Below are 144,179 nucleotides of genomic sequence, written 5' to 3'. Positions count from 1 at the left end.
TCAAGGAATAAATCCGAATCGAAATATTTATTATTATTATTATTATTATTATATAGTATTGAGGTTGATAATATTTTACAAAATCCTAAATTAAAAGATAAAATTGCTATTTTAAAAAATCAGTTCTCTATTGATATTTGTGGAGATTATCCTAATGCTTTTTGGAGCAGGGAAAAACATGTTGTCATCCTCCCTTATGAGGAGAAATTTGTTGAGGATAATATTCCTACTAAAGCTAGACCTAGCCAGATGAACGCAAATTATCTGGAGTTATGTAAAAAGGAGATTGATTCCTTGTTATAAAAAGGCATTATAAGGCACTTTAAGTCCCCTTGGTCTTGTGCGGTGCTTTATGTTAATAAACATGATGAACAAGAGAGAGGCGCGCCAAGACTGGTAATTAATTATAAGCCGCTTAATAAAGCGTTGAAATGGATCAGGTACCCTATTCCTAATAAAAAAATATATTATTAGATAGAGTTTATGATGCCATTATATTTTCTATTTGATTTGAAATCAGGTTATTGGCATATTCAGATAGATGAGTCAGACAGGTTTAAAACAGCTTTTAATGTCCTCATGGGGAAGTATGAATGGAACGTTATGCCATTTGGCTTAAAAAAACGCTCCATCCAAATTTCAAAAGATTATGAATGATAATTTCATGCCTTTTAGTAATTTTATAATTGTCAATATAGATGATATTCTAGTATTTTCCAAAAATGTGGAAACTCATTTTAAGCATCTTGAATTGTTTTAAAAAATTATTATTCAAAATGGCTTGGTAATATCTCAACCAAAAATGGCCTTATTTCAGACGAATGTTATATTCTTGGGTCATAATATTGAACGCGGTAATATTAGTCCGATTAATAGGAGTATTGAATTTGCATCTAAATTTCCTGTTATCATAACTAATAAGACCTAATTGCAGAGATTTCTTGGATTTCTTAATTATGTTACTCCATTTATAAATGATTTAGCCATGGATACGACGATTTTATACGACAGGCTTAAGAACAATCCAAAAACTTGGTCAAACGATCATACTGAAGCTGTAAAGAGAATTAAGGCGAAGGTTAAAAACCTCCCTTGTCTCACTTTGGCTAATCCAAATTGGGAAAAGATGGTTGAAATTGATGCTTCAAATGTACGATACGATGGTGTTCTAACGCAATATTTCCCTGATAGTAAACGTCATTATATCGTCCAATTCTATTTTGGAAAATGGAACGCAGCTTAAAAGAATCATGACACTATAGCTAAAGAAATTCTGGCTATAGTGAAAAGTGTCCTGAAATTCCAAGGCGCTCTTTATAATCAAAAGTTTTTTTTATAAAAGCTGATTGCCAATCGGCTAGTTTATGTTTAATAAAAATTGTAAACATGATGTTTCTAAACAGGTGTTTGCAAGATGGCAAACGTTATTAGCTCCATTTGATTTTGAGATCAATTATAAAAGGGGTGCAGACAATAGTCTGCCTGATTTTCTGACTAGAGAATATTTGGACTGATTATCGTTTTTCTTTTCAAGATGAGACCTTCATGGCCTCCACCTTCAAGGAGGGGACGAGGAGGAAGAATAGGAACATGAAGAGGAGGTCATATCCTCAAATGGGTAACAAACAACTAATAGCATCAAATAATATTGCCTCATCAAGCGGTCTTAATACATATAATCATATGTATAAGGAATTCATGGATTTTATGAAATTGGAAAAATGATACTCCTCCAACTTATTCCACAATTCCATGGATGAAGAGAATACAGAAGTATTTGATCTAAATGATAAAAGAGAAGTTATACTCCTCTTAGAAAATAGTGACTTAAATTGGAAAAATGATCCATGGCAGGTAATGTCTAGATATCTGGATACAATTTGTTATACTACGAGTGTTTATAAATACAAGATGCACTATGAGATGATACTCTCAGCTACAAGGTCGGGGGAATTTCAATATTTCTATCTCGCGAATACAAGAAAAGTTTACAACTATTCCAAAATTATAATAAAAAAGATTTTAACTCCGGAAAAATGGGGAATGAGTCACTTAATGGAAATGGATTATATCCATCCTGAGCAAAAAGTTGTAGTGAAATACAACTACTGGGATTATGTTGACAACTTTAATAAAGCCTTATTATACTAATAGAAAGCATTCATGGTTAATAAAAATTTGCTCTAAAGTATTTGACAGGCAAATTCCAAATTGGTTTTTGCAAATGGTGGACTTTATATGGTCCTTCGATAAAAATTCTACCAGAACAATACAAGAGATTATATTCTGAATGGATAGATATGTCACCTAAACTTATAAATTTACAAAGAGATAATATTTTCTTTAAAGGAATGCCAGTAATGTATTTCTTTATAGAATTCTCAATCCCATGGATCATGAAATGGTTTGTAGAAGTTGACAATACTTCTAAAGGGTTCCCGTGTCTACAAAGAACTTTTTACACAAAGTTCTGGAACAAATTGCTACACAAAGACCTTGAAGGAAAAATTCATGGTCAAGAAATTTTAGATTTAATAAACCAAACAATCGACAAATACCATAATACAGGTCGATTAGAAACTCAAGGAGATAATATAAGTCCTTTCAAACAAATTACAAGGAAACTTCATATGAAGAAATGAGTGATATCCAAATCAGAGGCTGTATCCATGTAAATGGAGGAAGTCAAAAGAGACTTAATAAAAAATCTTGACATAGATATTGGAGATGATATTTACATTGCTTCAGTAAGTCACACCAATAACGATGAAGAAGAATACGTAGCTGGCAAAGCGCAAAGTGATCATAGCAATGAAGAAATAGAAATTAATGCTCTTTTAACTATGTTTCAAAAGCAAGAATCTTCCAACAAAGCCACATGCAAAGGCAAAAACAAGATGTGAAAGAAGACCCCACGTGATAAAATAATTGGGATAATAGGTCGAGCAACTTTAATAAAGTAGAAGACTCCAAATATCTTTAACAAAGGAAAGAGGAGTGGGCAGCGAGAGTAATGTCAGCCATGTGTGATAATAGAGAAGGTCATGTCTGTTTGTCGGTCTTATCTCTTTTATTGGCCAATGTAAAGTGTGTGGGCCATTGTAATTTTACATTTCTACCCTTTTGGACCTCTATATAAAGAGGCATAAGTTTTAGTTAAGAGGCAGGTTTTAGAAAACCTCTTCTCTCTCTATCTCTCTCTAAGTATTGTAATATTTTCCTTTGTAAGTTTAAATAAAAAGCTTTCAGTTTGGTTTGGACTTTGGCTAGTTTGGAGCTCGACTCCAAGCACTATGTTTTTTTTTAAGTATTTTCTTTATGTGCTTAGCCTAAATGATAGACTAAACTATTTATGTTGAGCTATAATATACTAGGTTAGGTTCTCCAAGCAGTTATACATGAAGGAGAACAAACTTTTACCCAACATGTTTTTCATACCCTAGTTCTAAATATTATAGAACACTTCTCAAGAAGATGGTCGGATAATAGTGAGACCATAAGAACTTTGCTTCAAAACTTGAGGTGTAAGACTCTCACGTCTTTCAGATTCTACAAGGATGTTTTCTTAAGCAGAGTCATGGAGTTGCAGAGTCATGGAGTCATGGAGTTGCCAGAGTGTAATAGCATTCATTGGAAGTCCAAATTTATAAATGGCTTGCCAACCCTCTTTGCAGAAAGAGTTAGGAAAACTCTTAGGGGAGAAAAATTATACTATCAACTATGAAGATTATACCTATGGAAAGCTCATAAGCGCTTGCGTACAAGAAGGAATTTCTTTATGCAATGAAATCAAGTTGAATCAACAGATTTAGAGACATCGTTTATCGCTGCGCCTTCCCTGGCCAACGGGTAATCCAACGGATTCCTTCGGCAGTCTTCCATAATCCTGCCTGAATAACCTATGTCTGACCTCAGTCTTAACTGCTCAAACTTTTTTCATAATAGACACAAACGCCATTTCTTATAGTAACCTAGTATGTTATAGCTCAACACAAATAGTTTAGCCTATAATTTAGGCTAAGCACATAAAGAAAATACTTAAAAGAAAATCGTACCTGAAGTCGAGCTCCAAACCAACCAAAGTCCAAACCAAACTGAAAGCTTTTTATTTAAACTTAAGGAAAACTTACAAAGGAAAATATTACAGTACTTAGAGAGATAGAGAGAGATAGAGAGGGGGTTTTCTAAAACCTACCTCTTAACTAAAACTTATGCCTCTTTATATAGAGGTCCAAAGGGGTAGAAATGTAAAATTGCAATGGCCCACACACTTTACATTGGCCAACAAAAGAGATAAGGCCGACAAACAGGCATAGCCTTCTCTATTATCACACATGGCCGACATTACTTTCGGCGCCCACTCCCCTTTTCTTTATTAAAGATATTTGGAGTCTTCTACTTTATTAAAGTTGCTTGGCCTATTATCCCAATTTTTTGTCAAGTGAAGTCTTCTTTCACATCTTGTTTTTGCCTTTGCAGGTGGCTTTGTTGGAAGATTCTTCCACTTGCTCTTGGAACTTAGCTAAAAGAGCATCAATATCTATTTCTTAATTGCTATGATCACTTTGCGCTTCGCCAGCTATGCATTTTTCGTCATCTTTGTTGGTGTGACTTGCTGAAGCCATGGAAATATCATCTCCAATATCTATGTCAAGATTTTTTATTTAAGTCTCTTTTGCCTTCCTCCATATACATGGCTATAGCCTCTGATTTGGATATAACTCCTTTCTTCATATGAGGTTTCCTTGTAAGTTGTTTAAAAGGACTCATATCATATCCTTGAGTTTCTAACCGACCTATATTATGATATTTATCGATTGTTTAGTTTATCAAATCTAAAATCTCTTGACCATGAATTTTTCCTTCAAGGTCTTTATGTAGCAATTTGTTCCAAAACTTTGCATAAAAAATTCTTTGTAGACATGGGAACCCTTCAGAAGTATTATAACCTTCTACAGACCATTTCATGATCCATGGGATTGAGAATTCTATAAAGAAACACAATACTGACATTTCTTCAAAGAAAATATTATCTATTTGTAAATTTATAAGTTTAGGGCATATATCTATCCATTCAGAATATAATCTCTTGTATTGTTCCGGTAGAATTTTTATCGAAGGACCATATAAAGTCCACCATTTGCAAAATCAATTTGGAATTTGCTTGTCAAATACTTCAGAGCAAATTTTTATTAACCATGAATGCTTTCTATTAGCATTCTCGTATAATAAGGCTTTATTAAAGTTGTCAACATAATCCCAGAAGTTGTATTTCGCTGCAACCTTTTGCTTAGGATGGATATAATCCATTTCCTTTAAGGGGCTCATTCCCTATTCTTCAGGAGTTTAGATCTTTTTTTATTATAATTTTGGAAAAGTTATAAACTTTTCTTGTATTCGCGGGATAGAAATGTTGAAATTACCCCGACCCTGTAGCTTAGAGTATCATTTCATAGTGAATCCTGTATTTATAAACAATCGTAGTATAACAAATTGTATCCATATATCTGGACATACGATTGGATTCAAAAAAGCATAGTCCTCGGGCAATTTGCCAAAGAAAAAACTATTCGAAGAAAGGGTCGAATTAAGACAGGTACCGATCAAACTAAAGGTATTAAGCATAAATGACTTTTTGTTCTTGGAGATAATTGTATTGGATCATTCCTCCATTTCAAGTCACTATTTTCTAAGAGGAGTATAACTTATCTTTTGTCATTTAGATCAAATACTTCCGTATTCTCTTCATCCATGAGAATTGTGGAATAGGATGGAGGAGTATCATCTGCTTTTTTGGATTTCATAAAATCCATGAATTCCTTATACATAGGATGATCTGTATTAAGACCGCTTGACGAGGCAATATTATTTGCTACTATTAGCTGTTTGTTACCCAGTTGAGCGAGTATATGACCTCCTATTCCTGTTCATGTTCTTCCTCCTCGTCCCCTCCTTGAAGGTGGAGGCCATGAAGGTCTCATCCTGAAAAGAAGAACAATAATCAGTCCAAATATTCTCTAGTCAGAAAATCAGGCAGACTATTATCTGCACCCCTTTTATAATGGATCTCAAAAACAAATGGAGCTAATAACGCTTGCAATCTTTCAAACATCTGTTTAGAAACATCATGTTTACAATTTTTATTAAACATAAACTTAGCCGCTTGACAATTAGTTTTTATAAAAAAACTTTTGATTATAAAGACCGCCTTGGAATTTCAGGACACAATTCACTATAGCCAGAATTTCTTTAGCTATAGTGACATAATTCTTTTGAGTTGCGTTCCATTTTCCAGAATAAAATTGGACGATATAATGACGTTTACTATCAGAACAATATTGCATTAGAACACCACCGTATCTTACATCTGAAGCATCAGTTTAAATAATCTTTTCCTAATTTGGATTAGCCAAAGTTAGACAAGGGAGGTTTTTAACCTTTGCCTTAATTCTCTTGACAACTTCAGTATGATCGTCGACCAAACTTTTGGATTGTTCTTAATCCTGTCGTATAAAATCGCCGTATCCATGGATAAGTCTTTTGTAAATAGAGCAACATAATTATGACTTCCAAGATATCTCTGCAATTTGATCTTATTAGTTATGATATCAGGTAATTTAGATGCAAATTCAATACTCCTATTAATCGGACTAATAACATTATTGAAAACAAAACTGTTCTTCGTTATTAAAATTTTTGAAAAACCATTTTCGGAAAGGCTTCCATTTAGATCGTCTAAAATCTTTAGCAATTTTTGCTCTTGCCGGGGAACCCGGGCTAAAATCAATCTATTTTTTAGGCATCATAGAAATAGGTTATGCAGATAATCCATCTGGAAAATTCATTTCAGATTCAGTTATATTTAAATTTGAGCTGGGCCTAGGGACAGGTCTAGCAATATTATCCCTATCAATTTGTATATTATCACATCTAATTTTCTCTAATTTGAGAAGTAGAAGCTCTAGAAGAAACCTGGACGATATAATCAACATGAGATATATAAGACGAGTTAGATCAATCTTATCCCTTTGTTCAGAATTGAGATAATTATCCCACCAATCCTTTAATTGGCCAGTAAATCCTGTTGTTATCATATCAACAATAATCTTATCACTATTCTTGTTAGATTTACAGATAGTACTATACATTAGCATTCGATGCACAGTTGTATAAATTTGTCTATCAGTATAACCATCTATGTTCCATTCATAGATTTCCTAAATAGTTATAATGTGTTCATGTTCCTCTAACAATACATCTTGTGGAGTAGGTCTAGGATAGTAGTACATCCTTTAGACCGGCTTTCTAACATATTTTTCTGAGATCTTATTAATATCATCAGAAAATTCTCTCTTATAACTGCTTTCTCCTTCTGAAAAGTTATCAACTTTTATAAGCTTTAAACTACCACCCTTGAATTTCTTTTCCAAGAAACTCTCAAGATCCAAAAAGTCTTTCAACTTAAAATCACCGATCTACCAGGGAGGCTGAATATTGCTATGAGCAACTTTCTCTTTTCCTTTAGAATTGAAATTGGTCAAAGAGATAAGTTTATCAACTTTATCATTTAAAGAAACAATATTCTCACCTAATAGGCTCATATACATATTTGCATAATTACTTTGCTTAATAATGACATTAATATGTTGTGTAGTAACAAGAGAAGTATCATTTTCAAATAATTTTGAAAAATCATTGACGTTAACAATCTTATCATTTTTATTAATTTGAAAGGATTGTAATGGAGGAAAACTTAATTTGGTAATCTCTCCATTACTCAGAGTAAAACATCTTTCTATCATGGAGATATAATTATGAAAATGTTTGCACATAAACCAAGGAACAAAAGATATTAAAGAATTTTGTCTTGATTCAATAAGATCCTTAAAAAATTCTTCTTGGAAACCAACTGGCCAATTAAAGGATTGGTGGGATAATTATCTCAATCAAGAGCAAAGGGATAAAATTGGTAGTACATTTACCCCGGAGAATCATACCAAGGAAGAGATTCCTACAAAAGAAGGTTCATATACCATGACAGAAGTCAAAAACCTCTTACTAGAAAGGAAGAAACTTATAAGTTCTCTGACTACTATCAGTGATTTGAAACAAGAGATTAATAATCTCAAGGAAGACATTCTTCATCTTAAAGAATAGAATGTAATTATAGAAGTCCAGCTCGATAATATCGAAGTCTTAAGGATTTGGGTAATAACTCAGAATCATCTTCATCTATTGAAGGATAGAGTAATAATCTTGATTTTATAAAAAAACTTTATTTTAAAAATGATAAAAGAGATTTTTTACAGAGTCTTAAAGCTTTTACGTCTCAAAAGTTTTATGTTAAAATCACTCTTCTTATCGATTATAATTATAAAAAAGAATTTATTTCTCTCATAGATAGTGCAGCTGATTTAAATTGTATTCAGGAAAGATTGATTCCTTCAAGGTATTTTCATAAAATTACCCATAGTCTTCGTTCTGCCAATGGTAGTAAAATGGGTATTGAATTTAAATTACCAAAAGCTTTTTTTGTAAAGGAAAGAACTGTATTTCTCAAAGCTTTGTTTTAGTAAAATATATTACTAATCAGATTATATTAGGTGTACCTTTTATAAATGATATTTCCCCCCTTACTTATTGGGAATATGAGAAGATTATTGGTACTTGGAATAAAAAAACTTTTATATTAGAGTTTATTACAAAACCTTTTACGAGAATGATTAATGAATTAACCTCGAAATTAATGTTAAAAACTAACCAAGTCAGTTTTATAAAACAAGAAATTAATAGTATTGAGGTTGATAATATTTTACAAAATCCTAAATTAAAAGATAAAATTTCTATTTTAAAAAATCAGTTCTCTATTGATATTTGTGGAGATCATCCTAATGCTTTATGGAGCAGGAAAAAACATGTTGTCAACCTCGCTTATGAGGAGAAATTTGTTGAGGATAATATTCCTACTAAAGGTAGACCTTGCTAGATGAACTCAAATTATCTGGAGTTATGTAAAAAAGAGATTGATTCCCTGTTACAAAAAGGCCTTATAAGGCACTCTAAGTCCCCTTGGTCTTGTACGGCGTTTTATGTTAATAAACATGTTGAACAAGAGAGAGGCGCGCCAAGACTGGTAATTAATTATAAGCCACTTAATAAAGCGTTGAAATGGATTAGGTACCCTATTCCTAATAAAAAAGATTTATTAGATAGAGTTTATAATGCCATTATATTTTCTAAATTTGATTTGAAATCAGGTTATTGGCAGATTCAGATAGCTGAGTCAGACATGTTTAAAACGGCTTTTAATGTCCCCATGGGGCAATATGAATGGACCGCTATGTCATTTGTCTTAAAAAATGCTCCATCCAAATTTCAAAAGGTTATGAATGTTCTAACGTAATATTGCCCTGATAGTAAACATCAACGCAACTCAAAAGAATTATGCCACTATAGCTAAAGAAATTCTGGCTATAGTGAAAAGTGTCTTGAAATTCCAAGACAATCTTTATAATCAAAAGTTTTTTATAAAAATTGATTGCCAAGCGGCTAAGTTTATATTTAATAAAGATTGTAAACATGATATTTCTAAACAGGTGTTTACAAGATGGCAAGCGTTATTAGCTCCATTTGATTTTGAGATCCATTATAAAAAGGGTGCAAATAATAGTCTGCCTGATTTTCTGACTAGAGAATATTTGGACTGATTATCGTTCTTCTTTTCAGGATGAGACCTTCATGACCTCCACCTTCAAGGAGGGGACGAGGAAGAAGAACAACAACATGAAGAGGAGGTCATATCCTCGCTCAACCAGGTAGCAAACAACTAATAACAACAAAAGATTATTGAGACATATGCGTCTAATATTAATTATGGAGGGATTCTTAAACAAATCAATCCATATGACAAGAATGAAAATCTCATCAGGTTTCATTCTGGGAAATGGAATGAAGCTCAGAAGAAATACGCAACGTTGGCTTATGAAATGTTGACTATTGTTAAATGTGTTTTGAAATTTTAGGACGATTTATACAACCAAAAGTTTTTGATAAAAACTGATGCGCAATAGGTCAAATTTATGTTTGACAAAGATTTCAAGCATGACGCTTCAAAAATAATCTTGGCAAGGTGGCAAGCACAATTGGCCCCTTTTGAATTTGAAATCCATTATAAAAAGGGAGTTGATAACTCTTTACCAGATTTCTTATCCAGGGACTACATTCAATAATCATGTTTTTTCAGACCTTTCTTGATAATGAAACTCTCGTTACTATATTGAGGGTTCTTACATCTTTATCCAGAGATCAGAAAGATCATATTACTAAAAAGATTATTGATAATATATTAAATGAAGATTTCTCTCATATCCTTGTAGAATATTTCTGAGATGATTATCTAACGGATTATTTCTCCGAATAATGGCGAAAGTGTGTTACGTCATATGGAGCCATGGCCAGTTCATCACAAGGATCGTCATACCGATCCTCATTAAATTCCCCAGTTATACAATTGGGAAAGAGAACTTTGATTAACAAAAAGAGTTCTTCTTTCAAGAAGAATCTTCATCCAGTTCGAAACAATTGGTTAATTTGGAAGATATTCCAAAAGACAGTCTGTTATATGCTCATATGCAGGCCTATCTGGAGGCTCAAAGCAAAAGGAGACTATTGCTTCCATTGCAAAAGAGGATACTGATGATATGAGATCCTACAAGAAGTTACAGAAAAAAGAAATGATATTTCTTTTAGAAAATTCTGACCTTCAGAGAAAAGATGAACCTTGGAAGATATTTCAAAGGTACTTAATCAATAGATTATACTATCTCGGTGAGTCATATAAAACTATGTCCTATTACGAAGAAATCTTGATAAGTTCAGAAAGTGCAGAATTTAGCACTTTTCCAGCGTTGGTCATAACCCACATAAGAAAAGTTATAACTTTTTCAAAATCATTATTAAACAGATAATATCTGTTGAAGACTGGCGTATGTCTACAATGAAAAAAAGGCAGATAAACCTCAACAACACCAGAATGAACTTTACTTATTGTGATTATATCCAACCATTTGATAAAGTTCTTTATTACAACAATGATAAGCATAAACACACTTGGTTCATAAAAGTGTGTGCAAAGATTTTTTCGAGACCAATTCCAAATTGATTCTTAAATTAGTGGTCATACCACGATCCCACTGTTAAAATCTTACCTGAACCCTTCTTAAGTTTACATAAAGAATTGACTAAAGTATCACCAGATTTAAATAGATTATATTATGCAGATCATTTCTACTGGTTGGAGAAAATAGACCAATTTTTGGGACAAACTTAAGAAAAAAGATCCCAAGCAATTAATCGGTCAAGTACTTTTGAACTCCGTTAGCGAGAAAATTGATGAATATAATACGATCCCTTAAAAGGGAATTGTTAACGATACCTCCGTACAACATATTGCCGGGAGAATCTCCTTTCAAGAAGGAGATAAAGAAAATATGATTCAGGACTATCTAGAAGAAGTAAGAAAAAATTTGCTTTAGACAATCACTCAGATACATAAATCTGACACTTCCATGCAAAGCAAAACAAGTGTTGATACCACCGGAGAATCACAGCAGGTGGAAACTAATAAAATGTTGACCGCCACCAAATTACAAGATGCAGAAGATTTTTGCAGAAAATAAAAACTATGGCTCAAAGACATGGAAAAGAAATGTAAAGAAACAACATAACCATGTGAAGATGAGCCCACTCAACAGGAGATACACTGTTGTCAGAGCCCACTCAACAGTAGAAACATTGTTCAGCAACAATAGATAAACTGTTTAGGGACCCAGATAGTGGGACCCTCGTACCGTACATAGATTCCTTATGTTTTTTTAATTTTGCCTATATAAGTCTTAGCTTTCTTTCAGAGCAGTGCATCAGAAAAAATCAAAATCGCTCTCTCTTTTCAATAGTTGTAAATCATTGTAAAGCCATCCTTTTGTAACAACTATTCCGATCTCCGATCATAAATAAACCGGTCAGTTCTACAGACTTAAGCCGTGTTAATGACCGTTCTTACAAGGTATTTTAATGATTGCAATTGAGAAGATGATGAAATTTATAAACTTCAATCGCAATTTCAAGATTTTAATATGAACACGATCACTTCTGATAATGTAAGCTTTTGAAATAAATTACTGATAGTAAGCTTCGTGAAAAGATCATTAATTTAGCTACTTCTAACGAAGCTAGTTCCAGTTCTTCTAAACCTTTTGAAAGCAAGAAGAACTATTTGAATGATTTTGAATATCCAGCTCCCTACTCTTTAAAAGAAGTTGATCGTCTTTTGAAAAGAAAAACTTTTTCTGAAAAGGACTTTTCCTTCGATGATTTAAAAATTGAAGTTGAAAATTTGAAAAGGGAGAATAAATCTCTAAAACAAAATCAATTGATTTGTGATCATAGAATTACTCAAATTGAGATTAATAATTCTGAAGACAGGTTTTCGAAAAATAAAGGCATTTATGGAAAAAATGTTGAAAAAGAACCTGTTGATCCCGACCCCAAACAAGAGATGTTTTTGGGAATGATGCAAATTGTTACTGCTCATAAATGGTATGTTAAATGTACTATTTTAATTGATAACAGTTTTTCGATTACTAACATTACCATGATTGATAACGGTGCAGATGTTAGTTGTATTCAGGAAGGCTTAGTGCCTACCAAGTATTTTCAAAAAACAACTCGTTTGGTTAAGTCTGCATTAGGACATGCTTCAGATATAAAGTATAAATTACCCAATACAAAATTTGTCAAAACAAAATTTGTATGATACCAGAAGCACAAGATCGGAGACCTGGCGTTAATCCGCCCAATTAAAGATCTAGCAAGTCAGACATCCTTAATCTAGCGGTAATCCGCCTGATTAAGAATTGAAATACACAAGAATTTTCATATAGCTTCCCGGACTGCATGATGTTAATTTTACCCGAGCAAAAGGTCTGTCAGGAATCTAATACATATGTTTGGCAATTCTAACCAGGTATAAGGCGCCCTACTTTAAACTTTTTTTTGAGCTGAGAACCACGGCTGGCCAGACGGAGCCACTAAGGCAAAGCCAATAAGAGTAGTACTAGATTCGACTGTACCTCGATCTCAGAACCAAGTCAAAAACCATACCAAAATTCTTTTATATTTAAATAAAGCTTAGATCCGTTCATGGTCTATATAGGAGAGAAGTTAGTTATTTAACATAGATATGAAATCTTTAGTCGGACATAGTCCGGGCTATGAGAGGCCGAGCTAAAAAGAAGACGAAAGAAAATAAAATACCTTCTAAGGACGATCGTCACCAAGGCTTAAGTCTATAGAACTGATCGGTTGATTTATGATTGGAGATCGGAACAGTTGTTACAAAATGATGGCTTTACAATGATTTACAACTATTAAAAAGAGCGAGTGATTCTGATTTTTTCTAATGCTCTGCTATGATAGAAATCTAAGACTTATATAGGCAAAATTAAAAACATAAGGAATCTATGTACAGTACGAGGGTCCCATTATCTGGGTCCCTAAACTACTTAACAGTGTTTCTACTGTTGAGTGGGCTCTGACAACAGTGTATCTCCTGTTGAGTGGGCTCGTCTTCACATGGTTATGTTATTTCTTTACATTTCCTTTCCATGTCTTTAATCCATGGTTTTTATTTGCTGCAAAAAATCTTCTGCATCTTGTAATTAGGTGACAGACAACATTTTATCAGTTTCCACCTGTTGTGATTCTCCGGTGGTATCAACACTTGTTTCGCTTCGCATGGAAGTGTCAGATTTATCTATTTGAGTGATTGTCTGAAGCAATTTTTTTCTTACTTCTTCTAGATAATCCTGAATCATATTTTCTTTATCTCCTTCTTGACAGGAGATTCTCCTGGCAATATGGCGTACGGAGGTATCGTTAACAATTCCCTTTTGAGGGATCGTATTATATTCATCAATTTTCTCGCTAATGGAGTCCAAAAGTTCTTGACCGATTAATTGCTTGGTCTTGGGATCTTGTTTCATATTTTGTCCCAAAAATAGTTACAATAGGTCCGATAAAGGCAAGGAATATCTTCTTCGGTGAACCTTATTTCAGGAGTCCATTTATGAATCCACGGAATTGTAAATTTGATTAAAAAAATAGATTCGATCTATTTTCTCCAACTAGCAGATATGATCTGTATGATATAATCTGTTTAAATCTGGTGATACTTTGGTCCATTCTTTATATAAACTTAAGAAGGGTTCAGGTAGGATTTTAACAATGGGACCGTGATATGACCACCAATTTATGAACTAATTTGGAATTGGATCCGCAAAAATCTTTGCACACACTGTTATGAATCAAGTGTGTTTATGCTTATCATTGTTGTAATAAATAACTTTATCAAATGCTTGGATATAATGATATCCAAGAGATAGCTACTTGCTATTCTTGACGAACCTTTTTCTGAATCTTCAGGCTCATCTGATGAATACAATGATGACGAAGACATTGATATTGATTATAAAAAAAGCTCTTTTTGACGCAATTCAGTATAACAATGATGAAGAGGCTAGAAATCGATTTCCTCTAGAACTCAAAAATCTCATTCTCAACATGGACAAACCTAAAACCCATCCAGTTGTTGAACCCATCAGTATGAAGCAATCATGAACCGCTCAGATAGCCATTCTGAACCTTCCATTTCTAATCTTTGTCGTGAAGTTTCTAATCTCAAAGATGAGATTCGTTAGATCAAATGTCGGCTTGGAAAAGTTGAAACTGATATTTTTACCGACCAAGTCTTTAAGAAAGCTACTCTTCAGGACCTCTATTCTGAACATAATTCTTCTCAAGAAAATTATATTGATTCCCCCGATATCAACAATGGTTATTTGGTTGAACCCTTCGTCACCAACACTGGTAATATTTCTTCTACTTCTGCAGCTCCAGGAATAACAGTCATTTCTTCGATCAGACCTCAGAGTCATCATATTCTTGATAGAATTGTTATAAACAACTATTTTGTGATTAACAAAATTGCTCTGCTTGAAAGCGGTGCAGATCGTAACAGCATAGTAAAAGTTATTGTTCCTACAAAGTATTTGCAAAAAAGTACTACAAAATTATACTCCGCTACAAGAGAAGTTTTGAAAATAAATTATAAGCTTTCTAAAGCTCATATTTGCAATAATGATATTTGTTTAACAAATGATTTTGTAATCACTGCAGATATCATTCTTTGTATTACATTTATCACTCACATAAAACTATATTTTACTGATTTAAACGGTATTCATACTACTATTTTGGGAAAAGATTTACATTTTCCGTTTGTCAAAACTCATTCACAGGATGAAAGCAATTTTATCAAGGAAAATACTGTTTTCCGTATTAATAACCTTTCTCAACATAACATCTTTTTAAAGGATGAAATTTGTGTAAAGAAAATCGAGCAGATTTAAAAAACCCCAAAGATAGTTACTAAGATAGCCAATCTTCAAAAAACAATTTGAACGAGAAATATGCTTCGATTTTCCATACGCTTTGAAAATAATGTCTAATAGACTTACAGTACAAAAATAATTCAATAAGTAAAGCAATAAGCATGTAAGTATAGACGGAGTATTAAAACACATATCAAAGATCCAAATAGAGTTTCAAAGGGAGGGTCTATTAGTTTTACATCAATTTTTTTCCTAGAGTTATCTTGGCTACGGGATCACCATTAACAGATCTAAACGCCCACCTAGATTCAACGCCCTTACAATCGGGCTAGCCAACGTATGCACCGGGTATTATTCGATTACCTCACACACTTAGAAAAGAACGGATACCTCACAACTGATATAAAAACAATATATAGGAACATATTAGATGAAATAATAATCGTATATATACTAACATCTTAAAGTATATTATCAAAATACTAATTAAAATAATTTTGTCATGCCTTAGACAATATATGTGCTTAGCCGTTCTTGCTAAGTACGTATACGGCCAACATGGCTATGATACCATAAAAAGGATCATAGATTTATAAAGAAATTTATAAAAACATGCAGAAAATAAAGAATTAAAATACTTACAAAACATAGTTTATTACATAGCTTGCAAAGAGGAGTAAGATTACAAGAGGTTTCAGAAATATGTGGGAAATTTTCTGATACATTTCAACATTAATGAAAGTCACCGTATATAGGAAAGGGTGCCTTTACATCTTAGGCATACAAGTGTAAGGTTCAGATATTGCCGACACTTAATGGAGGGTCCTATTACTTTTGTAAAGTATAGGTTAACAAAATAGCTTAGTGGGAATCTCTTTCAGATAGTGAAGACGTCTGCTTCACTTTTTTCTGAGATAATGAGAACATCTTTTGATAAAGATGTTTTGTCTTATAGCTTCTCATTGGGTGCCAATTTAGAATAGTGAAATGTCACTTTTTGAAAAGTAATTTCGGCTTTGCCTCTACTTTTCAAAAGGAGTCTTTTTCTTATTCATAGTTGGGGTCCATGTAAGCCAATGCCAATCCTTTGGGGTTACACATGTCTTCGTTGCTGCTTTCAGTGGAAGCAACATCTTCAATCAATCTCATGACTTGCTTTTCATTATATTTATCTAGATTATTCAAAGCATGCTTCAGTTTCTTTTTGAGTTCTGCTTTGGAAGGAGTATTTGACGAAGAACTAGTCTTGTGGGACTTATCTTTAGAATTAAGTTATTTTGGAGTCCATACTTTAACTTATATTTGTTTGCACAAATATTGGATACGATCAATCTCGATTTTGAAGAAATTCCAAGTAATAATGTAAGATATCCTTTTTTGGATATAATACTTGCATATTTTAATATGCTTTGGTAATGCTGTAATTTCTTCTTTGACTTGAAAATCTTCAAATCGATTAAGAAATTGTTGGGGAAGAACTTCCTTGTTTCCTCCGAATAGATTCCACCACTCATAGAACCATCTTGGAATAATAGTCTTGGTGATGTTTGGACTGTATTTGACAAACCAAGTATGTCTTGGCCTTAGGTATAGGAAATTCATCCATGCGGACTTGTAGTCATACTAATTGTAAGTTTGCGGCTTATGTGTCACCGATAATGTTATAGGAGTGTGCAAATGGTTTGCAAACCATTCAAATGGATTCAAGATCTTATCTAATATTTGTGCAAACAAATACAAGTTAAATGATGGACTCCAAAACAACCTAATTCTAAAGATCAGTCCCATAAGTCTAGTTCTTCGTCAAATACTCCTTCCAAAGCAGAACTCAAAAAGAAACTAAAGCATGCTTTGAATAATCTGGATAAATATGACGAAAAGCAAGTCATGAGATTGATTAAAGATGTTGCTTCCACTGAAAGCAGCAACGAAGACATGTGTAACCCCAAAGGATTGGTTTTGGCTTACATGTACCCCAATTATGAATAAGAAAAAGACTCCTTTTGAAAAGTGCAGGCAAAGCCGAAATTACTTTTCAAAAAGTGGCATTTCACTATTCTAAATTGGCACCCAATGAGAAGCTATAAGACAAAACACATTTATCAAAAGATGTTCTCATTATCTCAGAAAAAAGTGAAGCAGACGTCTCCACTATCTAAAAGAGATTCCCACTAAGCTACTTTGTCAACCTATACTTTACAAAAGTAATAGGACCCTCCATTAAGTGTCGGCAATATCTAAACCTTACACTTGTATGCCTAAGATGTAAAGGCACCCTCTCCCTCTCCTATATAAGGAGATTTTCATTAAAGTTGAAAGGTATCAAAAAATTTCCCACATATTTCTAAAAACCTCTTGTAATCTTACTCATTTTTGCAAGCTATGGAATAAACTAAGTTTTGTAAGTATTTTATTTCTTTATTTTTCGCATGTTGTTTTTATAAATTTCTTTATAAATCTATGATCCTTCTTATGGTATCAGAGTCATGTTGGCAGTATACGTACTTAGCATGAGCAGTTAAACACATATATTGTCTAAGGCATGACAAAATTATTTTAATTAGTATTTTGATAATATCCTTTAAGATGTTAGTATATATACGATTATTATTTCATTTATTATGTTCCTATATATTGTTTTTATATCAGTTGTGAGGTATTCGTTCTTTCCTAAGTGTGTGAGGTAACCAAATAATACCCGGTGCATACGTTGGCTAGCCCGATTGTAAGGTCGTTGAAGTTGGGTGGGCGTTAAGACCTGTTAATGGTGATCTCGTAGCCAAGATAACTCTAGGAAAATAACTGATGTAAAACCAATAGACCCTCCCTCAGAAACTCTATTTGAATTTTTGATATGTGTTTTAATACTCCGTATATACTTACATGTTTATTGTTTTATTATTGCTTTACTTATTGATTTGATTTTGTACTGTAAGTCCATTAGACAGTATTTTCAAATCGTTTGAAAAACAATCAACATATTTTAAATAATATTAATTTATCCTCTCAAGCAACTAAGATTGGCTATCGTAGTAACTATCTTCGAGGTTTTTAAAAAGAAGGTGGTTTGGGAACTGGCCTCAAAGGACACGAAGTTGAGGGACTAGACCAAGACGACCTTCGATACAAAGAAGATCTCCTAATGGAATTGTCAAGAAATTTGAGTTCTATGGACCCATCGGGGCATTGAACGACTCTTTCAATCTGAGATATTTCAGAATGAGACGCAAAAGGTTGGATGAAGTAGAAGTCGGAGTAGGTCTTCTACTAATGGTAGGTTTGGTATCTTCAATTTGTCTAGAGATAACATGAAGAATTTGGTTTGAATAGTTATTTTGTTCTACTACTCGGTCAATATCAGCTGAGGTGACAAAAGCTGCAGACTTATCACTTTTCTCTTTGAAGGGAGAAACTTTGATTACTGTACCTGCAACAGGGATGTTAATTCCTTCAAGGGGAGGAGTAATAGATTTAACAACCTTATTGGAAGTAGTATATCATTTGTTGATGATGACTTGGAGCGACTCAATCTGATTATCAATCTTACCTGTCATCTTGAACCATTTAAAGAATTCGATTTCACAGCCTATTCTTCTCATGTCAGCCATCCAAAAATCCCTGAATGCTTCTCTTTGGGGAAGAGTGTAAGTAGCAACATACCACTTTCTCTTTGTTTGGTTGTCCGAATGAGTCCAAAGTTCATGAAGGATGTCCTGGTCAGGATTGAAAGCATCACCTGTTATATTATTGCTTTACTTATTGAATTAATTTTGTACTGTAAGTCCATTAGACAGTATTTTCAAATCGTATGGAAAGCAATCAACATATTTTAAATAATATTAATTTATCCTCTCAAGCTACTAAGATTGTTAAGCTTGAAAATGATTTACAAATCTAGAATATACCAGAAGAACCTTTCAAAAAGATTTACCACTTAGGCAATTTCAGTTTTATTACTCATCATAATAATAAGACTTGTGAGTCTATCATTGCTATCAATAATTCCTTAGAAATTATTCATTTGCTTAATTATGATGATATAAATCGTTATAAGACTTAATATAACTATTTGCATATTGGTTTGGTGCAAATGATTGTTAAGCCTCTTTTCTGTAAAGGCCTTGATATTCATGTTTGTGTCCTCCTTACAGATGACCGTTTTTTGAATTTTGATGATTCGTTGTTAGGAGTCTTGCAGAGTAACCTTGCTAATGAGCCAGTTTACTTCAATTGTTATCCTAACTTTTCAGTTGACATTAATGATCCTAATGTCATGGACTCTTTGACTCTAAACGTCAAAACCAAAAATCTGAATAGAAAAGCCAAACACTAAATGATTGTAAGGGAGGAAAAACAGATTTAGTAATTTCCCCAGTATATAATGTAAAATCTCTTTCTATCATAGAGATATAATTATGAACATGTTTGGTCATAAACCATGGAACAAAAGCAATTAATACATTTTGCTTTGATTCAATAAGATTTGTATATAATTCTTCTTGAAAACAGATTTGTTCTTCTTTATTAAAATTCATAAAGAACCATATTCTGAAAGGTTTCCATCTTGATTTCAAGAATTCTTTAAAAAAAATTCTCTTGCTGATGAACCTGGACTAAAATCAATTTGTTTGTCAGTCATCATAAAATAATTTTTATGTGGAGAGTCCATTGGAAAATTCATTTTAGACTCAGTTATATCTTAAGTCAGAATTGGGTCTGGGCATAGGCCTAACAATATTATCCCTATCAATTTTAACATTATCACATCTATAATTTTCTCTGGTTTGAGAAGTAGATGCTCTTGAGGGAGTCTGTATAATATAATCAACAGGAGAGATATATGAAGAGTTAGATCAAGAAAGCTTAGAGGTTATGCTATGATTATCAATTCTATTAAGCATAGCCATAGGATCAAAAAATTTAATTTTAACAGTTCCATCACTAAACTGTTCAACTTCTGAAACCTCGTTATTAATATTATTTTTTGGTTGGGCTGCCCCTTCAATAACCCACTCTTATGGGAAATCAATTTCATCCCACTGGATAGGTCTTCTGATAACAGCCTTTGATTTACCAAAACGAGTTTCTATAAAAATAGTTTCATTTTTAAAATCAATCATTCTACACATTGGATTCAAAATATGAAGGAGTTTATAATAAATTCTGTAGCAAATGCAAACAACTTCAGTTCTAGGCATATAATCATAACCATGAAGCTTAACATTAAACATTAGAGAACTTAATGAATTCTCATCCTATAAAAAAATCTGTAAGTTAGCATAAGCATTAAAATAAACTCGCCCATAAGCCAAACTAGTATGTATTGTCCCTATAAGAGATTTCTTCCAATTTTGATTTCTACCATCTCTCAAAGCTGCTATAAAGCTTTCGGGTAGACCTCTTAAGGTAAGGGACTTGAAAGTCACCTAAACCAAATTAATATGCATGAATCTGTAAATTTCCCTATAAGGGGCCAGATTATTATTATTATTATTATTATTATATGTTTTTTACTTAACGTGCACGTGGTTTTCATCTTTGGATTTTATATTACCGTTTTAGTTGATATATATATAAAGATAATTTTTAAAAAATCAGAACAATATAAATCTATCAAAAAGCATCACTAAGGTCTAAGGAGAAATGACATTCAAGTGTTTATCTAAGCTTAACTTACACCAGCTAGCTGATGTACAAATTTTATAGGCTTTGCAAGTCCATTAATGGGTTAGATATGAAATTTCAGATATAATGCTACTGAGTTGACATACCTGGTTATGCAGCAGCCTAAGGAGGGGATCGAAGATGAAGTCGACAAAATCATTCACAAGTTCTTCACTGCATCATTCACCAAAATCAGCGAAATTTACCCGAATTATTAAGCCCTTGGTTTAAAATGAGAAGACACAAGATGATTTAAAATGAGAGAGATCTACTAGAAAAGGTCAAATCTAAGCACAAAGACAAAACATCAATTGAGCAATATCAGAAGCATACCTATTCCTTGACGCTGAATTAAAATGGCAACTGAGAGTTATAGAAGATACGATGTTTGGCAGCAAGAGGAGTTGAAGACAATCTCCATTTTCCCATTTTCCCATTTTCCCTTTGCTATTTTTTCCACTTTCCTATTTATTATCTGTAAAGGCAATGAAGTGGGCTCATTTGGTTGCCCACATGTACCCTTCTTTTTTAATAAAAATTTAAGAGTTTTATTTTTTTAATTTAATTATTGTAAAAAATTCAAACTGACGGATTATCATTGTTTTTTTTTAATAAAAAAAGTAACAATTTCTTTTTAAGAGTTTTCCTATATTTTTGCGTGAAAAATAATCGACGAAAGTGCGTCGATTTTCTTTCTTAAAAAAATCAATGACAACCCAACGAAGTCTATCGAGTTTCAATATTTTTTGTAGTGTTATTAATTAGCAATGAACATGAGTTTTTTTTACTCGTATTTAGTTGAATGAAAAATTAGAAAGCTGATATTTGAGTTAGTCCAAGTAGACTAGATATGAGATGTTATTTAAGTTAACTAATTGTTTTTATAAAAAAAAACCAACACACTTTCGCCGATTATTTTTTCACACAATAATGTACAGAAACTCTAAAAAAAAAATATTTTTTTTAAAAAAAGATGTTCATCCATTATTTTTTAACACAATAATGGCATGTGAAATACACACATCCCACTTTGTTGATTCTTTGGAAATAAGTGCCAAAATGGAACATAAAAATTGAAACTGAAGGGTTAAAATGGAACAAGGTTGAGTTGGAGTGTCAAAATAAAATTTAAGGACAAGTTTAAGGGTCATGCGTTTGACTACTTATTAAACTACTGCTATCCCACTGCACATCATGTCAAGGTCCCATAGCCAATACTTATTCATTATCACTAGTCCACTACTATAAATAAAACCCCTTAAAGTTGTCTGCATAATTCACTTAAACATGTTAACTAAAGCTAGTATCTATTCGACACTTTAATATTAACAAATATATATCTATTAGACACAAAATAACAATCAATACATAAAACCTTGTGCGTGTAATTCACACTCTGTAGCTTAAAATAGTTACGAATAAAGTTATGACACCTGGCCCATTGCCTATTGCCCAATCTAACTATAAATAAGTATTGTTTTCAACCCTAAATAATTCAACCCCACCTACTAAAGCTTTTGCCCATTCTTCTTCTTCTTTAGGCACTCGTCGTTCTCGACTCCTTTGGCAGATTACTTTTGTTTTCTTCTTATTATTCCTATAAATTATGGGGATTAAATCTATTCGTGAATAATCCGTAGCTTAGCAAAATGATTTTTGAGATGCCTGTGAAAAATAAATCAATGTGAATCATTTTAAAATTAACGGCGATAAGAAATCGAGAATACTCAAATTAATTCTATGAAATTTTAAGATATCATTGTCAATAAGCTTAATTAACTTATATTTTAATTTGTGTGGTGATGTCGGTTCAAAGTGGCTAGAAATATAGATGAACAGAGTCCGGCAAACTTTCTTAACTTCAATGCCTGAAAATCTTCTTTCTTATTGCAAAATCAAATTTAATTAGTAGATTCAGATTATATAAAGAATGAAAATAAATGAAATAACAAAGTTAAAAAAAAAACAAAAAAAAAATAGAGAGTATGGACGAAGAAGACGATGGCTGAAAAAGGGGGTGGGGTTGATTTCTTGGGTTTACCGAGAAATTAATTTTAAATAAAAAAAATAATTTCAATTATTTTAATGCCAAATGTCAATAAAACAAAAAAAAGGTACAAGTTCTTAGAAAATAAATAAAAATAAAATGATATTTGGAACATGTTGTCACGACCCGAGCCTACACCCTGGACGTGGCCGACACTCGAAGACCATTGTTGGTCCCCAAGCGAACCCTCATCCTGGCTGACTACAAGCGGAAAACTGATTCAAGCATACAAAGCTTAAAAACTGAAATAAAAGTTCATAAAACTTAAATATAAACTTTAAGTCCAAAGAAAACTCTGTATAATAAAATATATACAACTCGCCATAAAAAGGCAACTTTAGTCTTTAAAACATTTAATAAAATAAATAATACAGACTTCTCAACTGTATTGATTATCTATGAAGCTTCTAACTGATAAAGATGGAAGTCGGGACAAGACCCACGACATCCTAACAATTGATATAACTGAAAGGTAAATGAAATCCTCCGAAACCAAGGAGGCTCACCATAGCTAACTCGAACTCTCGGATGTATCAACGAAGCTCCTGTTGATGATCCTGAATACCTGTGTCTGCATCATGAAAAGATGCAGGCCAAATGGCTCAGTACGTGGAATGTACGAGCATGTAAGGGAATTCTAAAATATAAACATAAGCTTGAAACTTGATAAAAAGGAAACATACTTGCCTGTTTTCAATCTTACTCAACTCAAGGAATACTCCAAACTACTCAAACTTACTCAACTCAGAAGTACTCAAGGATAAGATACTCAACTCAGAGATTAGATACTCAACTCAAGGATATGATATTCGACTCAAAGATATGATATTCGACTCTGGATACTCAACTCTGGATACTCAACTAAATATGACTGAACTCATTTCAATATAAAGCAATTTAAAACAAGTGCAATATAAAGAAACAAACTATTTAAAAACATGCTGTCAAATCTGTGTGTATGCAAGGATACAACATAACTCTGAAATGTATATAAAAATACAATAAACTGATGTATATAAAAATACAATAACTTCTGTGGGAGTTTCTCTAACCGACAACCATCAATAAGAGCTATAGTGATGATACAGCGATCTACCTCACGCTGCCAGCGCATCCTATACCCGGCCAAAGGTATAGAACCTGAACTACTAATGGATCCACTAGTCTATGTGAAAAAGGTTCATCTAAAAAGTATGACCCTTTTCTACCCATGATGGCTACATGGTTTATGGGGGCTGTGAGTTGTCTGAACTCTCCCCCATATCGGTGCTCAATACTACTCCCAAAATATACTAGCTCTTATGTTTTAAAAACATACTTTTTTTCTGCTGATTTGAGATAATTGCTCAAAAACTTAGCTCAAAGGCTATCTTGGAAATCTCAGTTTCCCTGCTTGCTTCATTTAGAAAGCTATTACTCTTTTCTGAAAACTAGCCCGAAAGCCCTTTGGAAATCTCAGTTTCCGTTCTTATTTAAATATGAAAACATTTATAAACTCTTTGGGAATACTTAGTCCCCATATACTTTTGAAGAAAAGGACTTCAAACTTTACTCTTTACTCTTTACTGAACTCAAAACTTAAGTCTTTAAACAAAGTTAAAACGTTTGTAAAGACTTCTTAAAATATGGTTCATACCGAATTATGGACATGAACTACTAAATGCAAGGTTTTCAATAACCATAGATAGAACTCAAATACTTGGAACTCAAGAACTTCAATGATACTACTAATTTCAAGAATGCTCAACTCAGAGGGTTCATGCGGAATTATGAGCATGAACGACTCAACTCAAGGACTCAAAGATACTTCTCTTCTCAAGACTGCTCGACTTATAGGATTCATGCGGAATTATAGGCATGAACAATTCAACTCAAAGACTTTATGGGTAACATGTAATAGTCCCATGCTTAGAAATATAATCTCAAAGGGGATTAAGAACTCAATACTCAAGACTTAGAACTTGAAGATACTACTCCTCTCAAAGATACTCAACTTCTGGAGTTCATGCGGAATTTATGGGCATGAACGACTTGACTCGTAGGTCTACATAACATTATGAAACTCATGTATGTGAATCTTCTCATTCTCTTACTTACTTCCTCAAAACTTAGTTCAAATCGATAGTTGATCTCAAAGGATTCACAATTGAACTCAAAGGCTTTCTTGAACTCTAATCTTAACTCTCTCTTGAATTTGAATTATGAATTCAAGAGTTATGATTCATGATATGAAGGATCTCAATAACAATATAGCTATTCGATAATTAGGAATATAACTTTTAAAAGAAACGTGAATTCAAGAACTCAAAATCAACTTATCTCAAGAATACTCAAATCTAGGGAAAGTATCTTAGATTACTCTTTTACTGATCTGAAAGTAGAGGTAGGGCGTGAGGACGAACTAGTCCAACACTATGATAGCCTTACATACCTAGAAGAACAAGATTCTTGAAGAATCTTGAAGAATCTTTAAGAATCTTGAAGAAGAACTTGATTAGAAGCCTTGAAACCCTAGCTTGAAGGTAAACAATCAAGAAGACCTTTCTTGAGATTCTCGAGTTAGTTTCTTAAAATCTCTATAGCCAAAAATTATGATTTTCATGAGTGAAGATGAAAATCTGATTGTTTTGAGCTTTTTATTAGTCAATAATTTCATTTATGGTTTCTTGGAGGTAAAAAGACAAAAATGACTCTTTTTAATATTTTCCCGTCGGCTAATTCGTAACAGCACTGTATAGGTTACTAAAATAGTCATAACTTTTTACTCATATATTGGATTGACGTGAAACTGGTGGGGTTGGAAAGTAGATTCAATTACCTTTAATTGGATAGGTTATGGCTCACGTAACTCTTAATATTCTAAGAGATATGGTCGTTTAAAGTTGACCTAAGCAGAATCTTACTTCAAAACTTAATGAAACTTCAAGAACACTTGTCAAGAACTCATCAAGAACTCTAATCTTTAAATTTCAAGAACGAAATTACGCTGAATAAATCATGATTGGCGTGTGGGTGAAAGAACCCAACACTATGGAAGCTTACATACCTCTTAGGGATCAAACCCATGGCGAAAATCCGCTACAACACGCAAGAATCTCGACGAACGCTTAATCCTCTCCTCTTTTCTCCTCTTCTCTCTTCTTTTCTCTTCTTGAACTCTCAACTAAAACCCTAGGCCAATTTTAGGATTATAAAACTGAACCTAATAGTATTAGACCCTTAAAATATTACTAAAAACGAATTAAATCTGGTTGGGTAAGGAAAAGACCAAAATACCCCTCTTTATTTTCGGCTAACTTTCCTTAACTGGACAGCCGATCTTCAAAAGGCCATATCTCCCTCATCTGACCTCGAAACTTAGCAAACTCGGCGGCGTTGGAAAGATAATTCAAATATCTTTCCTACGGTATATGGTAGTACACCTAAATCATCCTGAGCTATGAGTTATGGTCGTTTTAAGTCGACCCAAAACTCATACTTAGCTTAACTTACAAAATTTCAGATTTTGTTATTTCCAATTTAATTCTTTTTGGAACTCAAGGTGCTACATCTAATGACCTTAACACTTAAGAAATTTTTAATTCCTTGCAAAAATCTCACCCACTACGAAGAAAGGTTCGGGTTTTAGTTCGAAATTTTTTTGGGGTGTTACACATGTTCACGCGTCTAATATCAAGTAAGGTACACTTAAGTTGCCACATCAGCGTTTTGTGTTTAATAGGTATATGTTTTGAACAATTTAAGTATTTAATAGGTACAGGTCCTAGTTGAGGTGTCTAAGTGAATTATGCGGACAACTTTAACGGGTCGTCGATGACTTTAGCCAATAATATAGCTTGAGGACCAAAATCATATATAGGTGCAATGTTGAGTGTGATGTGAAGCTTTTTCGTATAGCCCGCTCGATGTCTGGTATTTATATTAAAGTTTGATTAATTTATTTTTTCGATAACTCACAAATTATATATAACTCGTTCGATTTCTAGTATCCACATTGAAGTGTGATTAATTTACTTTTTCTATAGCTCACAAATCATATATAACTCGTTCAATGTCTGGTATCCACGTTGAAGTTCGATTAATTTGTTTTTTCCGATAGCTCACAAATCATATATAGCTCGTTATCTACTATCCGTATTGAAGTTCGATTAATTTGCTTTTTCGATAGCTCACAAATTATATATAGCTCGTTGTCTGGTATCCACTATCAAACTAGATTTGCACCGCGTAGGGTTTATTCCGTCCGGAAACGCTCCATCTCAATGATATTTTCATTTTTAGAGCTTAAAATTGAAACGTCTGATTAAGGAAGGAACAACTTTATCCGTAGGCTTTATTTCTTGTTGTTTCTTCATCTTTCTGCCCTACCAATATATTGAAAATGAGAAGGTTAGGCTGTGGAGGACACTGAAATTTGCATTATTGTACATTGTACATTATATATATAACATTAAGACAAGTTAATTTGCTGTCCATGATAAGTAATTAATACACTGACTCAGAAAATAATTTGATTAATTAGGTATATGTTCTTTTCAAATTATTATAAGGTTCTTCTTGCTTTCATTATTCCCTATCGTATACTCAAACAACAAGGTCTTAGATACCATGTGAAGCAAATCATCAACATAATTCATTAGTACTACATTTTATGTCTATTAATATCAATTAATGTTCTTAGTAAATGTTGATATTCAGAACTCAATAAACAAAAAAAATTGACACCACTTCTATTTTTAGAGCATGTTTAAGACGTATATAATTCAAGATATCCCTAGATGGATCCAAGGACATAAACCATGAAGAAATTATATACTCATTGGGTGTTTCGACTCTTTTTCTCGATGAAAATAACGTTTACTGGTAACTTTTCAATCTCGTCTTTGAAAAATAACTATTGTTACAGAGTTTCAAATTCTTAACAATATGGTGGAATTTTACCATTTTGAGATAATGGCTACATTTTAAATTACTAAGTATTGAAAAGTGGTTATTTGTGTATCTTATCCAATTTTCTTTGCAAGTTCTTAAAGGTTAAATGTTGGATTCATGAAATTTTGGCAAAGAATTTCATCTCATCTTTTTTTTTTTGTTCCCCCCCTAGAAAAATCTCTAAAAATCATCAAGATTTGTGGGTTGGCCAACAAACTAATTGTTTCATTTTTATATAGACTGATGGTACCTTGTCATTTTTATATGCAGGGTAAGATTCCGTATAATTTACTTTTGTGGTTGGTTTGATTCTTCCTCAAACTCAGTGTATAATGGAACTTTAGTATATCGGACTGTCTAGAGTGATGAAACCTTGTCATTTTTTTATTTTTTTTTACAAATAATTAATGAATGATATTTTTATTTTTAAGTTTCTGTTTTGCTTTATTCTTAGTGTGTACCTTATATTTAAACACCACTTTTGTTGGTGGAGGTACATCATTATATGCCCATTTTCCCTGTCAAATTCTTTCAATTTCAATGGTCCTCTATATATGAGTACTTCTCAAAGTCACCTTTCTTCACTAAAGCAATATCTACAAGGTCAATATTGGAAGTACAAGTGAAATGGAAATAGTGAAAACTTAATTACATGAATTATCAAACCCTATCTCTAATAATAAAAAACACGTCTAAACTATTATTGTTTTTGCGAATTTTACAGTACTCAAATTATCATTTTTTTCTATTTCTACATGAACTATCACGATTTAAATATTAAAACACAATCAAAACTTATTTAGACTATCAATTGTTCTCTTTTCCAACCTGAACTATCGCCACTTACTCAACTAGGTATGAAAAGAAAACAACTGATAGTAGAAATGTGAAATTCGTGAAAAAGTAATAGTTCAAATATATCGTTGACCTTATTTAATGAAAAAGAAAATAATTGTATTGCAAGTCTAATGTTGTTATATTGACGATCACATAGATCTATAAAAAAAAAAAAGTGATGTGACCAATAATTTAATACCAAAACGTGTGTAGAATTGGAGAAGGAAGGTTCATATATATATATATATATATTCTTCCCTTTTAGAAAAGTTTGGGCATGTAAAGAATCATGTCTGCATTTAATTATGGACTTTGCACTATTTAAGATGAGTGAATTGATACATCTTCAGAAAGCTAAATGCTTCATGGCCTGCACTTGCACTTATGCGCTCACATCAACTATAGTCTATACCTTTCGTTATCGTCAGAATTGCGGTGAGATGAATTATACAAATAATATATATTTTATATATTTAGTGACTGTTTTTACTTTAAACAGTCTTATATAAATAATATATATTTTATATATTTAGTGACTGTTTTTACTTTAAACAGTTGACATAAGTATCGAAAATATCATTAAACTTGACATGAATTATTAGTTTTGTCCTCGAACTAATAACAGCTTTAAAAGCACCCTTCTACTTATATTAACTGAACTTAAAAACACCCCTAATATTGCCACATGCCTAAATTCTCGCTAAGTTTAGGAGTATTTTCGACACTTTCCTCGACTTTTTATTAAGAACTTCATTCTCCTATAAGAGTTTGAAACCACTTACTTTGCCATATAACAAATCAGATGTGTATTTAAGTTCAATATTTATTGTTTTTAAAATTATCAATAGTTCATGGGCGAAACTAATAATTAATATCAAGTTCATTCTCCTATAAGAGTTTGAAACCACTTACTTTGCCATATAACAAATCAGATGTGTATTTAAGTTCAATATTTATTGTTTTTAAAATTATCAATAGTTCATGAGCAAAACTAATAATTAATATCAAGTTCAATAGTGTTCTCAATACTTCTTTTTGAATGAGTTTGATGGTGACTATTTAGATTGATTCTTTTACTTAAAACTCCAAAACAAGGACTAATAGATTTAAACTTTTATAAATGTGTTTCTTTAGTCAAAGAAGAAGCACTAGCTTTTTGGTAGAGTTGGCATAGGCAAAACCGTACAATATTCCCATCTAAATCATAGACTTAGAAGTCCATTAATGTTACCATTAAAAGATGAAACATTTGTCATTTGTTTGGAGTACAATTATTCTCATCACCAAATTATTTCTCACCGAAAGTACTTTTATAAAAAAAAATATTTTAAAATAAATTGATTTTAGAAGTTTAACACTTGTAAAAAGCTTGATCAAATAAATAAATAGTTAGTATTTTTTTAAATTTATTCATCAAACACAAATTACTTCTGATCGAATATACTTTTTTGAAAAAACTAAAACATAAGTAGATTTTTCGAAGATTGGCCAAACAAAACAAAATAAATTCCTAATCTTGGACTTCCATCATTTTAGGTATATGAAAATGACCATTATAGAGAAAAAAAAAAAAAGAACACATTGCAAGGGGTTAGTTGATTAGGCCAACCCTATTTAAGGATGGAGATGGATATAATAATAACGATAAAAATCAAATAAAAAAGGCATTCTATAAAGATAAGTTCAAACTTAAAAGGTCTTTCGGAAACAAGTAAACAACCTCTTTATCTTCACGATATAATGGCAAGATCTGTATATATTTTAACCTCCCCATATCTCACTGGTCGAATTTCATTAGATATGTTATTATCATTATACTGTTTATTAATTTAGGATAAGTACGTTCTTGAACATTCAACTGCAGCAATAGTTCATGGTTTCCATACTAAATTACAAATTACGTAATTACCGAAAACACTAATACTGATTAATTATATCTCAAAGTAAATGGATTAATACTTGATTAACACGTTGTTCTAATCGATTTGCTTGATTAGGCCAAATGAAGCCAGTACGTTGTTGCTCATAATGGGTCGCATTATACGAGGCGGATCCAAGATAATTAAGCTTTACGAGTTTATTCTTTAGAACTATGCTCTTAGCATTGAACTCATGCAATACATATTATTCTAAATATAACAAATCAATATCACTCTGATTAATGATTTCAACATAACTAATCCGAATTAATTCGAACATATACCTTATCTTCACATCAAACTACTCCTAACACATATGACTTTGTTAGCCCATTCTTAATATAATGTTAGTTGAGGTGCAAGCTATATATGTGTTGGTTTTCCTTTGTTTGTTTGAATTGACCAAACTCTAACCATATCTTTCTCATTTCATGTCATAGATTTGTTGTCTTCATTCCTACCCCCACCCCCAACCCAAGAAAGAAAAAACAATTAAATAAATAAATACTATACTATCATTTCTTTTATCATGCCTTAAAGTGATATTCGCACTTTGGCTTTAATATATATATATATATATCAAGAATGAATCTATAGTTTTCACTTGAAGTAATTAATTTCCTCACTTTAATTTATAGGGTGAAGAAAGTTAAATGAGCATGATGAGTGTCGATACTTTTTCCACCTTTGTAAAATGTGCTTTATTAATTTGAGATTTCCCCTTAATTAATTCATTTTGATGATATTATTCTATGATCAATTAAAGATAAGTAAAATCGATCAAACATCATTTTTCTTTGATTGAAGTTTCTCTATAGTATTCTATATGTTTAAGTGCAATGTATGAGAGAATTAAACAAGGAGAATTTTCTTTGATTTTATCTCACCCAAGCCCTTAATTCATTCTTAATTAGAGTTTCAAATTTTGAAAATAAAGTCATTTCTTATAAAGATTTTTTATTTTTTTTTGAAATTTCATCCCATGCTCAACTGTTCAGATTTGCATCAGAAAGTTCCATATTATGTTGGAGGTAAAACACTTTCTAACAAAGGCGACTCTGTATCGAGAAAACTCGAACCTGAAATCTCTAATTAAGGATAAAAAAATATTTATCACTCCAACAGAACACATATTAGGTATTGAGAGCATCTTACTTGCAAATACCAATTGAATATCAGACGAGAAACCAAAAAAGCTCATTACAATTTACAAGACATGCTGACATACATACAAAAGTGACTAGATTTGTTTTGATCTTCAATGTGCTCTTTCATTGATTCCAATTTTTACAGCTTACACTAAAAACAACACCTACTCTCTGGACATGTATAGGGGGGTGGGGTGTCATATAGTGGTCAGGTACAATGACTCAAATATTTTGTTTTTTACTATACCAACATGCATATTTGATGTGATTTACAAGTGAAATTTGAAAAGAATGGAATATAAGCAGATATTATTTCTATTCTGCATGGTGTGATATATAAATGGAATTTGAAAAGAGTAAAATGATATGTAAACGCTATCTCAATTTTATATGGTATATGGTGCGATTGACAAGTGGAATTTGAATAAAATAAAGTATAGGTGACGGTATTTCTGTTTTGTGATAGATAGAAATATTTCTGATAGACCTCAAGTAAACAAAAAGTTTGAGAAATTAATATTTTGCTAATTTGCTTGAACTTAGCTAGATGGATCAATTTGTCATTCGTTACTAAGCGGGATTAAATATTGGAAAAATTATATAAATATATAACTTGAGATATCATAATTTCTAAAATTCCCTACTATTTTAAAAAAAGAATACAAAAATTTCTTCTCGAATACATTCCTATCTCTTTCGGATACATCGATCTATCCCTTCCTGGATACATTTCTATCAGTGGTGGAGTTAAAATTTTTAATAAGGGAGTTTAAAATTTGAAGAAGTAAACACACGAACTAATAGAAGGGGGTTCAACATCTACTATATATACATAAAAAAATAATTTTAACCATGTATAATTCCACCGAAGAGGGTTCGGATGAACCCCTGATAGTATGTTGGCTTCGCCCCTGATCCCTATCCTCTCTAGAATACATCCCTCCCATTAAGTAATGTATCATTTGCAATGTATCAAATAACTAAAAAATGTATCCGAGAGTAATGAGAAATTTGAGATTTTTGTAATTGAGAAAACTTCTGACTAGGATGTAATTAGCCCAGGTGTATCAAATCTCTGTACTTTATACAATAATAAATATGATCCTCTAATTTTATAAAGGAAAAAAAGATCAAAATAAGATTATTTTACATAGGTCAAAGACAAATTTAAACCATTTCCCTTATATAATAAAGAAGAAGAAAATAAAGAAAAAGAAACTCCTTTTTTCCGGTAGACAGTAATGGTATAATTTTAGAGAAGATGAAATTTAAAAAATGTAAAGATAGAGTATATTTGCAAATTAAATAGAAATCCAATAAACTAAAGTAAAATTATGGGTGAAAAAATTAAACCCAATTAATTCAAATCGCCCAACCTGTTTAAAATTGGGCGAGTTAATAACCCACCCATTTATTAGCTCAGTCCATTTCAATCTATTAAAAATTGGGTTGATATATAATTCAAATTGGCTCATGAAAATTTTTGTCAAATTATTTTTTTAAAAAAATTAATATGTTGTGTATAACTCTAATAAAGAAAAAATAATTTTATAAGGCACTAAAATAATTTAAAAGAACAAATAAAACAATTAAGCTTAATAAAAGTTGGGTTAAGTCTTAACCCGCAGTGTAACCCATTTTGACCCAAACATCGCAGTTATCACCCCTAAATTTACTTGTTAAAAAAAGGGAAGAAGATAATTAATCTATCTATCTATAATAGGAGAGGAAAAAGTGTCACATGTGAGCACTATAAAATTCAACACTTTTAAAATTCAAAAAATAAATTTAAAAATCTTTTAAATATGTATAAACAAAAAGAAATAAAAAAAAAGTGTAACCAACTATTTTAAAATACAATTTAAAAATGAAAGGTAAATTTTTAAATAATAATAATAATAATAATAATAATAATAAAAGTAATAATAATATAATATATAATATAATAATAATAATGTGGATAAGAATGAATTTAAATTGCTAATCAATTTTCACGAAAACCGTTTTTTATTTTTTTTATTTTTTTTATTTTGAGATAAGATTTAAATATATAAGGCAATTGTTTAATAATAATAATAATAATATATAACAATATAGTAATAATTTGGATAATTATTATTATTATTTTTAAGAAAATAATATTATTTCTCTATAACTTAAAATAGTAGAAAAGAAAAAATGAAATAAAAAACGTTGTGCACAATCATTTTTTAAAATAAATAAATAGGAAAACTACCCACATATTAAAACAAATCTGTTAAATGAAGATTTACTTTAGTTTTTAAAAAATAAAAATGATTTTAAATGTTTTTTTTTTCAAATTAAGTAACCAACCACGTAATAGTACTATTTTAGAAAAAATGGTAAAGTAGTTATTTTTTGAATTTGAATTTAAAGTGGTTACCTAAAACTACTCTATCCATTATCTCTATTATCTATATATACATAACTAAAGTCAATTAAAAATTAATTGATCTACTTTTCTTCAAATGTGTAATATTGTTTGTTGAATTATTTACATTCTTCTTATCTTCATTTTTTATGGAGTGAATATATAGATTATTTGATGGCTAGCAGAAGAAAATTGAATATATTTACAAATAAAAAAGTTAAAATCCAAGAAGAAGAAGAATATTTATCAAAGTGAAAATCCTCTTCAACGGTTGATATTGTTAGATCTATAATGTTTTATTGTGATTTTTTTAGTTCATATCATTCAATTTGATTTGTTTCTGTCATGTTTTGTACTTAAATTCTTTACGTTGAATGAGTTTTCAATGTTTTTTAATTTACATTCGTAATTTTTGATGATTTTTAGTGTGATTAATATTTTTTTACGATTGTGTTATTTTTTTTTTTTATAATTTTAGTGAAGTTATTCTAATACCTTTTTATGTTATCATTTTCTATCTAAATAATAACTTCTTAACACTACCATTATCTATAATTCTCAAATAAAGATAGATGCGGAAAAATTTAATTCGATTGTATACCTCTCCTTTAACCATCAATTAAACACAATTCTTTAAGTAGTTAAATATTTGTTTTACCAGTTGATCTTTTAAACTAAATCAAAAATATAAATCACTTTTATATTTGTAAACAAATGTTTTTCGACTTGCAATTAAATAATCTACATATTCGCCCCATAAAAAGATGATGATACGAAGAATGAAAATAATTTAACAAACAACATTACACATTTGAAGAACAATAGATCCATAATTCAATAATAAAACATGTAAAATAAATAAAAAACAATAAATTTCTTTTAACTTGAATTAAAATTTTAAATTTTTGTAAACTTTTAAATTAATATTATTCATTTAAGAAAATACACTAACAAAACAATTTGTTTAATTTACTTGAAAATACAGTTTAGCACTTCCCTTTTAAGTTTATCCTCGTGTCTTCACTATCCTAGAAACACGGATGCACAGTTTATATATATAATTGTTGTGCTTAATTTTTTTGAATTCAAGTGCTAATCTTTATATTTTTTCGTGTTTATGTTGTCGAATTCGAAAGGTGAAATTTTAACAATTTTGTTCACTATATTAATTCATATCTCTTATTATTATTATTATTATTATTATTATTATTTTATAAATTTTCAACCTTAGCACAAGATAAATGAAAAATTATCATAACAAAAATTATAAAATAATAAACCTATCACTATCATAAACATAGAAGGCAATACATTATGTTTATCATAATATTACTTTAAACAATATCACAATTATAAGTCATTTTGCAAATTTAAGACTATTCACAATATTATATAACAACATTAAATTAAGTTGAAATTTGCGATATATCTATAATTATACATAATATAGTTTAGCAAATAAAGTTCAAATCAACAACCACTCATTTTCATTTGTATGTTTTCTGATACAATTAAATTAAAAGTTAATATATCCAATACATACATTGAGTAAATCTAATATGGCGGTTGTATTAATTATGATTATTTTTACATTTATGTCAATTTTATATATATATACACACACACACATTAAAAGCTATGTAATATTTTAATACAATAAATATATTATTAAGTACATAATATATTTTATTATTATTGTAATAATAAATTAAATATATTATTAAGTGCATAATATATTTTATTAGTTATTTTTAATTATAAAATTATTACATTTAAAATCATCTCCGCAACGCGCGGGCACGTATTCTCTTATTATATAAGAGGGAGTTTATGATGGGACATTGTGATGTCCAATCATAAACTCCCTATATAATATATAATATATAATATAATAAATCATTTTTTCTACTATATAATATATATTTATTTCTCTACTATAAGGGAGTTTATAAATATATAATAATATAATATAATAAATCATTTACAAATGACTTAAAATATTTCATATTTAAAGGATATATAATAAAATAGGTTCACTCTCAAAATTCTATCCGGGTCACATATATTGGGACAGAAAAAATAACATATATCATTTTAAAATTACCAAAAAAGTATTATATTCTCTTATTATATAAGAGGGAGTTTATGATGGGACATTGTGATGTCCAATTATAAACTCCCTATATAATATATAATATATAATATAATAAATCATTTTTTCTACTATATAATATATATTTATTTCTCTACTATAAGGGAGTTTATATAATATATAATAATATAATATAATAAATCATTTACAAATGACTTAAAATATTTCATATTTAAAAGATATATAATAAAATAGGTTCACTCTCAAATTCCATCCGGGTCACATATATTGAGACAGAAAAAATAACATATATCATTTTAAAATTACCAAAAAAGTATTATAAATAATAATAATTAACAACTTAAAATATCTTAAAGACATTTTAAAAGGGTTAATTTTGTAATTGTAATTTCTACTGTATAATAAAAGGGAGTTTATATAATATATATTCTACTATTATATAATATCATAATAAAACCCCTTTTATTATATAGTAGAAATAAATATAATATATATATATATATAATATAATAAATCATTTACAAATGACTTAAAATATTTAATATTTAAAAGATATATAATAAAATAGGTTGACTCTCAAAATTCTGTCCGGGTCACATATATTAGGACAAAAAAAATAACATATATCATTTCAAAATTACCAAAAAAGTATTATAAATAATAATAATTAACAACTTAAAATATCTGAAAGACATTTTAAAAGGGTTAATTTTGTAAGTTTATCCATATCACATATATTAGGACAAAGTGACCAGCAATGTAAGTTATTTGAAAGTTACATAAAAATATTATAAATCACAATAATTAATAACTTAGAACATTTTTTTAATAAATGCAAATTTGGATGACTCTTCAAATTTCATTTGTGTCACATAAATTGAGACAACAAAAATAACATATATTGCGCCCATTTTAATTTATTTGTCTTAATTTTTTTTATATTTAAAAATTGCGTAAAAATACTATAAATCGTGATAATTGACAACATAAAATATTTCAAAAATAAATACATATAAAAAAATTCGATTAATTCTTGAAATTAATCTATCGTTAAAAATTATGTATAAAATACAATAAATCGTGATTTTGACCACTTAAAATATTTATTAAAAAAACAGAAAAAATAAATTGACTGCTTCTTAAAATTAATCTATCAATGTCACATAAAATGAGACAAAAGTAGTAATATGTATTGTTTAATGTGAAATTATTGAAAACTACGTAAAAAGTATTATAAATGTTAACAATTAACAACATTTGATTGAATCTTGAAATTTTATCAATGCTACATATATTGAGACAAGTGGAGTAATATATATTAAGTATTTAAAAATTACGTACAACCATATTGCTTTCTGTAGGCTTCGAATTATCGTGGTCATTTTTTAGGCTGATACAAGTTTTGTACTTTTTTTTTTAATATTATAAATCGCAATAATTAATAATTTAAAATATTTTAAAAAATATATTAAAAATTTAGTTGGTTTCGGGAATTTTATTTATACTATATAAAATGGGACAAAGGAAGCAACATATATCATTTACAAATGACTTAAAAAAACATTAAAAATTAGAATAATTACCAATTTAAAATATTTAAAAGCTATATAATAAAATTGGTTCACTCTCAGAATTCTTTCAGGCTCACATATATTAGGACAGAAAAAATAACACATATCATTTTAAAATTACCAAAAAAGTATTATAAATAATAATAATTAACAACTTAAAATATCTGAAAGACATTTTAAAAGGGTTAATTTTGTATTTTTATCCATATCACATAAATTAAGACAAAATGACCAGTAATGTTGGTTATTTGAAAGTTACATCAAAATATTATAAATCACAATAATTAATAACTTAAAACATTTTTAAAAAAAATTAAAATTTGGATGACTCTCCAAATTTTATTTGTGTGACATAAATTGAGACAACAAAAATAACATATATTGGGTCCATTTTAATTTATTTGTCTTATTTTTTTTTGGGTTTTTATATTTAAAAAATGCGTAAAAATATTATAAATCATGATAATTGACAACATAAAATATGTTTTGAAAAAAAATAGAAAAAATTCCACTCATTCTTTAAGTGAATCTATCGTAAAAATACTATAAATCATGATAATTGACAACATAAAATATTTCAAAAATGTTGTATGTGGATAGTCTTATTGTGCCTTGAATAGCATCAAATAAAGTACAAGTTTGTGATAAAAAAACTTATTCCTTTATCCACACAAACAATCGCTTCAAAATCTCCGTTATTAGCCCCAAAACATACCATTTATATTATTAGTCCCGTGCCCGTGCATAGCACGGGCAACATTACCTAGTAGTAGTTTTAAATGGAAAAAAAGAAAAGCACAAAAGTTAAGTTTTAGATTCCCCAAATCAACCCCGCAATCCCTAACCCCTTCATCACTGATCCCGTTTCTCTACGGTCGCCGCGATTCATATTTTCCGGCCAGCGAACTTCACAATTCTTCTACGGCCGCCGCCGTAGACGCCGCCGTCTCCGTCTCCGTCTCCATTGGTATGTATATTTTTGGTACTATTGCGTATTTTGATTGGAAAATGATCGGGAAATTGAATGTTTTAAATATGCGGTTTTTGTTTAATTTATTGTTAATCCAATTTATGGTTGTTTTTCATTTATATATACAGTAATGAATTCTCCTAAAGTTTCAGTTAAGTAATTGGATATTCAAACTTCAGAAACAGGAATGCAAAAACCTAATAGTATCTCTTTTTCTATTTACTTTTTTTGATTTGATATGTAAGGATTCAAAAAGTAGTATAAGCTTTATTCCAATAAACTTTAATTTTTAAGTTCATTTTGTGAACAGCTGTTTAGTCTATGAAGTTAAGAAACATAGGTAACTACTGTTCAGAAATCTCTGTTGCTCCGACTATCTAAAAATGATGCTGCACTCGTGCTGGATTCTTCAAAAAATGCACTACTTTTGAATAGTCTGTTAGGCATGTCGATATTTTCAAAGAGTACAAGCAACATAGCTTGAAATTGAATCACGACTTGCTGTTTTGGAGTTGCTGAAAATCAAATGTTTGAACTAGGCACAATGATATTTTACTTATTACTTGAATTTTGTTTGTTTTTTTCCCTAAGACCCAATGATTGTTACTTGTTAGATGTAACTTAAAGAAGAAAAATGCTGATAAAAGCTATGTTACTCGGACTCTTTAAAAATGTCAACAGGTGCGTGTCAGATTCGCTAAAAGTAGTGTATTTTTGGAGAATCCAACACGGGTGCGGCATCAAAAGTGAAGAGTCCGTGCAACTAAGGATAAAAGTGATCATAGAAAATAGTGAAGACTAGAAGTTCTTTATTGCATCATTTACCAATAGAAATGTATGTGGTAAAGGTAGAAATGCAATTGAAACTTTCCAAATATATTGAGCACATAGAGTTTTTAGTATAATTGTAGTTACAGCCCACTGATTTAGAATTTTGAATATATATTACAGCCTGCGGATTTTGAAGCATAAGAGAAGAAGGGCCCTGGATTGACCATTCCAACAAGTTGTCCACCTAGCTTTCTGGGTTGCGAACTATAATTGAGACATAAGGAAGCGTCTGCACTAGGCAGACTCCATGTGGGGATGATCTGTTACTTGTTAAGTCGAGGAATGAATGCTTGTTAAGGACTTGATTAGCTGATCTGCCATCGTAAAGTTCCATGCTCAAGCTATTATCGGCTTGGCAAAGGACGAATTCGCTTCACTTTAAAGTAGGCGTGCAATGGAATTGAATGCTAGCGTGTCCACAAAAAGAACAATAAACCCTAGGAAGACGGATATCGGAGGTAAACCCTTTATACTCATCATTTGTGGCTGCCTCGTTTACTACCACTGTGCCTATCAGAATTCTAGTCTCGTCTCTCTCATCTCAGACGTCTTTATTGTACTCCTTTGTTCCCTCGCCATTCTCGGACTCCTCTTTCGCCAGATGAACATCTCGGTACCTGTGGATCCTCTTGAGTGGCAGATCTCTCAGGACGCTGCCAACATGTTTTTTGCCTGCCTCGCCAATACTATCGGTGCTGCTGAGTCTGTTCTACGGGTTGCTGCTACTGGCCATGATAAGCGCTTGTTCCTTAAGGTTGTGGCTGCTCTGTATGTTCTATCATCTCTTGGAAGGATAGCATCGGGTGTTACCATTGCCTATGCTGGACTCTGCTTTCTTTGCCTTTACATGCTCGCTGAGAACTTGCAATTGATTAGCTCGAGGTATCCAAGGAGAAGAGACGACACGAACACAGTTCAGGACGACTAAATTGATTTGATCCGGTTCAATAAGGATGAAGGAAGGAGTCAATGCATTATTTACACTTGTGATGTGAATTGAAAGATAAGTATTTTGTCCCTGTAATATATTCCCAGTCCTATGATCATTGTCTCCCCAGTTATCAAGGATACATGATATAAGTTGTTAGCTCACTGTTAACAAAAGAAAAGAAAAGAATACACTTGTGATGTGAATTGAAAGATAAGTATTTTTTTCAAAATTGTACTTTATTATGATACATACAAGCTTGGGATTTACAATCTCTCTGGATATTTTGGATTTCAATGGCCAAAAAGGCATGCCACAAGAATGAAACTTAAGAATATAAGGACGACTTTGCATATTAGATGCTTTACAAGGAGGAAAGAAGAATCTTGATTTCCAATAAGATTGGTCCATACTTTTGGGTTTGTAGGAGAATCCTAGCCAACTGTTCAAAGGTGTCAAATTTTGCTAAAGTATGATACAGAGTCATTAGAGAATCATATTTGAAGATTGGTACTTGTACTAGGGTTGTCAAAATGAGCCCAAATATAGGTAACCTGTTCAATTGTACCAGAATTTTATGGGTCGGGCACAAGATAATTTGAATTAGGTTCAATCTCAACCAATTTTTAAAGAATCTTCAATTGAGTCTAATCTAATCTCCAATTTTTTAAATGTTACCTTCTCAAAAAAAAAAAAAAAAACTCCAATTTTAACCAGTTATAAAACTTTTTATTTGCATTAATGTAATGTATGTTCTCATATTTAAGGTATGAATTACTATCTATTTTATATATTCTACGATTTTTCTATCCCTTTGTAATTGGTTTTTGTTATTTTTTGAGTTGCAATTCAAATTTTGGATATAAAAGTTAAATAACAATATGTTAAAATTATGGAGATTAAGCGGGTAAAATTGGGTGAGTCATGACCCAACTCGATTTTAGCTCATTTTAGCCCAACCCGTTTAAGCTAATAGTAAACTTGGGTGGGTCATGACCCAGCTCAATTTCTATTTCAACCCATGAAAAAATTACCAAATACACAACTTAAATTTTCTCACTCTCATAATCTTGGATACATTATCCTTTTTCTTCCCACTTCACGCTTTAACTCTTCAAATTCACGCCTAAAATCACACCATGTATTAGCGGTTACTTTCAACTCATCATTTTTGAATAATAATCGTATTATTCTAGATTTCTTCATCAATTTCAAGTTTTTAAAATGGTAGAAGAATTTCTTCATAATTTTTTTGCTTTCCGTATTAGATTTTCTATCAAAATTGTTTTAATTTTTTGATGTTCATCTTAAAAATCTGATACATACGAATTTTCGTCCATCGTTTAGTATTGGTCACACCCAATTAGTTTTACAAAAGAAAGATCTCGTCCCTTGTGTTTTTAATTAGGATAATGATGATTTTCATGAAAATAGATCTAAACACTGCAACGATCCATTAATGATGAAGAAATTGCAAGAGGAGAAATTGAGGAAAGATGCATGTTCAAGTTCGAAATCCCTATTCTCTAACCTCTTCATTAATGGTCTCAATGCTATGAACAGATACATGAACTCATTCTTGGCTGACTTGTGCATCCTTACACATGAGTTTTGGATACACAGTATTTATCATATGGATGTATTTAGGCATCTGTCTCATATCCATCTGTTGATTTACCCCTTAACATCTCTATTGCACGGTCTTTAGCACGTCATGCTTTTTTGATTCATAATATCAACTCCATATGCAGCTTTAAAATTGTCAATTATGTCCTTTGGAGTGTAAATTCTCTTATGATAAACCAATTTCAAAGCAGTGACACCACTAACAAAGGGTACCGTAGCTTAAACTTTGTTGAATATCCTTTCTTTCAATGGACATGTATGTACACCATTGAAATATCTCACTCTGAATACATCAGAGTTTTCCCTAAAAGTTTCATAGTTCAAACACAATCCTCCGAGTAATATTTTAAGACATAGTTATACTTTTTGTTTAACATAATGTATATCAAATTTAACAAATTTCAAATTTTATTATGTATCATATATATATTAACTATCACAGTGTAATGTGTTAATCACAAAAAAGAAAATACTATAGAAAACAATTACATGTATAATGTATCGATCACAAGCCAAACATCTTATTGGCAACAACTACATGTTTAATGTATCTTAATACAGTACTTATCAATTAAAACAAGATACATATAAATAGTAATGTATCATGATAGATCTATCAATTACAGCGATGAGCGTGATTCTTCAATTTTATTATACCTATTGTTTTCTTTGTTTCAATTATCGTAGTATTCATTGTTGCTACTATTCTTTTCTTCATTTTTTTCTGCTTGACACCTTCACTGTTGTATTTTCTTTTCATATTTGTTTTTATATGCTTTACTCGAGCTGAGAGTCCCTCAGAAAACGCTGCCCCTCCCTAAACTTCTTTCACATTTCTTTTTCATATTAGGGAGTGCAACTTGGTGGGCATATAGATAAACCAAGAATATAAGATTGGAGAAAAAACCCCAAAGAAGAGATGATTTTCAAAGGCTGGCAGTTAGGCTAATAGAGTTGATAAACTGACCCCTTTGTTTGATCATGAAAAGTATGACAAGATACAAATAGGGACCATATATGATAATGTCATTGCATTAAAGTATATGTGATGCATTATTTGTCAAAAAAGAAGAGGTGCCTTCCAAAGTAAATTCAAATGATGATATATTCTCTTGGCACCATTGAAAAAGATGAAGAGCCTTCTTTATCTAGCCAAGTCAACATAGTGCCAATACACATACACACACAAATATTCACTCATTAATTTCCATGAAATTAATGGCCAACCTCTTCTGCATGATTCTCCCCTCTCCTCTTACCTTTGCCTAGCATCATGGTCCCCATGATAAATTAATGAATTCAACAACAACAAAAAAAAACCATAAATGTATGTACACATATAATATATGAGTAGTCATAATTTTATACACTGTTAACCTAATTGAAACTACCTACAACAACAATATATCCGGTATAATTCCACCACCCGGATTTGAACTTGGGAAAAAAGGATTTGCAGTCCTTTGACTTACCGCTCGGCTATGTCACCGTGTATTTAAGAGCGAATATTACTTATTTAATAGGACTTAATAGTTTTCAATACATAACATTAGAATTCTAACAATACATAACAAGTATAAAATGAATTAAAAAAGAAAACAGAAAAAGAAAATAAAAAAGGACGCACATAATTAATTGACAATTATCTTGTCCATAAATAAAGACTTTTGAAACTGGTAGAATATATCAAGAAAAGAATCATTCCACTTGTGTATTTAATTATAGGACAAATTACAGAAATACACACCTTTTGTTTCACTTATTTCCATTATCCCCTATTACTTTTAAAAATCTTCAAAATCCCTTATTTTTTTAATGTATCCGAGTTGCATATTAATGTATCCGAGCCAGTATTTAATGTATCCAAGCTAGTTTTTAATGTATCCGAGCCAGTATTTAATATATCCGAGCTAATTTTTAATGTATCCGAGCTACATATTAATGTATTCAAGCCAGTATTTAATGTATTTGAGCTACATATTATGTATCAGAGCTAGTTTTTAATGTATCCGAGCTTCAATTATTGTATCCAGTTTTTTTTATTTTTAAGGGATTAATGTAATTAGAAACTTATTAGGGATAGATTATAATTTCATATTAAAACTATGAGATTTATGTAATTTACACATTATTATATTATATTTCATAAATCTACCATCAGTAATGACTAATGTAATAATTTAATTACTAGTCATAACAAAGTCATAATAATTTATACCTTAATTGCAAATAAAAAATTAAATTACTACGAATTTGTTATGACTAATAATTAAACTAATTATATTAGTAATTTTCAAATTTTAGATGTATTGAATGTAATATATAGTCTTAAATATAGGTGATATTCCCTTGATATATCATTTATAGACAGAATATTTGGTCAATTCATTCTGTGCATTCTTTTTTAAATTTAGTTTATATTTGTTATGTGTTAGAATTCTAATGTTAGGTATTGAAAACTATAAAGTTCCGTTAGGGCTAGTAATATTCACTCTTAAATAATTTAATATAAATTATTACGAATCTTTTGTTGGTTTGGTGACTGTGGTATTCGGGTCAATTTTGTATATACTCTGACTAATTTAATATTTGTCACTTTTTAGTTTTTATCACCAGTAGCCAATATGTATAAACAAATGAAAAGAAATCACCTAATGGTTTTTTATCATATCTGAAATTACCACAAGGTTTTGAGAGAGGGTCTATTTGGATAGACTTATAACTTATGATTTATAAGACAAAAGTCAAGTCATAAGTTAAAACTTTTAATTTATGATTTTTTGCTTAAAAACCAAGTGTTTGAAAGTACCTTTTTTATTTTTATTTTTATTTTACTCTTACTTAAAAAAACAAACTGCTTAAAAGTATCTGAACAAGCCAATTCAAACAATACTTTTTATTTGCAATTCTTTTTTGTATGTAACAACTAACTCGTCTTAATGGAAAATTGGACCGACAATCCAATAAAAAGTTTTAGCTATAACTCATGTTATTACGTAGATAATATAATTAATAGCGTCAACTATATTGGAAGATTAGTATACTTTGATTAGTGGGGATTCATAAAGTAATATTAAAATTATTTTTGTATGAGTTTCATGAAATCTGTTATTAATACTTACGTTGGGTAACTTGCTAAATTACATCCCCTTAATTGGGGATACAATACTTTTATGAATCCTATATATGAACGCAAGTTGTTTCGCACATTTTCTTTAAAATAGTTTTAAAAAGCAATACTTTGATTGGTATGAATATCAAAGTTCATAAATTATTGATCTATTCTTTTCTATTTTGACGATATGATATCAAGAAAAAGGTTATTAACTTTAATTCACTTGAAAATTTCCTACATAATCATGGACGACAAGCTTCTAGTCGAAATAAATAGATGAATTATTTTCGTATAGTAGTAATTATTAATATTAGGTTTTATCATTATTATGTTTTTAGATCAAAATAATTTAGCACATATTTTATCATCTTTTTTAAAAAAAAAAAATTAAAGATTTTAAAAAGCAGATAATATATTTTGGTAAATGTCATTGCATTTCCTTTTTTCCAATATGTTGGTCCCCTGAAGTATCCTTAATTAAAGACTGACCCCACTTATCTGAAGAAAAAGCACATATTCCCCCTTCTGGTATTCGTAATTTTAACTTTTACCATTTGGAATAACATTTTGTTATATAAAAAAACAAAGCATTTAAAAGTTATGTTGATGTGATGTGTAGTGCCTAAAACTCATCTCTATAATTATCTATTTTTTCCCCCTCTTTTATAAAGGGAGGACACGTTTTTTTTTATCATAGTGTTTGTGCCTACTTGTGTACATATTTATCAATTCGGTGAGGTATTTGTTTTCTCTCACCAATACAAATACAAGTTATTTCGTCAAACAAGAAGAAATTACAAATTATTTTTGTGAAATTTGAATTTGAAATCATATAATTTACGACTCACTTCATTAATCAATAAATCTTGAGTGATATTTTTGTCTCTGTTAGAACATGAAGATGATACCTCAGGATTTTCAACCTACTTTAGTGATCACGGTCATATTCTTTTTCTAATATATTGATATTGGCTTTATACCAAAGAACCTTCTTCATGTCTAGCATTATTAATAAGTTCTCTTCTTTTTGCACATAGTTTTTTTTAAAAAAAATTCTAGATAAATCATGTCATAAAATCTGATGGCGATATGATATTTGATTCAATTCTAACTGTTGTGTTGATGATTTTGTCTTTTCAGTGTAGTAGTCCCCATTTAATTTCCTTTTATTGAATTTCTGTTTTAAATATATCCCCTGGTAATAATATTAAATATAGAGAACTGATGTGTACCAAACAAAAAAGATTGGGAAAGTTATTGCAAAGTTTCTATTTCCTAATAAGGACATGGATTCTACTAGTTTTCCAACAGGTCCTTTAAATATGATTTTTTTAAAAATAAATAAATTATTTTCTAATGTAAAGGTTCTTCTCTGCTTGAAGTAACTATATAAACATTGACATAATGGTAAATTCGAATCTATATTTATTTTAGTGTCCCACATCAATGTGGAATCTAGCAAAAATATGATTCGTTAAATGATTTTGAACAATCCTCATCTTCTGAGTTGATTCAAAATATTCATTTTATTTACATAAAACTATACGATATAAATTCTGTAGAAATTAAAATCATGACCAGGCATAATTTCAAAGATATTATGGTACAAAAATATAAGCTTATGCCAAGTAAAGAAATTACTTTTTATGAGATATAAATTAAAGACCAATAAAAAATAGAAACAAAAGTGCACATGACTCTTTTATTTATTATAATGTATCAAAGTTAGACACACATTTCAATTCATTGTTTATCTGATGTCGATCGCCCCCATCTTCTTTGTTTGTCACAAAAATATCGAGAACCACAAAATCAAACCAAGTGAGGGAGTAGTGCGATGATTGAAATTTATTTATTTTTGATCGGATACTTCACATTCAAGTTATAAAAATAGAAAACTTTAATAGCATTTGCACACCGCAAATTTAGATTAATCAAACCAATTAAAAATTTGAATGGCAATGCACCACACCCCACATGTATACACACAAGTGATGTCTAATTTATGCATAGTGTAGCTCCTTTCTTGTGACAGCCATTATTCCTTATATATATGTATATAAATCATCACACAAAAAAGTACTTCACATATTGTTTGGTTCGTATATTATTAAACACCTCCACCTTCTTCTCCTGACATTTTCATTTATTAAATTTCTACCCCCACCCCCACCCCCACACACAAACAATATACATCCCTTTTTCATATAATAAATATACATCCTTATATATAACAAAGTCTGACAAGTTCATTTAACATGATGCATGAGTACACATTATCCCAATTATTTTCTTAATTTTTTTTTCTCTTTTTGCTAATTTCTAAGTAAATCAGAAGAAAAAAATTAATTCATAAAAGAAAATGAAGTTTTATCTTTTTTTACATGTAAGGAATGTAATTATTTTGGATGAAATTGATAATAATCACTTCTTGTTAATTAAGTATTAACCAATGTTTTAAAATTATTCAAATTTAGTTGCTTGTAATGATGGAGTTTGAAACGTTTACATGTATGATTTCAGAATAGTAAATATTAGCAAATGATCCGAAAATATATGATCGGTATATTTTTTCCTGTTTCCTTATAACCGTGGAATTTTGATCATCTTGCACATATCTCGATTAATTTCTTGAATCATGATATATCTTTCACCTCTCAGTATCAAAATGTATAAGGTAATATCAAACTAAAACAGATGGGAAGTAATCACCAAAATTTTTTTAGTTTCTGCTGAAATTTTAAATTTTGAGACTTCATTGTTAACCTAATAATGCTTTTCTTTTTCATGACAAAAAGATCTAGTCTTAGCCAAAATTACTAGGAAATTAAGGGGAAGAAGATGAATATAAAAGAAAATAAATTGGAAGATGTGATCACATATCACACCTACAAGTAAAGCAAAAGCAAAGTCATGCCTATAAGTTGTCATATTTAATTTAGGTAATGGTTTTCATTTAATTAAGTTGTCCATTAACCAATGGACATCTCTCATCAATACCAATTAATTAATTAATTAATTATGTCATACTTGTTTCACCACTTCCTTCCTTCCAAAATAATATATTATGATGGATATTACACCAAAGATTTATTTAGTAGGTCTCTCATCTTTGTCAAAGGTAACAAGTTATAGCCATCAAAATATGGTATATATGAACTATTTTTAAATTTATACTATCGTCAAATATGAAACAACAATACAAACTTAAATAAATGGGTAATTAAGTAGAGGCTGATCGGAATAGTTAATAACTATGATAAATTATGAACATTCACTAATAAAGAGATCAATAACCGAAGAACCAAAAATCCTATTAATACCCCTAGCCCAAAATTTAGGAGAACAAGATTGGAAAGGAGTAGACATTGAAAAGATAAAATTATGAAAATTAGGAAGGAAAAATTTATCCTAGAAGGTGGAGGATTGATTGAGATGTGTTTTTAGGTTTTGAGGGGATAAATAACACAAATAGTGGGTAGGTTGTGGGGAGTGGTGGAATTGGTAAGAAAATAAAGCAAATGTAATTATTTTTTTTGAAAAAAAGAAGAAGAGAAAAACCCTAGAGAATATGAAAAAGGAATTTGGAAGTGTGTGTTTAGGTCAAGAAAATAATGGATGGGTAATGGTTGGATTAGGATTAAAGTATTATAAATCGCTCTTTCATTGATCCGTTCATTTTTACTTGTCCAATATCGATGTGGTACATTTTTTAAGTAACTTCCCTCTATTTCGAAAAGAATGATCTATTTTCATTTTTAGTCTGTTTAATAAAAAATGACCCTTTTCCTTTTTTTGTGATACTTTAATTTCATTTTTCCAAATAATATGTTTAAATCCACAAGATTAGGTATTTTCATATATTTGATATAACCTTAAGTTCGAATTACAAGATTAAATTTTTTTCTTTATTTTCTTAAAATTCGTGTCTAGTCAAACTAGGTATGTTTTTTCTTTTTCTTTAAATAGAGAAAGTCTTAAATAGTAAATATTTATTTTTAATATTGTGAACGAGTAAAACTGGACGGAGAAAGTAATAAATAAAATATTGTTGTGTCTACAACTCATGAAAGGAGCCTGGTTTCATGACAGTACTCTTGGAGATGATGATTTTTCAATTCTCAAAGATATATATGGAGAATAGAAAAAAAAATTGTCTGGAAAATGATAATTAGAAAAATCAGTCAAATCTTTTTTTTTTGTCAAATGTACACTTCGAAAATGCATGATTCAGTCCCCAGTAAAATTAATTATGGTTTGTACTATGTAGTTGTTTTTTAAACAAAAAAATTACGTGTTGTATTCTATATTAGTTATTATTTTTACTTTTCGAGAGAGGTAAATTATATGAATTTTGATTAAAATTTTAATATATTTTTTATTAAATTCTTAAGAGAAGAAATATAATTATAGTATATTTTTAAATATTAAAATTATAATTTTAAAATATTAAATTAATCAAATTTAATTTAACTTTTAAGGTTAGCTAGTGAAATTGACTTTCGACAGAGAAGCAAAACATGACGACTAATATGAAACAAAGGTAGTAATTGTTTAAAGAACCTGATGATTTTTTCTTGGCATAATATATAAACATGTTAGTTGTCCTCATACTTTTTAACTTTTATACAGTTGAACAAGTAGACACACATTCTATGTAGCATAATATAAAGTTTGAGTGTATCACACATGAATTGTCATGTAAGACGTGTGTTTACTTGTTCAACTTCATACAAATTTAAATATCATTTTTTGTTCATAAAAAAATAAAATATATAAATATCAATCAATTTAGGCAAAATAAGTATCATAATGAACAGAAAACGAAAGAGAAATTTGGGGTTCAGTCCAGTGGATGAAAAAAATATTTTATGTCATCTCAATTCTACTTATCCGTAATAAGAGCTTTCGAGATTGAGTCTTGAAATAATATTAAAAAATTCGTATCACAAATCTGAATTAGTCATGATTCTAAGTCAGTTAACGGACTTGGGTCAAAAAGAAAAAAAAAATCCCATCACAAATCTACTTAATGCAAAATAAATAGGAACTCAGTATGTGGTGTATATGTATGATATTAAAAAGCAGTTGAAATAGTAATATTTAGCTATAATTTGTGATGGCTTCAACATATTTGCAGCCAATTTCATAATCACAAGGGTTTGCTTTATTAATTACAAAAAAACACAAAATCAATTAGAAAACAACAGAGGTCTCTAAGGGCCTCTAGAAGAAGAAAAAAAAAACAAAAAAAACTCGTCTAATATTTTGAAATTTGTAAGTTTCTTGACTCTTCACGAGATTCATTATTTATTAGATTTCTCATTTAGCTTTTTTGTATTTGATTTATCAACTTCTTAGATGTAGCTATCAAAAATGATGTAGAGCAGTAGATGATACTGCTCCTTCCTTAATCAGAAATTTGGATCATGGATATGAAAAAATTCTTGATAGGAAGCGTTTGATCTCAAATGGGATCTATGAAATGCAAATTCAAAATAATTGAGCTCCATATGATTACGGATTTAATATCTAATAATTATGATTCAAATTCAATATTTGTCTCACAACTCAAAAGGCTCCGAATCTAAAATGTATAAACTTCAAATTATGAATCATCCTGCGCTTTAGAATGAACAGTTTAATCCTACATTCTCTGTTTAAAATTGAGATAATTATCTAATAGCAATAGTTTCTAAATTTCACTATGTACCATTAGTACAACAATTAATAAAATTGTTCAATATCAGTGATACGAAACATGTTTAAAAAAAATTGTTACGTTCGATAATTATTTAAACTATCGCTATATTTGATAATTAGGCATCAAACTATGCTATTTCATGATTATTTTTTTTCCCCTTAAAACAACATGGTAATTACACAAATGATTTATAGTTATATATAGATCATCTTAAGTTAAAAATGAAATTATATGGTCCCCTCTCCTAATTTTATTTTATTTTTGCAGAAACATCATTCTCCAATTTATCCATGTGGATTTAGTCTATGATAAGGTGGTTGTAGTTTTCTATTTTAATTCTTTGTTTTTTATTTTTTGTGAGATGGACGGAGAGTCATCAATATTAGTACAAATTAGGACCATTATTTTAAACCGCTATAAGTGGCTAATACGCGACATTTTTTTTTGTTGAACAAATTGATTTTGAAGTGACATAAAGACATATTATATAATTATTTAAAAATTCATCGAAAAATATATTTCCGATTTTCTCCTTCTTTGATTTGCATTAATTAAATTAAATATCCGAAACTCCCCGCAGATGGCCAGTAGCCCAAAGACGTTACGTATATGCAATTATTTTATATTGAAAACATATACACAAAAAAAATTTAAAAAATAGATCATGGATATATCCACCAACAAAAAGAGAGGCTAATTTTATGAAAGAATATGAGCAAATAAAGAATGATAATAGGTTGGTTTAGGCACTTCTATTGCGTGAACAATTGTTTACCACTAAGTTTTTATTCTTTATTATCATGGCGCCTTCTCAATTTATGTCCATTTCAATTAATTTTATGAAGTAATTGTCATCTTTTACCAGTAATCAGTGTCAAATAACTCTATCAGTTAAGGCTAAAACAGACGAGGCAGAATCACCTAGTACATTTTATTACCCACTAAGCTACGTCCTGCCTAACTAAGTATTAATATTAGGCCAATAATTTCAGTAATTATCTCTAAAGTCAATCAATTCGGCCTGCATGCATTTCTGACTTGACTTGGATTATTACGTTGTGCTATTTAATTTATTAGTCAATTAATCAAATAAAGCTTGCTGTTCATTATCTCAACCCTAGCTAGATGTTAGGTTTTTGGTCCTACAAAATAAACATGTATACAAGTAGATATAGGTGGTGGGGGAGGGGGTAAATACATCTATATGGTCTTCAATATATATTAGTTGAATATATATTTTTTTTTAAATATAGTTGTGCTTAATTTACATTTCATTTCCTACTGCACACCTATTGAACTTAAAATATCTAAATATATCTGAAAATAAACATAAATATTCAGCTGCATAAAAGGTGATCACAAAAGGCTTTAATTACATATCATGGTTTGGTTCTTATCATTTTTCTTTCACGATACTAAAGTAGTAAATTATCCATCGAGTAAAAACGTTATGTTTACTTTCTTTGAATTTTATCAAAAATAATGATGTTCAGGTCAGCTAATATGTACTTAAACCAAAAACAGTGCACAACAACCATGTAATGAGATTTAATCAAATACTAGCAACACGTTATTTAACATCAATTACACCATTACGTGGCCAAGTAATTACAACTAATAAATACAAATAATGATTATTTTTTTAAAAAGAAAAGAACAAAACCAATAAACTTAAGAAAACGAAAGAAAAATTGAATAAGAAAGGTGTGTCATAAGAAAGAGACATAGCAAAAGAAAAATTATACGAGTTGGATAGGTGGAAAGGCATATAATTGTGTACATATAGACTCTATGATCACTCAAATGGTATGCTCGTCAGCTCGTGCATGAATGAGTAAAGATAGTTGTCATAGTAAAATGAGATGACGATTAGAGGCGGAATCAGAAATTAAAATTTATGAATTTTGAATATAAAAAAATTAAGTCGAAATTATTGGATAGTCTGATCCCGTACCTAATATTGTAGCTCCGCTATGACAACGATGATAAGTATAAATTTGATTTAAAATTTTGCCGTGCAATGTTGTAATGCTATGAAAAGATGGGCAACAAGAGGAAGAGGAGAAGACTAAGTACTAAAATCTAATAAAAGGAATCGTGGGACCAAAAACAAAGACAAATTTGTGTGATGCCATTATATGCACTTTCTTTCACATTTTCCTTACTCTTTTTTTCCCCTCTTTTTCTTTATCATTAATTAAAGTTAAAATAGCCATCTTGGTTTTGGGGAAGATTAACCAAAATCCTTGTCATCTTTCTTCTTTTACCAAACACAAATAAGATTTACCATCTCTTTATTAGGTAGAAAAAGTCACATACATGTCTTGTGAGAGCTATAAGCATTAAGAAAATTCAAATTATAAAAGAGTAAATATACTATGAAGTGAAGACAAAAAACATCTATTATATATTTCGTCAAAGAAATTCAAATAAACCTCTTACATCTTCGATGCGATAGATAGGTTTAGAGAACTAAATCACCTTACAATTTCAATTCAAGAAAAAAAAAACTTCTCTTTTATATCACTTGAATAGTAATACAAAACCTAGCCCAAGCTAGAGCTATAAGTATTGACAAAAGATCCACACACAAGGCTTCTTTTTGCTTGCAATGCCGGCTGTTTGCCTTTTTTAATTAAACGTAGAAGTAGAGGTATAAGGTAATGTTTTATTTTGACGATAATACTTAAAATGGATCATAGTCATAATTTTTTATCAAAAGGTGCTACAAGGTATACAATTCTAATGCACCTAGATGGTTTTGAATTATAATTAGTCAGCCAATTCAACTAACACACGACACATATATGTCATAAAAATAAAATAAATTCAACTTCTAACAAATATTCAAAAGAATAACGTAAATACATATGCCATCACCATCTCCCGACCACACTTGTAAGTAGAATTACACTAGTCATGTTATTATCGTTAATGCAAGTGAGTTTTGCATTACGAGGACATCAAAATAATTGTTTATCTCATTTCATTTTCTTCCACCTCAATATGTTCGTTTGATGGATGGATGGATGGATGGATGGGAGGGTCTGACAATTCATGAGAGTCGTGTAAGTTTTTCCTTAATGAATAAATAGTGTATAATGTATTTACTCTTTAATTGTTGTTTTCATCAATGGTGTTTGGCTCAATTGATGGAAAGGACAATTCCAAGAGAAAGAATGGGCTGGCATTATGCCTTCACGAATGAAAGCACATAAGATGGACATATTTATAAATGACTTTTTATGGTTGACAGAAAAAGATGCTATCATTTTTTAATCTTTTTTTATGTCAATATGGGAGAAATTTAATTTAATTAGGATGTATGGTGGAGTAGAGGGACTACTTTTTTCTTTTGGCTCAACCAGAAAAATAATTTTTTTTTTCAAATAGTTACCAACCTAATTGTTAGGTAAATTTCAGTTAATCAGGTTTACCACATGACTATGTTAAATCAGGCTTGTTAATTACAGAGTCAAGATTCCCGAATGCAAAATAAAAGGGAGAAAAGTTATATTCATAGCATAGCCCCATCTTTTTCTGATTCCTTGTAAATTAAATCTATAAATAATAATAATAATTAAAAAGGCTCAGGTTTCTTGAAGTTTCTATTTTTCTCACCTGCTCATAGGCTAAATAATAGGAAAAAGATAATAATAGGTGAATGAATTTGACAGATTCATTTGAAGATTTTTTTTTTTGGTATAACATTAACTTTGAGAGAAGAAGAAGCTAACCCAGCCAACAAACATAGTAATTAGGTTGGAAGTACTCTTATTTGTAAGAAAAGGAATGTGATGAATACTAGCTGTTTGAATCTTCAAAACCAAGTAAAATTCAACATATCTTATTATTATTATTATTATTTTTTTAAAAAAAAAAAACTTTTTTTTGTTTCCCCACCTAGTGTTCGATACCCACATTGAAGTCCGATTAAAATTAAATTCACGCCCGAAAGTCTCACTAGGGATAAAAGCGCTCTCTAACAAAGACGTGTATTCAAAGGGACTCAAACCCAATACATCTGATTAAAGATGAAGAAGTACTTACCACTACACTACAAACATGATTGAAAAAAAAAAAAAAACTACTTTGATGTGTGTGTACACATCTCATCCATCCGATTCCACTTCAAAAAAAAAGAAAAATAAAACTTTGGAACAAGCTCAAACAGCAATATCTAATTTCAAGAATCATAATTTTTTCAGGACCCACAAAGCAAATAAATCAATAAAAATAAAAGAGAAGAAAACTATTTCACAATGAAGGTGACCTAGGCTTTAACAACTAGATGGGCATCTTGTATTAGGCAACCACAACAAAATATAATTATTAGAACAAGAAACCAATCTCCTTTCTCTATGTATACAGGGACAGGTTTGTCTCACACTTTAAATAGTGCTCCATTTACCAAGAATTATAGACTATATAATATAAAATAATACTAATACAATTTCAACCCTTCCATTACCTTTTTTAAAAAATAATTAATCTCTTAATATAATTGGCAAAAAAAAAAAAAAAAAGAGTTATATGAGGGATAGGTGGGCAGCATGGGCCATATAGAAACAATTCCAGCGGCAGCGGTAACGGCAGAGACCTTCTGCACGCCCAACAACAATATCAACCCCAACTCCAAGACTATCCCCACATCTACCTTATTGATGATTCTCCTTCTCTTTCTCTATACTCAATAAATATATATATACATATATACAAAAACTTTACGTATATGTGGGGTGTGTGAATAATATCAATATAAACAAGTGATGAAAAATTCAATGAATAATAAATAAGAGTTGATAAGAAACACAAGAGTTGAGAAAGAGCCAAACCAAAGCTAAAGCCACGGCAAAAGAAGAAGAACAAAGCAAAGGAAAGAAAACCAAGAACCAGAATAAGACGGGCTACCCCTCTCTTTCTTTCTTGGACTGATTCTATATTTATATCTTCTCTCTCTTATATGCTTTCAAAAGCATTTTTTAGCAAACCAAAGACGCAAGCATAAGGAAGAAACAAAAAAAAGAAAAGTGAAGGGAGCACACGCAGAAAATTGTGTGTTGTTCTTGGAAATGGCTTAAAAAGATTCATTTCACTTTTTAACCTCGCTCACTCTCTCTCTTTGAAAAAGCTTCTTTCTTTATCTTGTCCTCATTCTTTACATTTCTTTGGTATTTTCTTGAAGGGTGTAACTAAAGAGTCTGCCTTGGTTTAGGGCATCTTCTTCTCTATTCATGCTGTTTATGTGTTAGCCTTTAATCAGAGAGAACCCCACCCACCCACCAATCACACATCTCTTCATTACCATCTTCCAACTTAGAATCCATTTTCTATAATATATATATATATATATATATATATATATACATCTATCAATCTACCTTTCCTTTCTCAATTCTGATCATAGAAATGGCTGTTCAAGCTCAATACCCATCAAATGTTCTCTTCCTAAACAGGTCTGCATTCAACACCCTTCCTATTTTATTTTATTTTGTTTCTCTTATCTCATTCTTTTTCTTGTCTAAGTAACTTTAATTGGATTTTCCTTGATTCTTGGTTGCAGAAATGTACAAGAAGGAAAAACCCCACTTGGTAATGATTATTCATTGCAATCTCAACCTGGTGGTGGTGGCGGAGGAGGATCTTTTCTTGATCAAACACAAATGTTATTCAATCCAGGAGGTAGGGGAAAAAACTTCATAGTTATATAACAACAAATACGATTCAAATTCAATCCCAAATTCAAAAAACTCGAAGTTTTATTAGTTTTTCTTCTTCTTCTTTTATTATCAATCCTGAATTGAACATACAAATTACAATCTCATGAATACGTATGAAGAAAAGGAATCTAAAATTGGTTTTTTTTTTTGCAATTATAGCTGGGGCAAATTCAAGGAAGAGAGGAAGAGAACTTACAAGTACAACGGCAGCAATGAATCCATTGATGTCAATGCAATCTCAGCCTCAACCGCAACTCATCGACCTCACTCAACTTCACACATCGCCTCCTTCGCAGCAACAGCCACCCAACCTTGTCTCCACCGGACTCCGCTTAGCGTTCGGAGACCAACATCAACATCAACACCAACACCAACACCAACAACAACACCAATTACAACAACAACAACAACATCATCACCATCACTCTCTTTCTCCTCAATCCTCTCAATCATCAGCTTTCTATTCAATATTAACCGAAGACTTAGCTACTCATATCAAACAACAACGCGATGAAATTGATCATCTCCTCCTAATTCAGGTACTATTTTTGTTCAAAATTTTATTAGTTTGTTTAAGTTACAAACTAATTCAAATTGACATATATCGATTTCGCTGCAATCATATCAAAATGTCATACTATAGAAAATCCTCTCTCATCTCTTTGATCGGAGTTCGGAATCAGCAATGTGAGAAACTCACATAGATAGATTTTTTTCCCGCAAAATTTACTATGCTTTTTGAATTTGTTCACCGAGAATGAAATTTTCTGATTTTCGATATTCAATAGGGAGAGCAATTGAGGCGTACATTAGCAGAGAAAAGGCAAAGTCACTACCGTGCACTGATCGGAGCAGCAGAGGAATCAATGGCACGAAGGCTAAGAGAAAAAGAAGCAGAGATGGAGAAAGCAGCTCGGCGAAACGCTGAACTAGAAGCGCGTGCAGCGCAATTAAGCGCAGAGGCACAGGCTTGGCAAGCTAGAGCAAGAGCACAGGAAGTAACGGCAGCAACACTTCAAGCTCAGCTGCAACACGCGATGATCAACGGCGGATGTTGTAATGAGATAAACGACGGTAACGGCGGCGAACCGGAGGATGCTGAATCAGCGTACATTGACCCGGACCGAGTTGTTGAGTCTACCGGCGGTCCGAGTTGCAAAGCGTGTAGAAAACGAGTCGCTTCAGTGGTAGTACTGCCGTGTCGCCATTTGTGTATCTGTACAGAATGTGATGCTGTTGCTCAAGCTTGCCCGTTGTGTTTCGCCATTAGAAGCTCAAGTGTTGAGGTCTTTCTCTGTTAGAAAAAGCCCAAGTTGAAAAAAGCCCAAATCAAGGCCCACTTTGTTTTTTGGCCCAAACCCAAGCCCAAGTCCTGCACTTAGAACTTTTCAAATTAATGTTCTAATGGTAAAACAAAAAAGGAGTTTAAGTTTGAAAAAAAAAAAAAGTAAACATAAATGAAGAAAAAATGAAACAAAAATAATATTTCATTTAATAACTATATATTCCTTTTTTTCAGATTTTTTTTTCTCTTGGGGTTTATTTTTTTATTTTTTGCAACAAATCGAGGATCAAAAATCTTCGTAGTTTTTTTTTTTTTTTTTAAAACACAGTTTGAAATTTAATTCATTTGTATATTCGTTTTATTCTTTTATTTACCGTCCATTGACATCATAAATCAATTTTCATCATTTTTTTTTTCTTCGATGAAAAATTACTGGTATAAATTATTCATGAAAAAAAAATCCCAGTTGATAATAAGTTTTTTACCATACAAGGGATAGTATTTCTTACTTTAAAAAACATTTGGTGTTATTTTCATTTTGTGCAATACATAAGTATGTCATTTAACTGATATTTATATATATATTAATTTTAGGTGTAACTATCATAAAATTAAACTATTAGACACATGTGTCCTACATGACAAATCGCGTAAGATGCATTTATCAGCACATACATGTTCTACCTGGTAAATCACGTGAGATTTGTCATGTATGACGTATGTATCTATTTGTTTAAATTTATGATATTTAAGTGTTGAATTATTAGTGCACACCAAAGTCAGAGGATATAGATAGATAGCAGTTGAAACCAAGTTAAATGACATGTTTATGTATTATGCCTCGACCTTTTTATTTATGTGAAATGCCAAAAAAATATTTTATATTATTCTACGAAAGTTTAATGTGCCAAAAAAATGATAATAATAATGAGGGCATAATTAGGAGATTTTTCTTTTTGGGTAAAGTCGAATTTTAAAAATTTAAGTGGACTGTTCCTTTTTATGTTTAACCTAATGTTATAATATTATGCAAATGATTCAGTAGATTACGATAGAGTAATCTCCCTTTTTAATTAGGGATATGATTACAATAGTGTAGATTCATTCATTTCTGAGATGTCGAGTTCGATTTTCGAGAATGAACGATTCTATAGTAATGAATATTTCTCCATTAATAGATCTTATGTAACACAAGTTTAAATTAATCTGATCGATTGGTGAATTTTAAATTAAATTCCTTTGCCTTAATAAGTAGTAGTATCATGTTTGGATCTTGAGAATATGATAAATCTATGCTTGAAAATATTATCCTTTATATTCCCTCTTTCCCTAATTACTTGTCAACTTTTAAACTGACACACCTATTAAGAAAATAATTAATGACATAGTGAGTTTATCATTTTATCCATATTAATTATGAAGTGGATGAAAAGTTCTACATTTTTCAAAGTAATTAATCATTTAATTGAGGATATAATAGGTAAAAAAAATTGTCCTTTCTTGATTTGTCAAAACTGACACACCTATTAAGAAAATAATTAATGACATAGTGAGTTTATCATTTTACCCATATTAATTATGAAGTGGATGAAAAGTTCTACATTTTTCAAAGTAATTAATCATTTAATTGAGGATATAATAGGTAAAAAAAATTGTCCTTTCTTGATTTGTCAAAATGGACAAGTAATTAGGGACAACTATAAAAGGAAAATTGGATAAGTAATTAGGGACAGAGGGAGTATAAATTATATGTGACACAAATCTAAATTAATCTGAACTAAATTTCGAATAGCGAATGGTTAAAAAGAAAGAGATACTAACTTTATTCAACAAGTTGCAAGCATAATTAACATGCATGATGAGATAACTATGCATGGTACTTAATAAGATCATTAATTTATGTTATTATTACCTCTAATTATAGTGTTCTAAGAATGGTCAAAAAGTCTAAAAGCAAGTGTTCCACATGACAGGGCCTAATTAAGTATTAAAAGTTTGGCTTAATGTATTTTTTTGACCTAATTAAGAAAGTATTTAGGACCATGTTATTAAAATAAACTTCTACAAGGAGCTGGACTAGTTAAGAGTTTGGCTTATTTAGCAAAAAATTACCTAATTGTGTTTAAACATTAACTAATCTCCTTCTTGAACTTGAAGACAGAGACACTATTTTCCATTATTTTGGTATCTAATTAGGCCGTTATAAGCATGTTCCGATGGGAAGTCATAAGTTAAATAATCATTTGTTTGGATCGATTTATTTTAAATTTTTTTAAAAAAATATTTTTATAATGTTTGGGTAAAAGAAAACCATAAAAATCAACTCATAAGATTAATGTGTATCCACACATTTTTTTCAAAAAAAAATCATTTTTTTCTAAGAACAATGGATACGTATATAGTACAAAAAAATCAAGTAAAAGAGAGCATCAATTTAAGAAAAGTTGATGAAATTTAAAGTAATGCAAGGATGATTTTTGACCAATTGTTGGAGTCCCTTTATTATAAGTTTTGAGTTTGTATTGAATATCTTTTTAGTAAGATAATGGTGTGAATAAGATTTTTCTGTAAATTCTATTCACATATTTTGTTACAGTCTTAAAACTCAAGTTTATGACATGTATTGTCCTCTTCTGTCATTATTGGCTTGAAATCGCATATTTATTTTCTCTTTTATTTTAATGTAAAATTCACGTATGTATATCCTTCTCATGTCAGCTTAAAATTTTGTTGATCCCTCTCTTAATCGGTCATTCTTTATATCACTTAATTATGATTAGATCAAATGAACTTTCTAACTTGATGCAATATAAATATCGAATACATAAATTTCTATCGATTACTATAATTATCTAGGAAACGTTTCTCTTCACAACTACTTGTTGGGTTCTGAAGGTGAATAGGGCGTCATGCGGAAGCTTATAATTTGCAAATCATATGGTTGACAAATCAGACGACAAATAAAAACATACTAAAGATATATTATTAATATGGTTTGGTCAAACGACCTACATATTATAAAACTAATATAATATTGAAAAAAAACATAAATATGTTTAGGAGAAAATCTCCCCATAAACAAGACTCTTAACTGACTACATTGTGGATTCTCTTGTGTTATGCTATGAGAATAGAGATCTTTAATTTATAGATCTCCAACCATTTCCTCTAAGGAAAGAATAAACCAAATATGGAAGAAAATTATATTTTCCTTTCAGAAAAAATTCAAGCATTTATGATAATACTTTGACTTTTCTTTAAGGAAAAAAATAAACTTCAAATAAGATAAGAAAATCAAGGTAAAACCCTAACACTACTTGAGGTAGTTAAATATAGCACAAAACCAAATGCCAGGATATTTAAACAATTCTTGTAAAAAAAAAGGCACTTTTTTATACAAAGATGCAATATGACATTATAAAAGACATGAATTAGTTATAAAAAAAAAATTGTTGCTAATTTATCGCTACATAACTCATGATATATTTATCTATCATAATTTTTTATTATTTGTTGCTAATTTATCGTTAAATAGAATTAGCCATGAATTATTTTGTATAGAGATAGCTTAAAGTTGTTCATCCCTATTTCCTTTTCTTTTTTTTTTGGGTTTTGTGTATTCTATATTTGAGTTTAGCTGAAACAATAAACATATATATATATATATATATATTATAGTATGTGTTAAATGAATATAAAAATTGAATTCATCGAGCTTAAATTCTTAATTCGTGAATACGCTTATAAGTTATAATGTGTTAGCTCCTAACTTTGTCTTAATTATTTGAACCATTAAAAGTCTTACCTAATAATATACACTTCCCTTTGAAAATGCAACAAGAGGACTAACAAAAATATTCTGTAATTTTACTCATTTTAATTTCTAAATTTCTCTTTACACGGATCTTTAAAAAACATTACTTTTTTTTGTATAATTAGTGCATAAAAATTCAGTTGTTATTTATTGATAGATGGTGAAATAAATTAAAAGACAATATTGAATGTAAAAATATAACTCTTAATGTTTTCTCTTCTGGTTTACTCATGTATATAGATGGTTCTTATATTATACTATAATATTAAAATTCTACATTATAATTATAAAAATATATCAAACGAATTTATTATTAACATGTGAATACTATATCCTAATTCTGAAAACCCTGTCACAAGGCAGGGCAAAGAAATAAAATAATAATAGGAAAATATATTTCATTTGGTCCCCTTTTTAGGTCTAGAAATCTCCAAGATTTAATAATAAAACACATAATTGAATTATTGAAGTACTCTTTTTAAATGAAACACTCAAAATGATGTAACTATATATATAAAAAATGCTGCACAGAAACAATTGTTTGATTTTTCATAAATAAAAACTAGCAAAAAAAAAATTTCAAAAACAAAATCTACATTTCTTGTCTTACTTTAATAAAATCCCTACATTACCATGAAAAGACCTGGTGCAGTAGATGAATTGTTCCTTTCTTAACTAGAGACTACCTTCGAATGAGAATCCTTGGTAGGAAGCTCTACCATCGAATAGGTTTTATCCGATGCGAATCCAAAGTAGTCAGACTCCAATATGAAAGAAAAAAGTCTTTATGAATCTTTAAAAAAAAAAAAAAAACTCTATCAATATTTTGATAGAGGCTCGTAGTGGAATCGATAAAATCCTTCGATTCTTAATCAGAAATTTTGAATCATGCACAATTTTGCAAGTTTAAATAATTCAGATAAGGAACGCTCTCCTTTTGATAATAGGGATAAATTAGTATTAGTCGGGATATTAAAATAGGTACCAAACACCGAGTAGAAAATTATAAAATTTACCAAAGGGGTAAAATCTTCAAGTTACATTTTTATTTCATTCTACTATTTTAAACATTAATTTGTCTGTTTGTTTGTTTTTCTTACTCTATGTTGGATATGTTGTCAATTTTCACAATAAATAATGGCAGCTACACATACAACAATTTTGCTTCTTTATGTACAATTATTTGCTCAATAACTTATTGTACTAAATTTGAGAACGTCTGGCCAATATTGCCAGAAAGGAAAAATTAAAAATTTTACTAACTCCACTAATAATGAAAAATCAGTCTTTTGCTTGGAATATATGGACCCTGGAAATGATCATGTGACGTTTTAATTTATCTGTCTGGTTTTAACTTGACACGTAATTTAAGAACGTAAAAATAACTTTTGAATTTTGTTGTCTTAAAATAAAGATGTGTGTATATATATATATATATATATATATATATATATAATGTATCAAAATATCGTTAATCTTGTGGCTTTAAGCATGTCACGCGAGAAAATGAAATTAAAGAGTTGCAAAAAAAAAATAAGTCATTCTTTTTAAATCGATATTTTTTTTTTAAAAAAAGACTAGGATAACCATGATACGATGTTAAAAACTTGGATTAAATAACTTTGATTTTTTAAAAATATTATATTATTACCATACTAATTTACATGGTACACTAGTTACTCCCTCCGTTGGATTTTAAATTAATATTAATGTATCAAAATGTTTTTTAATCTTGTGATTTTTAAATATATCATGTAAAAAATTATAACTAATGAATTGCAAAAGGAAAAAAAAAAGACATTCTTTTTAAAACGAAAGGAAAAAAAATAAGACAATTTCAAACGGGGGAGTATTATCTTATGATTTGATATAAGCATATACTACTATTGACGTTGTTTTCTTATCCGATTTTTTATAATGAAGTATACAAATTCAAATATTATATTTATCAGAACAATACAATATAATAACTATAACATTGAGTTTTAAAAGTCAAAACTGCAATCGAGTCAAATGCCCCATATATTATTTCCATATTACTTGCATTTGGACCATTGACTAGTAGATGAAAAATATGCAGATGCATGCGTTTACTTTGAAAATATATTAAGACTATTTTGTAATGACGTACGTAGTACCCATGATTTAATTATTTTTCACAAAATTGTTACTATCTATAGTCAAATGGAAAAATTAATTAGGCAGATCGATGAAAGTAGATATATTTTACTATCGGCACTTTCCTCCGCAAACTTTTTCGGATGCACAAAACAACCTGTTCCTCTTTATAATTAATGACTTGGTGACCTTTGATACATTAAATTTGATTGCACGTAATTTTGACTTTCACATTTCACTATTAGATTTACTAGTGACTTTAAATTAAACCCTAGACTGATCTTGTCTTTCACCTTTCGATTTATTGCACGGAAAAACCAAAAAGAAAAGGAAATTTTCAATGGACACAAGCCCTTGAAACTTGGACGTCGAGAAGCTTGCACTAGGATCCTTCCTTTGGAACTGTCCTTTTTCTTTCCAAAGTGAAATAAAACTAATTAATATATTTGCAGTTATACTATTTTGATTATTTGATGGATTATTTTGAGTTTCTATTAATCTTTGGGTCGATTCAATAAATGAGTTGATCGAGCGAAATTTGGATTAATTTTGTCACACCTATATCATGTAATGGATGTCAAAGCATGTGTATTTTTTGTTGATAGCTAGCTAGATAATTCATGTACCTTTCACCTTTCACAACCTCTTGTATTCAATTACCATTCAATTTCCTGGGTTATCAATATTTTTTTCTTCCTTTTTTTTCTTCACTTTTTAACTATGCGTATAATTATACACTTTTATTTGTAATAAATGATAATAGTATCTAAATTCTTAATTAAAGATTTTAAGCTGAACTTTCAATAATGAAGAAGCTTATTTATAAGACCTCTCAATCTTACATGTCATTAAAAATAACTCAATAATAATATTAACACGTGACTATTATATAATTATATTGAATTGAACTGTGAATATTTGAATACAGACAACGAAATACATACAAAGCTTATCTTATCTGTGCGAATTCAAAATAATCGAGCTTCAACGTATGTATTTGATATCGAGTGGAAAATAAAAAAAATATATAAATACATGACAAAAGTTCAAAAATGGAAATGGACGGGCGATAGTAACTACTTTCTCTGTTCATTTTTACTTGTTATTTTTAATGTATTAAAAAAACTATTATTATTTTTTACTATAATTTATATTTAAAATTATTTATTTATTCTATAAATCATTTTTTAAAATTTAAATCTAATTAAATATCAATTAATATAAATATTATAGTAAAAATACTCATATCATTAATTATTATTTCTTTAAAAACATGTAAAATTTAAAATAAACAAGTAAAAAATGAACGGTATTGATAATGAGCAGTAACAACATTTAAAAAGACAGATCATCAAATGCAAATATATGTACAACACAATAGTTGGAATTAATAATAAGAATTTCTAAGACATTCATTTAGAAAAACACATGCAAAGGAGAGGGTGATGACTCATCACTATCACTAATAATAATCATAGACATGCATAATTACAGAAGGTTCTTCTATAAATTATTATTATTATTATTATTATCAATTAATACGAAAGAAACACCTAAGAATATTGTTGCTTAGTAATCAACAAAGTAGATTGAAAATTATTATATCTCAAAATTAATTTTCAGCATAAACAAAAAGAGAAATGAGAAGAAGTTTTTTTGGAATATTCAACTTTGAATATAGGCAATGACATTGCCAAAATAGACTACATTTAGCTCTTTTTCTTTTCAAATATTTAGAAGATAAATTTCAATGTTATTTATTGGGCTAAGAAATATAATTTTTTTCATCATTGATCTAGTCATAACAATCGAAACAAATCGTTACAATATATCTATTTTCTTGAATTTCTTTCTCTATCATATAGGGACCATGGATCTACGCAAGGCTAGAGAAAGGGAAGAATTAATCACACAGATCTATAGGTGCCGGCTATTATTTTCTATGGTAGGAGAGATAGAGACATCGAGACGAATTTAATATTTAAAAATTTTAACTTTCAGACTTCATATATATCTATTATAAGTCGTTGCAATATTTCTAAATTCTTATATGTATTAAAAATATTAAATTCAGATGAACTCAATTTTTATTATCGTTTTCGATGGTGCCAATAGAATATGTCATCATTAATTTGAATTTGGTTTGGAAGGCACCTCTTATTTTTTTGACAACTGCATGATCTATACTTTAATGCAATGACATTATCATATTATATATGGTCCCTTTCGTATCTTGTCATATTTTTTTGATGATAAAAGATGGGGGTCAGATTAGATATCAATTCTATTACTATTAGGATAACTGCCACCTTTTGAAAACCATGTGTTATTTGTTTTTTTTTTTTCTCCAATCTTATATTCTTGGTCATTTGTGGTTTATCAATCTATTTTTCACTAGATGTTAAATGTTGCCTCTGCCCACCTAATTGTACTCCCTAATATGAAATAATGAAGTAGTGTATAGGTACTTTAATTTATACAATATGGTCAATAATTTAGGCACAACTTTTAGAAGTTTGTGGTGGAATGGTTGTATGACAAAAATAGTTTTTAGTAGTAACAATATATATGTATATTAATAAAGAGTATTAAAGTTTTTATCGGTATTAGTTATTGTCATTGGATCTAATGTCGCTAGTATAAATTTTAGCGACATTTACAAAGAGTGTTAATTGCCTCTAAAAATATATTTAACGAATAACGGTAATTAAGCTATTGTTGTTGATTAATTACCGCTATCGATCATTTTTGGTGTAGTGTGGTAAGTACTCTTTTATCTTTGATCAGAGATCTTGGGTTCGGGCTATGTTGAGTATGAAATCGCCTTTGTTAGATGGTGTTTTACCACCATGTACCCCAAACATGAAACTTTTTAACGTGAATCTGTATTTAGTCAGATTTCACTAGCTATAAATACTTGAATAGCGGATGGGAAACAGAAAAATTAAATTGAGCAAACCCTAGTCTATAAGGTCCTTCAGATTTTTTTTAAAAAAATACTCGTGTGCTACTAATTTATTATGTTGTAAGTAATAATTAAGATTCTATATTATTGCTAAAAGCTAAGTTATTAAATATGAATATCTTCTAATTTGATATCTAGCCGGTTAAGGTCGTGAATTATTGAAGGCTAGTTAATTAGAATGGATGATATTAAAAAAAAATTAATTTAATTTTAAGTATATTAATTATTAGTAATTTGGTACTTCTCACTATGAAATGTACTCCATTAATATAATTTGACTCTAATTAAAGAGATTATATGGTTGATTCTGGCCAAATTTGAAACATATAGAACAATGGAAATGTGCATCTCCTGTAAATCCAAAAGTATATAATAAGGAGAAATATTATTGGAAGAAAAAAAAAAGATTCGAACATGAAGACCACATTTTCCTTTATCATATTTGCAAATTAAAGCCATCAAATATGCAAAATTAGTTGGTAAAAATTCGTATAATCGGATATTTATATCAAATTATATTGAGTTGCTATAGTTAAATGATTTAATGAGATATAAATATACGATGATTAAGTAAAAAAAAAATTATATGAATCTATCAATCTGATATAAATATTCGGTGTGAATATGCCATATATTTCATTTGTGTGATTTGCATTTTTGACCAATTATACCATCAAAGAAATATCGATTATTAAAGAGTGCAACCACCAATCTTGTAGATGTTAAAATTAGTCGGATCAGTGATATTCGAATACCAAATAATTACATACCAAAAGAAAATATTGTTGTTGATATGGTTTTTGTAACCTTTTCTATTAAATTTCAAGTAGTTGTTTTCAACCCAACGGTCTCGATGTTTCACAAAGATAGGAATAAGCTCACGTTCCTTAGACTTTATTTATAAGATTATATTGAATATGTCATTGTTATTGGTCTCGATCGATCGAAATCAATAAAAAGAATAAAAGAAAAGTTTTTAACTTTCCCAGGCTGGATGACCACTGTTATAGGTCTGCATGCATGAGAGGGACTGAAGGATTCTCTTATCTTAATTTCCCCTCTTTTTTTCTGTTTGGAATCAGAAGAGATGTCTGAGTTTTGAATAAAAAATATTATTTACATTTTGTATCTCTATATGTGTCTTTTTCTTTCTATTTTTTTTAAAAATATTTTAGTCCATCCTTTTTATCCCATGGGAAAATGAGAAGAATTTATAACGTTTATGCCAGAATCCATATAAAATAATGCTACCACATTGTCTCCTTGCAGCTTTAAATTAAACTAGCTAGATTTTTTTTTCTTTTTTTACCTTCCTTAAGGAGTACATAAGAAGTATAATTGAAGGAAGCCTTAACATAATAAAAAAGTTAATTATCTCTGTATGACCTAGAAGTTACGGGTTTAAGCAGTGAAATCCTTTGAAGATATAGACACTGTGGCGGACAGACACTAAAATGAAATGTAGTGTATCAATCACAAATTTCTAGAATCATGTATCTACACTTGATGGAAATTGTGGCGGACAAACACTGAGATGGAATGTAGTGCATCTCTAATTTCTAGTTATGTATCAACGCGAAATATTTCGTACACTGAATTGTCATTTTTTAAGTAGTACAAAACAAAAGAAGTAATGGTACTTGAATACAGAGAGTAGGTGTTGTTTTTAGTGTAAGCTGTAAAAAAATAAATTGGAATCAATGAAAGAGTACACACATGACATGATTTTGCTTCAATAAGTTTCCCTTTTTTTTCACTTTTTTGGTATTATTTCCTTTGATCCTTTTTGATATTTGAGATGCTCTTTATAATTTTATGGTGTGGCTTCTCTTTACAGGACATGACCTTGTTGGCTTGATTGGAACCTTTATACATTATTATGCCTTTGTCATTATCAAGTATAGGCAAATAAACACACCTTATAGCTATATATATTTTAAAACTTATTTTGATTTTTATTATGTGTTGTGGAGTCTAATTCAAGATTGGATTAGAAGTGGAATAGCAACAAAAAATCTTCAATGTTTTTTGGGTCAAATCCAACATGTATGATCTTCTATTCTCACCATTCATTTATTTGCACTTAGTGCGGAATTATAATTTAAAATTTATGAGTTCTGATTCTAAATTAAAGATACATATGTAGATTTTTAAGATAAATATAAAATTTAAATTGAAGTTTCTGAATTCGATCGAACACGTAAATTGGAAGTGGAATAGTATCGAAAGATGTTTAATGTTTTTTTTGTCAAATCCAACATGTACGATCTTCTTCTCACCATTCATTTATATTTTGTATTTAGAAGCGCGGAATCAGAATTTGAATTTATAATATGTATGTGTATGCCATATATGTATGTGTATATTTCGTACACTACATTTTATATTTATCTAAAAAATCCACTGAATCAGAATTTGAATTTAAAACATTGACACACTGAATTCTAAATTAATAATATGTATGTGTATGTTTCAATGGATTTTTTAGATAAATATAAAATTTTAACCAAAGTTTCTGAATTCGATCGAACAACCTAGCTTCGCCCCTAGTAGTTGCACCTCAACCAATTGCATTATTAAGAATGGGCTCCCAAAGTCATCTCTTAGCTAAGTAGTTAGTACTACGTACCCACCACACTACTCTTCTAACAATACAAACGCAACTTTGCCTTGTTGCCTCCTATGAGTTTTATTGACTTAGCTTCTCACTAGACGGTTCATCTAAATTCAATATTTTTAATACGAATCATAAATTTATGTATAAAAATCATTAAACTTGTAAAAAAATGTAGATCGAACATGTTATTTTAGAAATATAATAAGTTAATTTAATGGTGAAAAAGTTGAAATTTCATCTCATAAAATATAAATTTTTAATCTGTCTCTGTCCATACGCGCGACAACCCCTTTGAATACTTTGTGTGCCATTATTATTATTCACGCTTATACCGGCTCCTTTGGAACATTACCTTTAAGTAAGCAATCAAATGTTTATATAAAATTATATGTATGACACATTATATGTAAACTTCACTAGAAATCTTTTTCAATCGTTAGAAAAATGATAGGAAATATAATTATTGAAGAAGATCGATTTGAGGGGTGAAAAATCACTTGTTTTAAAGAGATGTTGTCTGTATACATATATTGGAGAAAATCTAAGCAATTTTCTTCAAGATATATATACAACAAAGCCCTTTATATATACCTGCAGATTTTGCAGATTTTTCTATCTGCTACTTTTAGAGAGTATTTATATTTATAGAACTTAAGAGATGACTTTTCATAATAGTCATGTTTATTCATGAACATATGACTTTTCATAATAGTCATGTTTTCTTTCACTAACAAATGTGATTGTGGAATTTAAGACGTCTATATATTACAAAATATTCAACAAAAATAACATGTATATTTAAGATTAAAATTACTATTTTTGTTGATAAATAGTAGACATTGTTTTTCCTTTGACTTCTTTCATTTTGAAATCCCTTGAGAAAAATTATGACTCTGTCATGTTGACTAGGCACGAAAATTAATTGCGAAAATAAAAAATATTGAAAATTGCTTTCTCAAATAAGTCATAGAAATTTATGAGTATCTATCATCAAATTACGAATGAAATTAATGACAAATTTAAAGTTAAATTACTATTAAAAATATTTTAAAAAGCTGTCATATTTTTTTTGTAATTAACTAAAAAAAAAGAGTACTACAATATAATTAGGACGGTGAGGATAGTTGAGAAGTTTATGGTACCTGTGAATATCGTAGCACTATTTATTTTAGTTATTAGAATGGTAACCACGAGTTGCCGTTGTTGAATATTTAATTTAAAGAAAATTAATTTCAAGAACCAAAAGTAAATTAAATAACAGTAGGGACCATTTAATTTGGATCTAATAATATGCTTTTGTCCATTCTTGCATGGGGGTGGCCTAACTAAACCATTCCATACAATATTATCACCCCCCCCCCCCCTAAAATGGTCATTTTCTTGCTTAAAAATGTTGAAGTCTAAGACAATTAGCAATGTATTTGGTTAATAGTGAGAGGTAGTTGAGATTAATGTTATTGTTCCACAAAGAAAAAAAAGAAAAATCGCCACTTAACGTTTATTTAATTTGATAAAAGGGAGTTGCTCAGATGATAAGCATCCCTCACTTTCAACCTTAAGGTAGTGAGTTTGAGTCAAAAGAGCAAAAGGTGAGAGCTCCAGTGGGAGGGGTAAAACAAATACTTTTTTTAAATCTATTAATTAGGGGTCGGCTAAACTTTAATTTGTTAGGGTGATAAATAAAAATAATTGTATTCCAAACAAATGACAAACATTCATCTTTTACTTAGAATACTATTTCATAAAGAAGATGAACTATCAAGAATGGAAAGTATGATTACTGTAATTATATTTTGCTTATTCTCTGCGATCCAAAGCAATGAATTCAGATAAAAAGGGTGTCGTTAATGCGTCTCAAGCTATGAAAATTACCTACACTTACTATATGTACTCACAATAAATATTTTTGCTTTCAAGTTCAAATTTGAGCATAGACAATTAGCTAGATCATTTCAGGTCCGGTAAAAATAGGATTTACACATATCTTACTCGTCTACATACAAAAATGAACAACTAGCTAGGTAGTTGGCAGCCAAACAAATGATCTTGATGATTTTAAAGTTCTATGGATTTTTCGAGTGAAAAAAAAGAAGATGATATTTCGATGTTTGAAAACAAGATATACGCATACTTTACTCCTGCCGTCTACGTACTTTCTATTTCTGTCTTTTCTCTTCGCTTCCGTCCATTCCATCCATTAATTTTGGGCTAATAAATCGAAGTTTGAATAGAAAGACGTTATTTATAAGTTAGAATAGACAGATAATAATGTATTGAAATTGAAATTGCAAAATAAGCATATAATTTAACGTGTTATTAATAAGGGCATGATGTGACATATGTATCCTCCAAATCAAAGCTCTTTAAATTTAAAACACACAATAGTAACGTACAAGATTTTGCAAGAGAATTCAATAATTAGATGGTTTTCAACTGCCTAATTTAATAATTTCATTCTAGAGGGCACTAAACTTGGTCAAAAATCTCAATTAAAAAAGGGAAATTTATATAAATCTCACTTGTTTAGGAGTTAATTACTTAGATACAAGTTAGTTTGCAATATTACGAATCTTACCAGCTTTTGATGCGTCCAAATACATCTATGTATCTCGGGAAACATGGGTCAAAACTATGTGTAATTTGTCCTAGATACATTGTATCAAAGTAGATTCGCATGTATCTGTGATACATAACAAATCTTCCTCGCCTCCCTCCCATCTTGTTTGTCACACTCTTACCATATACATGTATCTAGTATGATTCGCATGTATCTAGGATACATTACAAATATCGCTCGCCTCTCTTTCTATTTTAGTGTATTTGGTAGCAAAAATACATATATTTTCCTCAATATATGATGAAAAACTTTTAATTAATGGTAAAATATATAATATTTTGAAAATATAGATAATAATAATAGTAATGTAGTAGTGGAGTATGTCTAATTATATAGTTTCTCCAAATTAAAAATAAAAAAATATTTTGGGCCAAATAGACTATAGGTCTCATTTTCATGACTCCAGCTTAAAGGGGAGTTACAATTGAGGCTCAAATTGAACTAGGCCCAGCTTCATATCGTGGCCCAACACAGCAATGTTTTGATGAAATTTATTTATTTATTTTGATTTTTTAGTATCAATGTCGGCTATTCACATTGAAGCTCGATTATATCTTTATTTCGTCCTTTAATCAGGATGTTGATGATTAACTAGATGAGTTAATAACTGTTAAACAAAATTGGTTATTAGTACCCTATCTTCTTGTACTTGTGTGAAACTCTATTTTATTGATGTCTATTATGATTTGTTCTATAACAAATAAATCATTGAATGGGAAAATATTTTCACGAAAATAAGTGTTTTCTAATAATTACTTATTTTCTTATAATTCATAAGCAAAAACATATATATCATCCTTAAAGTATTTGTTACCCGTTAGACCTATAAGTTGTCGAGACGGAGTCAGGATCATAAGTTTGGGGGTTTAAAATTTTAGGATAGAAGAGAAAAATATTCCAAAGCATGCTTTTTTAAAAGAAACTTCTATTGATGGTGGGGTTCGAACGCTCAACTCAAGCATGTAAACTATAAAGCATTTATACAACTCCTTCCTTAGAAAATCAACCAGTTTGGTTATGGGGTTCACAAGTTAATATATATATATATATATATTATTTATTTAATTTTCTAATACAAATACATGATCTACTGGGCTCATTCGAACCCCCACTTAGCTCTGCCCCTGATTAGTTGCGAGTTGCTACAAAAATAATGTTACCTGTTTCGCTTGACCTACTCTTCTAAATTGATTACTTGTTAATTAATCAAGTGCTAATCAGGTGGCTTTTTGGAAATTAGGGATTAGGATTAGCATAAACCAACCAACCAGTTTTTGTTTTTTTTGGAATAATAGAGTATCGAATTCCTTAATTAGTCAATATGGGAACCACAAATTTTAAGTTGAATGTTTTTAAAGAATTGTGGACCGTACCATTTAATTTGTAAAATGGAATATATAATATGTCTTTTATCTTAAATATTTGAATTGCGTAAATATTTCACGGTAAATTATTTTTGGTATCGTCATTTAATTTGTACTTGCTTTTTGAAAAAACACTCATATGTCCGTTTCAAATATGGTGTTTGACAAATTCAAACTTCACAAATGAAAGAAGTTATACTTCTATATAAGTAAAGTTATTTTTATCTGAACTCAATCATTTTGTATGAACTTAAGTCATATATTATTAAATTTCAGTCATATAAAACTTTAGACAATATGTCTAAAGTCAGCTAACACGATTATTAGATCATAAGAATATTTATACTCCACACAAATGACAAATCATCCTACTTGTTTTAGAAGTATATATGATTCAAATTAAGTGGCTAATTTTACGTAAGCCATCTTTATTAGGTTAATTAATTAAGTGTTCAATTATCTTCAGCATATAGCTAACTAGTGGTATGTATAACGTATTGTGGTGGAATGGTTGAGATTTCTTCACCCTTAATCAAAGAGCTCGAGTTCGAAGCGTCCTAAATATATGAAAAGAAATCTGACTACCCTTGATTAAAGTTAAATTATTTGACTCTAAAAATCGAAATAATTGAAAGAAAATAAAAGTAGAAACTTGATAGAGTAATTATTTCCACTCTAAAAAATAGTACAAGCTCCACATGACACTTCAAAGCAGAATACACATGGCCAAACCTTTTTTTTTCTATAAAAGAGAAAATTAATGAGATAAACTCCATAACTATGTAACTTCCTTCCCCATTATACACATTATTTAATTTAATTATTTGTCACGTCATCTTTATTTTTTTACTTATATAGTACTCCCTCAGTCTTAATTTTAATTTAGCATGCAACTAGTTTCTTGTTACTCAACTAGATAGTCGTTATTTTTTAAAAAATATTCTTTTTATCGAAGGAAACTAAAATAATGAAGAAAATTAATTTTTTGAAATGATAATTATTAGTTAACTGACCATCTGAAGAATCAACCCAACCAAGATAAATTTATAAATTGAAAAGTATAACACTTCAATTCTTATCAAAACCCATTTTTTATGCAGACTCGAACTCAAAGTCTCTCGTTAATGATAAAACAAACTATTTGCCAGTATATCAAATCTTTTGGTAAAGGCAATGAAAAGCTGATGTTGAGATCATGTACATAACTATTGAAAATTGAAAGCATTTGACAACCTTGTTTCAAGGAGGAAAAATGGCATAGAAAGATGGATTTCCACCAAACAAAAGGTCATGCAAATAATTATTAGAGGTACACATGAAGAATAAATTAAGCAATTAGGAGTTTTTAGCAAAGAAGCAACCAAACAAATCTTTTTATGATTTTGAGGACATTATTTGAAGACAATTGAAAATAATGTGAAACTTCTTTGTCATACAACTAATGAGATCTTTTTATGGGATTCCTTACTTTCTCATTAATCTCTCCACTCATTTGGACTAATGTATGGAAGTATTTCCTCAATTACAAATTATCTGTCATGTTTCTCTTTTACATATTTTAAAGAAAATATTAAATAGGAGAAGGTTTTGTCTATTTTACCTTTATTTATATCTTAAATATAATTTCTGTTGAGATAATTAATTTTTAAAATCACGACAGATAATTTAAAAGGTGAAGGAGTAAGTGTGAGATTGATGAAAACAAAGGAACATGGACCTTTTTATTTTGTTTGATTGTTCCAAGGAGATTGTATTGTTCTCATTTAAATTTCACTTTTTTGGTGCACATGATATGGAGGAACTTATTGGGATTCTATACCACTATCACATTATTGTTATTTGTATTTTGTGTGTGGTCATTCATGGGTTCTGATTGGGATGCTACTTTAAATTAAAACAAGAAGGTGAAGTGTGTGGATATTTCTTTATCATTATTTCAAGAATATAACTTAAAATAAAAAATAATAAAAATCACATCTTTGATTCTGTATTTTCTTGATCCTATCCTTACAATATTGGGAAAAAGAAAGTAAAATAACACTAAGTTTTGGTCGGCAGGGTTACTCAATACATGTGGTGATAGGAGATAGAATGTATTCGGTGAAATAGTCGATGTCAAAAGTAGCCCTTTCTTTTATAATAGTGGTATTAGGGTTGACTTGCACACCTTGACTAATTACACCTGATATCTATAGTTCTATACTATCCATCATCAATATAAGTATCAGATAATTTTGTCCACCAAAATTTGAATAAATGAAAAAAAAAAAAAAAAGCATTGAATGTTTTCGTCCACCAACATAGGTCCATGTCTAGCCAACTTTTGAAGCTTAGATTATGGCAATTGATGATGCTCTATTGACTTATCATTAAAGGCATATTATGAATTTGATAGTGCTATATGAGAAGAGTTTTGGTCTTGGTAATGTGAAAGAGGATAATATTGAATGTCAAATTGAATTTGGTGCATAAATTCAACAAATATTATTAGCCTATATTAATTTGGTGATCATGATTAAGAAAAATTCAAGCAAAGTAGATGAAAAGAAGAAGAAATCGAAAGTAAAATTAACGAATAACCACTTTTCAACTTCTGTAATTGAAAAATAGTTATTATTATGAAGTTTCACATATAACAAGTAAAACTTTATGATAATGTTCTGAAGTTCATTCCACTTTTGGAATGTGAAACTACATAACAATTTGACTATTTTTTAAAAGACGAAGCTAATTAAATGGCCAATATATGCAATTTCTACAATCGTAATGGAAATAGAGAACTCTACATTGTATCTCTAAAGCAACACTTGAATTGTCTTTTGTTAAATGGAATTTCACTAGAATTTGAAATTTCATAAAAATGGCTACTTTTTTAAAGTGGTGCCAAAAAGTGGTCAATAAATATTGATTTACTGATTCTTGGTGGTAATTGAGGTAGTGGATTTAGGCTTCTTGTTGATGGAAGCAAGTGGATATTATGTCATTTTTAACTTTCAGTTTTTCACATTACTAGTGATGGGTTTCCTCTCTGGACTTCTACCAACTATCAATTACTACATGCCCAATTATGTAAAAGGAAAATGATAACCCCAATTTCCAAAGTCATTTCATATTTGCATTTGGTCACTTGACCTTAAAAAAAATATATAGTATTAGATATGGGAGTGATTAAGGATCTTTTTGGTGAAGTTCATGGTTTTATCACACTATCTTGATGTTATTATTTTTCTCTCATTTCTTCCATTGTTTTCTTCTTTTGCTACTTGGGTTGGATGCACATGCACTTGAGCCAAGGGTTTTTCGGAAACAACCTCTCTATCTCCACGACATAGTAGTAAGGTCTGCATACACTTTACCCTCTCCAAACCCCACTTTGTGAGATTTCACTGGGTATGTTGTTATTTGTGAAGTTCATGGCTAGATATTAGGAACAAATACAAAAGACTTGATTTGTATGAAGAGGTTTCCCCTTGATCTTGATTTGTCCAAAACCACAGAACTGTTAAACAAAAGGCCTGCTAGATTGGGGGAGTAACCCCAGAAGGATCAAAATATATATGAGTTGGACTTTCATTCATGGGCCAAAGTCCAGTTAGCATGAAATAAAACAGACACCTAAAATAGGTGGTGAAGACTGATTTCCCACAAATTCCATAAAATGGATCACCATTAAACTGTGCACCATGCACTATAACTTGTCAACCATTCACTAGTCGCTATATAACAACATGAAACTTGAAATATCAGACCGCGAAATCGCGCCCCTAACTAATGGCTACATGACTTACAACCCAACCTAAAGATTGTATAAAGTTACAGTTCTTCTATATCCTCAAGTGAATCAAACTCTTCATTAATTCGACGAAGTTCTTCATCATCAATAGTAACTGTGCTAAACCACTTAGGTTGAGAATGACCCCATGGCATTGTTGGCGGGACACTAGCTTTCAAACTCTGCTCAATGGATGCCTCTGCATCTTCTGGCTCTGCTTGCTTTTCTTTTTTAGGTTGGTTAAATAGCTGGGACTTCATCTCCCAGCAAACTTTCAGGTCTTCCTCATTTCGAGCTTTGTTCAACTTATCCATCAGATCAGTGAATGCTGCAACATGCTCAGCTTCAGCAGTCTTGGCCTTTTTCTTTTTGCCAAGTGCATCTAGATCATTAAGGTCAGTAGCATTGTCACCTGCCTCCAACTTCCTTACCTTCCTCAATCCCTGATCTATGACATATTGCATTCTCTTTCTGGTATTCTCTATTCTAACTGGATCTGACCTAAGCTGTAACTTCACTCGGTTCATCATTGCTTCATTCTCATCTTCTGTCGAACCATCCTCATTCTTCTCATCCTCTGCAGAATTCACTCCAAACACCTCTTCTAATAGACCAATATTCTGCATGTACCGATCAAAAGCTTCATTTTCAGCTGCAATGTTGCTGTCCCTGTATTCCTTCAACTGCATAAACCTCCATTCGTTTATGACTTGTGCATCCTGTAGTTTATCATTAAGGTCAATTTTTTTTAAAGTAAACTCATGGAGAAAACACAAAAACTCCACATACCTTTCTGCTCAGTGGCCTCCTCGACCTTAGTGGGGTCTGCAAATTATTGAATTGTGCAAAATTGGTGGAAAGTTGACGAAGTGAAACAGCTCTGTGCGAGCTCCTTGAGTAAAGAAAATAAAAGTTAATACAATATTCTACCTAAAGAGCAAGAAGCTCAGTAATCAGAAATTTATTCTGCCTAAATTAACAGAAGATTTGGGTGCGGGAGCATGCAGTAGATATGGAAATGCATGTGACAAACCCTAGTTATTCAACAGATTATTCCAAAGAAGGTAACATAATAATCAAATACCATAAAAAAAATTGAGTGCCAAGAACTTGCAATGCAAATGCAGAAGAGATCACATCAAAATGAAGGATCCTCGAAGCGCATTTTTCTAATGAAGGATTGTTAACTGAGACAGCTGATGGTTGTAACTTACTCTTTACATCATAGATGGTTGGTACAGTAACAGTCAAACTGTTCATCACTAAGGCTGTCATATGTAAACGTGATCATGCATATTTGAGTAAAACTTACCCAGCGTGAGATGCTTCAGTGGACTGCTGGTCCACCACAGGAGACCCAGAAGCTGGTATCTTATCTGGAAGAGTTGAACCACCTTTCAGAACTGCACAAGGCCAAATAAAGAATACATATTCTTGAGCAGAAGAAAGGAGTAATAGAATCACATTAGAACATTTTCTCTATCAGGCAGCCCTTTAGTAAAAGCTTCTAAGAAACAAGAAATTGCCTTAACAGAAGGTGTGCTAAAGTCCCTGCTATCAGTCTCTTTCATCTGATGACTTTTAAATATGTGATCCTTTCAACTTTTTAAAGAACTAGGCAGTCAATGAAAAGTTGACTAATCGGTTACATGTCAAAAGCCCCAAATGCAGTTCATTACCACATAACATCCTAATGATGTCAAAACAAAAATTACACCAAATGTTAATGCCATGGTTGATAGTGTGAAGCTAAAAATATTCCTTTTCTTTTTGGCTTGGAACAATTACTCTAATGCGGAAAACATCTACAGATACTCAAACCATGAAGCCATGATTCCCCAACAACTATGGTTGGGTATCAGGTACTCCACACTACCCTTACAGATGCCTGACTCTAGTTGGAGGGCAAATTTTAATCATGTCTACATGTGGTGGCATGTTTCTCTACTACTCACAACCAACATCTGGTGAACGAATAAGTAAGCCGGTAAGCATCTGGGACCTCCTGGTAACCAATTTCAAAGATTCTCAGTGCCGCAATAACTCACAAGTAATCTGAAAGGGGAAGGCTTTAGGTTCCAGGCCTCTAGTCCAAGTTTGATGATACTCTTTTAAATTTTAAAGCCAGGAATAAATCAAATGAAGCACTGTGCCCATCTTTAGACGTTAAACTTCATAATAGCATTATTGGAGACAAAAAAGAATCTTAGAGTAAGGTAAATATAAGATTAAAAAAATACGATAAATAAAAGATAATACTAAAAAGAGCAAATTCTTCACCGTACATAACAAAAAGGCATAGGTGCAATTTATTAACTAGAATTGAGGAATACTAAGAGCAGCTGTGAAATTTTTAAGTTGATCATACCATGAATATGACAGGGATTTTGCGCTTTTGCACAGCAGCTTTTGCATGACTGGAATGGACACCTGCAAAGATTATCACCCATTAGAAAGACAACATATGAAGAGAGGAGAAAGAAGGGGGGGGGGGGGGGGGGGGGGGGGCATGAATAAACCAGCAAGAATGAGAGAAAATAGGAATTAAAACTTTAAATAAGTAAATTAAAAGCAATACCAAAAAGGTTTTGACATGAGAGAATGAAATCAATGAGGTATCGTGATGCTACTTTGATTAATTGATCAACTTAAATCATGAGGGTAACTTAACATATCTTGGTAGATCATGCAAGACAGAAACTCTTCCATGTACAATTGAAGCCTTGAAAGTAAAGGATGCCATGAAAAATATGAAGGTTAGAAATATTTGTGTTAGAAACGACACCTTCTAATGCCTTAAAAAGGTTTAGAGTCGTACTCATTATCAAGCTATTCAATGTTATGTTAAGAAATAGAGAGATACCGAATGGAGAAGGAGGATCATGGTTAAAATGTATATGAACAAAGGAGATGTTCAGAGTTCTGCTGTGGTTTTAAACTTACTGGTCATACGACAAGATTAGACATACACAAGATAAGTGAAGCAGAAATAAGAATGTTAAAGATAACTATGTGATCATATAAGACTAGAAATGATTAGATCCCACCGAACATACAAGTAGTACACATGGAGATAATATGGTTATGTCATACGTAAACCCTCATATGCACAAGTTCATCAGTGCGGTCACTATGACGATTGAAGGTGTTAAAATAGATGAGGCTGACTTAAAATCATATGGAGGCTAGTTGTCTCAAATGATAGACAATCTTTTAAAATCCATAAGCAAAAAACAGAATACAATAGTGGCAAAAGATCCAACACCAACTAATTGGGATTAAGGCTTAGTCCAACTAGATTAGACTCAGTGTTTGCAAGGAATCTTTTTAGCTTCTTTCACGATTACCATTATTCTGCCCAGAGATTACCATTGCCTGCTAAAAGAAACATATTTTAAACCTAGAGATTTACTCAATGTTCAACTTCCAGCCCTAACCCCCAGATCCTGAGATCGAATACCACTCACTTAGCACCAAGGGGCCAAGCTCACCACTCCAAAATAATCATAATTTTATTGTCTACACTTGCAATAGAGGGTAATAATTCACATCAAATTACTTATAGAATAGAATCAAAGAATACACCAATGTAATTATCAAGTAAGGCTAAGAAAGCAGATGATCAAATATTTGACAAAATGCTACGAGAAATAGTAAAAGGTGATGGAGTACTGCTATCTGAAGCTTAAAAATAGAATCACCTGTCTGCATCACCATTGATATCTTCCTCCATTTCTACCTTACCCAGTTTCTTTAAAATTTCTTTTACACAGATAGAGAGAAAGGACGGAGGAATAGAGGAAAGAGGGGAAACAGACACAAGTTATAAGGCGATTTTCATTATAGTTAATGAATTATTCCTCTTTTGATTAGTTAGTCAATTAATATTAACTTCTCTTGTGTCAGACTTTGACGAACTGGCTACTAATATCGAGCATTAGATTTCTGTCATAATGACAACAATTAAAGGTGTCGAATGATGACAAGTCTCAGTTATGACTTGTAACAGCTTCAAAATTGACGTGAAATTTAACTTTTCCCTGCTTTTCAGGGAGAGAAATTTAAATTTAATCATCTGTCTTTATTTTCCATGAAAAAGCAAAATCATTTAGCAAAAGTGGAAGGGGGTGCAAAAGTTGCCCGCTTTCTCGATTGCGGAGTAATTGCTATATAAAATTGTACCCTTAAGACTGCAGCTTCATCAAAAGGTCTTTGCCTTATGAATGTAAAATTGAAAGGATGATCAAGCAGAAATAGCACTTCGTTAGTGCTTAAATAAGTAACTTCTTAGTTTACAGTGCAAGTACACTAGATTGCTAAAGTGACCACACAAGCTCTTGACGAAAAGAATTGTCATAATCACTTTTAGAACATCTAACCATTAAAAAGTTAAGGGAAATAAAATATCATTCCACTACAACCTCAAAGAAGTAAACCTTTATTTCACTTTGTACATACTACGAGAGCTAAAGAGAATACATCAGTTCTTGATAAAAAGAAGTGTCACCGAAAAACGGATGAGGAAACTAAAAATAAAGAAAAAATGGTAGTTGAACTTCTTTTTTATATTTTATACAAGTAAAAAATGGTAGTTAAATTTTGATACCTATTATAACTTCCACACTAAAGTATGAAAAGGCGAGTCCACAGCATGATCAGAGAAATTAAACAAGCAAAGTTGCAAACTGTAAAGACACTTATTCTCATGCCACTGAAATTAAAAAATTTAAGAATTGAATCGGGTGGAGAAAACATATCATTTTGTTAATTCACCCATTAAAGAAGTTACATGATTATAACCTTTCTTTCGACTTAAGTAATCGATAATGCAAGTAATATTTCACTTCTTGTTTCTGTTAATAAAAATATATATCTATGACGGTGTATTCTCATAAGACTTTTCCTTTTCCGTATTATTTCTAGAATACTGACATTATTTGAACATGTTTCCCTATCTAAAAGTACCTTGCTTTCACAAAACTCTCCAAGTATACCATAACAAAATCAGAAAAAAAGAGGGAAAAACTTATCAGAAAACTGTCCTTTTGTTTTATAAGTAAAATATGATGACTAAGAGCCTGTTTGGATTGGCTTAGAAAGTTCTTGTAAACACTTCTTAATTTTATTCAAATACTTCAAAAGTGCTTGAAAGTTATTTTAGCTTAAAAGCACCTAAAATAAGTCAGTCCAAACAGGCTCTAAGAAAAGTGATATATTGTTGCATACCAAAGCAAATAACTAATGCACAATGTTGTAAATATGAGGAAGCAAAATCCAAATTTATCTCTGACACGCTCAACTAGTAATCTAACCGACTAACATCCAAAGTGAAATGTTTGTGGCAAAATATTCTGTCCGCAAGGATCTGATAAAGAAAATTTAATCAGTCACACCAAATTTGGTTTCCAACGAGTATCTTACAGGTGTTGCTCCCCCTATTCAAAACTTCTTTTTCCCGAGCAATACCATAGATAGGCCCATGTAACTCCATCAAACCTAAAACAATCATCCAGTTCCACGAGAACCCTCTAGATTCTAAATTTGCACCTACTACTGAAGCTAACAATAGATGGTCAATGCAACAACAGAGTCATCTAACTCGTATTTCCAGGCCTCTTCTCTGAAAATTGGCAAATCGAATACTGTCAGCTCATCCAGCTAAGTAATAAGACACTCCTCTTACTAGCAGTATCGGATCACCATCAACATATCTGTGTGTAAAAGCTCTAGTTTATTTTGTATAATCGATGGGGATGAAATGGCATTTTGATTTGCTTTGTAACCTGGAATTGCTTAGATTGCTTTGCTTGGGATTCTCTGAGTAACCAAACCAAATGATTTAGTGTTTGAAGCAACCTAACAATCAGCTTATATTTCAAATGTAAAGCACTAAGTGATTGTTTCCACAAACAATTAATGGACCTGACAAATGCATGCACAAAAATAAATGAATTTAAATTATTCAGAAACCTTCCAAACCCAAACGAGCAACAACTACAACAAGAACATACCTAGTGTAATCCCACAACTGGGGTTTAGGAAGGGTAGGATCTTACCTCTACCTTTGTGGGGTAGAGATTCCGGTAAACCCTTGGCTCAAAAGAAATGAAGCTGATGCTTGAAAGTAAGAAAGAACAAGAGAACAACAAAATAAAAATGTACAAAACAAGTGTAGCAACAGATACTAATACACATTGGATAAAAGGGAAGTACTTGATACCTAAATCATACTACTAAAAGCACGATAACACTCGACTAAGTACTAACCTTCTACCCTAATCCTCCACCTTCATACCTTCGAATGTAAGATCATGTCCTCACTCCGTGTCATATCATGTTTAATCACTCCCCCCCCCCCCCAAATCTTCTTCGGCTTGCTTCTACTACCTCTCTTGACTCCTGCTATAGTGAATGTCTCACAACTTCTCACTGGCACCTTCTATTCACATGTACAAACCATCTCACCCTTACTTCCCTCATCTTGTCCGCTACAGAGGTCACTCCCACCTTGTCCCATATAGCTATGTTCTCAATCATATCTCTCCCAATATGCACACACATTTATTTGAGTATTCTCATCTCCGCTACCTTCATCTTCTGAACGTGGGCATTCTTGACTGGCCAACACTCTGCCACAAACGAGAGCCTACAAATAATTCATTTTATCTCTACAGTGATACATGTCAAATTCATTGTTTCTTCGGTTGTGTACAAAGATTCTTCCTTTCTCTTGAGAGACTGACGAGCTGCAATTGAACCAAATACTAAAGGCCACTCAATTTCAGCCATCTTCTAGACAAAATCCAGTGGTTAAGAACATGAAATCTGAAAGCAGTAATCACATCAAGAAGGAATGACCAAATGATTCCCTGGCCCTTAATAAACTGCATTTGTGTTAATCTGTCTACTAATTATACATAGATACTGCATTTGCTTAAAATTTAAATGATATTCTTTCCATTTGGAAAAATTCTGAACGGTTTGACTGCATTCCACTTAAAATAGTACTCCCTATACAATTTGTTCAACTTTCAAAACCTCAAGTTCATTTAACTTGTAAAATTAGCCCTCTCTATCAAACAGATTTTTCAACTATCACTTAGGTATCTGGTTCCACTAACATTAATACAACACATAATTCAAGGGAACACTTAAATCTCTGAGTTCATCCAAGCAACGTAGCATAAAACTACACTTAGAAAGTACAAGATATGTGCAATAATCATGGACATACACTTATGAACCGAATAAAACTGGGAATTAGGGTTTCTGAAGCACAATTTCAATGGAATAAACTGAAAAAATGCTATACAGAAACGACAAAGAACAAAGAGATCACCTTGAGCGAGCAACATTGCCGCACTTTATGCACTTCGGCTTATTAAGACCTCGGAGATTTTTTGATGCGTTTGTCGTCGGAAGGCTGGAAAAGGCAGCAGCGGTTGCGGTGGGAACGGCGGGTGCAGGTGACGGTGACGGAGCGTTATCGGCGCTCTGATTACTTAGGGCAGGCGACGATGCAGCCATTGATGAACAACTTAGGCATTCAAAGGCTTCACCTTTACTCTTTCATTCATTGAGCTGGTGGAGCAACCGAGAAAGAATTCTCGTAACGGTTAACTGCGGCGGCGCGTGGGTTCAATTGCTCCGTTTTGCTGCTGAAATGTTCTACAGAATTGTCTTCGATTGGGTAAAAGGCTCATCAGTCATAAAAGATTTGGTTTTATATCAAGGAATTATAGGACTGTTTTGCCCTTACATTTACCTTATGGAGTTATACTTATTGAGGTCCTCATTGGTAATTTATAAAAAAATAAATTCAATTGTTTTTTTCACGTAATTAGATTTCTTTTTTCTTGTCAGAATCTAAAGTTATTTTCAAAGGATTTAATATCTAAAGTTGACCAATATCTGGAATTTTTTCCTATTTAAATAAAATAAAATATTGAAATTCAGAAACTGAGATGATCAGAATAGTTCTAAAAAACCTAATCATGATAATACACAATAAATTAAAAAAAAAATTAAAAAAATATTTATGATATAATTTTTTTAAAAAAAATAATTGGTTAAATTGAATAATTGACAATTAGCCTTAGATATCAAATCAAGTGAAGCTAAATCAAGCAAGATATAATATGCAATCAAGTTTTTTTATATTTGCACTTCATTATAACGTCCTAATTTTCGTTAGACTCGATTTTATATTTTATTTTTTTATAACAACATTCTACCTATAGCAACAATGGCATTCATTATGGTGGTACACTCTTTGAAAAACATACTCACATATCATATAAAATTATTTGTAAGAAATATCATATGTATAAAAAAAATATTAAGATATTCATGATAATCATCATTAATGTCATGCACATAGTAAATCATAATAAATCTCGTACAAATATTAAAAGAAAAAACTAGTATATAAATAGTGCCCATCATGTATGCTACTAATTTTTTTAATGAAATTAGTTAACAAATACATTATTTCTTATAGTAAACATAAAATTTTCAAAGAAATATTGTCGGTACAACAAGGTTTGACGGTAATACTAAGTTGGGTTGATTTATTTGAACTTTTTATCATACCAAATTTGTTGGGCCTGAGTTAGGGGGGACAAAACTAAACTCAACCCGTCCAGCTTGATCCAATTCATTTAGGTTTGGATTGATTATTGACCTACCCATTTGTTAGTTCAACCCAACTCATGTTAACCCATTAAAAATTGGGTTGATATGTTACCCAATTTGATTTTTGAGAAATCTTGTCAAAATATTATTAAGAACTTTTTATTTTATTTTATATGTTATATATAGTTATAATAAAGAGAGAGAAAAATAGATACTAAAAGCTTATAAAATAACAAATAAAGCTATTAAAACTTAGTAAAAATTGACGGATTGAGTTATGACCCGTTTTACCCCAATTCATTTTGGCCTAAACAAATTTGGATTAGATTGGGTCTTGACCATTTTAACCCACACAAATTTAACCCAACCAGGCCAATCGCCATCCCTAGTCTGAGCTGAGCCCAGAGCAACTTTTTTCTAGAGAAAGTTAGGTATATATCTATTACCTTTTGTTCAATTAGTTTATTAATATAGGCAATATATATATATATATATATATAATGTGTATATTTAGTATAAAATATATTATTTTTATATTTTGTAAATTAGATGATCAAATATTTTATAACAATCAAATCATATGCATTCAAATAATTAGGACTAGGCAATAACATAAGAATTAAATAAATCATACTTTGCATCTCTATATTGAACCATGTCAATAATATAAAGAGCATAACAAAGATCTAGTCTAGTTACATTTGTCACTCAAGAAGTACGCTTTAGTTGTACTCTATCTATCTATCTATATATATGATTAAAAGGCTACTTATATCGACTTAAAAAGTATCAAAATTTAAAGAGTGAATTAATTAAGATCGACTTTCATAAAGCACATTAGTATAGATGTTATTTATTTAATGCAATAATAATTTTAATAATTACAATTTACATATTTCGTTTGAATTATTTTTAATTAGATAAATTATATTTATCTTTAAATACATTATATCTAACAAATGTATCTTTCATGTCTCGCTTCTTTCCTCTCTCTCATTCGCCTTTCCGAATCCTCTACTTTTTTGTAATTGTACTTCACAATTTCAAAGAGTATATTTTTGAGCGTTACATTATAAAAATATAGTATTTAGTTAACTTAATTGCTACGCCTTAAGTCCGGACCACTAACATTTGGTGATATCATGGCTAACACGTGTCACGTTCTAGAAATTTGACTATTTTAAACGTTTCACTTTTCTTATTTTATAATATATATATATATATATATCCGTTTGGTCAGAATTTAGCCAGAATGGTAAAATAATATATTTCATACTATGTTATTTTACTTTTTTGAACATTTTACCCTTTTAATTTTAATACATTTTAATTAAAAAATGGAAAAATGATCAATTTATTTTAAAATAAAAAAGATATTATAGACTTTTTAAATTTCTGGTCATTTAGCATTACCCAAAAAATCCAAATTATTTATTTATTTCTCTTACTAAAATGAAAGTCACACTTTTATGCTAGGAAATATGACAATTTCAACTTGCCACTGTTGTTAGTACACACTAAGCTTGAAAATTTTGCAACATTTTCGTGTTATCGACATTTTACATTTTTTATTTCGCATTTAATGTCTAATATATTCGTTTATTTCAAAATCAATTTTTAAAAAATTTACTCGATTTTTTTTCATCATTCTAAAAACTCAAACCTGTCGAGTTGCTTAGTATATATCAGTACTTTATTAAATGAACAAGCACAACCAAAAAATGGACTACGAATCTAACACTAAAAGTCCATTTATTTAGTTGTTCAATTTGACCAAATTTCTTATAATATAATATAAATTGCTTCAAGATAAATTTGTTTTAGTTATTTAATACTGTATTCAATGATGGAGATGATGATCAAATTTAATATTGTTTATTTAAGTTCACCACCACGTAAGCTTCCTTTCATAGCAATTATAAGTGTAACAATTTGCATTCATAAGGTGGCTATTGACTATATACACGTCGAATTGTGGAACGAAATTTCTATACTTTCATGTCACTAGAAATTTTTTATTCTTTTATGGTCGTAGTCGGGCCAGTTTTCATATATTTTGACTAATTTTACGAAATATATGTCATCTCCCACGAAAAAATTATTTATGTTAGTCTTTTTAAAATTTAAAAATAAAATAAATGATCTATTTATAACTGATAATTAAAATGAGATAATAATATAAAAATTATTTACATGTGTAGTCGATTCATCTAAACATAGTGGACCATTAGTTTGTACAATACTATGCATCCCATTTATTGGAGCCCAATTGGCTGCCCACCTAAATATAAATGAAAAAAACTAGGAGACCTTCTACCGGTAAAAAAATTTCTATAGAAAATTTAATGTGATTTTTTGTGTGGGTTTTGCGTACAATTAAATGTTATGTCAACTAATGGAGAAAATGATATAAATAGTCCTTTAACTATAAAAGTAGATCTAAAATGGTCCCTTAACTATACACTTAATGAATTTAGTTCTTTAGCTATTCAAAAACTTATTAGTTTTGGTCTCTGAACTATACGCTCACCGATTTTAGTCCCTTAACTATAAACTTACCGATTTTAGTCCTTTAAGTATTCAAAAACTTATTAGGTTTGGTCTTTGTCCATTTTTTTAATACAAAAAACTTAGGTTTATATTAAAGGCATCTATGCCTCGAGAAATTAAATCCTTTAGCAATTTTTTATGTTGTTTCTCTCTCTCCACTACTTTTTTTTTCAAATTAACCTTATGCGAAGAACCTTAACCTCAACGATTTAAAATAAAATTCACGAGGAAAAAAAGTATAAGTCATAATTTTACTCAACTGAGGATAAAATGAAGCATATTATTGCTACTAAGGACTTGAATATGCTAAACTTTATTATTAAAAAGAAAAAAAATTATTACCCGTTAAATTCAAAGTTTGTACTCCAACAACTTCATTGAGCAGAATTTGTTTAATTTTTCAGAAATTGAAATTTATAAAATGGTAGATATGCAATTTTTTTAAATGGATCAATTTTATTATTCTATTCAGTTTATTTTATGTAAAGAAATTTGAGTAAATTAAATAAAATCTGCACTAATTAGCATATTCAAGCCATTAACAACAATTATATGCTTAATTTTATCCTCCATGGAATAAAATTAGGACTTATATCTTATTTCCTCATTAATTTTATTTTGAATCGTTGACGTTATTGTTCTTTTCATAAGAGTGGTTTGAAGAAAAAGGGCGGGGATAGGATAACAACTTAAAAATGGGTTAAAGATTTAATTTCACGAAGATTCCCGTTAATATAAACCTAAATTTAAAAAATGGACAAAGGCAAAACCTGATAAGTTTTTGAATACTTAAAGGACTAAAATTATTAAGTTTATAGTTAAGGGACTAAAATCGGTAAGTGTATAGTTAAGGGACCAAAGCTAGTAAGTTTTTGAATGGTTAAAGGACTAAATCTGTTAAGTGTATAGTTAAGGGACCAAAGCTAATAAGTTTTTGAATAGTTAAAGGACTAAATTCATTAAGTGTATAGTTAAGGGACCATTTTAGACTTACTCCTATAGTTAAGAGACTATTTATGTTATTTTCTCTCAACTAATGAAAGTAGTATTCAGTTTCAATTGCATACTGACTACTTAAAAAAAATACAAATGAATTTCATTCGTATAAAGTTTTATTTGTTTATACTTTAAAGAAAATTTGTAATTGTTATTTTTTGAGTGCATACTGAATTAACTTGAACTACATAAAGAATGTAAATCACACTAGACAAGTCTGATGCGACAAACTCTAACTGAGGAAGTTGTTTTTTAAGAGTGTGGAGGGGTGGGGGGGGGGGGGAGTGGGGGGCTGTTTGTTTTTTCATTCAATTGAGATTTTGTTTCATTATGCAATAAAACAATATTTGTTTTAGACATTACGATAATATTGTTCAAAAGAAAAAGAAAAAAAACACTTAATATTATATTGAGAGTTTTATATGCAAGACAAAGGTGTACCATCAATTGGTAAATTTCATGTATGGTGTGAAGTCTACATTGATGTGGGAAAGAAAGAAAGCTAGCTACTTATAAGATGCCCTTTAAGAAAAATCATACTGAATTCGCCTAAAATGAATAATATCATACCATATTATGTGTTAAAAATATTTTAGATTTCTTAAACTCAAATATCAGCTAAGCTTGCTCCGCATCCCGAACCTCAACATGCCTTTCATTGGCGACACACGGAGGAATGCCCTATCAACAACTACAAACCTCAACGGCCAACACCTATGATCGACATAACTATGGTACCTACTCTGAGCTATGCATGATTCCTAAAATGTAGGTACTAAAAAGACAATTTTGAATTTGCCTTCTAAAAGTTTCTTATAAAAATACTCTAGTAGTCTATGTTAGTTATCGCATTTCTCTTTCACATAATTTTTTTTAAAAGAAAACTACAAGTCAAACATGTGTTTTATTAATTTATCATTAACATTTTTAAATGTAATTGGTTTTATTTACGTAAAATATCAATCAATTTTTTTTATTAATATTAAACTAATATAGAACTGAAGAAACTAAAATTTTATTTCTAACTTTCAAAGATCAACGCAAAAGACGAAATTATAAGCCGAAATGAGTCTATGACAACTAGGAAGAAATTCTATGCACTCCACAATATTGATAATTATTGATTATAGTAGTTTGACTTTCACCAAAAGCACCCAAAAAAGTGACAATTTTTATGGACAATTTGTAGCATTGCATTATAATATCTTTAGTTGATTTTAATTTTTACATATTGTCACGACTGACGTTACATATGATGACACCATCACTAAAACGTCATTTTTTACAAAGTAATTAAATACTTCCTTCGTTTCAAATTTGTCGGTCATATTTTTCTTTCAATTATTCTGTTTTACAAAATGTATTCCTTTTTTTATTTAATTCTATTTTTTCACATGATAAGTTTAAGATTATTAGATTAAATAACATTTTAATATATTATACATATCTTTAATTAATTTAACTTCATAAAATTTAAACATTCTGAAACTCAATACTAAATTGAAATCAGACAAATAAATTGAAACGGACTTTAGCTAGAATATTATACAAGAGGCCGGTGAGAAGAGGAACCCTACCAAACTTCCTACACAACCAAAAAGTAGTTGATAGTGCAATATTGAATTAATCTTGAAAAACTCGTGTTTGAACTTTCTTCTTGTCCTTGGTCTATTCCTACTACAATCTAAATTAAGCACGAACAACAATAGTCATAATGTTCGATATTTTTAATTACTTTGTAAGGCATCTTAGCAATATAATGTCATTAATTAGCAACTATATTAAATTAGACTCTCTTGTTATGTTGGATATTGGATCTGAATCGCGAATCATTTATATATGTGGGATGATACGATATATTTATAGGAGATAAACTAGAAAGAAGTTGACTAGGTAAGTTAGTTAGTGTTCTCACACCTAAAATCGACTAATTCGGATTTTTTAGTGTTTTCTAATCGAAATCTTTTTATATTCAAAACTCGATATACCAAGACCTCTATTGAAAAAAAGGAATAGCAATAACCCATCTACTACGTACACCATATCAATTAACTGTTTTTAATAGGTAAACAGTCGTTGTTCATATTACTGAATTATTCATTATTCAATTAAAATAATAACTCGGAAAAACAATTACTAAGAAAGACCTAGGCATTTCAAACATGAGGCAAATTATATTTCATTGAGTACCTCATCATAACGTTGCATTGGTGACACCGGCACAAGTTCGTCACCCCCCCCCCCCCCCCCAAATTCTACTATGTATAAATTTTTACTCGTTTATTTTAATTTGTTTGTCTTATTTATTTTAGAAATAATATTTTGTCTGACAATTCTTTAATTTAATTTATCTCATGACATGTTTAAGATTATAAGATTAAAATATATTTTGATATATTTTATATACGTTTAGTCTGAGATCATAATATTCAAAAGTTTTTTTTTTTACTTTTTAAAATTTTGACAAATTAAAATTAAACAAATAAATTAAAAATTGAGGGAGTTATATATAAGATGGAAAGATTGGAAATGTGAACCTATTATGTATTTGTTAGGTTTACTTCTGTACACACATGAATTTTCATGAAAATATAATATTTTAATGATCAGTCTATTTCAAAGTAAATTGGATATAACTTTCCTTAGTTAGCAAACAACTAAAAAATGAAAATAATACAATATATAATATTTTGATGATCAGACTACTACACACAAAAAATAGCTAAACTGTACCGTCCAAAAAATTAATATTGTAAAGGTTTATTCAATTTCCAACACTATTTTTTAAAAATTTTTAAAGCGAAACTTTTTTTCTAATGAGATAAACTAGCACTAATTGAAAATTCTTTGTTTGGTCTTCTTATATGATCTTGATCTATCCGTCCCTCATAAGCTAATTTTTATGATTGAGTCAAGATTAAGATTCATTTCTTAACATGGTATCAGATTCAAGTTCAACTCAATTCATTATTTCATCAAATGTTGCAGTGTTGTTGGATATACGGGGAAGTGTTGAGTCTCAAATCGATAAACATTAAGTTCCTGGTGATCTCCTCGAATATTTTTAAAAATCCTTCTCTCAAACTTGCTTTAAATATTTAAGTTAGGTTTAAAATTTATTTTTATTTAACACCATAAGTTGTCTTCACGTCACCTAGTGCGTCAAAATATTACGTTTGCAAATTGCAATTCAAAAATTGTTGGAATTCTATAAAAACATGTTGCCAAACAGAATCATCATATTTGGTAGAATGGAAAACTTGTGAGAAGTCCAATATTTTTGTTAGGTTTACTTTTTTTTATATATGGCTTATATTTTTTCTTATTATTATAATTATAATGATCGGATTATTTAGTTATATGTAACTTTCTTTAGTTAGCGTCATGACAAAAAAATAGGAGTCCAGAGCCTAAAGGGCAAAAAAAAATTGATAAAAATTTCAAAAGGGCACATCAATTTTTTTTCTAACCAAAAGGGCAAAATTGTTACTGACATGGCGATTTTGTTTGACGCCGTTAACAGATCAAAATCGCTGCCCTATCAACGATTTTGTCCAACTTTATTTTTATTTTTTTTCAGAAAATCGCTGCCCGTGCAGCGTTTTTGCAAATTTTTTAAAAAAAAATTAAAATAACTGTTGTGGCAGTGTTTTTATGAAAACAAATTTATTTTTATAAAAACTCTGCCACAACAATGATTTTAATTTTTTTAAAAAAAAAATCACAAAAATGCTGTACAAACAGCGATTTTCTGAAGAAAAAAAAAAGTTGGACAAAATCGCTGATAGAGCAGCGATTTTGATCTGTTAACGGCGTCAAACAAAATCGCTACGTCAGTAGCGATTTTACCCTTTTGGTTAGAAAAAAAAAAATTCCACAAAATTTATAATAATGCTGCAACAACAGCTATTTAAAAAAAATAACGAAAATCGCTGTCTTGGCAGCGATTTCCAAAAAAATAAAATAAATTTATTTTTATAAAAACTCTGCCACAACAATGATTTTAATTTTTTAAAAAAAAAATCACAAAAATGTTGTACGGACAGCGATTTTCTGAAAAAAAAAAAAAGTTGGACAAAAATTGCTGATAGGGCAGCGATTTTGATGAGTCAATTCCCTAAATGGTCACCCAAGTTTAGAGAATTGCCTTGAAATATCATTTATGTTTCATTTAGGACCAAAATATCACTCAACTATCACTATTTTCCTCCAAATATACTTGACACTCCAAAAGCCTCACTCTCTCCTATTTGACATGACATGTCATTAAAGTCTTTTTTTTAATAATAGACCTATTTAATTCATTAAACTCATTTAACTAAAATAAGCCATGATCATATTATTTTTTTAAAAGTTACATTAGTTTATTAAGAATAAATGTTCATACTTAAGAATATTTTATCATAATTAAATTTTTTATTTTTTTATGTTATGAAGAATAGGTTTTTAAAACGTATTATAATATCATTAATTTTGAATACTTATAAACACATACATTCAAAAAAAATTGATATACAAATCACGCATGAATGCTAACTTACATCAGTTAATCATAAATTGTATAATGAATCAATAATATTAAAGGTCAATTAACTATTACAATAATATTAATTGTGTATTTTGAAATTCATGCTTACAATATTTATTTTTTTTAAAAAATAGAAAGTGAATAATATTATATTTTTGATCCAAAAAATAATACTAAATACCTCAAAAGTCTCCTTCTATTCTAGTTGATACGTCATGTCATTAAATCATCATTTTAAAAAATAATAGACCTATTTAATTCATCAAACTTATGTCTCTACAAAACAAATATATAAATTACATGAGAATTTGTGAAGATTATAAAAAAAATTAAAAAATCTAATTCCTTTATATATTTTTACTAAACAAAATTCAATGAAAAATCTCTGTGTACAATTATTACCCGGTAGTTTTTAAAATTTCTAAGTAAATTATTTGAAAATTTTAATTTTTTTTTTTCATAAAAGTATTCAAATAAATTTGTAAGGTTGACAAAAAAGTTGGTATGAAAGAGAAAATTATTATTTAGCTTTTTTAAAATTTAATTTTTTTATTATTGTTTTATTCTATATTATATTATATTATATTTTAACTTCTCATACAATTAAACACCAATATATATTCTTATCTCATCCCAAATTTATGAAATACAAGTAATAATTAATTGAATTTCCTATTTTAATTCAATAATATACATATTATATGAGATTAATATACTGATAAATAAAGATCAAAATTTATTTTATAATATAAATATTATTCACTTTCTATTTTCTTTTTAAAAAAAAGATATTGCAAGTATATATATATGAATTTCAAAGCACCCAATTAATTATTTTTTAGTAGTTAATTGATCCTTAATATTATTGATCCATTATATAATATAGATTAATTGATGTAAGTTGACATTCGTAAGTAATTTATATATTAATATTTTTTTTTGAATATATGTGTTTATAATTATTCAAAATTGATGACATTATGATAATTTTTTAAAAACTATTCATCATCACATAAAAAAAAAAAAAAAATTATGATAAATGATTCTTAAGTATGAAAATTTATTCTTAATAAACTAATAAATCTTTAAAAAAATATATGATCATTATTTTAGTTAAATGGGTTTAATGAATTAAATTAGTATATTATTAAAAAAAAAACTTTAATGACATGTCATGCCAACTAGGAGAGAGTGAGACTTTTGGAGTGTCAAGTATATTAGGAGGAAAATAGTGATAGTTGAGTGATATTTTGGTCTTAAATGAAACATAAATGATATTTCAAGGCAATTCCCTAAACTTGGGTGATCATTTAGGGAATTGACTCCGATTTTGATCTGTTAACGGCGTCAAACAAAATCGCTATCAGTAGCGATTTTGCCCTTTTTGTTAGAAAAAAATTTGATGTGCCTTTTTAGAATTTTTATCAATTTTTTTTGCCCCTTTAGGCTCCGGACTCAAAAAATCAACATTTCACTATAAACGATTAGTTCCATAGTGACAGCGAATTCAAAATTTAAAATTTATGATTTTTCAGCTATCTTAAATTAAAAAGAATTAAGCACACAAAGAGATCAATTAAATCATCATCAAAATTTTCAGTTATCTTAAATTAAAAAGAATATAATTAAGCGCCCGAGGAGAATCAAACTCTTGTCAAAACATAAGTTGGTTCCGTTTGTGTCAATGGATCAAAAGCCTAATTTTTTTTGTTTTACTTTTCTTTTCAAATATCAATCCATTTTAAAAGAAAGGAGAAATTATATAATTAAACATATTTCACTATCATATATATTATTATTATTTATATTTTCAAAATATTACGTATCTTACCACTAATTAATGGATTCCTACCAAATATTGAAAAATATATCCTTAGATACATGTATTTTTGTTATCAGATACACTAAAATAGGGAGGGAGGCGAGCAAGATGGAAAGGGAGGTGGATGAGATTTGTTATGAATCTCAAATACATGTAAAGCAATATTTGTTATGTATTCCAGATACATACGAATCCATTTGGATACAATATAAAAATCGATCCAAACCAAAAAACCAAACCAAACCGATTTTATTTGGGTTTGGTTTTAGATTTTTTAAAACCGGTATTATTTGGTTTGGTTATGGTTTTATTCAAAAAAACCGAAGAAATAACCGAACCAAACCGATGAATTACATACATATATTTTATTAATATACATACTTAATATATTATTTTTATAAACAATTTGAAAGATCTTATATATATGTTTTCATTCAAATTTCTTTAAACTTTACTTATTGAAAGCAAAAATACCCAAGGTGAAAACATTTTTCTTATTGATTTCATGTATATGAGTACAATTCTTTGTAGGATTGAAAATGTTATTGTCTCTTCCTTCTAGGCCAATATAGTGAATTTTAAAGCTTTATTGATAGTAAATTCAGTGATCGAAAGTTTGGTAATTTAAGTCATTCTAACTATTTTTTGTTTTGAATGGATTGTTGTCACTTTTTTCACATTTTGAATGAGTTTTTTCTTTTATTTAATTTTGTGTATGGTTAATAACCGATAACCACCAAACCGATAAATGTATATTATATTTGATTTGGTTTGGTTTTGATAATTTTAAAACCGATTAAGTTGGTTTGGTTTTGGTTTTGACCAATAACCGATCCAAACCGACCCGTGAACACCCCTAGATACAATGGTATCTAGAACAATTTACACTTAATTTTGACCCCATGTATCTCGAGATGCATGTATCTGAACGTATCTGTATGCACCAAAATCTGATATGATACTTAATATTGCAACATAAAGTATACCTAAGTAATTAACTGTTAAACTAGTGAGATTTATGTAAGCTTCCAAAAAAGAATGCATCTCTTTTTATAATTTTTTAAATTCTAACTTTCTACATATCATATTTAACAAATAACAATTTAATATATTCTACATATTTTTAATTTAACATCATAAATTCAAAATTCGTATTTACTTATTTAAGCGGAAAAACTTTAAAGATTTTTATTTATACTTGACTCAAATCGTCACCTAAACTTTTTAATCACGACTTTACCAATTAATAACTTAAAAAAAAAAGAGATAAGATAGAATATTTTTGCATGGAAAATTTGAGTACAACGTGTAAGATATTGCATTAATCATGAGGTGGCTATTGACTTTTCTATCCAAATTTTTTTTTTAACGTAGACCTTAGTTTTCTAAGTCTATCCCTATCCATTACACCACGTGGCATCCACATAGATTGGGACCCACAAGGATCCCTTTAAAATGTGGGACCCTCTCTTTATATGTCGACAACCACACTGGTCCATCAATTGAATCGTCATCCATCCAACTTATTGTTCACCCAATTATAAACCATATTCTATAGTATTTAGAATTTGAACTTTATATTAATTAGAATTATATATTATAATTTGAAAGTTATGGAGTCATATTTACTATAATACACAAATTTAAATGCGAGACTACAAGGGTGGAACCACAATTGGCATCAAATGTTTAATTTTGGGTTCGTGCAGAGATAGTCAGAGTTCATATTTTATATGAGCTTGAACAATTCTTCAGCAATATTTATTTTCTTATCGAAAGTCATATAACATTTTTATCATATAAATTTGAGTTTAAAATTTAAAATTTATTATAAGAATATCCTCTTTTAAAATAAAATTATATCACATAAATATAAATTAATTCAAGTCAAATGATTAAAGAAAAATAAAGGGTGGGGGATCCACCATGCTTTGTAATTGAGCTCAATAAATAATTCTTCCCAAAGATATTTCGAGGAAATGAAGATATTTTTCTCATCCATTTGAGTATATATATAACTCCTTTAATTCAATGCACAAAACTAACAAAAATGACCATATTGTCCTCAAAATGCCAAGCAACTATAATACATATATTATAATTTATATAAGTAAAAATTATGCTTAATCATTTATCTTAATCCATATACCGTTTCATTTCTAGTAGTAAAGCTAAGATGAATACTACATTTTTATCGCAATGAATCTTTCTACCTTTCTACAATAGTTTGAAAGGTAAATGTAGATATAGGAGGAACAATGGGATAAAGCTTAACTTTCTTATGATATCATTAATTTTAATTATTACTAATGACATGAATGTGTGTAAGGAAACATTATTAGTTTGACATATGCTCAAAATATTGGAGAAATTGAATATTTTTGTATTAAACAGCGTAATCTAATTTATCAATAAAATTATTGAGAAATATAATATTTCATGTGTAAATTTTAACGAAGTAAGAATACTAGATTTATTTTTTTTCTATTTAGTCAAACCTTTGCAAACATATCGAGTATCTCAACACTTGTACTACTACAAATGACAATTCTTCGTAAAATTAATTGAAACATGTAGGAACTAACTCCTACCCAACTAAAAAAAAGAAAAGGGCCTACAACATTTTTTAAAATAAAATTTCATTCTTTGTGGTCAATATTTAATCTTTATATATAGTTAGTTATTATAGTATACGTATAAAATTAGATTATTTTTTAAAATAAATCTTTTATTTATATCTAGAAAATGCATTGCCAGATGACAACCTAATTCATATATTAGCCAAAAGAAAATTTTATATGACTCTTGAAAAGTAGAAAAGACAACCATATTGGGGGAAAAGGAATTTGATAAATTCAATAATTTTGAAAAGAATAGTTAACAATTTTGACTCCTGCAAATTAAAGAGACAATGATTAACGGATGAACAAATTCTAAAATCGTTTGGCAGTGCATTAAAAAAGTACTTAATAACACATATTAATAATATTGAAATTAATTATGTTACAATTATTTTATATATTTTTTATTTGGTATATTAAAGACATTTTATCTTTATTCATGCTTATCCATGTATTAATAGTTCATGTATTGCTAATATTATATTTTGCTATATATCAATTGTACACTCTATAATACTGAATAAGGTGTATAACTAAGCATATATTAATTATATCTAGGCTAAAAATCATACTAAATAATATGATAACTAATACATGTATTAGATTCTATAATACATCCTTGATAATACGAAATGGCCCTTAAAAGTGGATAGAGGAAGTAATACAAATAAATTAGAAATTAATTAATAAATTATGTTTTAATTTTTTAATTTAATAAAGAAAAGTAAATATTTATTTCCATTTAATATAATAAATAAAAATGAATTTTGGAGGGGGTGGGGGGGTTGCACTTATTTTAAAAAAAAGACTAGACTTAATTGCATTTTCTTTTTCTTTTTTCACATACATTTATGAGTTTTTTTTTTCATTCTTAATCAAAGGTATTGAATTTAAATATTTTTAAATATGGAGTCGCTTTTGTTATAGAGCGTTTTTGTCTTCCAACATAAAATTTTCATATTTTAATATAATATAGAACATTGAAATCATCCTAAATGGCCCTTAAAAGTGGATAGAGGAAGTAATACAAATAAATTAGAAAATTAATTAATAAATTATGTCTTAATTTTTAATTAAATAAAGAAAAGTAAATATTTATTTCTATTTAATATAATAAATAAAAATGAATTTTGGAGTGTGTGGGGTGGGGTGGGGGGGGGGGGGGTTGTACTTATTTTTAAAAAAAAAGACTAGACTTAATGACATTTTCTTTTTCTTTTTCTTTTTTCACATACATTTATGAGTTTATTTTCATTCTTAATCAAAGGTATTGAATTTGAATATTTTTAAATATGGAGTCGCTTTTGTTATAGAGCGTTTTTATCTTCCAATATGAAATTTTCGTATTTTAATATAATACAAAACATTGAATCGGATGACAAACTAAAAAAGAAAGGAAGATATATTAATTTTTTTGAGATAAGTGTCAAAAACAACCTAAACTATCCCTTGCCACATCACACTCCACATTGACAAAAGATTACACCTTGACAAAAATTAAATAAATTATTAGTATTAGTTAAAATTAAAGATTAGATAATTATTATCCCAAAAAAAAATAAAAAATTTTAAAATAGTAAATTATTTTTCTTATCCACTCCATCATTTCCTCTTCACCGTACACCCCCCCCCCCCCCCCATTTTCTAGTTTTTTTTTGTTTAAATTTCTTTTATAAAAGTATTTAATTTTTACTTCATCCCCCCCTTCAAATAATAATTTATATATTATTTTATATTCTTAAAAAAATAATTCTACCCCAATCCACCTATCCCTCCGTTTTCAATTTTTTCTCATTCTGTGTTAGATATATATACCTTTTTAGGAAAATATTTCTTTTATTTGTCGCAAGACATTTTTAAAAATAATTTTTTTCTTTATGCTATGTTATAGCCGGTATACCAGTAGAAAAAAATTCCTAAAAATATATGTACATATCTTACGACATAAATGTAAAAAAATAAAAATAAAAATAAATTAGGAGCGGAGGATTAGATAAGGTGGGGTAGATTTTATTTTTTTTGAGGGGGGGAGGGGGGAATGAGTGGGTGGTTTGGGGAGAGGGGGTGAAGCATGATTTTTTTAAAAATATTTTATAAAAGAAATTAAAAAAAATAAAGGACGGGGATTGTCGGGGGGGGGGGGGGTTGGAGTGGGGTAAGAAAATAATTTTTTCTTTCCAGATAATAATACTTTAATATTCAATTTTTAATTAATATTAATAGTTTATTATTTAATTTTTGTCAAGATGAAATATTTTATCTATGTGGAATGCCATGTGTCAAGGTTTTTGCAAATAATAGAGAGAGCGTATTACACACACCACTAAGGTGTGTTTCTCAAACTAAAGAGTGATAATTTATATATGAAACTTACACTCCAAATAATTTAGATATGAAACTTAAAAAAACAAGATAATTTAGATGTGTTTTTAATATTTATCTCAAATTTTTCACTACTTGGCAAAGCTCATCAGACATCAATTAGTCAACAATCAGCGTGCAAGTCGACGAGTAGTGATTGACTAGTTGACTTGTCTCACCAAGTTAACACTATGTAAAATATGTACAAATTATTTGTGGTAGAGTTATTTTGGGATCAAATCGGTGACGACGGAATATTTTTAGACCAAATTATTAATCGAAGATATTTTTTGTTTAATTTTACTTAATTTAAGAATATTTTTAAAAAATTATTTTTCATATTTTGTAAACACAATAACTAAAATGAACTAAAGAAAATATTTATATTAGTATACTTAAATCTGATAGTAGATTATTATTTATTACAACCTTCTTCTTAATTTTAAGTTAAATAAGCCCATTTAACTTAAGCTGATAATCATTGCTTCTAATCTTGGTACCTTGTTGCCTAATTTATACTAGTTTTTACGACCATCACAGAGTCCAAAAGTTAGGTCTTATGCCAAAATACAGGATCATTAGGAGCTAGCTTAATGTTTAATTGTCCATTTGACATGATATATTTTAATAATAATAAAATAATAATTTTACTATATCACTCCTAATAATTGTATGGCATTTCATTAATTAAGAAATGAATTGAAAATAATTAAGTAGTACTCCCGCTTTTCATTTAACTTGTCAGTATTGACTTGACATCTTAAAAAAAACAATAAATAAAATGACAATTTTATCATATCACTCTTAATAATCAAACGATATTTCACTTATTGAGAAGTGAATTGAAAATAATTAATACTTCCTCGGTCCATCTTAGTTGCCAGTATTGACTTGACACTCCAAAGAAACAATGAATAAAATGACAATTTTATTATATCACCCTTTAAATATAATAAATTTAATGCTTTGAAAAATAATTATCGTTAATAATATGGGTAAATTAAAAACCAAATGATAAATTATCTCTTAATTTTTAAAATTGAACAAGTACAAGTAGACATTTATTTTTAGTATAGTAATCAAATAAAAATGTATAATAAAGATAAAATATGGATAAACTAATAAAATATCTTTTAACTTTTCAAACTAAACAAATAAAAATACAGTGGACAAGTAAAAATGGACGACGAAAGTAACAAATTACCAACACAAGCATTCCAAATTAGATTTTTTTCCCTCATTCTAATCATGATTAGTATTTAGTAGTCACTAACATCCAATTAAAATAAAATAATATAAATAAACAAAGGAGTGAGAATTAAAAAAAAACAAATAAAACGAAAAGGACAACAAATAAAATAAAGAAGAATAGAAAATATTGAACTAACCGTCGTCGTTTTATAGGAATTCAACCTGCACCTCTCCTTCATTACTTCCCTTATTCATTCTCCTGTACAAAATTTTTCCCTATATAAATATCGATTTCTCAAAGCAATATACAGAAGAAGTAAAAACTCGAGAGTTTTTTTGGGGAAGATAACTATGGCGGAATCTGTGGAACTTCCGAGCCGTTTAGCGATTCTTCCATTCAGGAACAAAGTTTTGTTACCTGGTGCGATCATTAGAATTCGATGCACTTCTCCCAGCAGGTAGGTAGATTTCAATAAGATTCGCTATTTTACTGTTGAAATTTATAATTTGTGATATTTGTTATTTATGAGTGTTGCTTGAGCTGTGTATTGTGTATGTAAGAGATTCGTAAGGTAGTTAGTTGTTTGTGAATTGGCGCGAGGATTACAGGTGTTTCGTTGACTTGTTGTATAGATGAACTTTGAATTGGTAGAATTTGAGGATTGTTAGCTTTAGGAGAAACGATGAGCGAAGAGTTGCAGTTCTCAGCTAAGCATATGAATTTGAGTTAATTGTTGGACGTGATGTGAAATAACCACGTTTATTTTTATTTTATGAAATTGGTTGATGTAGTGTGATTTGAAGCTGATATTGCACAGTAAATTGTGTAAATGATTGTGGAGAAGAGAAAAGATCAAAATATAGGGAGTAATGTTTCTTTTTTTCTTTCTTATATATGAATAAATGTGTGTTGCAGTGTAAAATTGGTGGAGCAGGAGTTATGGCAGAGGGAAGAGAAGGGACTGATTGGAATATTACCGGTTAGAGATTCAGCTGAGAGTGCCACTTCGGGTACTGCAGTATCTTCAGGTGATCTTCCTTATTCTGAATGTTATTGCGAAAAAAAGAAGAAAAAAACATCTTGCTCAAAGAACTTTTATAGTGAGACATATTTGAGGTAATTGTTAACTTGATAAAATTGTACATGGTGTAAGTTGTCATAAAGATGTCTTGAAAATGCAAGTGTGATTTCAAGTAGTAAATTTAGGGGTGGAAACCTTGGTTTCCTAGAGAAATGGGTTAAATAAACCTGGATGACTTGTAAAGGGCAGTAGTTCAAGTAATTTGGGATGGAAAGAACAGTACAGTTATGCCCTGTTGAATTTAGTTGTTGTAATTACTGCAGGCATGGGTGGAGAGACATCAGATAGCCACAAGCTTGATTCAAAAAATCAACAGGAAGTTATACACTGGCATGATAGGTATACACATCAGGATGCATTCTCTTTATAGTTGCATTGACATAGATGCCCTGGCTTGTATATGCCATATGGCTATTGTGTTTTGATGTTAGTTTACTCATTATATCACAAATTAGTATGTCAACTATCATTTTTTTTCTCTCTTTTTACATGTTTGTTAAAGCATTTGTGAAGTTTAATATTTTATTTCAACTCAGGGGAGTTGCTGCCCGTGCTTTACATCTCTCAAGAGGAGTTGAGAAACCAAGTGGCAGAGTTACATACATCGTTGTACTAGAGGGGTTATGCAGATTCAATGTGCAGGAACTTAGTACCAGAGGAACATATTATACAGCACGGATCACTTCTCTTGATATGACCAAGGGTGGTAAGAGTTCTGCTCTTCTTCTTTAGATGACTGGACATATGTAGATAGGTAAACCATAGCCCTTCCTTTTATTTATACCCCAGCCTCTTGAGGGGAAGAGGTAGGAGGGGGTGGGGTGGGGTGTGGAGACCAAGAGACAGGAGGTAGTGCTAGGTGTTTAATGTTGGAAATAATAACATACAAGAATTCTGAATTGCTAGCATTTTTACTGTCTTTATCAGAGCTGGAGTTAATTGAGCAAGACCAAGAATTCGTGGCATTGTCTCGTCAATTTAAAGCCACTGCGATGGAGCTCATTTCCATCCTTGAGCAGGTGAAATTTGAGGCTAGCTTTTCTTTAAAATACTTCCCTGCTTTGCTGAATTTCCTTGTAGCACAATTAAGTTGCAACTGGTAAAACAATTACCTCTATGTAGTAGCTAAAAAGTTCTTTAAAAACTTCCAGCACTTATGTCTGGGATTTTTTTTTTGGGTGGATGAAGATATGTAATTCTGATTCTGTTACATGTAACAGGGGATACAACCTGCATCCAATGTTGCTTTCCTTGATTTCGATTCTTTCCCCTGCCCCTTTCTCTGATAATAGACATATTAGCAAAACTGGATTAAATATAAAAAACCATCTGCATCCTGAGAAACAAGAATGATGTATTGCAAGTACGTCGTACATACCTCAAATGAAGAAGAAATACGTCCTCTATTATTAGCCGTGTGGCATGTGAAAACTATTAGGGGTCGTTTGGTAGGATGCATTATGCATGCATTTGCTTTGTGTATTACTAATACCTTGTTTGATACATTTTTTAACCTATGTATAACTAATGCTTGCATTAGCTATACACACTCTATTTGGTATTATGCAATGTATAACTAATGCATGGAAAACCATGGTATTAGCAATGCAAGGTTTTATAATGCATGCATTAGACACAATTGTCCCCGAGGACCTCTTCCACATTCTTTCCACTGTATTTGTGGAGGGTTTTTTTGTAAATAATTTTATTTAGAAATTATACAATACATGTTATTTTGATACACCAAATTAAACTGTGCATAAGAAATAATTTCAACATAACTAATATTAGCTTTACCAATGCCAACATTACTAATACACCGTATTCAACACTATTTTTGTACATCCTACCTAATAACCCCTTACTGTTTGATGTTAGAAGCTAGTAATTTCTTCTTTTATGGGAAAGATTTATGCGCGACGGATGATTCTCTAAACCTAAAATTTCAATGAAGTCTTCTTGATCTTAGTAAAATTTAATAATGCATCTACTACCCCAATTTTCAAAGGTGTATATACTAATAGCATGAAAAATATCCCAGAATGAGTTCTATTGACATGGAAGGAAACTGCAACCAGTTGTTATGTCTTAAGTTGAAAAGTAGGGTAGCTGATGATACATCTATTCTTTACTAATATATGTTTGGGTTATCCTTTTTTGACAGAAACAAAAGACTGGTGGGAGAACAAAGGTTCTTCTAGAGACAGTTCCTGTCCATAAATTGGCTGATATTTTTGTAGCTAGTTTTGAGATTAGCTTTGAGGAACAATTATCCATGCTGGACTCTGTTGATGTTAAAGTAAGGCTTTCAAAAGCTACTGAGCTAGTTGATAGGCATCTACAGGTACCTACTTTTTTGTTGTGCTTTTGTGTTTGATGTGTTGCTTCTTGATTTCATGCACTCGAGTCATCTTATCTATCCTTTGCTTGTCCAGTCAATTCGGGTGGCAGAGAAGATTACCCAAAAGGTTGAGGGGCAGTTATCAAAGTCTCAGAAAGAATTTCTGTTGCGACAGCAGGTATCTTTGTATTTTTGATATTTTCCTCTTTATTTTGAAAGTTCATTTTAAGTTTTGCCACATTTTTCTAGGCGATGAGGGAATCTCTCGAATAAGTGGGAGTATTTACTGTTTCAAAAAAAAAAAGTGGGAGTATTTGCTGTCAACACCTTCTTAATGTCAATGGCAGAGGAGTTTAGCATTGGGTTTTGGGTTCTATTGGAAGTCTGTCATTGTGTTATTTGCCCAAAACTGTTAAGTAAGGATAAGGGGTATACCTTTCAAAACCTAAGGACTGTCTGTTTTCTCCACACTTGCTCCCCTTCACACTGCCACTGCTACCAAAGTTTCTTGCAAAATTTTAGTCACGTGCTAGTGTGCCTGCCAAAAAACTATTAGAATAGGTCTTAATATGCTTATTACTTTTGTTGTCCTTCTCTTCCTTCTTTCATATTGGCTCAGATCAGTTCATCTTCCGCAGTACATTGAGGTCTCTATGATTGAAGTCCTTTCTCCCAACCCTCTGAAGACAGTAATAGATGGTTCTGATGGAAACTGATATCCTCTGGTTACTCATTTTGCTTCTGTTTTGTAACTCTTATTCATCTTATAGATGAAGGCCATAAAAGAGGAACTCGGTGACAATGATGATGAAGAAGATGATTTGGTTGCCTTGGAAAGGAAGATGCAAGGAGCAGGAATGCCTGCAAGTATCTGGAAACATGCTCTGAGGGAACTAAGGTACACTATTTGAAACTCAAAATGCCCTTCATGAGATTTATTTATGTTTGGACCATCCTCATTATTTTTTTTCAAAATAACGAAAAAAGAAAGGTGAATACAATGAGAAAGGAAAGGAGGAAAAGGAGAGAGAAGAGGAAGAACGTGAAAGGGAAAGAGGAAGGAGGAGAAGAAGTGAGAAGATAAAGAAGGGGCAGGTCCTTACCCATGTGTAAAAATAGATTTGTGGAGGAAATCTGCATGCTGTGGATTACCTAGGAGGAGAATCCCTCCTCTCCTCTTGCGAATACAAACCAAAACCTCAATGGATATCTCATTGGAATTAATCTATAATGTGCTGGAGATTATACTTCATCATATTCTTTCTCCATTGAGGATTTTTTGTTGATGTCTCTATCTACTCTTTAGCACAACCCTTCCGGCACAAGTTAGGTGTTGCTTAATTTGTTTTTCTTTTCTCAAATTACTTTTGTTGTTAGCTACTTGATCTTTTAGGATTGGCTTGCACTTAATTATAATCAAACCCAGTGTAGCAGATCATGTTGTGCGCTTGAGTTTATGGTGACATGTTCAATTAAATTTCTACTCTTTAATTTTTACTACAAATTCTTATATCAGGAGACTCAAAAAAATGCAGCCTCAGCAACCTGGATACAATAGCTCCCGTGTTTATCTGGAGCTACTTGCTGATCTTCCGTGGGAGAAGGCCAGCCCAGAACTTGAATTGGACTTAAAAGCTGCAAAAGAGCGTCTTGATGCTGACCATTATGGTTTATTGAAGGTCAAGCAGCGGATAATCGAATATCTAGCTGTTCGGAAGGTTGGGCTCTTATCTGGGGATCTCATATGTTAAAATATGCCTTGATTTCAAAATAATCTAATGTAAATTGAACATTAAATGCAGCTCAAACCAGATGCGAGAGGTCCTGTGTTGTGCTTTGTGGGTCCACCAGGTGTTGGGAAGACATCTTTGGCTTCATCTATTGCTGCTGCTTTGGGCAGAAAGTTTATACGCATCTCCCTTGGTGGTGTCAAAGATGAGGCCGATATCAGAGGGCATAGGAGAACATATATTGGAAGCATGCCTGGGCGTCTAGTTGATGGGTTGAAGGTGCAGACTTAACTTTCTGTTAGTTTTGATGATTTCTGTCATTTCATTTTGTATCTGTTGGTTGCAATATCTTGAATACAGTGTCAACTAAGTTACCCAGGAAAGAAAAGCTTTAAAGAATAAGGCAACAGGATTAGGAATAAGCCATGTTACTTGGTCACATGAGTGTTTTATCTGGGTATGTGGATCTGAAAGATTGATCATCTCCTAAATTTTAGGATGCGGGGATACGGATATGAGTACTTAAGCAGGTGTTGAGATAAAATTAAATGTATAGAATAAAATGAATACACACATCTAGTTAATCGCGAAGTCATTGAATCAAAACTTGTACAAATAGATTCCTTAAGTACCTGGATTTTATTTCATTAAATTGTCTTACATAATGGCCTTTATAGAAAAAAGTTGTCTTATAGAACTGTAAAATTTTATACTCCCTCCGTCCCATTTTATGTGGCAACATTTGACCAGGCACGAAGTTTAAGAAATAAATGAAGACTTTGAAATGTTTACCAAATTGCCCCTTCAAAAAATAGTCATATTAGAAAGTAGACTCACTTTTCTCTCTCCTCATAAATGTATTGGAGTACTATTTTTAAGATTAAGTGGGACCAACAAGGGTAAAAGAGGAATTGTACCTTTAAATACTTACCATATAAGGAAATGTGACATTCTTTTTGGGATTGACCAAAGAGGAAATGGTGCTACATAAAATGGGACGGAGGGAGTAGTACTTTGTGTGTATAAACGCATATCAAAGCCCAAATCCTAGTCAGTCGCTTCTTGGCCATAGTTGTCTATGCACACCTAGTAAAGAACAAATATGGTGTGTATTCCACAATCACACCCAAATTTTGTCTGACCAGCATGGGTCCCACTGGTTTTTGAAGGATCCGTCTAGCATAGTGAACAAGTGATGTGTTTTGCTTTTGACCTGCTTCCGTTATTGTTGGTCTAGTTGCGCTAGACATAGATCCTATTGTATGCTCTTGCTTGGGTGTCAAAGGATTGTCTGTTTCATCTAGAGCAGGAGTTGTGTTAGTTTCAGTGGATAAGGTAAGGAGCAGGGTCTGGGGAGGGTAGAATGTACGCAGACCTTACCACTACCCCGTGAGGGCAGAGTGATTTGGTTCTGATGTCCAAGAGCTTCATGTTAACTTTTGGCCCCTAAATACTGAAGCCACCTCTCTTGACTACTGCCTTCATATGAATTTCCAGTATTCTGTCAAGAAGCTTGCTGCTCTTAAGTAACACGATTAACAAAGTAGCTGGCATCTTTCTCTTGGGTTCCTTACTGCAGTTTTGAATGCAGCGAGAATATATTTTATTTTAGAAAAACAAAACCACGGATGTGTACATTGTTTAGCTGAAAAATTTCTTCATGGTAACGCTATGTCTCTAGTCTACACTAAATTTTGACAAGAGATGCATCGTCTTTCTACTCTATAGAGCACAAGCTTAAGAATTGTTACTGGTTTCTCATTTGTTGAGGTCTAATTAAGGTTTAAACTTTCAGAGAGTAGGTGTTCACAATCCAGTTATGCTGCTGGATGAGATTGACAAGACTGGGTCTGATGTGAGGGGAGATCCTGCATCAGCATTACTGGAGGTTCTTGATCCCGAACAGAACAAAACGTTCAATGATCAGTATCCTTTCAGAGTTGTTTTTCTTTGTTATATATTTGGATCCAAATGGTTCTGGCTATGATACATTTGCATTTTCACTTTTGTTCTCTTTCAAGTATCTTTTGTATTTTTTAAGTAACAAACATGGATATTGATGGCTAATCTTACCTGGTTATCATTGCATATCTTATTCCATAGTTGGAAGGTCCATATGAAGCTACTTGCCGGCATTCTCACTAATTGCTGAAAAGACTGTTGTATAGGTCTTGGCTAATTGATTCATTTACTTAAATAATGTCATGGACTTGAGCTTACACGTGTGTTTGCAGTGATTCCTTAATTCAAATTTAGCTACTTGAATGTGCCGTTTGACCTATCAAAGGTTATTTTTGTGGCAACTGCAAACAGGATGCAGCCAATTCCTCCCCCACTCCTGGACAGAATGGAAGTCATTGAGTTGCCTGGATATACACCAGAAGAAAAGCTTAAGATAGCAATTAGGCATTTAATTCCTCGAGTTCTTGATCAGCATGGTTTAAGTTCTGACTTCCTTCAGATACCCGAGGTACTGAAATGTGAGAAACATTAAGCATGCTTTATGTTTCTTTAAGTTCATATAATGATTGCATACTGTATTCACTTTCCTGGAGTAATATTGGTAATTGAAATACTTGCATACGATATCTTAGATTACTAAAAGCAGTTGTTCACATCTTATTGTTGCATCATATTAGTGTCACATTTTGTTTGTTAAATCTGTATTATCTGAACAAAGCTAATATATTTACCATTACAAAGACTACCTTTAAGGATCTTTTCCTGTGGTCATATTTTTTATTTCTCAATTGTCCCAACGCATGTGGAAAAAATAAAATAATATTGTCCAATGCATTAACATCCTTTTTAACTATCTTCCACAAAGCTTCCAAAAATTTACACTTTTCACAGGATTTCAGCCATGTACACTGTATATGCAAAACTTTACTATAACAGCATGTAGTGAAATGGTTGACATTTCCTGCATTTGTTTGTTCTTTTCGGTGTGTTTAGGTAATCAATCCTGTGTCGAGGATGTTGTCTGTCTTTTATGCCCTTACCCACATACTCATTATCTTAAGATTTTTTTTTCCTTCCTTCTCAAAAAAAAAAGATTTTTTTTTCCTTGATTAAATTTTTTTGGGGGAGAGGTAATCTCTTTGTGATAAAGAAACTGAAAGCTTACATGATTTTTGTATTGGTCTATGGTTATTGTAGGATATGGTGAAACTAGTAATCCAAAGGTACACAAGGGAAGCAGGTGTACGTAATCTAGAAAGGAATTTAGCTGCCTTAGCACGTGCAGCGGCTGTCAAAGTTGCAGAACAAGAACATCTAGTGCCTTTCGCCAAAGATGTGCAACGACTTTCTTCACCACTGTTGGATGACAAACTTGCCGAGAGCGCCGAGGTTGAAATGGAAGTTATCCCTATGGGTGTCAATAATCATGATATCTCCGGTGCGTTTAGGGTTGCCTCACCTATGGTGGTTGATGAACCAATGGTGGAAAAGGTGCTTGGTGTAAGTATTTTTTCCAGCCTCTCTTAGTCATTGTCTGTGTAATGATATCTGTAGTATTTGTCCAGCTCTCACATTGGTAGAGGAAATGGTGTGTCGTCTCTTTTTGTGGTCTTGGACAATCTTCTCATCATAAACTAACTTTTGGGTTGAGTTAGGCCTGAGGTCCATTTTCTTCTGATACCTGCTGGACCCATCCCAATTGGTGATCTCCCCAATGTTGGGCCCAAATGTTATATCATCCATGCTCCTAATATCTAGTTTTGGGCATGCATGGGGGTATTAAGTGCTCCACAATGGTAGAGGAAATGGCTGACTCCTTATATGGTCTTGGACAATCCTCAGTTCCTCACTTCATGAGCTAGCTATGGGTTGAGTTAGGCCCTTTCCTTAATAGTATTTTAAAAGGGTTTTTAGTTAGAGTGATGCCCAAAATACTTGGACACAATACCTGTAATGTAGCCGGTCATGACTCATGACCTTCAATGTTTCTCGATTACTTCATAGCAACATACCTAATTGAATCTAGAAATTATTTTTTCCGATATGTGAGATTAATGTAGTGATTTGTGGTGCAGCCACCTAGGTATGATGATAGAGAAACCGCAGAACGAGTTGCTAATCCTGGTGTATCTGTTGGACTGGTGTGGACGGCATTTGGTGGCGAGGTTCAGTTTGTTGAAGCCACAGCAATGGTGGGAAAAGGTGATCTTCATCTCACTGGCCAACTTGGGGATGTTATCAAAGAATCTGCTCAGATTGCATTGACATGGGTAATTTTCTCTCTTGCTATTAATTTGTTCAGGAATTAAGCCATACAAGTAATCTCTTTTGGTATTGTACATACAAGGTCCAACGTCACATGATCTTACTGAACTTCATTGCACAAGTGGAAACTTTGTTAAGGAACTTACTCCAAAACATAATGGAGGACTCTAGTTCTTCATTTGTATGATCGGTAGTGTAGTTTAAATTTGCATACAAGGAATCTTAATTGACTGTTGAGTACATAAAAAGTCTGCTTGTTTTTGTTCTTCTTTCCTTCTTTTACTCTTTTTTAGATTCCGCATCACCTTTCTCAGATATTACGTTGTATCATTGACAAATGAACGCATATTCTTTGTTTCCATAATTTGGACGTATTTCTTGCTTCCAAGAAACACAGTTTTACCATTACTAACATTTTGGTCCAACTCTACACGTTCTTATGCCTGCAAAACAAACAACAAAAATGTTTCATACATCTACTACTGCATTAATGATTATGCTTGATTTTTCAACACTGCATGAAGTTACTTGGATATTATCATTTTTTATGAAATCAGAACTAAGGTTCTCGTCTTGGTAGCCTGCAAAAAGTGGAAATAGGTAATAGGGAGAGAGGGTTCATGCTGTGAATTTGCACACTTGGACCTGGAGAACATGTTATACTCCACCTGATGCCCGCCCACAAATTTCATCTCTTTTTTCTAGGTCTTGATTACAAGGAAAACTTTCTGGTTTTTGTTATAATAGTCGTAGATCTAAGTAGTTCTTACACCCTTGTTAAGAGAATCTTCTATTTGTATAATATATAGGTTCGTGCCAGAGCCACAGAACTGAAGCTAGCTATTTCTGAAGAAACTAATCTTCTAGAGGGACGAGATATTCACATTCATTTCCCCGCCGGAGCTGTACCTAAGGACGGACCCTCAGCTGGTGTAACCCTGGTTACATCACTGGTTTCATTGTTCAGTAAAAAAAGAGTAAGAGCAGACACAGCAATGACCGGAGAGATGACTCTCCGGGGTATGGTCTTGCCTGTTGGTGGTGTCAAGGATAAGGTATGTGTCCAACTTGGTACAATATGTTTCCACCCAAACTCCCTCATTATAATGGATGTTCGATGAAGCTTTTGCTCCAGTACAACCACCGTTTTATGGTGTGTGTGGGGTTACATATCTTTTGTCTGCTATCTGAAAACGCTCATATATCTTCACTATGGGTGTATTCGATACCCAAATAAGAGGTCTTATTTTGACTAGTCCCTCTCACAATGTACTGTACAGGTTTTGGCTGCCCATAGATATGGTATTAAAAGAGTTATACTGCCAGAGAGGAACTTGAAGGACCTGGTTGAAGTCCCAGCAACTGTGCTTTCAAGTCTTGAGGTATTTGTCAAGTATAACTCTTAATTTTCGTGTTTACTGAGAGTTTGTGGTGACTTAGTTCAATATAATTAATGGACTAACTCAATTTTAATAAGAAAAATTTAATTCACACACACTAATGCGCAAAAAGGTATGTTGTCATTCCGTTTTTGTCCTTGTTATAATATAGCATTCTTAAAAGTCATAAAACCATTATTTTCACACAGTAATATTATTATTTATATTGGTATCGATTTATTCATGTTAATAAAATGTTAGCCGTGGGTTTGAAATACATCGTATTGGACCTTTTTGTAAAAAAAATTTAAATTTAATATGAAGATTCAAGTAGTTTCATTTGAAGTTGTAAATATTTTACTATTAAGGTAAGGAGTTTTTTTTATATGAAGATTATGTACTTTTTGTCCCTATAAACTTCAGTATTGTCTCAAGTGGATAAAATCATAACATTCACTATTAAGTGTTTTTTGAGCCTCCAAACTTTGGCTGCCTAAAGCATATATTTTACTAGCTTTCCCCTTGTGCCGGCCCTGAGAGTGTCATATCAGTTTGTGGTCACTATACCAAAAACAAAGGGTTGTACAGTAGAAGTGTGTGTTTTATAAATGATTCACGAGGTAGAAGCATTGCGAGTATTTTAAACTGTAATAATCTTTTTGCTCAACAGATAATACTTGCTAAACGAGTGGAAGATGTGCTGGACCAAGCATTTGAAGGTGGTTGCCCATGGAGACAGCAATCAAAATTATGAAAACTCAACAGACTTCCCTTGGCTAACAGTGAGAAACTCTGCCAACAAAAAACAGTTCGGGCATGTAGATCGGAGGCCAGAGCTCATCATACCTTAAAGGAAATGTTAACACGATTAACGCATAACAGATATTCAAGAACATACTTAACAGATGTCTCTGAAAATGTTCTCCATGTATTATTCTTGCCTCCTATTCAGCTGTATGTATTTATAAATTAATATTCTTTCTTTTGAATATATTTGTTACAATTGTGGTCTGTATAAGCTTTCACTTAAACAACAAGGTCAGACACGTTGCTGCTTGCTTTTCCAAGCATTCATATATATAATTTGCAATGTATTTTTTTCATTAGGTGTGCATTCGGTTTTTCGGTTTGGTTTTGCTTGTGCCGTAAGTTTATCGGGGACAGACTCTCTACCTTGACAAGGTACGGGTAAGGTTGCATATACACTGTCCTCTCCATACTCCAATCATGGAAGTACACTAGGTATGATGTTGCGACTTTATCTGTAGGATTTAACCTATTGAATACTCGTTTGTTTAGACACAGTTGGAGTATAGATAAATGTGTTCAATAAGTCAGACCCTTTCATAAGTAATGGATAGGGCATTCAAGGGGTAATGGGGATGCCAAACACTGTTTTTTGTATACAGTGGTGGAGCAACCCGGAGTCAATTGTCACGCCTTCATCGAAAAATTACACTATTTAAATAAGTCAAAACTATACTGAAAATTATATTTTAGCAGGCTTCGCTGCATGGATTGTTGACATTTTAACATTTTGTTTTTATGCCATAAAAGCCCAAAAAAAATGGCCAAAAGTTATCAGAGCCAGGTTTCGATCCTGGGACCTGTGGGTTATGGGCCCACCACGCTTCCGCTGCGCCACTCTGATTTGTTGATACTTTAATGCTGCAAATTTAATGTGAATAATTGTTACTTATCTGTTCGGGATACCCTTTTTATGCCTTGTAGCAAATTCTATTCTCCAAATTTGTAGTAACAAAGCACAAGCGATAAACAGTTTTAAGTTTATGAGTTCTGAATTTTTAAATACATCATCAACTATATTAAGTGAATTTCATAATACAACATAAGGTTTGGATCAAAGTTACTAAATTTTGTCAAACTCATAACTTCAATGCTAGATCCTCGTGTATAGTCCTCCAACCAACTCCTTCATAGTATGTTATTTAAATTGATTGCTCTATAAAAAAAAGTGAACACTTTAATTAACGTACTGGGTGAAGGAGTCATTCTTTAAGGCCACGACAAATGTAATCAATTTTATTTTTTTAATTTTAGTTACCAGAAGTTGATCCGTCATTTGCTTTAAAATTGGGAACCTATGAGTTTTAAGATTTCCAAAACCCATATTGTTGAAAGCTAACACTTTGTTATATACTTTAATCGTGATTGCTATGATATATACTTCATTTTTTTTGTCAATCTTGGTTGGGTTGTGTTTGACATCTAGAGATCAACATACCCAGTGAATCTTACAAGTCGAGTCTTAGGTCTAAAGAGAATAGAGTGTTCACAGACCTTATCCCTACCCTCATGGAAGTAGAGAGGCTGTTTCCGAAAGATCCTTGGCTCAAATAACACATATCAAAGCAAATTCAAAAAGGATAAAACAGAAGTACTGAAGAAATTGCAACAGATTTGTTCCACAATTAACAAGCAGAAATAAGAGAACAGAATTGCATCACATTTCACAATATTTCCAGTAGCAACTTAAAGTTAAATAAAGAAGAGAAATACTTGCTCCTATTCCATCTATGTTCTCTCAAAAATAATTTAAATCATCTATACATTCCCTTTACAAGGAAAAACCCTCTAATGAAAATAAACCTCTTTCTAAACCCCTATCATGTTCTCCTCAAAACACTAATTACATCAAAGAAAACTGCACATGTATACCAATGCTTTTATACTGATCTGGACATATATATACAGGTCGAAATTCCAAGTGCCACTCCAAAAATTTGCACAATTTCTCCATCCTATATCCAAAGATCTACATGTCAAGAAACAGCTTCGTATGCCCAAAACGTATCAGGATCTGGACTGAACAGAGAAAAATCTTGAACTTCTAAGTTTGCTACATGCCAATCAACAAATCGAGCTTGAACAGACTTAAATAGCAGCAGAATTGTAGGAAAAAGCCACCATTTGTCATCTTCCCTGACAATACAAACAATTCAAACGTTTAAATATAAATTGCTCACAAGTTTTGGATTCAGTTTGAGTTGATTGATTGACAAGTGAGTAATCAATTTCAGCTGTATTTTCTGCCACTATTCCTCTACAGCCTCTATGAGGTTAGGGGCCAAGACACACTTTGGATGTAGGAATACTGATACTCACCTTTTCGTAACCCAACTGCTTTCATCATGTGGGGGCTTCAATGCAGCAACTCCATAGTGGATTGCACCGCAGATAAAAGCAACAGCCTGTATGAAGCCAAAAGAAGATTCTTTCAAACAAGTACAATAAGTTCAAGACCTAATTTATTTTCATCAATTATAGAGAAAAATAAAGAGAAAATACATAATTACCCCATTAAAGCAAGACCTGTTTTTTAAAAAGACACTTGAACCTACTACATTCTTGATTCAATTACTTTATAAAATTCTAGAATCGGACTGCCTTCATAAACTTTCACTTCATTTTTTAAATGTTCCTTCACAAGACTTTTAAGTGTTTTGCCCACCCAGAGTTTGAAAGATGTGTTGTTTGAAGTAACCTTTCTACAGTTTTGCTCACCCAGAGTTTACTATAGCCAAAAGTTTTAGAACAGAGTTCTATTGTAGAATGACATTATCACGTCATCAAATAAGTATCATTATATGACATCTCAAGTCGGATTAGGATGACGTCTATCCATGCTAAATTTACTAATGAAGCAATGCAAAATGTAATGCACCCGTAGAGAAACTTACAATATTGGATAAAGATGTAGCGTTCCACAGTGCATAAACTCGAGCAAGAGTAGCTCTTTTCGGACCTTTGCTGAACAAGGCATTCAGGCCAGCCGGGAAAGCCGAAAGCAAAGATAAAGGGAGGATAAGCAGTACAGCTAGAAAAGCCCCAAGGGATACCCAATAGAACAAAACTAAAGTAAGAAGGGTAACAAATAGATCTGCCAATAGTAAGATAGTGATCAGCAGCTGTACAGTGTCCTGAAACACATAGTAAGACGAAAAATTAGATTATGATAAAATCAAATTCTCAAATTGAGTAGCTACACAGTACCTGACGACCAACTGGGCGGGTATTGTGCAATAGCAAAGAACATGGGAAGAGGTAATCCCTTCTAAAATCAAGGGATTGCACAGTAATATCATTTATGAGACCACCATTCATTCCACCAGTGATCTTTTTGCGGGATACTGCATGGCTCGCACATTGCTGGCTTTCTTGAGGCTGCTTAAGATTCCTTCGTACTATTTTTGGAACCTTCCTGTAAGATAATCTACAATCAAGGATGTTATGACAGAAATCAGTTTTTCATTTTAATGCTTTTGGAATCTGTAAGAACGATACTGGAAAGAGTCTAGCATTTATAATCAGCAATACCATGCCATATGCACCACACAGATAACATATATGGTCAAAGTTAAGATAAGACTTCTATCATGAAAGTTTAAGGTGGAACACAAAAATTCAAAAAAGAACGGGCGTAAAAAGAACAGTATGCAAAGTCTAATCAAGACTACCTAGAGCAGTCATCACAGCTTTCCGAGTTTTCAGCTTGTGTAAGATCATAGAAAGAATGATCACCAGCCAGCACCAAAATACCCAATTGGTAATACCCGCTAGCAGTTGCTTGAAACCACCCAAGCTCAATCTTAACACCATGAAACTCAAGCTGGGGGTTTCCATGACTTTTAATCCAATTCAAGACAGGAAGGAGTGCAGAGCGGATTGACCCATGCCTCACAGTTCTTAACTGGGCATTTAAACCAGCTACCAGGCGATTCCAGACAGTCGAAGGCACATGCTGGAAACAAATAAGATCTTTCCCCTTTAATGATCAACACACCAGGTTGTAGCAATTGCTAATATACAAAATCAAAGGGCAAGAAAGTCAGACCTGAGCAAGGAGATTTGTCAATGACATGTCACTATGAAGATAATATGGTGACATGTAACTTCCATCCCCACCGAAGATAATGCACATGGGAAATCTCTTCTGTATACTTGCTACTATGTCTAAACGTTTCTCATCACCTCCTAGGAAAAAATCGATATAAGAAACCATCAAGTCTGGTGTTGCTCCAACCTGCAATACACTCGTTAAATCAAGAAACGGTATTTGCAGCTAAAATGCGAATCCTGACCACCAAAGTGGGAGGACGTATTGTCAAAAGATCTTCATTTCATGCTAAGTTCTTCGGAAAATTTGATTATCTGAATTAGACACACTAAGTTATACTCCCTCTATCCACTTTTATTTGTCACAAAAAAATTAGATATTCAAAAACTATATGAAAAGTACTATAATTGCGATTTTTTGCATATCAATATGATGAAAAAATACATCATAAAATATTAGTCAAAGCTTTTATTATTTGACTCTAAAAAAGGAAACTATGACAATTAAAAGTGGACAGAGGTAGTACAACATATTTCCTGTGAACTATTGGCACGATGGAGGTTTAAAGGCACAACAAATGAATGCATCCAAATCTATGTACACATTCATTATGCTCTCCCACACCGCCCTGTTCCTTCAATTCATTTTTAAAATTTAGAGTGCTGAGGGACTCGTCACCTAGATACATAATGTTTGGATTTTGTGCAAGCACAAGTAGCAATGCAACTCAGCAAGAACGTAATTATTCACATAGAGAATTGAAGAATATGAGAAAACACTCCTAGAGAGAATGCAAAGAAAACCAATAACCGCCACATCGAACTTGACACAATCACAATAAGGACTATTACAGAAATAAAGTTACTACACAAACCTTCATTCCTTTGTATAAAGCACGTGAACGGCAGGACCGTAAGCAAGAATGATCATACTCGGACTTCACATACTCCTGAAGGCGATGAACTTTTCTTCTCCTCCTCCACTGTTTCCAAGACCAAGCGCAAGGATATGCAAGGACAGAGAGTATGCTATGTACTGAACCCTCCCACCAATCATATGCTGCAACTGAATTAATATTATCTATAAATCTGTTAAAAGCATCTTCATACCTGCAATTCCATGTCATAAAAGAAATGCTGAAGTTAGTGACTGGAAGCTATTGGGTAATCCCTAATGGATATGGCTTGCGATAGGTCAAGCCACTCTCAGAACTTCAGCAGAAAGTTCATCTTACAAGAAATGTATGTATCTGCTGAAGAGATATACTAAGTATGTCAACTGATCATTGATGAATACCAAAACCATGTTTATCATGGGAATACGGCCTAATAGGAGTATATATAATTCTTACACAATCTCAATAATGGCATCAGGAGGTGAGTAAGGAAGATGCCAGGGTTCGCGAAAGGTATTGGGGCCCATAAAATACATCCTGTGGACATGGCTCTGAGTTTCGTCTGCTCTAGTACCTCGAACCTTAAAATTAGAAAAAAATGTTGAATCTTAGCAGATGATGATGAAGAAGAAATTACTAAGTGAAACAAACAGATCTTGATTAATTCACTAAAAAGATAAAAGAGCATACAAAATCTCAAGAGTTTTATACCTCAGACAATGAAAGGAGATGAGGTGAATGGTGACGACTGTGATGGTCCATTGAATTTGAAGTGTTATAAGAACTCCCTGATCCTACTAGTTTGATTCGCAAAGTACTTAATAAAAGGGCCAGCAGCACAACAATGCACGACGACAACAGGGAAAACGGCCAGGGACCTCCAAATGTGTATATGAGCTCCTCCAAAGGTGTATAGCAGTTTGGCATCCTATACTTATCAGTGACACATTTGTAGGGGCAAGGTGATTCAGTTACTCCTCCTGCAGCAGCAGTTATAATTGACTTCTGGTACAACACACTCTCAAAAAATTTGAGAAAGTAAGCAACATCTCATAGAGTTATCATTCAAAACTGGCCATTACCTCGCCTATGAATGAAATAAGCACGTCTAGGAAGGAGCTCAATGGAGCAGGGAATACACAGGGAAGTCTCTGATCCTTCAGCATCTTTGTATGTTCCAATAGGGCATTCCTGATTCAATTTAATATGATAGAGATTATCAAATTAACCAAATGAATAATAGCAAAAGGCCATATTAAGACAACAGCTTGCTAATAACACTCTTAAGCAATTGTTGACACTGAGGACTTCTCTAAACAATTTCAGTTTCAAAATTTGTTGAGAGAAATCCTCAGTGTCAACAATAATGTTTCAAAGAAGCAAATCGAAAGTTAAGAAAGAACTTGCTATAAGGGGCTTGCTTTAAGGAACAATCAATTTGAAAAAAAAAAAAAAAAACTACCAAAACCACAATTCTTAAAAAGCATATGGTACCCACTCAATAAATTGCAACACGAATTCCGATAGAAGGGTAGAAAAGCACTAAGGTACACTATTAGAATGAAACAGGTCCTAATAGAGAGAAATGGATTCTTCCTCCTCGTATGTTTTCTAGGTCAATGAATGTGGAGATCCTTCCTCCTCCCTTTATAAACTTCCATCACCATAGGTTTACGCTAGGGATATACCTTGAAATCATACTTGCTTACCTTAGTTATGGATGAGCTAACTGAAACTGTACAAGATGAGTTCTCTTGGTGTGTGCGATTGCATGTGATATTGTGTCAATGAAACTAGCAGAACTATCGAGAAGTACTCTACAAAAAGGTTTTAGGATAAAAAGCAACAAGAGTTGTATGCATTACAAGAATGAAGTTGAAGTGAGACCAGGCACAATTGTAATGCCTAAAGGAGAATGGTATGATATATGAAGATATAACACTAGAATTAATAGGATGGCTGAAATGGAAGAGTGTTGTGTGGTAGGAAGATATCAACCAAAGTGAAAGGTAAGTGTTATAAACGATTTTGAGACCTGCTATGTTAGGCTCAACTACAATATGAATGTCCTAGAACTTCAGATGTTAAGATAGATGCAAAGCCATATCAGATTAGACAGGATCAGAAATGACATCATACAGAAGGTACAAGTAGCACACATAGAGCCTAGAGGATAAAATAGGAGGCATTAAGCGTAAGATGAGTTGGCTCTGTCCTACATAGACCTCCAGAGGTATCAGCCCGTAGGTGCTATACTATGATGCTTGAAGATGTTGGAAGAGAACAAAGACCTAAAATCACCCAGAGTGTTTCAAAAGAATTACAATCTCTCAGAGTTCATTAACTAGCTTCTCCACCACTTGCTTCAATCTCTCTTTTTATTTTGCCTTGACTTCTATAGATTGTATAGAACTTTATTAAACTTTTGCTAGGGTACAACATGTAGCACAATTATAGACAGTTATCTTCAATTTTGATAACAATCACGTGCCATTGCGTTTTTCGTTGGCCTCATTAGTCATTCACCTGAACTTAAGAGAAGATGATAAATTTATGGTCAAGCTCTTCTAGATCATGAGTGATACAAGCTTTGTGATTCACTGTCTAATCTTTTTTAAACACTAAACTACTGTCTATCTGATCAGGAACAATGTTTATATTGCTAATCCAACAATGGTGGGTGAAATATAATGGGGTAAGTGCCACAATGCATCACTTGGTTCAGCTACCGATTAATGAATTTCATAAGATAAGAAATTAATAGTAAGCAACAGATAGGGAAAAAGGTACTAATTAAAAACATAGGATAAAATGCAATAACGAAACAGTGTAGCATGAAAAATTACCGCACAGAAAGTACCATACAAGCCCTTGGGACACTTCCTTCCGGTTATTGTTCCTTCCTCTCCACGAAGACCACCACCGTCCCCTGTACCTCCACTGTAATAAATTGAGAAATAAACTAGTTCAGTGACAAAGTACTATTTACTGAGACAAACATTCGCAAACATAACATAATACAGCATCATAACCTTTTTTTCTTTTTGATGTAGATCATAACATATAAAAGGGACCAGTTAAAAAATTGAAGAATAATCAGTATTGGAGCAAAATTGAAGAATAATCTGTATTGGAGCAGGAATTCGCATTTAGTAAAACAGGACATCTAGAAAAACCTATCACCGGGTGCTATTAAATATCTTCCACCTTTAAGATTAAGAGAAACATGCCATATTTTGTTTTTCATCCTCTCTGAACTCGATGCAATCCAATCTGAACCAGATCTAACTTTTGCACTAAACACAATTGGCTTAAAGATGTCCTTCCTTCTCCTCTGAAGTTGCTAATCCAGTATTACTATAATGAAGATCACTTAGCATATACAGCTAGTATCTAGAAGATGGGCTAGTCGACTAAAATAGGCTAGGAACTAAGGAGAGATGCAGGCTTGCAAGACTTCCTTTTCCTCTTAGCCTCTATTCAAGAAACCAAGCAGAGTGTTGCTACAAGTGAAAAGTGCAAAGTGCAAAAAAGTGACATAGTCCAATGGGCTTGAAGCAAAAAACGAGTAGTAAAACACATGCTTCTGTAAAGTGAAGCGCACAAGTTACGAAAAGATAAAGTACTTAACAAATGTGAATTTAGTATTGTATTAATCAAATTGCAATTAAAATAATATTGATACTAATCAACTACTTAGAAGTTAAAGATTCAAAAAATCGACCATCTTTGTTAGGATCACTTTGTGTGTCATTGTTTGAACACACATACTTCTCTTAAGCACTTAAGCAACAAAGCGATGCCTTTTTATGACATTGCTTGCACCAAGAGATTCAACTTATTGAGAAACTGATGATCATTGCAAATGCATGTCATATCATAAAGGCTATACTTGGAAGGCCACTTCTTACGTATGGTGCCAAATGCCAATAAGGGAAGGGAAACTAGGCCATGAAAGCACTTTACTTGATGGAAGCGGATCGCAAGCGACATCTGTATTTTTCTTCTTAATAGATGGGCCGGGCCTCAAGAGTCAAGACAATATGAGTAACTCATATTTGCTAGTTGGGGAGATGAGAATTAAATAAAGATGCAGTTGATAGATGAAAAATGTTACACATGATATCAAGATAGGATGGTCGAAATGGAGAAGTGCTACTTGGATATTATGTGATAGAAGAATATCTACCCAATCGAAAGGTAAGCTTAGAACAATTATAAGACTAGCAATACCATATGGGAATGAGAATTGGGCCGCTGAAGTCACATATCTACAAGATGAGTGTTGCTAATATGTGCATGCTAAGATGGATGTGTGGTCATACAAGATGAAATAAGATTAAAAATTTCCACATCGAACAGAAGGTGCAAGTAGCACATAGAGGATAACATGAGAGAAGGTGCTTGAGATGGTTTGGTCATGTCCTGCATCGACCTCCAGATGTACTATGTGTGTGAAATCATGGCGAATGATGGTGTTAAGAAAGGAATGAGGTAGATCTAAAGATTACACGAAAGGAAATTGTCTCAAAAAGACCTACAATTTCTTGGAATCTGCGCAGACTAGCACAAAAAAGGGCACAATGAAAAAAAGATCTATATGTGTGATTCTTATTAGTTGACTAAGTTTTAGTCACGTTAGTACATTTACTCTAGGTCTTTTGTTTTCTACAGTCTTTTAGTCCTATCTGAGATTAGGAGCCCGTAGAACTTCTGGTACATTTTTTTTTGATGACCAGAACTTCTGGTACATTATTGTTGTTGTGCAATATGGTAAGATTAAATGGAGCAGCGTGGTCAATGGAGGTTCATATAATCGACCTAAACTTGCTTGAGATTGAAGCATAGTTTTTATTGGTTGCAACATGAGAATCTTAATGAAATTTGTGAAGTCCGAATCCTGAAGAGGAAGACTAGTAAAAGTTAAACATAAGATGTCACCAATTTCAAAAAAAGAAGAAGCATAGGTGAAGCAAAAGCACAACCGAAATACAGCATCTCAAGGAGAAAGTGCAAACAAAATTTGAAATGAATTTCTAACCAAAACCTCTAGATAGTGTAAAAGCATAGTAGGAAGAAACAAGAAAAGCAAAGAAAATGAACATCAGGTAAAATGCACAAGTATCATGAACACAACCTACCTATAGTAAATGCTGCCATTTACAGTTGCAGGGGAGACATACTGCTCACCCATGTGTATCTTAGACCAATGAAAATGAACTCTGCCACCCCCACCGCCACCTCCACCCAGTGGGCCACCATATCCTCCAACAACTGATATCGATGAGTTGTTCAAAAGACCAAGAAATTGAAGAAAAAGTAGAATTGTTCCTCCAGAGCCACCACCAACGCCGCCAGCAAGAGTACCATTGCTGTTTTTGCTTGGGGTACGACAACTTTGACCATCAGCCCTCATAGATCCGTAGACATCAAGTCTCAGAAGGGGCCACTGGCTGGATCCCAACACTGGCAACCATGAAAAAGTGTCACAGTCAAAAAGTAAGTATGTGAATATCAAACCATACGCATCTGAGTCAATTCTGAGAACTTCGTACGCATTTGTACATTATGACCTCTTTGTCAGTCTGCATTAACAAACTATTCAAACAGAAAACATACACTTGGAAACATTATATAAGTGAGTATGCAGGGCTTACTAGAGAAAATTGTGCTAAACGCATGTGATTCCACCGAGTATCGACCAGCTTAGGCATGAACTTGATATAGGGTAGCAAGCTGAAATACTAATTACTCTTCTACTAGAGGATTACACATTCTTACCCTTCCTTTCGTTCTAATCTATAGTTGGGATCATAAGTCTACATACGTTTTTTTTTCTTTTTTCTACATACTTTATCTTACCCAACTAAAACTGATTGAGACGAAATGTGGGAGACAGCAAATTCAGCAAATGCTGTTTTATTTGAAGTAGCAATACAAAATTAGAATAGAAAGCAATTAGACGTTTAAATATATTATTTGGGACCCATTCTTCGGGTGACAGTCCAAGAAGGATTAACACTGGAACTAAACAACATTGTTTTGCTATTAAGAGCCCCAAGTTATTAGTATGATATCGAGATGAATTCCATAGAATCACCATCTCTGACATCGCCATAATCAGCCAACACCGATCACACCACACATAATCGTAATAAATATGGAATTCCGTATTCAATAAGAAAAGAACTTCACGTTCCAATCAAACTAGTACGCAAACAACTTATTTTCTTGGTTGAAGAGGAAACGACAAGTAGAAGAGTTCTCCTTGCATTCTATTTTAGTTATCGATATCAACCAGATATTTGATGCATTCCACCACATTGGGGTTTTCCAATAGAGTACTGATATTACTAACCTAATCCCCACCAATACCACTTACAACCAGAAAATTTTAAACAGAAACCCAGCACAATCTAAGCAACGTAATTCCACTAACACAGCACATGTCCTAGCAGATAAGCAGCAAACTAGTAGTTCAAAAACTAAGAAAAAATAAACGAAAAGGAATTTGTTAATTAGATGGAAAGAAATGAAGAGGAATGTGTGCTAATTTACCAGCCACCATAAAACATATGATAACAAGCACAAAAAGGTGAACAGATTCAAGCATAATAACTAAGTAAAATATTTTACCAATTATTCCGCCTCCAATAACAGGTCCATTGGACTGGCCTGGACCTTCATTCCCACTGCCCAACTCGCAGGGAAGATCAGCTCTGCCATATCTTTGACCACCTTCACTCAGCCTCCCATTGAAAAATCCCGAACCACCTCTTCCTCCGTGTCCGGCGCCACCACCTGCTCCATTTGAGTAGTTTCCCATGCCAACACCTTTACTGCAACCTGAAATTACACCATCAGCTGAGACGTTTTAGAAACCTCTCTCCTGCTCTCTGGCTCAGCGGAGGAGCAGGGTCAAAATAATCAGAACCCAAGAAAAAGGACAGCAACGTAATGAAAAATCACTGGCAAAAGTCGTGACCTAATTCAGAGGCTGTTATGGCACCATCATAGTCCACAATGACAGTTCTGGCTCTGTGAACATGGATAATGCTACCCCTAATTATGCCTGTGACAATAATGTCTTCCACTCGACAAATCTGCCATTAGCAGACAAGGAAACGAAAAATTAGTCTCAAGCAACATGTACGTTGATTTAATAAGAGGCAAAATTTGGTGTGAGAGCATCACTGATATTCAGTTGGCCATTTTCTATTATCCTAAATATTGACGTAAGACAAGGAAATGAACAGTTAATCTCAAGCAATGGGGCATCTGTCCCAAGTAACCATCGTTAGCTTTATCAAACAGAGTAAAAGATGAAAACTGTGTGATTTACCAGAACAACAAATTATGATGTATTGAGATAGGTGAAGCAGAAGATATATTTTTAAACAAGTAAAGGATGTGTGAATCCTCTTGATGATTATGTTTCATCACATAGGCCTACCTTTTAATTCATGATCATCTCTCCAATATTTCTTCTATCTATGGATTTTAACTCAATCATGCAAGAAAAGGAGGAAAATATAGTACATAAAGTGAAGAAAAATTGAGCTTTTTTGCTTTAATATATCCATTTTTTAGATAAATTTAGAGGTATAATAAGAATCTAAGTCACACACACATTATTGGTAGTATACAAAGTATAAGATAGGTTTATCTTACTTGTAGAGAAAAGGACAGCGTGTAATTCACATGGCAATCATCAGGTGGAGTAATCAGATCCATTGGACAGATTGTGCTGTCGCACAGAGATTCAGTCACCCTATTTGGAGCCAAGGAGGTTAAAAATGGCATAAACGAAATAGTAACACTAAATTGGATAGTATATCAAACAACAGAGGAAGTAAGACACCATACTTGCTTCTACTTCTATGGTCATCCAAGGGGGCTTGAAGTAGAGATCCTGGGCCAACCTAACGATGGAAAGTTCACAAAAGAATTACGCAGTAAGTATAAGAAACCCTTTAGAGCTTAATGGGAAATAACAACAGTGAAAAGACGATCAAATCTAAGGAAAACATTGGGGAAAACAAGCACTTGCTATCTCATACTTAAGTCCAATTGGTAGAGGAAACTGCACAAAGTCAACCACGATGGTAAGTTTCAACAAGCTCCAAATCTCATTCTCATCTTTGACCCCCTCTCAATTATTGCAAATGAAGAAAGAGAAAATTTAAAAGGAAACAATAAGCAATCGATAAATCTGCATTGGTAACAGATTTATATTAAGCTGTCATTAGGTTCTTAGTCTTCTCCAATAGAACCATACATCAGTATTTACATTAAGCTTTCCGCTCGTCCGTCATATATATGTTCCCGTTCATTTTGGATATTCGAAAATAGACGTATGACAGTACTCTATAAGTACTTCATTAAACGATTCAACACAAGCAGTTAAAAGCACATATATTATTAATATATCTATACATTGTGTGAATCCAATATATAACTTATAACCCATATGTATCCAGAGATACTCGTAATACTCGTATATATTCACAACTCTTGTGGTTCAGAATTTTCTTGGGTCACGTTATTCATTATATCCTGAGTTGGTCATGGGCGTGATGATGCTGATATCAATCTTTGAGATGGATTAAATTTATCTAAGATTTTGAGTTTTTATTTCATTATTACCTTTAGTAGTGTTGGTTGCTACACGCCAATACCTAACTGTTTCTTTGTGGCTACACTGTTTTTCTCTTGTTATGTCCCTAAAGAACAAGATTTAATTCACAAATTGTCCATTTGGAACCCGTTCTGACAACTATACTTCTTGCGAACCTAGTACTCATCACCTCACAATTCATGCGACATTCCCATTTTTGAAAATCCTAGGCGTGTCATGACAAATTTTCTACAAAACACTCCAAAGTTTTAAGGAACCAAAATTTTAAACCATGTTCCTTGTCTTCCCTATCAAACCGACAATTTTAACAGCTTTAAGAATTTCCTGTACCGCTATCAATATACTCAATATGCATGCCCCATTAGCTTCTTAATATTAATGCCTAGTCAAGCTATGTCATACAAAAGGAAAGTAATACCTGATACATGGTTCAAAAGCTTCAACAATATTTTAAAAAAATAAAATTGAAAACAGTGGTGTTAGGATAGCTCAGGTGCACCGAGATTATTCCACTGGGTGATAACTAAATATCCCACCAGCATAGGTATCTGGTAACTCTAAGCACTAAAATCTGGTCACCTAGCGCTCTTTTGCTTCTGCTACAATTGAACCCTGGTATCCTATCATCCTGCTTCATGAACTAGTAAGATACATCTTTGGTGCAGTTTCAAGAATTTTATTATCCATTGAACAATCCAAATTCAAACTAGCATGTGATATTTACCAATTAAACAAACCTTACAAATATCACAAGGTTTGTTCCTTATACACTACTATAAAAAGTGATGTGGTAAAAGACCTCCAATATTTCCAGAGGGTCTAATTGTGTATTGCATAAACTGAGAAGAGCGAGCATTCAATTAGTGACGCAAGCACATTTATATAGACAAGGTTTGACCAAAGTTCAAAAGTAGCATGGTTTAATTCAAATTTATAGCCTGTTCATTTGCCTAAACCTTGATAGGCATACGATCCAGTTTTTGTTCTAGTAGGATGTAGCAGGTACTAGGTGGAATTGATAGGCATATTATCCGGAAGACCCTGACACCCCCGTTATCAAAATAATATATATATATATCAACATCTTACCGTAATGTTATAGAATAGTGACAAGGAAAGCCTCTGGCCTATGATTGAATCACCATGACCAGTCAACTTTAGGAGTCCCTGACCATATAAAGCCAAGTTTGCATTTGAACTAATAACAGACTTTCCCTGCAAAAGAAGTACTACAGAAGTTAATTTACCAGGAATTTAACTAAACCAGTATCGATGTATCAGGTAAACTTTTAATGATTACCTTCAGAACAGCGAGATTCCTGACTTCAAGGACAGATGTAGTAACAACTGTGTTTCCTCCACCATCAACTTGGATTTGGGATTGCAACATTAGTAACATCTTCACAGATACTCTAAGTGCACCAGAAACCTTCAATGCGGTTTTTGTATTAGGAGTGGTGAGAGTACAGTTAATACTGCTTGTGTATCTCAACAAGATATATTCAGAATGCAATTTTGTAACAGAAGATAGTAGGAGATTTAACTATTTCCATAATATGTTTTGAGACATGTTCAAGAAAAGAAATAGACTATTAGGATTTAAATAGGTGAGGTTACAAATCTGGTCCAACAACTTACTAGCCAGTGATTACTTAGAAAATGTTTTAAAATGTTGGAATAGACAATGGTCCATGCTGGAAAGGGCAAGTAGATATTTTAGAGAGCAATAAGAGATCCTCAAATGAAATTTTACCTTTATTATAGAATCACTCATCAGAAGTTCCTCTGCTACAAGCTCAAATTCCGAAACTGGGAAATTAGACAACCCGAAGACAATGCTGCTTCCATAAAGTAGACTAATTTGGCCCCTCACCTTTATAAAGAAATTATGAACAGAATGTTTGTTAACCAAAAGAAAAACCATCACTAATTTGAAAATTAGAACACTTGTAACTAGTGGTTTAGCAAGAATGACATGACTCTGGAAGTCAACAGATGAGAGATCTTGATAATTTGAGTCCAGATCTTCACCAACAAACACAAACAATATATAATCTTGGAAAAAAGAAGATACAGACCTGAACTCGTGACCAAAGTAGAGGCACTAAAACTTTAGCATTGTTCTCAACATAAACATTAGTCCAGAGTGGGGAAGTTGAAAAATCCAGCAGAGGGGTTTCTGTTTCTGTTGTTATATTGTCATTGTCTACCCGTAAACTCAGTACATATGCATCATAGAAAGTACCTGCTGCCCCAGCATTCTGAGGACAACCAATACTCCGACCACCTGCCAAAAGACCAAATAAAGATTATCTAGCTAGGCATTAAACACTTGGACTAGGGCAACTTTATACTCCAGTCAGAATAATATCACTTTTCCTCAAATAAACATAAAAATTCTGTCACACCTAGACCACAGATTCAAGATCAGATTAACATAGGGGTGAGAGATGACATCCGTTCAGCCTTTTTGAAGACCGTGTTCGAATGATGTTTTACACTCTTCCGTTATTTTATGTGTGGACAACGGACAAGTGACAACTCTCTCTGGAATTCATCTTAGGTACTCAAGCAAAGTAAAATGTGTATTCATCTCGTACAAATATACATTCTGTGAGTAAAAACAAGGCGGGGAGTATAAATGGCGCATGGAACAAAACTATGTGGGCAATGTGCCCACCCCTCTACTCCTCTCCATTTAAATACCAAGTTTTTGTCTGCAGCAAGGTTCAAACCCAAACCCGCACCACTAGACCAAAACCCTGAGGGCAAAAACAAAGAGAGTTGTTTTCTCACTTCCATTAGGCTTTGCTACACGTCTCACTCTTGATATTACATAAAACCCACTAGCAGTGTGACGGGAACGGTTTCACGTTTATTCCTTCCATCCCGAATGATAAAGTTCTGTCTGAATTTGGCAAGCAACCAACTTTTCCTTACAAAGGTAAGAATTTTGGCCTTTTAACCCCCATGAAAAAATTCAGTTCAATTTGAAAGACATGGAAGCCAAAGATAACATATGAAAGTTTTCAAATGAGGTTAAGCTTGTTGACTAAAATAAAAAGTAACAATTCCATTGTAGAGTATTGAATCAAAAGAGTGTTAATTTTCTAAACAACTTACACAATTTAGGAATTCCGACAGTTCTACTTGAGCTACCATCAAGATTAATAGGTCAGAGGGCTGGGTTGTTGTCAAGGTATTTTGAGGAACTAGTTCACTCAGCTCCACATGTATCAAGGGAGGAAATACTGAAGCAGGCCTGCTTATCCATATGAATGCATTTGAAGGATCCAACTAATTTATACACCATGCATGCCGTTCCCTTTCTTTACCCACTACTTTTCATTTGGAAAGAGTGAATCATTTTCAAATAAGTAGGAAAAAGCAACATAAGACTACAGAGTGTGCATCAAATAGAGAACCCATTTACCCAAACGAAGACTGAAAAGCTTAGCAAGTCGTAAAATATTGCAATCAATAAAATGTGTCAAAAACAAGTATGATCAACACAAACCATGCACAGTAACTTTTACATCTTCTTGTCTGCTGTTACAGTTCAATGAGATCCTTCCACCACCGCCTCCACCCCATCCCCTCCCACCAGCTGCGGTTATTTCTCCGGACCCTTTCCTGTCCAGTTATCCCGTATTGATGTTAAATTCAGGGCTTGCAAATACTGTAAATTGTTATTCAAATTTTGCAGTAAAAGAATGAATACAATCAGCATTTTAAGACTGAAATCAAGTTTATAGCTATACAAACTGCTAAAACAATTCAATATTGAGGTTCTTACAAACTCTATTAACAAAGCAAATGAAACGACACAAGTGATCATAGTTTTTTTCTGGGTGTGTGTGTGTGTGTGTGTGGGGGGGGGGGGGGGGAGTTGAACAACTTTCGCATACCACAGTACATTATGCATCAAAGGAAAAGATATAAATAACAATGAGGTTGAATGAGGAATGAAAAAGATTTTGTGATGATTAAAAAAAAATAATTGCAAATTGACTTATATTGTATTATTTTTTTTTCCTTTCTTTTAAAGGGATTTTATGAGAGGTTATTGTAGAAAAATATTACACTTTTAAACCTGTTTCTTTTGCATGGGCCTATTCCTATTTCTGTGCTACTAAATTATACGGACTGTTTTTTAAGTTGGTTTCTTCTAAACTTTGTGATTTTTATTTTTTTGATGACAAGGGAAACGCGCAGCCACTACCCTTTCTTCAACTCTTTCTTGTATATATTTATTTTGTGCAGAATATATTGTCAATTAGTTTTATTCTTGAATTTAGTTATCAATCTATTTTATTAAAATAATTTCGGGTAAAGTTTTAACTTATTAAGTATTAGATTTACAAAGATAGTGGCATCCTCTCAAGGAAGCTGTTATAACAATCATTATACTCTCAAGATTAATCACGTTTGGAAGGTCATTTCTTCTTTATAATGTGGTTCCATTTTTCAAGTGATAGGGTGTTCTAGTATGTCCAAAGAATTTGCCACTTCTTGTGAATGTGGAGGGTAATGCATTAGCAGAGTAGTATTCTGTATCGCCAGAGTTGCCAATGGTGTTGAAAACTTTTAGCCACTCAGTACGGTCTATAGCATTATAGGTTACAGTTAGATCATTTTAGTTGTATGTGCTATAGAATTTTTTATTTGAAATGAGTTGTATCCAATGTAGACTGATAATTTGTTCATTCATTGGAGGGACTTTAATTTCAAGAAAACTTATTAGTACATGGTAGCAGAGGAAGATTCAGAGCAAGTTCAAAGCGGATCTAGTTCTAGGCTTAGTTGGGACTCTTCCTTTATGTTGCCACACCCTGTGTCGACATGGGTGTGGGTGTGGGTGTAGGTGCAGGTAGGGGTGGCAAAATCAACCCAATCGAAGTCATTTAGGTTTGGGTTGGTTATTGATCCATCCGCTCATTTGTTAGCTCAATCCATTTCAACCAGACCCATTTCAACCCATTAAAAATTGGGTTGATATGTAAGCCAAATTGATTTTTGAGAAATCTTGTCAAAAATATTTTTAAAAAACTTTTTATTTTATTTTATATGTTATATATAGTTGTAATAAAGAAAAAAAATTATTAGGTACTAAAAGCTTATAAAATAACAAATAAAGCTAATAAAACTTAGTAAAAATTGGGCAGGTTGGGTTATGACCCGTTTTGACCCAACCCATTTTAGCCCAAACAAATTTGGGTTGGATTGGGTTTTGACCCACCCAAATTTAACCCAACCACCCAATTGCCACCGCTAGGTGCAGGATACATGTGAGATTCGGTCAATCCACATTGGATAGTTTGACCAGAGTCCATGAACAAATTTTGGAGAAAATTGAGATTTGATCAAAGATAAAATAGATTTAAGACATGAGAAATAGCATACCTTAAATATTATAGTCTCTTTGTCTCTTTTTTAGCTTTTCCTCTTGGTCAATATTCGTTGTTTCATGTTTCAAGCCAAACGGAGAGAAACTAAAAATTCAAGTGGTTGTGTTCTAACTTTTGGTAGACAGTTACAACGATCTATAAGGAGTTGGTGGAAGGCCTTGAATGACTTTCTTTTTCATTTTTTTAGGGAAGAACCACAAAGCCTGAAAGAAGAAGTTAGGGGGTCTTGGAATGAAGACCTAGAAGATCTTTCAAAATTTAGAATACTGTTATCACTCCATTTGTTAATTACAGATTTTTTAGCCAAATTCCAACAGTCGTATCCCATACATGGATTTGTACCCCTAAATCTTAAAATTTGGATTTTGCCGAATCCGACCCTTGGATTCACATTCGTGTCAAATACCCGCACCCCAGTCCAAGCAACTTAGGTTCTAGGTACATCCAATTCGACGAGACTGAAGATTTTTGTTCGGAAATTTTGCCAAGAGTACTACTCCAAGTAGTGAGAAAGACTTCGTAAGGAAGTTTTTGATGTTCATCCCGCACATTATGGTTACCATGGAGGAGATTATGATCCAACGTATTGAGTATTATGTGGAGAAGGTGGAACAAATTTATTTTGTTAGAACACTCGGGACGAAGGAGATTTGTTAGTTGTTTATCTTAATTTCCTTAATATGTTTTGGTGTTTCCTTTTTCCTCACGGAAGGACAATACAATTTTTTTTAATAATCACGATGTCCGAGCCAACTTGTGCACACCACGAGTAATTCCACAGGATACATTCCACCAACAACAAGTAACTCTCGTTAAGACATGTGGAAAGAAATCACCTAATGTTTTTGTCTTTGTTGGAATTTGAACCTGAGATCTCATTGTTCTAACTCACTTCATTGATCACTAACTAGGTGACATCCTTGGGTCCGCGACAACACAATTACCGTAATTGATATTTTCTTTTCTTTAAAATACAGAAGAATTTAAACTTTCATATTTGGCTTTCTCCTTTCTTAGAGGAGAACATTATGTGCTCCTATAAATATAATTCACTCCTTCGTCTTTTGGTAGTATTTACAATGCAAACTTGTAGGATTAGAGAGTTAAATTTAGGAAGAGAGTTTGTGAGCCATAAGGTTTAGTTGTCATCTGTGTGAATCTCTTCAAGAGTTAAATATGCGAGGTTATTCCTTGAAAAGTACTCTCTTATATTTTCTCTTTAGACTAGTGAGTTGCTCATCTTCATCGGTAGATGTATGTCAATTTGCTTAACCACATTAAAAAAATTGAGAAATGTGCAACTAAACATGTTAAGAGTGATATTCGAACACAGGCCCACATCATCACTAAGACGGCCTTAAGCATCCACCATAAGTCATTGGACCAATCAATCCAATTTGCTTAACGACCTTAAAAGAAATTGCGTCCTTTGGTATAATTCTCTTTTAGATGCCTGATTTATCATCATTCGCAATTTTCGTTATTATCTTCAGCATTAACACTTGGTTATTTTGGTCTTAATAAGTGGTATTGAACCCAGCTCATTTGTATTCTTGGTCTAACCAAACTAGGCCCCCCGTCTCTTAATGAGTGGTATTGGAACCCAACTCATTTGTATTCATGGTCTAACCAAACTTGTCCACGCACCAAATGCCAACCCTAGCGTACCCAAGGGGTTTGAAGGAATAGGCCGTTGCCTTTTCTATATGATCTTTCGTACCTCAAGAGCAAAGTTTTTTTGGGTCCAAGGTTTATTTTCTTAATAACACCTAAGCAATTGATGCCTAGAACACAACAGAGAAAATCCATTTGAAAGATGAGAAGCTTAATGCACAAGAATTTAATGTTTGTAATTGAGAGTTGGCAGACATAGAATGCACAAGCTACTAAAAAACGAGTACCAATAAGTACAAATAGATTGCTATTGACATTTTAAAAATAAAAAGGACATGGTAACTGTGAGTTCATACTTTTCACATAATAATTTTTGACATTTTCAGCTTGAAATTCAATTTCCATATTATTTGAACAATAATCAAGATGCATATACTTTGAATTTTCGATTGCTCGAGAATAGTTATGTGGTTATAAAGTAAGTTTTTTGAACGGTTATAAAGTAAGTTTTTTGACACGTTCCTAAAAAACAAAGAAATAATGATTCAGACTGCAAGCACAAGAAGAAAGATTACTCACAGTTTTTGAGCATGTACAAAAATGCTTCCACCGGAACCTCCACCGCTTGACCCTCCATCTCCCCCATCTGCATGTATGGATCCATTTATGTATAGGAGATCTTTCAGATCAAGGTAAACGCGTCCTCCCCCGCTTCCTCCAAACTTGTGTTCACTAGAGCTACCACCACCCTTGCTTCCATAAGACCATGGCTTTGACAATGTAGACCAAGCATAAACATCACCACCCCAAGTATTTGTATTGTTAGTTTTCAGGCAGGATGCACCTCGTCCACCATGCCCTCCGCCAGCACCATCATACCCAACCGGTGTCCCACTAGTCTGAGAAGGTGGTTCTCCACCCAATGCAGTAGTATTTATAGAAGAATTGTGTCCCAACGTCAGACTGAGCACAGAAAAAATAACAGAACCAGCTACAACTCTTGCATCTTGCCCAACTTTAACATTGCCAGACAAATTGAAACTTATAATACAGCCTTGAATTGGACAGTTAATAGAAACCTGAGGAAGTATCTCCAAGTTCCCAGTACCCAACACATACAAGTCAGAATCTATATACAAGTTTGAATTCAGCAAGCAAGTTGTATCAAATGATCCAACTCCTTCAAGGTCCTCACAAGAAACTGAATTATTTGTCAATAATTGAGGTCCTGATTCCTGATAATACGACGTGATATTGATTTTAGAATAGCCAGAATAATAATCTGTTCTTCGCTTCTCAAATGCAACAGGCTCATCTCTATACTGCTCTAATCCAAGGGAAAACACTACTATAAAGAAGTGACATAAAATGCACCAATTGAGCAAGCATTTCTCTAGCATTGGACGCATCACCGCCCAAAGAAAAATAGACAAATAATCTCAAAGCATAACAGTTGTGTTGATAAAGCCAGAAATAAGCTCAATCACTACTTGTCTCAACCAATTTGCTAGCTTTCAGAACAAAACAGAATTTCAGCTCACAAGCTCACTAAAGCCAACGTAAATACAGAATCTCCCGCAAATCATACTTATCCATTCAATTTTCTCTCTTTAAACCCAAAATAGGAGTAATCCTTAGTACCTCCACCCTGAGAAAAACATACATAAGCTAATCAAAGTCTACAATTGCAAACTGAAAAATAATTATAATAACAGTTCATACTTACTGCACAACAATTATATTATATTCCCGTTAATAGACTACAATTCGCATTGTAAAATCATGTAAATGACAATACTAATTCTCCTCAATCAGCAAAAGTAAATCAAATTAAACAAAAAAACAAACAAAATCCTAATTCAAACGCACAGTACAGTAAATAATCACATCTACAGACAACACTCATACAAATCACTTTCAATCAACAATTAAATACGGATATACTCAATATAAACCCTCATACCGATCACCAGAAGTGAAAACACACTTATATCCAAATACCAACCAAATAAACGAGAAATTCCGGAGAACTTACGAAACTTTCCACAATTGAAATGATGCAAATCTCTTCCGGTCAAATCTAAAGTGAAGTAAAGCAAAGTGTGTATATATATATATAAGTAGCTTTCCGTGTTTCTTTCAATTACAACTCCATTTTTTCATTTTCAATCTTCAATTTTTGCCTGTGATGTTGGCAATGGTGGATGATGATGATGTTGATGTTGATGGCTACTTGTTTTGTTGCTTGTGTATGTATGGAGCAGTGAAAGTGAAGTGAAGAGGCAAAGACAGCGAGAGGGAGAAAGAGAGAGAAAGAGTTGCCATTCAAAGTGAAGCAAAAGGTGTTTATTAGTACTATGAGCTGGACTCTCGTTGAGATCCACTCGAACCGTTACGAGATTCTCCTTATACTATGCCATTAATTTCGGATATGCCATTTTCTTGTCTAAACTTTTAAGCAGAAAAGGTTTAATGTAAATTTATCTAGAAAAATCATTAAACTTTATTTTATATCAATAAAATCATTTAACTTAAATATTTCTATTAATAAAATCACTCAAAATATATAATATTAATCAACATGTAATTAGATCCAACCTATGTTTGCTATAGCCCTCGTGTTTCTGTAGTCTACAATCTACATACTCCTAAATTCATTTCTTCCAATTCTCATTCTCCCTCTTTCACATTAAAATAAATCTTAATCCTTAGTTTCTCCCTTTCTCTCCCGGCCTTAATATTTCTTTTCTAAAAAAATCTTCTTTGACTACTTCGTAAATCCAGTTATTTCATTATTTTAGTTTCTTCATATGCTATTCGGTCAAAGGAAAAAATGTGAAGGGAAATACTGAAAATCCACTAGCTTTGAAACATAGGAACAATCAAATTAAGGAAACGATGATGAACTTAGAAATGCTGAGCTTCTAGACTTCTAGTTTTTGCTAACAACCAATTACAAAGGTCGAATATATGTAATTGTTGTTTGGTTGAGTATATTGCCAGAAATTTGTAAAAAAAGTAAAATAACATAACAAATATAAGATGACCAATTTTGATTTTGAAAAAAATAATTGTTTGTCAAAGTTTTGAGTTGAGTGATTTAATTGATATAAAAATTTAAGTTGAGTGATTTTATTGATATAAAATAAAGTTCAATGACTTTGTTAGATAAATTTACATAGTTGAGTGACTTTTTGAGATATTAACTCAAGCACAAAACCCATTTTCTCTTTCTTATTTTCTGTCTCCATACTCCATTCTATTATCACAAAAAAATAATTATATTTTACCTATAACATAATTTAGCTTTTTGTTATTTCAATTTTGTTGTTCACTCAATTCAAGTTATATTTTTCGATAAATATTATAAACGTGAACAAAATTTAAGCGTACTATTAGAAAAAAATTTAGCTTTTTTTATTTTTTGTATAACGTAAAATAACTGATTACTCTAGATAGGACCATCCTAATCGAATTTAATTAGTATATAAAATTTTACAAAATCTGATAAATAAAATTGATAAATAATTAACGAAGAAGAAGTAAATCCATATTATCAAAAATATAGTTAAAATTAGTTGAGTGACCTTAACTTGGATCTTTTGTAGATGAGCCATGATTTTCTCAAATGAAGAAGATCATGAGAATCAACATATATATAGAAGTATTTCTTATCTAATTATAAAGTATAATTTTTCGACAAATTTTGAGAACATGTGGCTTAGTCAATGGGTATATCTTCTGTGGAGGAGCCATGATTTTCTCAAAATAATGCAAAAGTCCATTAGAATCAATATATAATACTTAAAGAAGTATTTCTTACCTAATTGCATGGTATATATATATATATATATATATAGTTTTCCGACAAACTTTGAAACATATGGCTCAGTCTATAGATATAATCACCCATATTTATAGCGGAACATACGAGATCTCTTTGTCCTAACTCCTATATATTGAATTGGAGATTTTATTTTTAAAGAAAATAAAAATATAAGCGAATGTATTTTCCTCTTTTGTTTGTCTTATTAACCGTATCAATTCGAATTACTTTCTTTTCTTTTTCTTTTGTAATTCGAATTACTCGAATCATAAATCATGAGATTTTTTACATCATTTAGTGGAATATTGGATAAAATTATTTAATGCTAGTTAATTTCTTTACTACTTATAATAAAGAAATTAAGTATGTTTTTATACAAAGATAATATGTATACATAAATTATATAGTTTGGTTTCAAAATGTTTTCTGTTTTTATTAAATTTGTAATCAAACAAAGAAACTAACTTTTCAAAAAAAAAAAAAGTTTCATTCAATTAATGAAACAAAAAAGATTTAAAAAGCTAACTAAATAACAAAAAATTTTAATTTGATTTGATCCGATTTGATTTCTTGACTTTATTTTGAATAATACACACCCTATTACAACATATGAAAGATTCATCTTTTTCGTTTTAAATTAATAGGTATAACCAACAAGAATTGCATAGAGTGATAAATTAGTGCTCCTTTTTTTTAATTATAAATTTTTATTCAAGTTTTTAGTATGAAATCACCTTTGTTACCAGCACTTTAACCTCTTATATATTACTTTTCCATCTGAATTTAATTTTGCAATCAAATTATTATAATTGAATTAGATGTTTATTAAAATTGAGTATATGAATCCTCTATTCGAAAATATAATTGAATAAGAAATCTGTTGAAGTTGAGTATATGAACCCTCTATTCAAATATACATGTTTCATTATAATTAAGCACAATTATCTTATTATTTTGATAAGTATAAACAATTAAGCAATGTTATCTTATTATTTTGATAAGTATAAACAAATACAAACGAACAATTCATGAAGCCATTATTTTAAACTTGACTTGTAATTAAATGTAATACATATTATTATATTAATTTAATATATTTATTTAGAACAGGTGTTTTTCTTGTCATTTGAACAGAACATTCTTGACAAATGTTCTCCAACACACACAAAGTGACAAGACAGGATGGTTTGACGTCTAAGGTTGAGATTAGTTACAAAACATTATCATTTGATGAGTTCCCAAACGAGAGAAAAGAAAGAAACTACGTCAGTTCAGTATACAAAACATCTCACGTTAGTAGATAAAGTTAAAAAAAAAAATTGTGTTTCAAAAGATGTAAGGCAAATAACTTATTCTAATACACCTACAATCTATAAGTCTAGTATGAAGATAAATTTATTATTGCTTCGAGGTTATCCTATTGAAGAAACTATTCTACTATAAAAAATACTATATTCACATTTTACAAAAGCCTAAAAGCATTAGATGAAATTTCGTTTTTGGTCCCAAAGAGTTGATTATTTTAATTGATGAATTAATTTAAGGTATTAGGTGATCATTGATATTAACAATTATTTAAGTGGTCCAATGATAAGACAGGAGCTTAAGTGGGAATGGGGCACCATCTTGGATATGGTCAAATGGATAATTAGTTCTCTATCACCGTCCAAAGTTGTGAGATTCCCGGTCGATTTCGAGTTTAAATTATAAAAATAGAAAAATAATTATTACGAGACATTTTTTTTTATCGGGGTTTCAAAACAAGTATTGATACTGAATAAAAAATCAAGAAAATTATCCTTTAATTTTCAATCTATCACTAATATACGAGAATTTGTCCTTTATTTTTCAATCAAAATCACCCCTTTTTTTGACAAATTTTGCTAGCAAATTGATTGGAAACTTAAACAGTATTAATTTTTGTTAATCAGTAAAGCATCTTTATTCCTCTCCAATAAAAAAAATTATTGTTGAGTTGATGGAATTGAGTTGTTACCAATCTCCCTTGTTTATCCTGAAAAATAGCACTAGATATAGATTGGTTTTCCATAAATAAAACAAAAAAAGAATGATGGGAACTTTACACTAAACAACGGCTCACAACTAAAGTTAGGATAACTATAGTCTTTATTTTAGCCAATATAGTGTCTAAATTATAATTAATGTATAATCACTAAATAATTTATGTGTATATATATGTTATACGTTATATATACCAATAACAATTACAAACTATTTTAGTCGACCGGTTAATTAAAAATATTTGATTTTCATGTACATAGCTATTCAACAACTTTCTTCCTCGAACTTCATTAGCCACATCAACATATGTTGTACTTGAAATGACAATTGCTAACATTTAGTAGTGTCAACAATTGAATAAAGATTAATTAGTTATCTAAGAACAGACTTGCTTCGCTTGAATTTGAGTGCGGACTTTTGGACACTCGAAAAAAAATAGAAATTATAACAAGTTTAAACTAAGATTAACAAGAAAGTTGAAAGGATCATGTAGAAACTCGAAAAAAAAAAGGCAAAGATTTTTATTGATTAAAAGAAACACGATCATAACAAATAAATTTATAAATTTCAGAAATATAATATTTTATTCATCATGCATAGCTGGCCAGATCTAGTAAAGTCAATTTTGCAAATACAAATGGCCCATAAAAATCATAAATAATAAATTTTGTAAGAAATGATTGAAGACAGCTTTATATATGATATGAATATGTAATTGTAAAATATTTGTATAGACCAGTACGTACACTACTACACCACACTACTTGTCTTGTGTTCTTAACATGTACATTAATATAATATCTTAATTAGTCTTTCTAGTTGATTAAGCAAAATGTCATGTCACAATCTGAATTTTGTTTTAATCAAAGTTGTTTAAGATTTTCACGTCTCTCAAACTCTCACAAATTGTAAAAACAACTTTTACTTACATTTTATGAATTTAACGAGATATAGATTAATGATAAATTTAATGAGTAATTTTATTAATGCAAATATTTAAGTTGAATAATTTTTTATACAAAATAAAATTTAATGGCTTTATTAGATAAATAATTTTGAGATATTAATTCCAAAACTTTTACCCAAATACCTTCAAATAATCTTACCGCAAAAGGGCGGGAAAGGGGTGGGTAAACCAGAAAATTAGGAAGAAGAAAAGGGTATTTATGGAAAAACAACAAACATGGTAAAAGAACAATTATGGAAACATATTTTCTGCGAAAGTTCAAATAGACCCCACAATTTCTGTTCCACCTGCTACGTAGCCCCACACTTGTAATTAACGTTTCTCCTCTTCTTTTTGTTTTTTTAAAAAGCAAAGAAAACATAAAATAGAGAAAAATATTGAAAACACCGTTAAATTTGACGTGAATTACAAGTTTTATCTATGAATTATTGACAGCTTTAAAAATACTTAACTACTTGATTAACTGAGCTTGAATACATCTTTGATCTTGCCACATGAGTGAAATACACCACTAAATTTTCGTCAAGTTTAGAGGTGTTTTCAACATTTCTCTCAGTTTTTTTTATAAAGATCTTCATGCTCCTGCAAGAGCTTGAGACCACCTGCTATGTCATGCGGCAGATCAAAGTGTATCTAAGTTGAGTTAGTCAAGTAGATAAGTGTTTTTAAGGCTGTCAATAGTTCATGACGGAAACTAATAATTCAGACCAAGTTTAGGAGTGTTTTTAATAGTTTTCTCTAAAATAAAATAACCAACAAAGGCTGTGGTGGAGTGGTAATTACTCCTTCATCTTTAATGAGAGCTCTCGGATTTGAATTTCTTTGGATACAAAGTCGCTTTGTTAAAAAGTGTTTTACCCCTCAATGTGGTACTTAGAGTCGAATCTAGTTGGGTTTCAATGTGGATATAAGATACCAAGTGGAAAAAGAAACTAAAAGGAAAACACAAAATAAAAAAAACATTTTCTTTTTTCGATTCATTTCGTTTAGACACTCGAACTACTATTTGACTATTCGTGAACATCTGATCGCATGCTAAAATATTATTATTATTATACATTTCCATAACAATTTTGAAAATGGTTTTATTTTATATGTTCTCAAATATCAATTACATATATAAAATTATAAATTAACAACTTATCTTTATTATACATATTAACCTCAATAAAGCACAAAAACATGCTTATATATTAATTAAGGTTAATGTATATAACTAAAAAAATGTTACATATAACATATTACATGATCAACTTGTTTATTTAATATGGAATTTGACAACACATACAAAAGCTATTCTAAAATTTGAACAACAATATTTATAAAAATATTTTATCATATTTAATTGAAACATAAAGTAAGTTATGTGTTAAGAAGAAAATAGACTATTAAGTTAGATGTTGACATGCGTGTGCATACACGTGCTCTGTACCTCATTATTATTCATCCTTGGCTTAGCTGTTTTTGTCTTATAAAATACTCACTAATCATTAACCCTCCAAATTTATGTGTATAATTTTTTTTAAAAAATGAATTTAAATATAATAGTGAAATTAAGATTTTGAATTTATATATTTTAGAGTCGAGGTAAAATAGTTTAGGCACGGACTAAATTAATATATATCTTGTAGCTTTGTTTTGTCTAAATATATCACATCATTTATGTAACTAAAAAATCTTTAAAACATAATGATATTAATCATGTTATAACACGGTTAGATTGTAAAAAATATATATTAAGCCTAAAACTAATTATTTACAAAGTATAAAAGATTACTCTTTTTTAAACCTTTTTTTTTACATAAATATAATATATTAAAAAGGATAAGATAAGCCTAAAATTACATAAAAATTATCTAAAAAAACTTAAAATATCGTATGATCCTAGCAAATCAATCAAAAAATAAAACATAATAAAAAAAATTCAATATTAATGATATTTATTAGTTGAGATTATAATTTAGCCACGTTAGTACATAATACATTTACTTTAGATGCATAATATAAATAAATTTTGGTGTTATTATGAAGTGGTAATATTTGTCTTTCTTGATTTAATTTATAATAGGCTGGCATCCATGATTTGTGACCAATCAGAGCTAATTCATGACATCATTTTTTTAAAAATCTTTTTTTGAGAGTGATTCTCTTTTCGTCTCTCTTAATTATTATTTTTTTTGGAATAAAATGTTTTGGAGATTAGTTTTAACGGTTGGAATTAAAGTTAACAGTTGTTTTTTAAAATGATTTGAATGAATGACATTTATAATTAATGAAGAACCAATTAAATATTGATGTCACGGTCAATTTGATTGTCTTTTGGGTTATTTCCAATTAACATTAAAAAATAAACTTTTTAGTAGTCTGACGTGAGATTCGATTAATTTAAATTCATATCATAAACTTATTTGAAAGGTAAAACAAAATACGTCTTTATCAAAGGCAACCGAATTTGACTTGAAATTGAGATTTAAAATAAAAAAATACTTACCATCTTAATATAATTTTAATGATACAATCAAGTTGATTCAATACGGATGATTGAGAGAGAAATCGCTTTTAGTTAACTCTTTTGACTGAATTTAATAAGAGGGAATTATAATTATATTAGTAATTGTTTTGTTGCAATATTCTCTCAGTTTATTTTTAGTTGTCATATTTTGTTTTACGATAATTGATATCAGTACTAATTTTCGGAAATCAAAAGGTTACATTTATTTCAAATATTGTCTGTAAAATTGGAAGTGGATTCTTTGAAATAAAATTAGCATGTCTAAAATCAACACAAAAAGTACTTTAATTTCAGTCATAATTATCTATGATTTAAAATATTGTGGAGGGACACTGAAGTGATTGATGTAAATGAGTTGATTGTTTATTGGTCAAGGCGTTTAACAGTTAATTAATTGAATTAACGGTTGAAATTAAATTTGAATGATTTATATTGTACGTTATGAATATAATGTCATTA

General features: G+C 31.2%; 5 protein-coding genes across 7 annotated transcripts; 3 read left to right on the top strand and 2 right to left on the bottom strand.

Moving 5' to 3' along the window:
- The first annotated feature begins 28,268 nt into the window (after positions 1 to 28,268).
- LOC125827067 (lon protease homolog 2, peroxisomal) lies at positions 28,269 to 114,083 on the top strand. 2 transcript variants are annotated; one of them, XM_049506427.1, is made up of 18 exons: positions 28,269 to 28,274; positions 102,560 to 102,679; positions 103,138 to 103,250; positions 103,567 to 103,642; positions 103,840 to 104,009; positions 104,231 to 104,322; positions 105,468 to 105,647; positions 105,739 to 105,822; positions 106,415 to 106,542; positions 107,161 to 107,362; positions 107,447 to 107,653; positions 109,170 to 109,300; positions 109,631 to 109,844; positions 110,534 to 110,836; positions 111,412 to 111,606; positions 112,411 to 112,656; positions 112,882 to 112,983; positions 113,651 to 114,083. In XM_049506427.1, the coding sequence occupies exons 2-18, from the start codon at positions 102,573 to 102,575 to the stop codon at positions 113,732 to 113,734; spliced, it is 2,634 nt and encodes an 877-aa protein (XP_049362384.1). In that variant the 5' UTR covers positions 28,269 to 28,274; positions 102,560 to 102,572; the 3' UTR covers positions 113,735 to 114,083. The 2 variants fall into 2 exon arrangements, with proteins under 2 accessions (XP_049362384.1, XP_049362383.1); XM_049506426.1 differs by lacking the exon at positions 28,269 to 28,274 and having other exon boundaries at positions 102,424 to 102,679.
- Positions 38,863 to 40,815, top strand: LOC125827091 (reticulon-like protein B22). Its single transcript, XM_049506453.1, has 2 exons — positions 38,863 to 39,039; positions 39,994 to 40,815. The coding sequence occupies exon 2, from the start codon at positions 40,268 to 40,270 to the stop codon at positions 40,799 to 40,801; it is 534 nt and encodes a 177-aa protein (XP_049362410.1). The 5' UTR covers positions 38,863 to 39,039; positions 39,994 to 40,267; the 3' UTR covers positions 40,802 to 40,815.
- Positions 55,767 to 58,467, top strand: LOC125827080 (BOI-related E3 ubiquitin-protein ligase 1-like). The gene is made up of 4 exons (XM_049506443.1): positions 55,767 to 56,702; positions 56,810 to 56,928; positions 57,126 to 57,505; positions 57,755 to 58,467. The coding sequence occupies exons 1-4, from the start codon at positions 56,656 to 56,658 to the stop codon at positions 58,265 to 58,267; spliced, it is 1,059 nt and encodes a 352-aa protein (XP_049362400.1). The 5' UTR covers positions 55,767 to 56,655; the 3' UTR covers positions 58,268 to 58,467.
- Positions 77,398 to 85,215, bottom strand: LOC125827079 (uncharacterized). The gene is made up of 5 exons (XM_049506442.1): positions 84,858 to 85,215; positions 79,887 to 79,948; positions 78,831 to 78,921; positions 78,308 to 78,410; positions 77,398 to 78,237 (listed from the first exon to the last, which is right to left on the bottom strand). Exons 1-5 carry the CDS (start codon positions 85,043 to 85,045, stop codon positions 77,560 to 77,562), a joined length of 1,122 nt encoding a protein of 373 aa, XP_049362399.1. The 5' UTR covers positions 85,046 to 85,215; the 3' UTR covers positions 77,398 to 77,559.
- A 1,383-nt stretch (positions 114,084 to 115,466) lies between the features above and the next one.
- Positions 115,467 to 136,713, bottom strand: LOC125827064 (uncharacterized). 2 transcript variants are annotated; one of them, XM_049506423.1, is made up of 23 exons: positions 136,429 to 136,713; positions 134,973 to 136,041; positions 130,889 to 131,004; positions 129,450 to 129,658; positions 129,125 to 129,244; positions 128,672 to 128,800; positions 128,461 to 128,586; positions 126,600 to 126,655; positions 126,405 to 126,504; positions 125,719 to 125,836; positions 125,370 to 125,579; positions 123,875 to 124,199; positions 121,580 to 121,673; positions 119,816 to 119,924; positions 119,445 to 119,713; positions 119,190 to 119,314; positions 118,713 to 118,947; positions 117,836 to 118,024; positions 117,459 to 117,742; positions 116,995 to 117,214; positions 116,682 to 116,921; positions 116,107 to 116,192; positions 115,467 to 115,923 (listed from the first exon to the last, which is right to left on the bottom strand). In XM_049506423.1, exons 2-23 carry the CDS (start codon positions 135,800 to 135,802, stop codon positions 115,764 to 115,766), a joined length of 4,350 nt encoding a protein of 1,449 aa, XP_049362380.1. In that variant the 5' UTR covers positions 135,803 to 136,041; positions 136,429 to 136,713; the 3' UTR covers positions 115,467 to 115,763. The 2 variants fall into 2 exon arrangements, with proteins under 2 accessions (XP_049362380.1, XP_049362381.1); XM_049506424.1 differs by having other exon boundaries at positions 116,995 to 117,202.
- Positions 136,714 to 144,179: the final 7,466 nt, after the last annotated feature.

The sequence above is a fragment of the Solanum verrucosum genome, unplaced genomic scaffold, assembly GCF_900185275.1.
Source record: "Solanum verrucosum unplaced genomic scaffold, falcon-dt-bn FXZP01000060.1, whole genome shotgun sequence".
NCBI classification, from domain to species: domain Eukaryota; kingdom Viridiplantae; phylum Streptophyta; class Magnoliopsida; order Solanales; family Solanaceae; genus Solanum; species Solanum verrucosum.
This window is presented reverse-complemented; position numbering and strand designations above follow the sequence as displayed.

Excerpts from the sequence above, each read along its gene's own strand:
- LOC125827091 (XM_049506453.1), top strand. The coding sequence starts at position 40,268 with ATGGAATTGAATGCTAGCGTGTCCACAAAAAGAACAATAAACCCTAGG.
- LOC125827080 (XM_049506443.1), top strand. The coding sequence starts at position 56,656 with ATGGCTGTTCAAGCTCAATACCCATCAAATGTTCTCTTCCTAAACAG. Across the intron at positions 56,929-57,125 it reads AATGTTATTCAATCCAGGAG|CTGGGGCAAATTCAAGGAAG; the intron begins GTAGGGGAAAAA and ends TTGCAATTATAG. Across the intron at positions 57,506-57,754 it reads ATCATCTCCTCCTAATTCAG|GGAGAGCAATTGAGGCGTAC; the intron begins GTACTATTTTTG and ends GATATTCAATAG.
- LOC125827079 (XM_049506442.1), bottom strand. The coding sequence starts at position 85,045 with ATGGCTGCATCGTCGCCTGCCCTAAGTAATCAGAGCGCCGATAACGCT. Across the intron at positions 79,949-84,857 it reads GGCAATGTTGCTCGCTCAAG|GTGTCCATTCCAGTCATGCA; the intron begins GTGATCTCTTTG and ends TAATCTTTGCAG. Across the intron at positions 78,238-78,307 it reads GGAGGCCACTGAGCAGAAAG|GATGCACAAGTCATAAACGA; the intron begins GTATGTGGAGTT and ends GATAAACTACAG.
- LOC125827067 (XM_049506427.1), top strand. The coding sequence starts at position 102,573 with ATGGCGGAATCTGTGGAACTTCCGAGCCGTTTAGCGATTCTTCCATTC. Across the intron at positions 102,680-103,137 it reads CGATGCACTTCTCCCAGCAG|TGTAAAATTGGTGGAGCAGG; the intron begins GTAGGTAGATTT and ends TGTGTGTTGCAG. Across the intron at positions 107,363-107,446 it reads AATATCTAGCTGTTCGGAAG|CTCAAACCAGATGCGAGAGG; the intron begins GTTGGGCTCTTA and ends CATTAAATGCAG.
- LOC125827064 (XM_049506423.1), bottom strand. The coding sequence starts at position 135,802 with ATGCGTCCAATGCTAGAGAAATGCTTGCTCAATTGGTGCATTTTATGT. Across the intron at positions 121,674-123,874 it reads AATGGCAGCATTTACTATAG|TGGAGGTACAGGGGACGGTG; the intron begins GTAGGTTGTGTT and ends AATTTATTACAG. Across the intron at positions 116,922-116,994 it reads CCCGCCCAGTTGGTCGTCAG|GACACTGTACAGCTGCTGAT; the intron begins GTACTGTGTAGC and ends TATGTGTTTCAG.